The sequence below is a fragment of the Arachis ipaensis genome, chromosome B3, assembly GCF_059453495.1.
Source record: "Arachis ipaensis isolate K30076 ecotype BB chromosome B3, ASM5945349v1, whole genome shotgun sequence".
In the NCBI taxonomy this organism is placed as follows: Eukaryota; Viridiplantae; Streptophyta; class Magnoliopsida; order Fabales; family Fabaceae; genus Arachis; species Arachis ipaensis.
The window spans coordinates 136662578-136792282 of record NC_142438.1 but is presented as its reverse complement, the minus strand read 5'-3'; the positions used below and the strand labels follow the sequence as shown (position 1 = coordinate 136792282).

General features: G+C 34.0%; 11 protein-coding genes and 1 long non-coding RNA gene across 36 annotated transcripts; 3 read left to right on the top strand and 9 right to left on the bottom strand.

The window, feature by feature from the left end:
• The first annotated feature begins 16100 nt into the window (after positions 1-16100).
• Positions 16101-18121, top strand: LOC110270380 (uncharacterized). Its single transcript, XR_002359859.2, has 5 exons — positions 16101-16191; positions 16939-17037; positions 17179-17657; positions 17837-17889; positions 17986-18121. It is a non-coding gene; the product is annotated as an uncharacterized LOC110270380 (long non-coding RNA).
• Positions 18122-19869: 1748 nt separating this feature from the next.
• On the bottom strand, positions 19870-21714 carry LOC107631374 (UDP-glycosyltransferase 91A1). Its single transcript, XM_016334803.3, has one exon. The coding sequence runs from the start codon at positions 21680-21682 to the stop codon at positions 20207-20209; it is 1476 nt and encodes a 491-aa protein (XP_016190289.2). The 5' UTR covers positions 21683-21714; the 3' UTR covers positions 19870-20206.
• A 20546-nt stretch (positions 21715-42260) lies between these two features.
• Positions 42261-48492, bottom strand: LOC107631375 (protein ANTHESIS PROMOTING FACTOR 1). Of its 11 annotated transcripts, none has more exons than XM_088509196.1 (14): positions 47961-48492; positions 45972-46020; positions 45639-45704; positions 45437-45584; positions 45234-45328; positions 45008-45108; positions 44606-44706; positions 44468-44534; positions 44283-44382; positions 44066-44179; positions 43813-43950; positions 43622-43706; positions 43231-43280; positions 42261-42743 (listed from the first exon to the last, which is right to left on the bottom strand). In XM_088509196.1, exons 2-14 carry the CDS (start codon positions 45981-45983, stop codon positions 42594-42596), a joined length of 1227 nt encoding a protein of 408 aa, XP_088365322.1. In that variant the 5' UTR covers positions 45984-46020; positions 47961-48492; the 3' UTR covers positions 42261-42593. The 11 variants fall into 11 exon arrangements, with proteins under 11 accessions (XP_088365322.1, XP_088365323.1, XP_088365324.1 ...); XM_088509197.1 differs by having other exon boundaries at positions 48008-48405; XM_088509198.1 differs by having other exon boundaries at positions 45972-47205; positions 48008-48395.
• A 1152-nt stretch (positions 48493-49644) lies between these two features.
• Positions 49645-53277, bottom strand: LOC107631378 (1-deoxy-D-xylulose-5-phosphate synthase 2, chloroplastic). Its single transcript, XM_088508896.1, has 10 exons — positions 52998-53277; positions 52563-52739; positions 52308-52472; positions 52036-52186; positions 51681-51952; positions 51319-51592; positions 50915-51222; positions 50516-50797; positions 50145-50429; positions 49645-50045 (listed from the first exon to the last, which is right to left on the bottom strand). The coding sequence occupies exons 1-10, from the start codon at positions 53091-53093 to the stop codon at positions 49899-49901; spliced, it is 2157 nt and encodes a 718-aa protein (XP_088365022.1). The 5' UTR covers positions 53094-53277; the 3' UTR covers positions 49645-49898.
• Positions 53278-67254: 13977 nt separating this feature from the next.
• Positions 67255-70373, bottom strand: LOC107631379 (tRNA/rRNA methyltransferase (SpoU) family protein). 2 transcript variants are annotated; one of them, XM_016334807.3, is made up of 5 exons: positions 69956-70372; positions 68797-69094; positions 68414-68464; positions 67611-67783; positions 67255-67533 (listed from the first exon to the last, which is right to left on the bottom strand). In XM_016334807.3, the coding sequence occupies exons 1-5, from the start codon at positions 70270-70272 to the stop codon at positions 67488-67490; spliced, it is 885 nt and encodes a 294-aa protein (XP_016190293.1). In that variant the 5' UTR covers positions 70273-70372; the 3' UTR covers positions 67255-67487. The 2 variants fall into 2 exon arrangements, with proteins under 2 accessions (XP_016190293.1, XP_016190292.1); XM_016334806.3 differs by having other exon boundaries at positions 67255-67783; positions 69956-70373.
• A 3719-nt stretch (positions 70374-74092) lies between these two features.
• Positions 74093-75511, top strand: LOC148572567 (uncharacterized). Its single transcript, XM_088507595.1, has one exon. The coding sequence runs from the start codon at positions 74093-74095 to the stop codon at positions 75509-75511; it is 1419 nt and encodes a 472-aa protein (XP_088363721.1).
• A 3351-nt stretch (positions 75512-78862) lies between these two features.
• LOC148572566 (uncharacterized) lies at positions 78863-80124 on the bottom strand. Its single transcript, XM_088507640.1, has 2 exons — positions 79576-80124; positions 78863-79498 (listed from the first exon to the last, which is right to left on the bottom strand). The coding sequence occupies exons 1-2, from the start codon at positions 79987-79989 to the stop codon at positions 79220-79222; spliced, it is 693 nt and encodes a 230-aa protein (XP_088363766.1). The 5' UTR covers positions 79990-80124; the 3' UTR covers positions 78863-79219.
• LOC107631380 (methylmalonate-semialdehyde dehydrogenase [acylating], mitochondrial) lies at positions 79913-88179 on the bottom strand. Of its 13 annotated transcripts, none has more exons than XM_088507625.1 (20): positions 87881-88179; positions 87658-87712; positions 86792-87354; positions 86133-86227; positions 85592-85753; positions 85434-85512; positions 85164-85318; positions 84779-84842; positions 84514-84614; positions 83631-83782; positions 83100-83190; positions 82854-82934; positions 82650-82727; positions 82491-82526; positions 82363-82406; positions 82079-82109; positions 81800-81890; positions 81487-81713; positions 81318-81397; positions 79913-79970 (listed from the first exon to the last, which is right to left on the bottom strand). In XM_088507625.1, exons 3-18 carry the CDS (start codon positions 86916-86918, stop codon positions 81583-81585), a joined length of 1518 nt encoding a protein of 505 aa, XP_088363751.1. In that variant the 5' UTR covers positions 86919-87354; positions 87658-87712; positions 87881-88179; the 3' UTR covers positions 79913-79970; positions 81318-81397; positions 81487-81582. The 13 variants fall into 13 exon arrangements, with proteins under 13 accessions (XP_088363751.1, XP_088363753.1, XP_088363754.1 ...); XM_088507627.1 differs by having other exon boundaries at positions 81487-81707; XM_088507628.1 differs by having other exon boundaries at positions 84535-84614.
• On the bottom strand, positions 86970-87329 carry LOC148572565 (uncharacterized). The gene has a single exon (XM_088507594.1). It carries the CDS (start codon positions 87327-87329, stop codon positions 86970-86972), a length of 360 nt encoding a protein of 119 aa, XP_088363720.1.
• A 27223-nt stretch (positions 88180-115402) lies between the features above and the next one.
• On the bottom strand, positions 115403-117200 carry LOC107631382 (dof zinc finger protein DOF5.7-like). Its single transcript, XM_016334810.3, has one exon. The coding sequence runs from the start codon at positions 116791-116793 to the stop codon at positions 115606-115608; it is 1188 nt and encodes a 395-aa protein (XP_016190296.1). The 5' UTR covers positions 116794-117200; the 3' UTR covers positions 115403-115605.
• Positions 117201-121720: 4520 nt separating this feature from the next.
• Positions 121721-123722, top strand: LOC107631384 (putative mannitol dehydrogenase). The gene is made up of 6 exons (XM_016334813.3): positions 121721-121858; positions 122192-122297; positions 122375-122488; positions 122564-123077; positions 123138-123294; positions 123369-123722. Exons 2-6 carry the CDS (start codon positions 122194-122196, stop codon positions 123578-123580), a joined length of 1101 nt encoding a protein of 366 aa, XP_016190299.1. The 5' UTR covers positions 121721-121858; positions 122192-122193; the 3' UTR covers positions 123581-123722.
• A 591-nt stretch (positions 123723-124313) lies between these two features.
• Positions 124314-125930, bottom strand: LOC107631383 (LEAF RUST 10 DISEASE-RESISTANCE LOCUS RECEPTOR-LIKE PROTEIN KINASE-like 1.5). Of its 2 annotated transcripts, none has more exons than XM_016334811.3 (3): positions 125117-125930; positions 124767-124823; positions 124314-124488 (listed from the first exon to the last, which is right to left on the bottom strand). In XM_016334811.3, the coding sequence occupies exons 1-3, from the start codon at positions 125913-125915 to the stop codon at positions 124445-124447; spliced, it is 900 nt and encodes a 299-aa protein (XP_016190297.1). In that variant the 5' UTR covers positions 125916-125930; the 3' UTR covers positions 124314-124444. The 2 variants fall into 2 exon arrangements, with proteins under 2 accessions (XP_016190297.1, XP_020975253.1); XM_021119594.2 differs by having other exon boundaries at positions 124349-124610.
• Positions 125931-129705: the final 3775 nt, after the last annotated feature.

The window sequence follows — 129705 nt, the reverse complement described above, 5'->3', positions numbered from 1 at the left end:
GGGCTATGATACGTCACCCTTATCCTCGGCCGCCCGAAAAGCTCGGCACGTGAGCAGGTAAGATCGGCCTCACACCAGCTGCTCGATAAGCTCGGCACGAAAGCAGACAGGAACGGCCTCACCCATTTGAAAATAAGAGACGTGCTCAGCAAACCTAATCACCAAAACAGAATATCATAACCAACCTACAAACTAGGATTTATCCCCAGTAAAACGGATAAAACAACTCCTATAAAGCCGAGCTAATATCCTCGGCTATGGTTCAGGTTCCATTCTCAGTCTTCTATTCTTTACTTAGCTAATTTACTAAAGATCATTACTAACTTGAGCGTCGGAGTATCTTTTGCAGGTATTCCCACCACGGTATTCGATCCAGACCGACGTATAGCTCTTCCTCTCCGACAGCCGCCTGTTCGGAACAGCTAAAGCTCGGTCACCCCAGTGCCAGGACGGAACATGTTTGATTAGAGTAATTTAAATCGGATGCACCAGTGATGTTTTGTTCAATGATTTAGTTGTTACCTAAATAATAAAAATGTTTATTTTAGCATTTATGCGAATGGTTATTATAGTTCAATAAAGAGATGTTTGTTCGGGTTATACCAATGGTTTTCGGCTTGAATTCCTATGTGGCTTACCCATGAAGAAGACCATGACACAACGGGTTGAAGGATTACCCAAGAAAAAGACTAACAAAAGAAGAAAAAAAAAGTCGAATAAAAGTAAAAATAGTACAACTCTCTTTGATATTGTTTATTTGTTGAATAGTTAGAGTTTATTTATAAGACACTGATTTTTTTTAGTCACAAATGTATATATATTCTCATATTCCGTTCTTTTTTGAACTTGTGTCTCAATCAAATAAACATCCAATTAAGAATAAAAATAATCATCCGCATACCTAGTGAATTGAACATCCAGCATATTTTAATTAAAAATTATGGTTTGAAATTGACCATTTTACTAGTGATCAATGATCATGTACTGTAGTTAACCAGCAACAGCAAGGTAACTATTTTGTGACAAAATTAACTCACTCTTTTTGTTTAACGCATTTTATTATTCTATTATTTCTTTGGATTCTTTAAGCGGTCAAACTATCAAGTCTAAAGGGTAAAAATTAATTACTTAACCCTTCATTTTCTTATTATTGTTACTTTACATGGATTGATGACACGAATATACTATACTTTAAAAGGGATTGCAATCATCTGAATGATACTAATGCATGAACCACATACATAGATGCAGGTTAATTTAGAAAAACATTAAAATCAAGGGTGAATTCACTCTTATTTAATCTTTGTCACGATTTAATTTACACCACTATCTATAAAATTTATATATATTGAAAATGATAAAATTTTCTAGTAACTCTTTCTAACGACTAAAAGATTAATTTAATTTTAATACATTGTCAGTATAAATTAGTTTTATGCATATATCTAATTATTGTTACTACTATTTTACTTTGACTGCGTGAATAATCATCTAAAAAAATAGATGACATTGGTCGATTAGGTAAAACGTTTTACACAATTAGTGCATCAAAATTAAATTCCTTAAAGATATAAGAAAATTTTGCTTTTTATGTATTCATATAAGGTACATAATAATTAATTAATACAAACAACCAAACATCCACTTGAAAATGAAAATAACCATTCGCATACCTATTAAACTAAACATCCAGCATAATTTAATTGTATCTACTTAAATCTAATACTAACAACCAAACACCCACTTAACAATGAAAATAACCATCCGCATACCTAATAAAATAAAAATCCAACATCATTTAATTATCTTTACTTAAATATAATCCAAACAACTAAACACTTAATAATAAAAATAACCATCCACAACAGAAGGAATTATTATTATGAGATGGAAATGGTTGGGTCTATTATCCAATTCCATCCTCTCACCTGATTCATCACTAGTGAAAAATATGCCACCAGACCCATCTTAATTGTTCGTATCTCTTGTTTTGTGAATATTTTTCCTCTATCTAAAAATCTGAAAAAGATGTGGCAAAGTATGAAGAGTTAGTCAACATCTTAGTTACCATTAAACCAAATCAAACCATAATCATAATTATTATACTTACGAAGGTATAATTTGGTCTACTTAATTAGTAAAATGAACATCTAGCATAACTTAATTTAGTCTATTTAAATTTAATCCAAAAAATTAAACATCACTTACTTTATGAATCCTAATCTTACTTACAAAACCGACTTTCTTTATATAGGTTGCATAAAAATTTCAAACCGTAATCCAATTCTTGGTATTTCTTTTTCACAGAGACTACTATGATTTGGTAATTATATATCAATTCACAACAAACATCACTTAATGTCATATATGAATATTACTGGATTCTAAAATCTACTTATTGTTAAATCAATAATAAATTAAAATTTGAACCTCATGGCTCAGTTCCATCACATCATTTTTTTTTAGCTCAATAACATCTGTAAATTCGATGACCTACAATCGAACACAAATTTTTTGAAAGACAGAGCAAAATGAAGGCTAATTAACTGCAATTCTAAATTACATAACAAGTTTTTCTAATGCATCCCATTATAATGAACTATCAATTATGTATGTGCCCACTGCTATGTTAAGGAAAAAGGTGGATAGTACTTTTTTTGTTTCCCTTTTAATTTTTTATTTATATCAACACAACAGAGTAATAAATTGTACTACATGTTCATTGTTAATCCAATTTTCACGCATCGCCTTTTATGTTTAGAGGAAGTAATTATTTTGAAGCAATTAAATTATTTATAAATACAGCATAATTGTATTTCTATAGCCTATTGGCATGGTTCTCCATATGATCTACCTTCATCTTAGACTTGTACAATTAAATTTCATCACAAACTAATTATTTTATGTAGTAGTTTTTATCCATTCTAGCATCAATATGTTAAGAGAACCAAAAGGTAAAAAAACTTTGTGATCAACAATAACTTAGCCATTTTGGTATCCAAAAAATCTGTAATTACTTCATTTATTTCAATATGCCACAGTGACAAGGGTCATTTATCAAGATAAAATCAGATGAAATCTTTTTTTTTTCATCATCAAGTATTCTATAATCATACATTAAGGACAAACTAAAACAAAGACTTTCTCATTAAACTAAATGGATGAACAATATTATATTCCAACTCTCTGACATTCTTTCAATTGGTGACAGAACTAGAACAATAGAAGAAACTAATATAAATCACAATATTAGTGACATGAAAAAAATAATAATAATAAAAACTAACCTATTGATGTACAAGTTCAAGTTCATTCTTAGCAGAAGCTACTGCTACAGGCCTATGGGGATTCAGAATTGAGAATAACATTAAGAAAATTTATAAAAACACCTGACAACAAAAAGAGTTCCAATATGCAGAATGTTATAAGCAGGGCGATCTAATATAATTCCAATCACTTTCAATCTGGGTTCTCCATTTTCATCAGGAATTTTTCTAAAGTTTATTCCAATACCAGTTTAAATAAAAGGAAAAAAAAGAAAAAAAAAACTAGGAACAAGGGCACAAACGGCGGAACCCGGTTGTGATTTTCGTTGCTTCGTGTAGAGGACGTTCAGCACCGGGTCAGCGAGGGGCAGCGACGGCGCGAGGGGACGAGTCAGCGACGGCGTGAGGAAGCAGAAGCGATGCGCGGGCACGGCAGTGGCGGTGCTCAAACTGGCTTCGAGTGGGCTAGGGTTGTCGGGGCTCCAGGTGAAATGCGGCTTCTCGATGCAGGGCGGTGTCGTCGGAACTGGTTCGGAGATGGCGACACGACTGAGTGGACTCTAACAACAGAGTCGTTGGGAGAAGGAAAAAAAACCTAATTTTGACTGCCTTTGAATGTGAAACTGTAATTTAGGGTTAGTTTGGGTGAGAGTAGTGAGATAGTTTTGTGCAAACCCTAATTTTTTTAAATTAAAATATTGTTATTATTAGAAATTAATTAATCATGTAATTAATTAAATTTGATTTTAATTTATTTTTTTACTCCTATTGTTCACATTGTTCATCAATGTTATTGTCTATCTATACTTTTCCATATTTTTTTTCACCAATTATGCAGTATCTGTAGATAGAAAAAAATTGTTTGAATTTAACTTTCATGTGATTAATGACAGGAAAATTCTTAAAAAAATATGGTAAATTCGTTTGTGTGAGTATATCTAAAATTATAGAAATTTTCTTCAACAAAATTAAAAAAGATAGAAATATGAATAAATAATTGACGAGGAAAATCCGATTAGGGTTTTGTGGTGGTCTTGGACGACTTATTGGAGCAGGGGTGGCTAAGTAAAGCGTTGGTAATCGAATGGAGGATGAGGAGGCTGTGAAATTCTGCGGTAGAAACTGTGGGCAACATAGGTGGTGATGATAACTTTTAGTGGCAGTTCGTATACGATCGATATGTCTAACTTTTTTCATTTTATTTTGTCGCATTTAATTTAACAATAAAGAGTGTGCGAGTGTGATTGGTGGTCACGAGGATAGGGGTGAGCACGGGTAGCGGGTACCTGATTACCCGTCCGATCCCAAACCTAACCAATTAAATTGGTTCTGAAACCAACGGGTAATCGGGTCCAACCCGAACCAAACTGATGGCTTTTATTAATGATTGGTTCGGGTATCGATTTTGGGGGTGTGGAATCTGAACCAACCTGCAAACCAGATCATATATTAATTAAATAAAAAAAAATAAAAAAATATATATGGCTTTTCCATTAGACAATGATTATTCATTATTAATATGTTTGGATTTTAATGAGTTTAGTTTTTAATGTATTTGGTGTTTAACATGTTTGGATTATTTCTATTGTTGTTACATGTTTATTGTACTTGTTGAATTTTTAAGATAAAAATTTATTTTTTTTTTATGAATTTCAAAGTCATCGGGTACCCAATTATCCGAACCGAACCAATCCATTCTTAATCAGTTTGGTTTGATTCAGGTATATATACAAAAAAATACAAATTTAAACCAAATCGAACCAATTACAATTTGATCAGTTCGATTTTAATTTTACCATAACCTCGAACCAAACCGATCTATGCTCACCCTGCACGAGGATGTATCCCATGTATAACCCGAGTCTGATTTGAGCTTCTTCATGTTTCAATGGCTATGTGCTTCTAACTCTCACAAGTCACAATTTCATTACGAAGGACCTTACCATTATTTTTGCATTTTCTTTTATTTTTTTCCAAAAAAACACCCTCAGTTCAACATTTAATTATTTAGGATTTGTGAGTCCAAAAATATTAACAACAAAATATCTCACCAACCAAAAAAAACAAAAGGCCCAATCTTGTTTTGACAAAAAAAAAACTACCCCTTTGGAGTAACAAACACTCATAAGAAATGTTAAAAAATAAAAAAATATGAACTACTCTTCATCAACCTCCCCATGCCACGCCCTCAAACTTCTATACTCCTTCTGTTTCGGATCTCAAACAAATTGGAATAACTTCAACATTCGAGTCTTACAACGCATATTGCCCTTCACACACGCACAAATATCACCATCTTTCCCTACTTCATCAATAACCAACCCATTGACCTTACAATCGGCTTTTACTTTCAGCGAAAAAGTATAGAGACTAGCAACTTTGTTAAATTTTGCCCAGCATGTAATCAGTAAAAAAAGATGAATTATTAGATAAAATTTCACACCATTAAAACTATTTTAATGACTATTTGATAACTACAAATCACAAAAGTTACTTACCTCTAACATTCCTCACTTTCAGCCATAGGTACCAAAAATATGCCGACAACAATCGACACATAACCAACTCACTTGGATCAGATTTTCTCTAACGACATCGTCTACACAGTTCGTCCCTTTCCAGCACCGGCTGACAACTCTTTCAGTAGATGAAAGCCATTCCACGGCTTCGCATTCTTAATCTTAGAACATCACCTATTGCTATTTGCATTCTAGTCCTGCGGTAAAAGAACAAAAATTACCATATTTAATGTTTTTAAGGAGAGGCCAGGTCAATAATACCACTAACGAGAAAGCGTAGCCACTTGTAAGCATTTCATTGAATAGTCAACGCATAGCCATTGGTAGCCACTAGCCACCACAGATATGGCCACAAAGACGCAACCATATATATATATATATATATATATATATATATATATATATATATATATATATATATATATATTAAATTTTAGTAGATATTTATAAATTATAAAAGAATAATAAAAATATATTTATTAATTATAATATTTTTTTTAGGTTTAATTATTCTATTGATCCCTATAATTTTATCAAATTTTCAATTAGGTCTTTATACTTTTTTTTCTTTCAATTGGGTTCTTACACTACTTTTAATTTTATAATTGGGTCCTTCTTAATGTAAAAAATGTTAGAATTAACTGAATATTTTTTTTACAAATGGAAGGTATTCATAATTAAAAACCTAACTAGATCTTTGATCGCATATATTTTGGGAGAAATATTCTGTTAATTTTAACGTTTTTGATATGAAAAAGACTTAATTACAAAATTAAAAGTAGTATAGGAACTCAATTAAAAAGAAAAAAAGTATAGGGACCTAATTGAAAATTTGGTAAAACTATAAGTGTAACACCCTAACTTTTAGCATGTCATGATCGTATCAAAAGTAAGGTGTACTAACCTATTTTTCTTATTAACTATTTAATATTGAGCCTTTAGTTCGATATTGCATTTCAACTTTTTAAGAAAAATGTCAAAAAATTTTGTTTTTATTTATCAAAATCGTATATCAAACATCACCAAGTAATAATAGTCACATAATTATTAATAATATTAAATGACATACAAGTAAATTCAATATGACACTCGAATACAATACCTATCCCTTTGGATAAAATAAAATCTAAAGCAACAAGGACGAGGGAATTCTATGAAAGAAACTTAACTTATAAACTTAATTCATAAATAAATTCTATAATCGCCCGCAACTTCAAACTGAGTCTTCGAACCTGTGTCACTAAAAGGGTGGAAGATTTTGGGGTGAGAACAAACCACACGTTCTTAGTAGTGAAATGGGAATGTCGTAAAAGTAATGATATAAAATGGAAATAATTAACTTTACTCAATAAAACTATTTTTATTAAACCCCTTGAAAATACTTAGTTTTACTTTAGATAACCAATTACTTTTCTTTAAATTTCTAAATTCCAACAGATTTTAATCACAAAATTAGTCATATTAACCATCTCTCAATCACATAATCATTTCTCAACAAATATAATAAATTTAATTATTCAAAAATTTGGGATGTTACCCAATAAAATAATTAAACCTTTTTTTATAATTATAATATCTATTAATATTATTTTTTAAATAAATATTTAGAATATGTAATAAATATGAATTAATTATGAATAATGGAAATATAAAAATAATAATTAATTTATAACAAAATTAAAAATTAAAATTTTATATAATTATTTAATTATAATTATAGTATCAATCAGTTGAATCAATAATCTAATTATTAAACCAATAACCAATTATTCAGTAATTTGATTAGTGTTTAGAGTTTGATTCTGATAAGTATGTTTAATAATCACTACAAGAAATATCACTTTTAGCGGCCATTTATTTTGTTTTTAGCGGCAATAAAAATATCCGCTAATACATTTACCACCAATTAGACATTAGCCGTCTTATACTTTGTCGCTAAAAGGTTTTAGTGGTAATTATAACATTTGTCGGTAAAGACCTTTTTAATGGCCGCAAAAACTATATAATTTTTAGCGGCCATTTTTTTGGCAATTTATATGGCCACCAAAAGTAATTCTAAGATTTTAATATTATTCACTTTTAATTACAATTTATTTTGAAGCATACAGTTGAAGTTTCAATTTTGCATATTTAATGATTATAAATTATAAGCTAAGAAAAACATCTCCTAAAACAAGAAAATACTGTTAAACCAAACTACAAATCAAAACAGATTGAATAACAAAACAAAAAGTAATTCAAAATTTTAGATACCATTATAACAAAAACATAAAACAATTTAGAATTTCATATAACCTTAAAAACATATCCCTATTATACTAATGCGCTTATCAGTATTGATAGAATCAGGCTAACTCGTTTTATGGTTATATATAACCAATAAGCAAAATGATGAGAAATATGCTTACCGAGTAATTGATTGCTTTCCAAGGTAAAGGAGGCCTCTGCTTGAACCTGAAATAAAAAAAAAAAAATTAAAAGTAAAGATATTAGGAACTGAGTTGATATGTGATACCAACTCTTTAGACATAAGATACTTTTAAGTGAAAGAAAAACCTGAAGTGAATTTCATGTTTTCGATATTGATTAAGGATAACTCAATTATTTTTTTTGTTTTTTGATGGAGTATAAGACACTTTTAAGTGAAAGAAAAACCTGCAGTTTTAATATTGATTATGGACTACTTCTCTAATTTTCAATAAGCTCTAAATTAGTTCAGAACCAGTCCATCTAATTTTTAACCAGCTCAGAATTGTTATCCATTTTCTGAACTTGCATCCAAGTATAGGGATGATATTCTAAAAATCTTACAATTAGAAAAACCACATAATTAGAAACATTTTTATATTCTAAGCAATAATGCAAACAAAATCTTAATGAAACTCTACAGAAAGCATTTCAAAAACTTAAAATTAGGATCTGAAATCCAAATATAAACGGAGCAAGAAAGCAAGAATGGCAGATCAAGCAAGCGAGAACGGAGAAGACAAAGCAAACAAAATATTAGGATCTGAAACACTTAAACACTTCAATGTTAGCTTGATCTGCCAGATTCATTAGGATCAAGCAAGCAAACTGAGCAAAAGTAGTAATACAGAGAGAGAATCACAGGCTTCTAAATATTGAAACCTAAATCGAAAAATAAATGGAGAAGTTCTACCGATAGCGGCGATCTTGTGCGTCTACATGCAAGAACGGCGGCGGTACAGGCGGCGGTATAAGCGGCGGAGATGTGGTGTTGTAACAAGAATAGTAACGGTGGCTAGAAGGCTTTGGCGACTAAAATCTGATATGAACAAATGATGACAGTCGGTGATGGTAACGGTTACGGCGGTGGTGATCGGCGATGGAGGAAAGCACGCGAATTAACCCAGTGTCGATACTTCTCTTCCTTTTTTCAGTTTCTCTTTCTCTCTCCAGTTTTCAATTTTATTTAGGGATAATAAAAAAAAGTAATAATAAAATTTAGTGGCAATAATGATAATAGCCACTATAATAATTTAAAAAAAATTAAAATTATAAGTAATAAAAAATAATAATTTTCTGGCAATAGTAATAATGACCACTATAACATATTGTAATAATGACAAATATATAATTATCGCAAAAACATAACTTAAATTAAAGAATTAGTGGCCATTATGTTATTGCCACTAAAAATTTATCATTAAAACACATTTTTCTTGTAGTGAATGTGTAGGTCCAAGTGCATGCACATTAATTGTTCGATTATATTAAATAATAAGATATAAAAAATATACAGCAATTAAATAACACATACAATGATCTAAAGATCCCTTAAAATTTTAATGGTCGGTCCTGTATGTCTATTATTGGTGGGATTATTGTCTATGTTGAAAGTCAGATCCAACGCCCAGAAAAATACCTGTTTAGTAGTGTCATTTCAGTATGATACAGGATACCTACAAGGCTACAAATAAAAAAGTGATACCTAGTTATTCCAAAGATTTATCTAAGCTTCTCCCTGTACAGTAATGCTTAATCTTCTCCTGCCTCAAAATTCTTACGGTACATGGATAAGTGAAATTTTAAGAAAAAATATTAGACATAAGTGTAATTTCTGGTGTCTATTTATGTGAATAAAATTAAGTTCCATTTTAAAACAAAAGCCGCCGCTACAAGAAAATTATTTATTATAGACAGATATTTTTGACAAATTTTATCCCATAAAAATACAAAAAGATTTTGCGAGAAATTTTTTGTCAAAAACAAATAAAAATGAATTAACATGAATTACAGACAGAAAAAATAATCTGTCAATAATTCTGTCAAAAAATTATTTTTTTTCATAAAAAATATTTATCGATAGAAAATTTGTCTGTATTTAAATAAATAAAATATTGTGATTTTATTAAATTATTATAGACAGAAAATTTAAAATATTCTATCGAAAATATTAAGATGAGAAGTTGGTTCCCGTTACTCCCAATCCTTCATTTCACTTTTTTAGTTTTTTCACGTTTTTCTTGAATTATTCCCTCTCTCTCTCTCTCTCTCTCTCTCTCTCTCTCTCTCTCTCTCTCTCTCCATTGAAGATGTGACGTCCTCCGATTCGCTGTCGCCGTCGCCGCCGCTCGCGTCGTATGAGCTTCCTCCACTACCGCTCTCATTGTGTTTGCTTCCTCTGTCGCCATCGTCACACGAGCTCTCTCGTCGTTCTCTTGTCTTACGAGCTCCCTCCGCCGCCGCTCTCGTCACTGCTTCTTCTCTCCTCGGCAGAGGTTTGTCATCATCTCTTCTCGTCGCCGTTAGTTCAGGTAGGCCTCCGCCTCCTTCTCGTCCCTAGCCTTAACCCTTCCATTGTGATTATGTTCTGATTTCATTATCCCTAACCCTAACCCTAACCTTGTCCCTTCCCTATTTTGCTTGAAGTTGAAAATCAAAGAATATGATTGAAGAGAGCTCTTATGTTTGCAAATCAGTTGTTGCTGCTGCTGCAGAGAAGGGAGTTTCTAAATTCTAAGGTATGAATTTTGTATATTCCTGTAATTTTGTAAAATCTAAAACATAACAATTTATATGATTGTGATATAGAATAAAATTTGTTTATGAACTATATATCTGAATTGCTGAGATTTTTTATCTATATGGAACTTGCATGTAATTTAGGGGTGTACATGGGTCGGGCCACACCGGGTTTGGCTTAACCCAGATCCGACCCAAAATATAGACCGGGCCTAATTTTTAGACCCTAACCTGATCCTAGACCCGATGAAACCTACGCACTTTTGGGCCGGGTGAAAACTGGGTCTTTAGCATGTAAAAATCACCTAATCTCCAACCATTATTTCACAATTCACATAGTAAAATTCACTTAAAAAATATAATAAGAACCAATCCTTCTCTAAAATTAAAGCATAACCATAATCAATACTAATATTGTCTAATAACACTAAATATTTAAATCAATACAAATAACACAATATTATGCATTAGTCTAAAGTCTTATACATTTTAAACATAAAGCATTAACTTATAATCTTATAATGATTAATAACACAAAATTTAAGGTTTACAATATTTAAATTCCACATAAGAATAGACATCATCCATCATTAATAACACAAAATATTAATTGTGTATGATGACCGGACCACCGGGCCGAGTTCGGGTGACCCGAGCTATGGCCCAGATCCGACCCGAAATAATGATCGGGTCTATTTTTGAGACCCGTACCCAACCCTAGACCCGATAAAATCACATTAAATTAGCCCCTAAAGTGTTCGGGGCCGGACCATATACACCCCTAGCATGTATGTTCTTTTTCCTTCCTGTTCTTGTTATGACTGTTAATTTTGGCTTCTCCTTCTTATTCTTGTCTGAAATCTGCTGAATTGCTTTTTATTAAGTTTTTGTGCATCTCCATTGGGATCTTTTAATTTCTCATGGATCTGAACCACAATAATATGATTGAGTGTGCAAAAATGGTGTTTGATTGCAAAGGAACATCGGTCATATGCAGAACTAGGAGCTCACTGATTCTGGCTGATCTTAAAAAGGTATATGACTCTTGCATGCAATGCTGTGCCTGTGACATTTCTTTTCCATGTCATTTTTATCTCTCATTTTGGAAACCATCATTAAAAGATTGTGATTCATTTGCTAGCTTTATATTATAAATTGAAGCATGGTAATTGAGAAATTTTGAATATTCTTTGTTGAATAAATGGATTTGCGCCTGAGAATTTGGACAATCAGCAGCCGGTTGGGCTTTTGCCGGAGCTGATTAAGCCAGAAGGCAACTACAGTTGTTTGCAAACTTTAATTCTTTGGGCTTGATGTATTTTCCTTTTTATTGCTTAAAAAATTTAGGTCATAAACACACTAAAGAGGGATTAAGCGAACCACCATGGCTTAACCTCACCCATTCACAAGTGTTTCATTGGTTTATTTTAGTTCACTTAGTATTAAATTGTTTTGAAATTTTTAATGTCTTCTCATGCTGAATGAACTCAATTAAAAATATTGTTCCAGGAAAGTTACATATTCGAATTAGAAACCTTTTCAGATCTTCATATTTGCTGGGACTAGTGGGTAAGTTTCTCTGTCATGGAATGATAATATAGGTCTTTTTTCTTTTATTTAGCTTTTAAATGTCCTTCTAAGGGTTTTATTGACTAATATTTTATACAATTGAATTGTGGCACACTGCCATTCAGCTTAAGTTCTACATTTATAAATCATTCTATTTCTATGTCTTCACATTGATTGCATTATATATTTATTACTCTTGTAACATTTGCTAGATAAAAAAATGATGCATCAAGACGTTTTCAAACATTGCAGTGTATTTTGTAAACCTCGAATAATTAGTAAATAATTAATCAATAACTTAAATTTTAATCAAAGAAATTAGAAATGTAAATTTTATAGCAAAATAAGATAGAGTATATTAAAACAAGAATTTTGACACTAATTTTAAAAATTTTGGCCAAATATTGGACTAAATCGGTCAAACTGGATCAAAATGGGCCCAAAGCCCAACCCACAACTCATTAACTAAAGCTCATTTCATCCCAAACCAAGGAAACACGTTCCTGGAAAGGGAGAGCAAGGAAGAGGTTCCAAACCCTTGGGCATAAATTCAAACCCACATAACTTTTGATCTAGACCTCCGATCGCCGCACTATTTACGGCCACGCATCCGCAGTGACGAGCTCTACAAAGCCCGGTACCTTTTAAGGTGAGAAAATCATATTCCTAGATCCTATTATTTCTTCTTCAGTTCAAAAATGTTGAGGTTTTGAGGTATTAAGATTTTGATTAATTTGATGTTTTAGGATTAAATTGACTTGAGAAATTGGTAGGTTTTGGCTTAATTATTGAAGCACATATACGGTAAGGATCTTTAACCCTAGTCAAACCCTTCATTATGTGAGTTTTGGGTATTGAAATTTATATATATGTGGTAATGTGTATTAGGTGTGTGTATTTGTAAATTAGAGACTTTGAACTTTGAGGGTTGCTTTTGGTGCCTTGGTGGTGTTTTGGGGTATACGCGAAAATCGGCCAAGGTATGGTTTAAATTTTGCGTATTTAATAGATAATGTCGTGTGAAAACTTAGGCAAGAGAACCGTAGGATAGGTTGGAATGATTATGTATGTTGGATGTTTAGCATTAATGATATTGTTGATGATATAAATAAGTATGTGTTGGTGATCATGGTTATAGTGGAAATAAATGCTCCTTAGGTGTTTGGATATTGTTAGCAAGCTTGATGATTTGATTGTAGATGTATGCATGATAGAATGATGATGGTTTTGTTGATGAGAGCAAGAGATTTAGGGTGTGAATGGGGTAAAAACTAAAGTATGATGATTTGTAATATGATGAGTGGCTAGTAGGGTTATATGGGATTGATATGAAGTGTGTTTTTTGAATGGAGTCAAATGGTGACTTATGATAATATATGTATATATATATATATATGTTAGATAGGTAAAATAAGTATTTTATTGATGTATTTAAGGGGTTGGTGCATGATATTGTTGATTTGATAAATGGTAGGACATGAAGGTTGTGGGAGTATTGAGAATGGCATGTTGTGTTGGTGGTTGTGGGTATGGTATGTTGATTTTGGAATTTAGTTTTAAAGAAAATGAGGTTTGGAGATTTTGTGTAACTTTGGTTTTTGACCGAACTTCGACAAGTCATAACTCGGCTTTCGGACTCCTAAATTATTTCAAATCTATTTTATATTAAAATTAGGTCCATTGCGAAGTTTACACCGTTCGAAGAACGGATGAAAAATGATTTAAAACGAAAAAGTTATGCGCGTCAGAAGTTTGGGATTTAAATTGCAATTCTGCAGCTTTTCAAACTTAAATAAAAATTTTGACAAAACGTACGCCCACACACGCGTACGCGTGACGTAGGATTCTTGCGTACGCATACCATCCATTCGCATATGGTAGCTACTGTCTGGTTTGCATGCGTACGCGAGAAGGGGCATGCGTACGCATCTTGGTCCAAGCGCGTACCCACGCGTGCGCGTACCCACGCATATGCGTGGTTCCTATTTCAACAAAAATAGATCTTGTGTTTTAAAGTTCAAATTCAAACCTCTAGTCTTCTATTTTCATTCCTTAGCCCTAGATATAACAGTAAGCCTAGTAATAGGATGAAGTTACGAAATTAAGGAAACTTGGAGATAAAGTAAAGGTTGCAAATGATGAGATTAAGCTATGAGACGGAAGGTTACTTGGAAGTAAAGGAAGGTCTAGAGTAACTGAATTGAAGTGTTAATGATAAAATTGGGGATGATTATGTGTGGCCGGAATGGTCGAGATGTGTGTGTGGCCGGAACGGTCGAGATATGTGTGTGGCCAGAATGGTCGAGATGGCAAGATTTGGGTGTGATCCCGATTGCTCGTTAACTTGAAAAATGTATTCGGATGGCAGGTTGAGGATAGAAGTTTCCTCTCTTGTCATGATGAGGGTGTGGGAAAAGTGGAAAGGCACTCTCCTTCGTATTGTTTCCCTACATTCTTCTCTGGTTGCAAGGTGGAAAAGCACACTCCTTCGATGTGGAAAGGCACTCTCCTTCGTATCTCCTCCAGGAGAAGGTGGAAAGGCACACTTCTTTGATGTGGAAAGGCACTCTCCTTCGTTTATGATCCTCCTGGAGATACGCAACCTAGAGATCAATGTCTGGGTTAGCTACTAGATGTGTCCGGTTCTGGCAAAGTAATCGACACGTGAGCTCACGGCCAATAGGATAGACATTCATCATATGCATATGTGTGCTTTGTTTGCTATGCATAATTGGGAATGTCTAATTGATTATATTCTGCTAACTGTTGTAATTGCTACTTGAACTACTTATTTTTTATTTGTGTTTGCTTTGTCTGTTTGTTTGTCTATGCGGATTATCGAAGATGGAGGAACAGAGGAAAGGTGAAAGAGTTTAGTGGTTAAATTAAGTTTGAGTTAGGCTGAATAACCCTTAGAAGATCACCCTTCCTTATGGTTGCTATTTAGTACTTTAAGCTTTATAACCTGAGTGTCGGCGTTTTAGGATTGCCTCTGGCATTCCCATGACCTTATATCTTATGTGCGTGGCACCTTCACCATGCTGAGAACCTCTGGTTCTCATTCCATATTGTATTGTTGTTTTTTAGATGCAGGTCGAGAGGCACCTCGCTAGGCGTTTGGAGCTTCTGCAGCGAAGTGGTTTCTTTTGGGGCTTCTTTTGATCTTTTGATAGATGTACATATATATTCTCCTCTTATATACTTGTTTATTTTTCTACTCCTAAAGGATTATGGAGAATTAGGGTTTCGTCTATGTATTTTCGGCTTTGGGATATGTATATATGTATGTAAATATTCTCCGGCCAGTCTTAGATTCGCAGGCTGAGTTGGGAGCTAGTTATTCTGTATCTTTGACTCTCTATTCTCACTTTCTGTTTATTTATACTTATAAACTTTAGATTCTTAGCACGCAAGTAATCTCGTTTTTCGAGCGTTGTGTTTTTTATTTTGTGATTTTCTTTTACCTGTTTTCCAAGGCTCCTCATATATTACTCTCTTTCCAATACTATTATGTATATATTTTACTTTAGAGGTCGTAATACCACACCACCTCTAGTTAAAGGCTTAAGCGTAAAGTTTTGTCTGGTAGGGTATTACATATTTCTTCTTTTTTCTCAATTTTCATCATTCAATTTTATTTTCAATATGAAAGTATCTGATCATATGAAGCAAATTTGGAGTTATCAATTTCATTTATTTGTTTTCTATAGCCTTCCAATGCGCTGTTTGCGTTGTTTGAGCAGTTATTGCCCTTAGCAAGCATGGAGAAGCTGCAAAAGTCATTTTGGAGGAACAATTGTGTGCTGTGCTGCTGAAATTGGACAAAGAATTAAGCTATTACAAGAAGATAGGTATTTATTTTACAAAAATGCACTTTGATTTTTTTGCTGGAAAGTGTGTTATCAATGATCTTTTTTATTATGGCGGACTCTTTATTTGTGTTCATGGTTCTTTTACAATATTTTATTGATGAATTTCCTATTCCTTTTTCTATTTATATTTATTTATTTTTTTGTTTTCATTTTTGCTGTCTTTGGGCAAAAATGTGTCAAGTCTTCAAACAACAATTCAGAACCTTGAAAACAGCTCATCTTTCCGCTCAGCTGATGTATCTGTAAAGGTTTATTTTGTGTAGCTTCTTGGATATACTATATAATACTATACAAGTTTTATGGGCCTTAATTACTTTTCAAAAGGAGGAGAGGATCACTGATACTTGTATGCATCAGAAATGATCTTTAATGTTTTAATATTTGATACTTAAAAATTTACTTGAGGCTGCTGTCTAATGGTCGATGACTGCCTATATTCAAATGATATAGCACACAAAATATAGATACATTGAAACTAAGATAAGGCAAAAGTAGTCTTTGTTCTCGTTCTCGGTTTGAGGACAAAAATTAAGCAAATTTTGTTCAAGGACAGATATTTTTCTTGTTTTTATATGTTTCCTTAAAACAAGTGTGTCTCCCAATGTTTATGCATTTTTGTATAGACCTATCAACTGTGTGAACCTGTGGTTCATATCGGAGGAGGAGGGAAACTCCTCAATTGCTTGCCTATTTATGTCTGATTATATTTAGCTTAATGGTGGACAGGAAAGTGCTTCTGAAAATGAGGAGTTGAAGTCTCAAATTGAAGCAGCTTGTACGTTGGTGGAGAAATTGGTGCTGGAGAATGCGGAACTTGTTGAGAAGGTAACGTGCCTTGTTCTTTTTGGATTTTCTAAGAGAGCATTGTCGATGACTTACTAGAAGATTCGGTTTAATAGTAGTATATTAGATTGACCAGGTAAGATGTAGATACTAATGCACCTTTTTCCGTTGTTTTTTTCTCAGATTAACATGTTGTATGTTGAGCTGGATCGACACAATGTAGAAGTTGGACTTTCTGGAGGAGTTGGACCTGATTCAATTAATGTGTTTCCTCATTTTGATGGGGTGGCTTCTGATATAACCAAATCTGCAGAGGTTAAGTCTGTATTAGCTCAGGAGTCAGGTTCATTGCAAGAGGCATCAGTGAGGAATGATCGTGATTATCAACGGCGAGCAAGCTGTTGGGTTAACTCCAAACTCATCATCGCTATCTGATGACACCGTAGAAATTGTGCAGATCCCATTGGATGACAATGAACTACTTTGTTCTGTTTAACTAATGATCTGTATTTCCAGCAATTAGAACATATGCTCAAGGTGGACGCAAAGGTTATGATATCTTTAGCAGCAAAAAACAAGGGAGTGCAGATTTCAGGAAAGCTTGGGCAAAGGAGATGGATGAAGATAACACTCACTTCCCGTGGCTTTTATATTCAAATCTTGTATGTTTCATCTCGAAATTTGGTTGATGCTTTTGCTCCTGGAATTTTTATTGAATTTGTTTTGCATTCTAATAAACTATGTCGGTACAATTTTGGTTGACTGACTGATATAACAAATTTTCAATCCTCCATTTTAAATAATATTTGCAATAATATAATTATATGGGTTATTTTTGCAGTCTGCTTCATGTGCATTGGCCTTGAATAGCTATGCTATTTCACTCGATAACAGGTGGAGATTTTTTTTCTCTCTTTTAATTACCGTTAAAGGTTTATGGCTATCTATCCATCATATCTTTAGCACTGAGAGGTTTTAATTTTATTTCAGTCAGGAGATGTCAATATCAACTTTCAATGTGGAGCTTGATGCTGCTAATGCAACTTAATTATGCATTAATATTTTAGATTATCTTATCTTTAAGTGCTAAGTGTAATTTATGACATTAGTTAATGAAGGAGATCCATGTAACATTGAGTTTGTCATCTTATTTTTTTGGATATCTTTTTATTGAGACAATAAGATATTGGCTAATGATGTTGAAAAATAACATCCGATTTTATAAGTATCATGTAATGAATAATATGTTTATCTATGTGATTTTTGGCTTTCTTTTTTTCAATTTACAGTGTGTTTGATGGAGTAAATTTAGAAAACAAACCTAAAATATTCATTTTGCAATAGAAAAATCTAAAAAAAAATCTATTTTACCTTACTGACAGATTTACAGACGGATTCTGTTTGTATTCAGAGTTTGGAATGGTTTTTCAAGACTCCAATTACCGACAGAAAATCTGTCGAAAAATCTGATGCTAGTTACCAATGGAAATCCGTCGAAAAATCTGTCTCTAATTACTGACGAAAATCTATCTCTAATTACCGTCGAAAAATCTATCTCTAATTACCGACGAAAAATCCATTAGAAAGTTTGACGTTCTAGGGAAATGGAGGGGAGAATTTATCGAGGAAAAATCTGTCGGTAAATTACCGACGGAAAAAATTTGTCGGTAAATAATTTTCGACGAGGCTTTTACAGAGAGACGAAATTCGTCGGTAATTTCGTCAGTAACCAAAAATCTGTCTGTAAGGTAGCGTTTGGTGGAGAGACAGAGACGGAAAGACTGAGACTGAGAGACAGAGACTAAGAGACAGGAATTGAAATAAATCTCAGTATTCTGTTTGGTGCAAAATGTGAGACAGGAATTGAAACAAGAATGAAACTCTAATTTAATTTGCACAAAGGATAAAATTGGAATTAATTAATTGAAATGAAAGTATTTTAGGTATAAAATGTTATTAAAGTTTCAGTCTCCATCTCTAAAAACTTCAGTCCCCTGTGTCCCTACTTTTTGGAGGTACTGAAATACTGAAATTTTAGAGACAGAGACAGAAATTTTAGTACCAGTCTCTAAATTAACAAACACGATACTGAATTTCAGTCTCTCAGTCTCTGTCTCAGTACCTCAAAACAAACGCTACCTAATAAAGACCAAATCTGTCTGTATTAAGCAATTTTCTAGTTGTGCGCAGAGTTATGCTACGTGTATACCAAAATCAGCCACTAAAGTCAATCACCAGTATAAAATATATGTTAGAATATAAATAGACATTGAAAATAAATTAAATCATACATATATTAATTTTAATAGCTAATTTTAGTGTACAAATAACATTTTTGTAAGCACACATTTTGTGAATCTTGAGCCATGTTTATTGGAAAGAATATGAAAAAGAAAAAAATAGTGAAAATATAATTTTTTTTTTAATAAATAACTAGATCTCCATTTAAAAGAATGTATTATTTTATTTTTATTAATTTTTTAAAGTTATATATATATATATATATATATATTATTCTCTCCTTATAAAAACCTCTTCGTCATAAAATTCTCCTTATTATAATGGGCAACAAACTAAGGTAAACATGACAACGACATTCATTTTCCGATAGGTTGTGGGTCGTGAAGGTGACGACAACATGCAATGGTAGGAGTTAGAAAATATGTTTTTCGGCTAGAAAGGTTTAGGAGCTCATCCTGGTTTTCATTTTATAAAGACAAATTTTAGACTATGGGGGTCACCTAGTTATGAAACAAGAATAGAATCAGTTGTAAATAGTTGTTTGGGCTCTAAATGTGTATAAGACATTATTTTGGAAGAAATGTAATTTCTTAATTGCAATTTGGGCCAGAGTAAAAATGAACATAGAAGGAATTTGCCATTGGGCTAAAAATGTGTAACACACCATCATTTTTATTTTCTTTTCCTTTTATTTATTTCTTCATTTGTGAAAATGATTAAGTAAAGGAAAAGAAAACAACAGTAATGCATTACTAGCTAGCATACATACGCCAAATTTAACATCATCATTATTTTGGTTTAGATAGAGCTAACTCAGTCTCGTACTCTCGTCACTCATCACCACATTATACAATATATAATATGATAAGCCTGCATAACACGTATTTATATCTTTTATCCACTTCATGAGGCTGATTATTAATACTTTTTTCCAAATTGGAAGACAGTATTGAGTTTTATACGGTAGTGGCTAGTGGCTGCGAAGGTGGCTTAGCAACTCATCAACGTACCTCTCTTGTCTCTCTTCATTCACAAAAAAGTGCTTCACCTTTTTTATATTCTCTCTATAAACCCTTCCCTCTTCTTCCACCATCACAAGCCTAACCGACTCAGCCACCGCCTCGCTCGTAAACGATCCATCCAACTCGTTCCTTGGCACAGAATACCCCATTTTCTTCTCCTCGACCACCCTTGCGTTGATCCCCTGGTCCGCAAGAAATGTAAGCAGCACCAATGGCTTCTCCTTCTCAACAGCCTCAACCACCGAAGTCCAACCGGAGTGAGTCAAGAATCCACCCACACTCTCGTGCCCTATTATCTTCAACTGCGGCGCCCAACTCGTCCACACCACTCCCCTCTCCTTAGTTCGCACCTCGAACCCCTCCGGCAGACGCAGCTCCTCCGTGTCGGAAGTTCCCCGTCGAGTCCTAAGCACCCAAAAGAACGGAAGCTCCGTTTTCTCCAACCCGAGAGCTATCTCCCTTACTTCCTCCTGGCTCGGTTTCGCTTCGCTCCCGAACGCCACGTACACCACTCTCCCACGCGCCTGCTTGTCAAGCCACTCCTTTATCCACCGCCACGCGTCGTTGTCTTCGCCACCGGCAAACCCCGTCGTGGGGAGCTGGCCAACCGGGAGAACAGGTTTCTGGTAAATATTCCGCAGCACCTGAAACCACTCGGGTTGGAAGTCGGTGCATCCCCTAACCGCGACGAAGTCGCAGTTTTGGATGGCAGCGCCGAAGCGGTACTTGTCGGAGATGCCAGAGGCGTTATCGGAGAGAATGTCAGATATTCTCATGATCTCGAAGTAACGGAATGCCACGGTGGAAGGGAATGGGACCCACGGCGGAGGGACGGTGAAGTTTTCGGGTTGGGTACGGATTGAGTCGTTACCCATGAGACAGAGAGGAGTCCCAAGGAAGCCCATTAGAGGAGCGGGAAAGATGCTGTAGAAAGCGGTTTTTATGCCGAGTTTGGAAGCAACGGAAGGAACCCAAAATGGAATGAAGTCGAAGAGGACCCAGTCGGCGTTGGAAGATTCCAGAAATTGGGCAAAGGGTTGTTGGAGTAAGTCAAAAGCTTTCTTGAGGTACTGAACGACGTCGTATGTGACGTCGGTTGTGGCCTCGACGTTCTCCGGGAGGTTGTCGACTCGGGGTAGTGGGAGGTTGACGTATTTGAGAAGTGTGGTGAGGTTTTGCGGTAGTTTTGGGAGGCGGTTAATGTTTCTTGGTGTGGAGATGAAAGTGACTTTGTGACCCTTTTGAGCTATGAGCTTGGCCAGCTCGAGGTAAGGGATCATGTGGCCAAAGGCCAGCCATGGGAACATTACTATGTGTAGCTGCTTTTCGTTTTCCTCGTCTCTGGCCATGTTGGAGGCTGGAGGGTGGTGTGTGGAGAGAAGTATTATTGTGTTGTTGATTGGTGCAATGATTTTTGGGGGCATATATAATTAGTCCAGTAAAAGGTCGAATTAGCCTAGAAGGTTATTCTTTTTTTAAATTAGTTTTAAAAAAACAAAATAATTAAATTCATTTTTTAAAAATTTTTAATTAGTTATGTTAGTTCTTTCGTTAATTTTTTTATTAATGGTGTTAAAATTTACTAATATAGCATATTAAGTGATATTCTAATATATATCTATGAATTTTAATTGACTATTAACATAATAAGTTTATGAAATTAGATCATATTAAAATTTAATTGAAGAAAAAACTTGAACTATTAGAATTTTTCAATTTGAGATTTTTTTTTTGTGACTTTTCAATTTGAGATTGATTTGATTTAATTTCGTAAACTAATTATATTAATAATCAATTAAGATTGCCAATGAATAATAGTTCAAATGGCATAGTTTCTCTATACTTAATTAAGAGGTTGCGGGTTCGAATCTCCTATCTTTGGTAATAAAAAATAATCAATTAAGACTACTAGGTATGTGATTTGATGTTACTTAATGTACAACACCAATAAAATTTGACGCCGTTAGCAATTAAAATGATAAAAATACTAATTTAAAATTTTTAAAAAATAATTTTAATTAAATTTTTTTTAAGAACTAATTTAAAAAATAAATAATTTTTTATGGTCCAATTTAACTATTTATTCATAATTCGTCCCATAATAATTCGTGCATTGTATTATGGGCAGTATGATCACAAAATATTATTATTTTAAATAAATAATAATTTATATTTATAATTATTAAAATGTATACATATAAATTAATATAATTTATATTTATATTTTTTAAAATTTATATACATAAATTAATAAAATATATTTATTAAAAATAATTTAATATTTATGCAAATAAAAAAAATTACTAACAAGTACAGACTCCAAAAATTTCTCTTGTATTATTTGTTGGTACCTCACTGGTCACTACTCACTACTGCATCAGTCATATCCAATTATTTTTAATAAAAATCTAAAACTAATTTTTTTTTAAATAGTTTCAATTAATTACATTGATTTTTTTTATTGACTAATTAATTACAGTAATATGATTAGTGAGATTTAGTTCAACAATTAAAATAAATTAATAATTAAAATGAATTATTCAATTTATTTTTGAAAAAATTATTAGTATTTAATAAATAAAAAAAATATAAAAAGATTTTTGAATATGCATTTAAGGCAACTATTTGGACAATTTTTTGGAATTTTTATTTAAATTAAAAAATTTAATATTTATTAATTTATTTAAGACTTAAACAAATTATAAATACAAAAAAGCTACGCATCTAAATTTTTTTCTTAACTAAATCTAATTAACTAAGTTAAAATAATACCTCTCAGATTTATGTGCCACTTTTGTTTTATCTGAAACAAAAACTTAAATAACTGAATTTTATGTAAATACTATAATCTTTTTCCTTTTTTTTTTCTCCTCTTTCTTCTGTATCATTTTTTTTACTTTTTTTCATAATTAATTTTATCATTATCTTTTTCTTTTTATTCGTCTTTTTTTTTATTTTATTTTATTTTTGTTGTTATTTCTCTCTCAAAAAAAAAAAGAAAAAAAAGATACCTAACAAAAAAAAGAAAAAAAATCAAATAAATTTTTGTTAATAAACTGTTGCATGAAATCTCTTTGTGAAATTTTGGTTAAGGAATTTTTATATCATAATTATAAAATTTTGGTATCAGAACTAAAAAATTTATGTGTTGCAAGTAAAAAATTTTGGTGTTATTTTTTTTGTTTCATGTTTTCCTCAAATAACTTCCTCCTCCCATTTTTCCTTTTTGTTTTATTCTTGTTTGATATTTTAATGATTTTTCTTGTTTTATTCTTTAAGAAGAATTTAAAAAAAAAAGAAATCAAATAAAAAAAAGGAATAAAAGAATTATGTAATTTTTATTTCTTTATTTAGTTTATCTTTTTGACGATAAACGCAAAAAATTTTAAAATGAATACATAACTTTATAAATAAAAACACATAATTCACTAAAAAAATAAAAACACATAAATTATGCAAAAAGAAAATAAAAATAATAAAAAAATTGTGTCACAATTTATTATTAAAAAATTTTGGTACTATTTTTTATGTAAAAAAAAAGTATAATTTATATAGATAATTTTTATTGCATTTTAACTAATTAAATTAGTTGGACTTAGTTACCAAAAATATTTAAATATATAACGAATTTATTATAAATTTATGTATCATTACTCATTAGTCATTTTCACATGTCGAGGCAGCATAAATGAGTTACTGAAAATTATGTATTTGCGGTCACAATTAACAAAAAAAAAAAAAGCAAATTTCTTTTTCTCATTTTCCACTCCATATTCGTAGGAAAATGGGAATAATATCTGAGCCATTTTTGCTAGTAATGAGTGCCAAAATGAGAACGAAAATTTGAGACATCTTTGCAGGCAATAGGACCAATATATATATATATATATCATACCACCTCTATTTCATTTTCTTGCCTTTAAAATTATAACATAATGTATAATTTCGTAATTTTCTTCGATGAAGTGGTAAATAATAAATAATTTTTTTGGGCAATGAGGGTTTCGGAAATAGCAGTTCTTTATATAGGATTAGTTGAGAATAATATGATTCCATGATTTCTCATTCAAAAAGTACTATCATTATGTGTGGTAGTGGGGAATCCAATGTATATTTCATTTTAAAATCACTCAAATAAAATAATTTCCTTTTATTTTTCTTTAAATAAACAGATTTTAGTTGAATATTACAAAAAAAAAAAAATAGCACATAAATTTTATTTGAATAACAATTTTTTTTCAAATAACACAATTTCTTTGTTTGTGAAATTATTGATATAATTTTTTGTGGAAATTTAATTAGAAATTATTTAATTTGTATACTTAACATTGTTCATTATTTTTATATTTTTTATTTTATTACCTAAAAAGGTATTCTAATAATTTGAAAATATTATCAGATTAATAGCATAATATTTACAGGTTTAGTAGAGTTGGCCAAACATCATTAATCAAAATTTACCAAAACTGACCTCCAAATTAAATTATAATTGTGCTGTTCATCATTTGGTATTATATCAATATATCATGAATCACGATGTTCTAGTATGGCAAATAACTTTAGAAACAAGATTTGTATATAGATAGATACACAGGATTACAGGAACATCAATTACTCCCAGATGTGGATATGGAACACGACCCAATACGTGGATACATAAATTTAAAATTTTTATAAGATATAAAAATATAGTATATATATAAAATATTAAATTTTTTTAGATGAATTATAATTATATTTTGATATTTTATTAATATTAAAATATAAATTAATTTTTAGTTATTTTTAATTATATAAAATAATTAAAATATTTTATTTTAATAATTAATAATAAATATTATTTTTAAATTTATTTTAAAAATATATGTTAAAAATAAAGTTAGACATAATAACACATAATAATATTTAACGTATCTAAATATATATGTTTAAAATTTTTTTATATTTTATTAAGATACGATTGAATACATAAAATACATATATCAAATAAAAATCAATAAATATTATTTCTAAAATATGTATCTGACAAATAAAAAAAATGCCCATAATTCATAGATCGAGAGCATTGACTGAGGAAATGGATCCTCTCCATTTTTTTTGTCACTGGAGAGAATACAGTGTAATCTCCCACCTTTAATTCTTCAAGTGGGACCAATAATAAATGAGAGAGAGAATGCATTGAAGGGTGAAATCTTCCACTGGATATCATCCAGTTTTTTTTTCACTGGAGAGGATCCACTCCCATTGACTGATGGGCCCACCGATTTTTATTGTTTCAAATAAAAGTTCAACGATTTATAAATTTACTTTTGGTCTGTTAGAAGATAATTACCGACGCTTTTTATATATATATATATATATATATATATCATATTACGCAGACACTTAAAATTAATCATAAAATTAATTATTAATATAATATATATTAAAATATAAATATATATTAAAAATAAATTAAATAATATATATATATATTAGTTAAATTTTTATATTTAATTGATATTTTTGTTGAATAATTTTATTAAAAATATTAAATAACTAATAAATATTATTATTTTTAACCAGTATTTAATTAATAATAATTTATATTTATATTTATAAAAATTCATAAATATAAAATACATAATTTATATTTATATTTATCAGAATTTATGTATATAAATAATAAAATTTATTTGTTGAAGATAATTAAATATTTATACTAGCCAAATATGATCAAAATTATTAAAAAATGTTGATCTCTAAAAATTTTTATAATTTTATTTACATACTACATATCTAGTAATTTTCTAATTATTATATAATCAATATAAAAAACCAACTAACCAAAATAGTTATTTATATTCTTACCTTTTTTGAAAAAGAGTAAAAATTTACTTATTATTATTATGCATTTTTTATATAAAGTTTTATTTTTTTATTTCTGCCACATAGATTATATATTTAACGATGGAGTCACAAGTGACGTACGACTGGCATTTTCCCTAATATTATACTGATTTTTCAGCCTTGCGTTACCCGTGCGTAGATGCAGATGATTCTTGTATTATTGTGCCTTGCTATTCTACCTTCCTTCCTCAATCATCAAACTATAAATCTCCTTTTCTGATTATTCTAAATATAATGGTGTGTATAATATATTAATATTCAAAGTCACCTTTTTTGATTATTCTAAATATGATCACATATTTACATTTTCATTTTTGTTCATACCCTGACCCAATGATAAGGCTCAGGTCCAAACGAAAGGCCCAATCCAAAGGATTAAGTCTCGCTCTATACCGACCCTCACCCCGCGAAGTCGGTTCTTATCACGACTTGCTCTAAAGAAGTCGGGACGAAGATTATCTGGCAGATAAGATACCCATTCAAATGAGTAACTGCCCCTAAAATCTCTCTACCTACTTCCTGGAGCCATATCTCAACTTCTCTAAGATAAAGGGACAGTTATTCCCCATGAATAACGGAACTACACCAACGGTGGTTATTGGATTACCACTATAAATACCCTGACGCTCCTCAGGTATCACTAAGTCCCAATACTCTCTAGACCTGTTTTTCTCCCTTTGCTGACTTCGGCATCGGAGTGTCTTTGCAGGTACCACCCCCCTCACCTCTCACGAACAGGTCGGACGGAGCCTGGGGATCGTCAATCCATCTGCAGACCTCCTTTCTCATACGTTTGGGCCAACCAATATTGTCCAACCCATTAATCTCCGGTTACCCATCGTAAAATTGGCGCCGTTGCCGGGGACCCGAGAGATCAACCAGTGATGGCGGACAGATCCCCTGAGGAGGGTCACGTAGAAACAGATTCCGAACAAGAGAATCTGGATACCGGAAATAACGACGCGGACCTAACCCTCCGCCAGGAAACCAACGATCAACAAAGAGAGGATACCTCCGGAGTCAAAACCCCGAAGGTGAATTCCTCTGAAGGCCGTGAATTAGAAAAGGACGGACAGTCCCATGCAACTGAACTTATGGGATTAGTTCATGTCCACCAAAGTCGCTTGGAACAACTAGAACAGGAACGGGAGCGACAAAGGGAGGTAGAAAAACACCTAAGAGAGGAGATGGATCGACGAAAATAGTTAGAGAAAAAACTCTTAAAGTTGGAATCCTCCCTCAGAGGTCGGAACTCCCGTGACGATAGAGAAGAGTCCCCCTAGGAGGGGAGGATCCTTTCAGTGAGGACATAATGAGGGCAAAGGTTCCAAGAAACTTTAAAAGCCCCGATATGGACCTCTATGATGGAACCACAGATCCAAAACATCACTTGAGCAACTTTAAAAGTCGGATGTATCTGGCTGATGCTTCCGACGCAACGCGTTGCAAAGCTTTCCCGACCACCTTGTCAAAAGCAACGATGAAATGGTTCGACAGCATCCCCCCGAGGTCGGTAACCAGTTTTGAAGACCTCTCAAGGAAGTTTTTGATGAGGTTTTCTATCCAGAAAGACAAAGTGAAACATGCGCCAAGCCTCCTGGGAATAAAGCAGGAGGTCGGAGAATCCTTACGCGCCTATATGGAAAGGTTCAACAAAGCATGTTTAGAGATTCAAGACCTGCCCACAGAGGCAGTCATAATGGGGTTAGTCAATGGGCTTAGAGAAGGTCCCTTCTCACAGTCCATATCTAAAAGACACCCCACCTCCCTAAGCGATGTGCAGGAAAGAGCCGAAAAGTACATCAACATGGAGGAAAATGCTAAGCTGAGAGACCTAAGTTGCCGACCTGGGCACCCTCCCTCAACAAAGGAAAGGGAGAGGGAAACCAAGAAGAAGGAAGAATTCGGTCTCGATAGACCAAGGAAATATCACTCTTATACTCCTCTAAAGGTCTCTATAGTGGATGTATATAGAGAGATTTGTAATACTGAAAGGCTGCCACCCCCCAGACCCATTAAAAATAAAAAAGGGGGGGAGCCGCAGCGACTACTGTGAGTACCATAAAGTATATGGTCACTCCACAAACGACTGCTATGACCTTAAAAATGTGATAGAAAAGCTGGCTAGAGAAGGTCGGCTCGACAGATATCTCATAGAAAGGTCGGACAGTCATGGGAAGAGAAAGCGAGATGATATGGATAGAAGAGACCCACCACCGCAGACTCCGGAGAGACATATCCATATGATCTCAGGGGGTTCGCAGGAGGGGGACTCACCAAATCCTCTCGCAAAAGGCATCTCAAGAGAGTCTATCAGGTCGGAGGAGAGTCATCCGACCTTCCTACCATTTCATTCACAAAAGAAGATGGGCAAGGAATAATCACTGAACACGATGATCCAGTGGTAATAACTATGATCCTAGCAAATGCCCATCTCCATAGAACCCTAGTAGACCAAGGAAGCTCATCGGACATTCTTTTCAAGCCCGCTTTCGACAAACTAGGGTTAGATGAAAAAGAATTAAGAGCCTACCCCGACACCTTGTACGGATTAGGTGACACGCCAATAAAGCCACTGGGATTTTTGCCCCTCCACACCACTTTTGGAAAAGGGGAAAATCAAAAACTCTGAGTATAGACTTCATAGTCATCGATGTGGGGTCAGCATATAATGCTTTAATCGGCAGAGCTACCCTCAATCGACTCGGAGCGGTGGTATCCACTCCCCACCTTTGTATGAAATTCCCGACCTCAGCGGGGATAGCAACGGTAAAAAAAGATCAGAAATTGGCAAAGAAATGCTACAATGAAAGCCTAAACCTGAGAAGAAAGGGCCGAGAAGTCGACACAATAGAGCTCGGAGGTGCAAGGGCCAGAGAAGAGCTGCGACCACAGCCGGGAGGAAAAACCGAGGAGATACAGGTAGGCGAAGAAAAAGGAAAAAATACTCACATAGGAGCCAACCTAGGGGAAACCCTAAAACAAGGGTTGACTAAACTCCTAAGAGATAACTCCGATCTCTTCGCCTGGAAGGCATCCGACATGCCTGGGATAGACCCCGAGCTCATATCCCACAAGCTTTCGGTCTACCCGGGGTCCCGACCTGTGCAACAAAGAAGACGCAAGCTCGGCCCAGAACGAGCCCTGATAGTAGAAGAGCAAGTGCAGGCGCTCCTGGAAGCCGGTTTCATCAGAGAAGTCAAGTACCCAACATGGCTAGCCAATGTAGTGCTAGTCAAAAAACAAAATGGCAAATGGAGAATGTGTGTCGACTATACCGACTTAAATAAGGCCTGTCCCAAGGACCCTTATCCACTGCCAAGCATTGACACCCTAGTAGACTCCAGCTCGGGGTATCAATACTTGTCGTTCATGGACGCCTACTCGGGGTATAACCAAATCCTGATGTATGAGCCGGACCAAGAGAAAACGTCATTCATCACGCCCAGAGCTAACTTCTGCTACGTGGTCATGCCATTTGGATTGAAAAATGCAGGAGCCACATACCAGAGGTTGATGAATAAGGTGTTCGCCTCTCACCTTGGAAGCCTAATGGAAGTATACGTCGACGACATGCTGGTGAAAACCGAAAAAAAAGTCGACCTCTTGTCAGATCTCTCACGAGTCTTCGACACCATAAGGTTACACGGGATGAGATTAAATCCCGCAAAGTGTGCCTTCGCAGTAGAGGCAGGAAAATTTCTAGGGTTTATGCTGACACAAAGAGGGATCGAAGCAAATCCCGATAAGTGTAGAGCCATCTTGGAGATGAAAAGCCCGACTTGTTTAAGAGAGGTCCAACAGCTGAATGGCCGACTTGCAGCCCTCTCCAGATTTTTGACAGGATCAGCACTAAAATCCCTTCCACTATTCTCCTTATTGAGAAAGGGATGTCAGTTCGAATGGACTCCTGAATGCGAGGAGGCGTTCCAGGAGTTCAAAAGATTCTTGAGCCAACCTCCTATTCTCACCCGACCTATAGCTGGAGAAGACCTCGTCCTATACCTATCTGTAGCAGACAAGGCCGTCTCATCGGCCCTGATAAGAGAAGACGAGGCTGGTCAGCATCCAGTATATTTCATCAGTAAAGTTCTACAAGGCCCTGAGCTAAGGTACCACAAACTAGAGAAGTTTGCCTACTCCTTAGTAGTAGCCTCACGAAGACTACGGCCTTACTTTCAAGCTCACACAATAAGAGTCCGCACGAACCAACCCATGAAGCAAATCCTCCAAAAGACGGATGTTGCAGGGAGAATGGTTCAATGGGCAATAGAACTCTCCGAGTTCGACTTGAAGTATGAAACTCGGACGGCGATTAAAGTCCAGTGCCTCACCGACTTCATTGCAGAATACGCAGGAGACCAAGAGGAAAAACCAACTACATGGGAACTCCATGTAGATGGATCCTCGAACAAAACAGGAAGCGGCGCAGGCATAATATTGGTGGATGAAAGAGGAACCCAGATAGAGGTTTCCCTCAAATTTGAATTCCCAGCTTCAAATAATCAGGCAGAGTATGAAGCCTTGATTGCTGGATTGAAGCTGGCGGAAGAAGTCGGTGCAACAAAGGTGATGATATATAGCGACTCGCAAGTGGTGACCTCCCAGATAAGTGGAGAGTATCAGGAAAAGGACCCAAATATGAAGAGGTACTTGGAAAAAACTCTGGAACACCTTGGGCGTTTTGCAGAAACCGAGGTCAAACACATAACTCGGGATCTAAATAGCAGAGCAGACGCCCTATCCAAGTTAGCAAGTACCAAGCCGGGAGGGAATAACAGAAGCCTGATCCAGGAAACTCTCCAGGAACCCTCCATTGTAAAAGAGAAAAACAAACAAGAGGTCCTTGAAGTAGTCGGATTAAGCCTTGGATGGATGAACCCCTTGGTCGAATACATGAAATTCGACATCCTCCCGAAAGAGGAAAAAGAGGCCAAGAAAATCCGGAGGGAAGCACAACACTACACCTTGGTGAAAAATATTCTCTACAGGAGGGGGATATCAACACCATTGTTAAAGTGCGTACCGACCTCAAAAACCACCGAGGTGTTGGAGGAAGTCCATAGTGGGATCTGCGGAAATCATCTCGGAGCAAGGTCATTGGCTAGGAAAGTGATCCGAGCTGGATTCTACTGGCCGACCTTGCAGAAAGATGCGACCGAATTTGTGAAAAAGTGCCAACCATGCCAGATGCATGCAAATTTCCACGTGGCTCCCCCGGAGGAGCTCATCAGCATCACTTCTCCATGGCCCTTTGCAAAATGGGGAATGGATTTGTTAGGTCCTTTTCCCCAGGCGCCAGGACAAGTCAAATACCTGATCGTGGGAATAGACTACTTCACAAAATGGATAGAAGCAGAACCACTGGCCACCATCACCGCACAAAGAAGTCGGAGGTTCCTCTACAAAAATATCATCACAAGATATGGGATACCCTATTCCATTACTACAGATAATGGAACCCAGTTCACCGACTCTACCTTTAGAAGCCTGATGAGCGGATAATTTATACGCTTTTTGGCATTGTTTTTACTTAGTTTTTAGTATGATTTAGTTGGTTTTTAGTATATTTTTATTAGTTTTTAATTAAAAATCACATTTCTGGACTTTACCATGAGTTTGTGTATTTTTCTGTGATTTCAGGTATTTTCTGGCTGAAATTGAGGGAGTTGAGCAAATATCTGATTCAGGCTGAAAAAGGATTGCTGATGCTGTTGGATTCTGACCTTCCTGCACTCAAAGTGGATTTTCTGGAGTTACAGAACTTCAAATGGCGCGATCTCAATTGTGTTGGAAAGTAGACATCCAGGGCTTTCCAGCAATATATAATAGTCCATACTTTGCTCAAGGATAGACGACGTAAACTGGTGTTCAACGCCAGTTCCATGTTGCAGTCTGGCGTCCAGCGCCAGAAACAAGTTACAAGTTGGAGTTCAATGCCAGAAACAGGTTACAACCTGGCGTTGAACGCCCAAAATAGCCCAGGCACGTGAGAAGCTTTAGTCTCAGCCCCAGCACACACCAAGTGGGCCCCAGAAGTGGATTTTTGCACTATCTATCATAGTTTACTCATTTTCTGTAAACCTAGGTTACTAGTTGAGTATTTAAACAACTTTTAGAGATTTATTTTGTATCTCATGACATTTTTAGATCTGAACTTTGTACTCTTTGACAGCATGAGTCTCTAAACTCCATTGTTGGGGGTGAGGAGCTCTGCAGCGTCTTGATGAATTAATGCAATTATCTCTGTTTTCCATTCAAACACGCTTGTTCCTATCTAAGATGTTCATTCGCGCTTCACTATGAAGAAGGTGATGATCCGTGACACTCATCACCTTCCTCAATCCATGAACGTGTGCCTGACAACCACCTCCGTTCTACATCAGATTGAATGAGTATCTCTTAGATGTTTTAATCAGAATCTTCGTGGTATAAGCTAGAATTGATGGCGGCATTCATGAGAATCCGGAAAGTCTAAACCTTGTCTGTGGTATTCCGAGTAGGATTCAAGGATTGAATGGCTGTGACGAGCTTCAAACTCGCGATTGTTGGGCGTGGTGACAGACGCAAAAGAATCAAGGGATTCTATTCCGACATGATCGAGAACCAACAGATGATTAGCCGTGCTGTGACAGAGCATTTGGACCATTTTCACTGAGAGGACGGGAAGTAGCCATTGACAACGGTGACACCTTACATACAGCTTGCCATGGAAGGAGCCTTGCGTGTGTGAAGAAGAAGACATGGAGAAAGCAGAGATTCAGAAGACAAAGCATCTCCAAAACTCCAACATATTCTCCATTACTGCATACCAAGTATTTATTTTATGTTCCCTTGTTCATTTGCAAGTCAACTGATAATTATAATTGGCCTCCTAACTGAGATTTACAAGATAACCAGAGATTGCTTCAAACCAACAATCTCCGTGGGATTCGACCCTTACTCACGTAAGGTATTACTTGGACGACCCAGTGCACTTGCTGGTTAGTGGTACGAATTGTGAAAAGTGTGATTCACAATTCGTGCACCAAAGCCTAGTAGCCAGTATGAAAATCAAACACCAGTTCACCTCGGTGGAGCACCCGCAAGCCAATGGGCAAGCCAAGGCAACCAACAAAGTCATACTGGCAGGACTGAAGAAAAGATTACAAGATGCTAAAGGAGCCTGGGCCAAAGAGCTCCCACAAGTGCTATGGGCTTATAGGACAACCCCCCAGTCCGCCACTGGAGAAACGCTCTTCCGACTAGTCTATGGCGTAGAAGCCATGATACCGATAGAAGTCAACGAACAAAGCCCAAGAGTAATTTTCCATGACCAGATCGGAAACGTACAGGGGCACAAAGAGGAGCTCGACTTGCTCCCCGAAGTCCGAGAGAAAGCCCAGATAAGAGAAGCAGCGTTGAAGCAAAGGATGACTACAAGGTACAACAAAAAAGTCATTCGAAAAGCATTCGCCCCGAACGACTTGGTCTTGATCAGAAACGACATTGAAGTCAACAAATCAGGGGAAGGAAAACTCGCTGCAAATTGGAAGGGACCATACAAGGTCAATGAAGTCTTAGGAAAAGGTTATTATAAAGTAACCGACCTGAACGGAACCGAGTTACCAAGGTCGTGGCATGCTTGTAATATGAAAAGGTACTATAGTTAAAAGCGAACTCTACTCCCTGGTGTACTCTTTTCCCAACTTCATGATTTTTTTCCAAAAATCAAAGGGTTTTTTCTGGAGAAGGGTTTTTAACGAGGCATCATAGTAGAGGCTAAGGGAAATAGATTGTCAAAAACCCTTAGTAGCAATAAGGTACCTCCCCGATTAATAAAGATCTTTTTCATCTTACAAATATCTCTTATAAATTCCTTCTTTGTTTTCTCTTTCTTTCGACGAAAACGCGCCGACTTAAGCTCGACAAAACGTGAAAATCCCATGAACCGACCTAGACGGTCTTCAGGATAAAACGACGAGGTACAAGTCGGTGTAAAGAGGTTACAGAGGTTGATCATGATAAACTCGGAAACATTCCGACTCATAAGTCGAGATGGGAAACCGAGTAAAATAAAAATGACTCACAAAAGTAGCCTAAGTCATAAAAACTCAATAAAATAAAATTGAGTACGAGAAATAAACAAAAGAGATCGAAAAAACCCAGGAAAAGGTTAGAAAGCTGCCCTAAAAATCCTTAAAACAAAAAGGTTCAGAAAAGCAGACAAGCCAAAGAAAAGATTTTTCAGAAAATATCAAGGGGGGTTTGAAAATCACTATCAAAAAGCATGCACGCATAAGGTAACTTAAAGCCTTATCCAAAAAAGGGTATTTATTTTTAACTTAAACCCTTATTAAGAAAGGGTATTTTAAATATTTTGTTTACGGCCTTATAAGGCCAGAAGCAAATTGTTCAAACACCACCAAACACAAATAAAAGTTTAAAAAAGGGGGGACCCACAGGCCGGGCCCCCAAATAGCCAACAAATTACTTTTTCGAAAGAGGAATAGACGGATCACCACCACCAGAGTCAGGAAGAGCGCCACCAGAACCAGAGAGAGAGGCATCCATTGGAGACGAAGAGGAAGTCGGAGGAACTGCTGAAGAAGTCAGAGGAACTGCTGAAGAACTCGGGGCGTCCTTTGAGTGAGGAGGGGACTCAATGATCCTCTGCCCCCGAGTCTTCAATTCTGACTCGGAAACGATCATGGGAGCAGGGGGATCAACTATGGCACTGACAAACCCCAATTTGACGGTTTGTTTTGCATTGAATTTAGAACATCTTGATAACCTTTTGTCACATTTCGCCTAAGAATTAGCATGGTTTTGTTATCTCTTCCATAATTGTGCTTAAGTGTAAAAACATGTTTTTTAAGCCTTATTTTGGTGAATTCTAGTTTCTGTTTGATTCCATAAGATGCCTTGATGTGTTTGCTAGTAACCTCAGGTTGAAATAGGCTAGGCATGGATCAAAGGAAGCAAGGAAGGAAGCATACAAGTGGAGAGAAGCATAAAAAGTCAAAGAAGCAAAGTCAGCCATGCACGCGCACGCGCACAAGGCGCTCGCGTGCACATTGCAGAATCGACCAGGGACGCGCACGCGTACCATGCGCGCACGCGCCGATGCTGGCACATGACCTCATTAATGCAACACGTGCCTGGCGATTTGAGAGGGTTTCTGAACCCATTTTTGGCGCCAAATTGCTAAGGGAAAGGAATAAAAGGATGAAGGATTAAGGGGGAAGGCATCACTTAGGACTTTTCATACTTTACATACTTGTCATCATTAGTTTAGTTTAGCTTTGTAGTTAGTTTCTAGAGAGAGAAGCTCTCTCTTCTCTCTAGGATTAGGATTAGGTTTAGGTTAATCTCTCTTCTTAGATCTAGGTTTAACTCATGCTTTGATTCACTTTTCATTTACCAATTCTTAATCTTCTCCTCTTCCTCTTTCTAGTTGTATGCTTTAATAATTGTAATTCTTCATTTTGTTTTGGATATATTGTTGTTCCTTGGTTTTCTTTCAATAATGCAATTTGAGATGATTCATGATAATTGTGATTTCCTTGATTGTTGTTGTTAATTCTTTGCAATAATTGTTGTTAGATTTTATTTTTGTTCTCAAAATTACTATGCTTTTCTTTTGTGCCTTCCAAGTGTTTGATGAAATGCTTGGTTGGATTTTAGTGTAGATTTTGTTCCTCTTGGCATAGGTAGAGTAATTAGTGACACTTGAGTTATCTAATTCCTTTGTTGATTGATAATTGGAGAGATTGCTAATTGGTTTGGAGTGCACTAAGGCTAGTCTTTCCTTGGGAGTTGGCTAGGACTTGTGGCTCAAGTCAATTCATCCACTTAACTTTCCTTTCCTTAGTAAGGGTTAACTAAGTGGTAGCCATGAACAATTCTCATCACAATTGAGAAGGACAACTAGGATAGGACTTCTAGTTCTCATATCTTGCCAAGAGCTTTTATAGTAGTTAGTTTATTTCCATTGCCATTTACTTTTCATACCCCTCGTCCAAAACCCCAAAATAAACAAGTCCATAACCAATAACAAGAACACTACCCTGCAAGTCCTTTGAGAGACGACCCGAGGTTTAAATACTTCGGTTTATAGATTTTAGGGGTTTGTACTTGTGACAAACAAATTTTTGTATGAAAGGATTAGTGATTGGTTTAGAAACTATACTTTACAACGAGATTTTATTAGTGAATTTCTAAACCGTCAAAAATCCGATCATCAGGCACCGTCAAGGACAACTTTGTCAGGATCCAAAGGAGAAAGATCCAAGTCAGGAGCAATAACTCCAACTTGCTCCTTGAAGATCCTCCAAGCCTCCTCGGCAGCCTCAGCAATAGAGTCCTCCAACTCGGTATATGCCTTCCGAGAATTCAGCAAATCATTCTTCACAGACACAAGATCTTCAAATAAACTTTGGTAGCTGTCCCGCGCTGTCTTCCTCAAACCCACTCCATGTTGCATTGGGCCTGCAACTTCCTCTCCTTCTCCCGAAGGCCATCTCTCTCCTCCCTCAGCTTGGCGACCTCCTCCTTCAACCCCCTCTCATGCTCTTGATATACAAGAAGCCTTCCTTCCAGCTCCTCAACCTTCGAGGTTGAACCCAAAGAGCTGAGAGGAGCCTTCTCAAAAATATCTAAGAGTTTACTGCAAACACCCGCCGCCCTGAGACTCTCCTCAACCAAAGAGGTAAGGTGATTCCGAACAGATACATCATCCATCCTCATATGAGCATGGGAGTAGATGTACTTTCGGACGAATGCAAGGGCATCCGCCTTAACCTCACCCTCAAAGGAAGAGCCAGACTCTAAAGTCTTGCGCTTCCTCCTCTCGGGCTCAGGAGAAGGTCGGGCGGAGGGAGGCGGCTGAGAGAAAGCTGAAGAAGAAATCACGATAGGCTGGGAGGGAGTCCCAACGTTCTGAGGAGGAGGGAGAGGAGGAGCAGAGATAACCGCCTTGGAGCCACCAGTTCTGGCTCAAGACCTCGCTTTGGCCTCCTGGACTCTCTGGTAAGATTCCTGAGCATTCTGCTTCGCCATCTCTACAAAAACAAGAAGTAACTAAAAGTTAAACAAGTCGGTACAAGAAATCACAAGTCGGAAGCAAATTAGAAAAAGCTACCTAATTGCGCCTGGATAAAAGTCGGAGACCCCTGGAGGAATTTCTTAGTGTCCAAATAGGGGGCCCTCCCCCACACTTCTCGGAGAAACCCCACAACGGCCGCCTCCACTTCATCTAGGTCATCCAGACCATATTTCTCACAGGGGGAGGCCTCCAACCAGTATAGAGGAAAACGAGGAGAAGCACTCTCATCCAAGAAAAAGGGGTGGTGACCCTCTACTGCTTGAACTTTGAAAAAATAGTTTTTGAAATCATGGAAGGACTTATCAAAAAGGGTGAAAACTCTCCGACCTTGAATGGCTCGGAAAGACACCCACTGTTGCTTATTATTCAGCCCACTGAAGGGCTTGGTCATATGGAAGAGATAGAAGAAAACCCTCAGAGAAGTCGGGAACTCCAAGGCTTGGCTGATGAATTGGTAAATTTTCAAAAAACCCCAAGAGTTGGGGTGAAGCTGAGTGGGAGCAACTCGGCAGTGACGCAAAACAGACATCTCAAAATTTGAAAAAGGAAGAAAAACACCCAAACGGGTGATCATACACTCATACATAAAGAAAAAATGAGGGGCCGCTTCATTGGCCCTCCCGAAGCAAACCCGTTCTTCTGGACCCGGGACTACCAACTCATACTTCGGCTCGTCCTCCTCAGAAGTACAAATTCTGTGGCGAGTACGAAGATGGGTGATAAACTCAGTATCGACCGAAGGTTCCTCCCCTAGGACCGTGACATCAACCCACTGAGAAAGAACATCTACGGAAGCCATTTTCCTTTCTTTTCTTAAAAAAGTGACGAAAACCTACAAAGAAAAAGGAAAAGGAAAATAAAAAAAAACACGGTCTCTAAAGGGAGGGAATACGAAACTAAACGGAAGTCTACAAACCAACCTATCTATCTACAAAATAAAGGCATGCAAATAGAAAAGCATGTTACAGAAGGAGAAAAAACTAAAACTAACCTTTATCTGAAAATGAGGGTTGGAGGAAGTAAAAGCCTTCGAACACAAAAGTGCAGCACGAACAGATGAAGAGGAAATTTGAAAAATCACAGAAACGAAATAAGGAAAGAGAGGGAAGGTATTTATAAGTACGTTAGGGGCACAATGGTAAAAACGGGGCAGTCATTAATAAAGACGCACCGTTACCAAGACCATCAATCCCTACGCACATCCCTAACGGACGCGACGTTTGAGTAGACGTAACTGTCAGAACCAAAAGGTCACGAAAAGTCACGTCGGTTTTAGACCATCACATCGGTCCTCCAACAAGTCGGCCACGACCCCGAGTAGAATACTCGAACCCAAATTTTAAAAGAAATTGGGCTCGAGTAGGGGCACTGTTCATACCCTGACCCAATGATAAGGCCCAGGTCCAAACGAAAGGCCCAATCCAAAGGATTAAGCCTCGCTCTATACCGACCCTCACCCCGCGAAGTCGGTTCTTATCACGACTTGCTCTAAAGAAGTCGGGACGAAGATTATCTGACAGATAAGATACCCATTCAAATGAGTAACTGCCTCTAAAATCTCTCTACCCACTTCCTGGAGCCATATCTCAACTTCCCTAAGATAAAGGGACAGTTATTCCCCATGAATAATGGAACTACACCAACGGTGGTTATTGGATCACCACTATAAATACCCTGACGCTCCTCAGGTATCACTAAGTCCCAATACTCTCTAGACCTGTTTTGCTCCCTTTGCTGACTTCGGCATCGGAGTGTCTTTGCAGGTACCACCCCCCTCACCTCTCACGAACAGGTCGGACGGAGCCTGGGGATCGTCAATCCATCTGCAGACCTCCTTTCTCATACGTTTGGGCCAACCAATACTGTCCAGCCCATTAATCTCCGGTTACCCATCGTAACAATTTTCATTTTTTTTCCTTTTTCTTTTTTTTTCTTTTTTCCCAACACATACATAAATTTCCCCCGTTTTTCCTTTAAAATCTATTATTTAATTGAAGATCAAGTGAATAGTCAAGATATGAAAAAATTAAAGAGGAATGCTATATGTTAGAAGCTATGAAGCACGGACACTTCGTTGAGTTGTCATGTCTATGTGTCGAACACATTTCGGACACGACACTCACCGTCGTCCGATACGCGTGTCTATTGTGTCCAACTGTATCTTAATAAAAAATAAAAAATTCTTATCTGGACACACCTAAATACCATCACGTGTCAGTGTGTCCTGTTTTATTCTTAACATATATTTTTAAAATAAATTTAAATATAGTATATATTATTTATTAAAACAAAAAATATTTTAAATACTTGATATAATTAAAATAAGACATTAAAAATGATAAAAAATTTTAATTTATATTTTAATATCAATAAAATATCAAAATATCATTACAATTTATGTAAAAAATACTTTATATTTTATATGTATGCGTGTCCCCATGTCATGTAAAATTTTAAAATTCGCGTGTCGACGTGTCCCGTGTCGTGTCCGTGTCAGTGTCTATGCATCATAGGTTAGAAGAATTAATATTTTTCACCATCCGTTATATATTAATATTTAAAGGTGTGAGCTAAAAGTATATTATTAAGTTATTAGACTAAAAAAATTAAATTAATGACTAATGGCCAAAAATAATAAATTCGATTGGCCCTGAGTATTTTTCATGAAAAATTACTAATTTACTATCATAATGACAATTTTTAAAAGCTTCATGAGATATAGTTTTTTCAAGGTTTTGAATTTCTTTCAAAATATTTGTTTTTTAGTTTTGGTCTAGTAAAATTTAAAAAAATTTGGTATTAGTTTATGCCATTAGTTTTTTTCTCTCTAGTAATACATGCTTTTTGGTTTTAATCCCTATAAAATTTTTCTTTTAACTCTAGTCCAATAAAAATTAAGAACTTTTAGTTTTAATCTCTACCATCAGTTTTAATTATATATTTAAATATTATTAAATTATATAGCCACTATAAATACCATAATCATGACTATTATAAAAATCAACATATATTTTTTAAAATGACATATCTAACATATAAAATCAGTTTTGTTTTTTTAAATAAATTTATCAACGTTTTAAATATTCGTAGGTATAAATAATAGTGTATCTTACTTAAATAGACTATGCATTTTACTTTCAGTTATTTGTGATTTTCACTTTTTTATTTTGGTTTTTTTTTTCAATACTTTTATTTTATGAGACCCAGAAATGGGCTCATTTAATTATTGTCAGACAATAGGTCCCTTCTCTCGTGAGCATTCTTGAAAATTCATGTTTTTTTTTGTCACGATATTTTTAATGAATAAATAGTCCTTAAAAAATTATTTATTTTTTAAATTGGTCTCTAAAAATTTTTTTTAATTAAATTCGTCCTTTAAAAATTTTAAATTAGTCATGTTAGTCTTCTGTTATTTTGTTTGTTGATGGTGTCAAATTTGCTAATATGACACATTAAATGACACTCCAACACATATCTATCGATCTTAATTGACTATTAACATAATAAGTTTATGAAATTAAATTAAATCAAAACCTAATTGTGGAAAGAACTTGAGGTATTAAAATCCCTCAATTTGGAGTTAATTTTATCTAATTATATAAACTAATCATGTTAATAATCAATTTATACTTCTAGGTGTGTGTTAAACTGTCACTTAACGTGTCACATTAGTAAATTTTGACACCATTAACAAATAATGTGATAAAAAGACTAACATAACTAATTTAAAATCTTTAAAAAAAAATTAATTAAAAAAATCTTTCAAGAACCAATTTAAAAAACGAGTGATTTTTCATGGACTAATTTGACCATTTACTCTATTTTTAATTAGATAGGTGAAGAATTAATTCGGTACAAGATCTGTCATTTGAGTTTTATTTAAGAATAAATTCTTATCCTATATTTTTTAATAAAATAAAAATATTATCTCTTGGAAACACTTCTATATAAAATGACATTTTTCTGCTTCTATATAAAATGGATGGCATGGCTGCTACTTGCTTGTTGCTTCACCATCAAGTCCGTAGATGGTTGAGTCAGTGGCATGTTATCAAGACTCAAGTGGGCAGTGGCCAAGTGGGGGTATAACTGTATAAGTGCGTCAGATTAGAGCAGGTTTTCTTTATTATTATTTTTTTAAATGCATCTGACAATGACAATATATATAAGTCTGAATGAGGTGCACCTCGTGCAAATTATTAGACGCAGGAGACATGTTGGACACAAGATAAAAATGTTTAACGAGCGAGTTGTGTCTAAAATGGTCCGTGCAATCTAGCCAACAAGGCAACAACTGTTAACCCTTTTTCCCTTCTATTCGTCAACTACTCAACTAGATTCAATCCTTATCCATTAGTGATATCCTTGACAATGATTGTAACAAGTCGGATAATAAAATTATGAATTTTGCTAAATTATGTTGCTAAATTATATTTTAAGAGTATAAGTTAAATATATCATTAAAAAATATTTTTTAAAAGTTATTGTAATTTTTTTTTTACATTTTAATGTATTTAATATAAAAGCATCAAAAAATTTCTATTATTATATTTTTAAAATGTGTTATTAGAACACAAAGCATAAAAAAATTTCTATTATTATATTTTTAAAATATATTATTAGAACACAAATTAATTAAATCCTAAAATTATTATGTTGATTTCCAGACAAAAAATTAAGAAATTTAAATTACCATGCATGTTATTCTTCAAGAAACTACTGACCGGTGTTTTCTAAAGCAATAAACACCGTTTACACTTATACAGATTTGCTTTTGAAAGCAAGCTATTCACTGCTATATTGCTGTACGTATAGAGAGCAAGACTAATTATCTTTTCTTAACTTTCAAAGGTTCAAAGATTTTAACATTAATGTGGTCTTAACACACTCAATTTTAACTTAAATTTCTTGATTAGTCATAATATACATGCTTTCTATTATTACGATTTATAAAAAACTTTTTTTTTTATGTTCTTATATTTCGTACATCGTAATAATGCTGACATAATTTAATGATAGAAACAAAATTCGACCTTAACAAGTGCTCAAATGAAATCTTGAGTAGTGAGAGAACAAGCTTGACTATACCTGATAATTTTCATCTAGTGATGATGAAAAAAGAGAAACAAGTTACAACTGAAGAACCAAAAGACATAATAACTTCATTTTGATTCATTGAGATTTTTATATAATGATATACTTCTATATACACGGTCACACAGGCAAAGTTTGTCACTAAGGGTGTGTTTGGTGAACCAGTCGAAATAAGAAAAACTCACCCTTATTTGTTACCCCCCATCATAGTCTAGTATCTTTCAGTGAGTTGTGGGGACAAACAGAACCTCCATCATGTATGGCTTTTACTTTCTTCCAACATAAGATCCCAACTTAGACAAATCTGGGACCCAAAATGATAGCTCAGAAGATCCGGTTGCAAACATGAGACTTCCCGGTGCCCATTTTATCACCGGTGGTCCAGTATCAGCAGTTGCACTCCTCCAGCTACCAACCTATACAAGCAGGGTATAACTATAAACGTTGAAGTTCGGTTGGAATTACATATAGCATTGGAGAGATTTACATTTAACTATCATTCAATAAGATTTTGATGCCAAACACTATTTTAGGTGTGAGTTTGTATATAAGTGATTGATTTGACTGCAAATATTACATTTCAGTTTATGTATGAAAAAAAATATTTAAATTAAATTTTATATGTGATTTCAATATTTGGTGTTTTCTGGGAAATAAATCAAAGGAGAAAAAGATGACAGAAATCAATTATTAGTTAATTAATTTAAGAGAGCTATCTTCCACTTAAATATTTGTTGGGGATATCATAGCACATTCCACAAGGTTCTTAGCAAAAAAGGAAAGGAAAGAGAAAACTGAAAGAACATGCTTTATCATGTAAAGTTAAACATATATGACGCAATTAAGCATATGATTTTAGATTAACTATCTGTACATTGGCTAAATCCTGTAGCTAATCTTTACCTCTTTACCACTTCGAACACTCCATGCATAAATGCTGCCATCCCCAGAACCTGTAAAGGTCCAGTAGAATGTAAATTTAGCATAATAACCATCATTCAGCATAAGCAGTAAGCAGAGAATAACTGGAACCCATACCAAGCTGAAAGGATTGAAAAAGTTAGTTGAAAATAAATGGCAGGATGCCAGACATTTTAAAGTTACATTGCTTCTAAATTTTCTAGTCTCTTCAAAACACAATTTAAAGCAAGAAAAAAACAAGAAGTAAATAAAACTTCAGCATTCCTTCAATCTGATTAAGGTTAGCAGAGCTTAAACCACTTTGTGCAAGCAATAATGCACAAACAAGTGAATCATGAACTGACAATTTTCCATTGATGCAAAAAGTGCTTACCTGATATTACAAACATTCCTTCTGGACTGAAAGAAGCTTCTAACGTGGAGTTGCACGAGACAGGTGTGACATTATATGTTGATAACTATATACATATGACAGAAGAACAGTCACACAGAAATCCTATCAAAGCATATATAAATAAAAACTTAAGTAGAAGTGAACTGAGTTTAAGTAACAAAGATACTAACAAGTGTGCCACGAAATGAATCAAGAACATGAATATGCCCATCTGCAGTTGTTAAAAGCATGAGTCTCCCATCGTTACTAAATTTCACTGTATTTGCATCAGAAATATCTCCCCCAACAGAAAAGATCTCAAAGGGACCCTGTAGAGTGAGTTTTACCATGAGATAATTAGAGTATATCACAATTAATACTCCAAATTATAAAACCAATGTAAGAACCAAGTTTTATACGTATTCTTGTGCAAAATTTGCTTACCTTTTCATACTTGCGAGCATCAAACATTCTTATGTATCCTCCAAAGGCAATTGCAAAAACAAGCCCTTGATCATCATATGAAATAGCAGGCCTTCCTTGTACACGTAAAAGTCCCTATTTTGTTTATAAAGTAAGTAAGAATCCCCTAAAAGAGTTACATGTATTAGATACAAGAAGATATACAGGATATAAACAAGCAGAGGTGCAAATGCCATACCTGGCATTTCTCGGCCCTTTGATCCCATAGTAAAACAGTTCGATCAAGAGATCCAGAAATAAAGCACTCCTTCCGGGAGCACAAGCTAAGTGAGACAACCCTGGAAAAAGAACAAGTATGCATTTTGTTATATGGAAAAATAGATAGTACATGAGCACTATATCATATAGTTCGAAATAGCAAACCTGTCATGATGACCTTTGAAATATCTCAAATACTTGTTATCATGCAACGATAGAAGCCGCAGAGATTCTGGTTCAACTAATCATATTAGTAATGGGTGCACGAAAATCAGCGGAAATTGACACAGGTATGGAACATACCATCCCACCCATTTCTAGATGAGTATATGACAGTGGTCGGATGAGACGTGAAACAAACCAAGTCAACCCCATACTTCTTGCTGTTAATTGTCTTCAAACATCTGATAACAATTATGACATCTTAAAAACAGGAAGGATGTGGATGATACATCAAAATATGTAAAATAAACTAAAAATAAATAACTAAATAACTTGACATGTTTAATAATTAATTGTGCATATTTACACAACAATCTACCCAACCATTTAGTTGCAAAGGATGTTAAATTTTCTAGTTGCGAAAACTAAATAACATTAAGAATGTTAAGAGTCCCAATCTAGCACTAGAAACTTGAACAAATTATTATGTGGAGAAAAGATTAACCTAAAACAGTAGAGGCTAAAATGGAAAGAGAGGCATACGTTCCGGCAGTGACATCATAGAGACGAATGGATTCATCATTGCTAGCAGTGACTAGATAGCTGGTTGCCCTGTGAAAATCCATGGAACTAATTTTACAATTCTGCATAGATACACATAAATAGGTAAGCAATGAAAACATAATAAGAGAGTTACGAAGACAAAGAACTAAATTTGAAGGTTGCAGCCCTAATTTTATAACAAGAAAAGAAAGGAAGGGTAACATACATAGTCTTTGAAGGCCATTCCAACTTCCATGCTCTGAAGAATTTCCTCACTGAGCTCCAAAGACACCTTCTCTTCTCTGTTTTCCTGCTGTATCCCTGCGAATGTAAAACATTTTCAACAGTGAAGAGACGAGCAAGCAAAGTAGAAACAAAAGCCGTTACATTTGAAACCTACGAATTAAAACCACAGCATGTTCGACATACCGCCCATTTTTTTTGGAGAGAAGAAACTTTGGGTTTCTGAGAAGGATTGGAAGGAACCTTTATCCAACCACGACAACTGGTGATGTCTTCGATTTGCCGGGAAAACGCAAACAAAATCACCGGACTCGGAGGCGGAGCTCGACGGATTGTGAAATTACCGCCATAACCTTTGTTGGGTCAAATTTCAGGGCCCAATTTGGATTCCAATATCGGAATCTTCAAGCCCTAGTATTGTATCCTCAAAATTCGATGAGTTGTTCTTCAAGCCCTGGTATTGTATTCCAATGTCGGCTTCTTCATGACCAAAAAAAAAAAGCCTGGTATTGTATTCCATCTGAGATTTATTTATTTATTTTTTAATAGATATTATTTATAGTTTAATTATAAGAGACAGATATCCATAAATAAATAAAAAATTTACATTCTGATCAAATAAATTACATATAATTATATGGTGATATTATAGAACAAGTGACTTTTTTCTTTTCTTTTGAAGTTAGTGGTAGTTATCTATTTTAATCAAGGTTCTGAAAACCGGACCGGTCATCAAACCGCTTTAGTCAATAGTTCACTGGTTTATTGGTCTAACCGGTTCAACCGGTGGTTCAACCAAAAAAACCGTTTTAGAATAAAATAATAAATAAATTATAAAGGACCAAAGATGAGGGTACTCCAAGAACTCCTATTAGATGCAACAGCATTCAACATTATCACATATTCTCACACACACATACAAAGCCTTAACTCAGAGAACAACCACAGCAAGTGACTTGGAAAGAAAATGTAAACACCGAAACAATCACAAGCATACAGAACATGTGAATATTATTATAGCAAACATAATAATAAAATAGCTCTTCTAATGGTTTTCGAAAATATCCCAAATCAAGAAAACTACATAATCTGATCCACTTGATTCAGAAAGTTACATATATTAGAAAAATTAAGAATCAACTAAAAGAAAAAGAAAAAGAAAAGGAAGGCCTGGTTGATTCGATTCAATTGCCTGAGATGAAGAATCAAACAGGGCTGAGAAGCTGAGAGTTTAAATGTTAAACCTCAATATTCAAGTAACATGACTCCATTATTGTTATTATTACACCCTTCTAATGTCACAAATTCAATATATATTATAGTCCGTTGACACTTGTGTATTCACAACTTGGCCTCATCATTCTGATTCATACCTTAAGTAGAAGAAAAAGTCCCAATAAGCTTTCATTACAATTTTATCCAGAGAGTTGGGGCTTTGGTTCGGAATTCATGCCAATGATAATGACGAGAGGGATGAATCCGTGAATCAGTAACATAGGCAGTGCAAATTTTAACAAAGTTCACCACAATGATTAACAACAACAAAAAGCACTAAAAGAACACTCAGTAATATAGGCAGTGCAAATTTTAACAAAGCTCATAAACAACAACAAAAAGCACTGAAAGAACAGTGAATCAGTAACATGGGCAGTGCAAATTTAAAATTTAAAAGTTATCAATTTAAAATTTATCATCAAATACAATCGGTGAGCAAAGCCAATCAATCAAACACTGACTGAGCATTCTGTTCTGATTGTGTGACTGGGAAGCAACAAATTCAGCAACAAATGCAAGTTACAGCAACAAATTTAACAAATCCTAGTAAAGTCCCGAGTTACAGCAAAAAGGCAAATTTATTGATTACCAATTCAGCAACATGCAGAAATACAGGGAGAAGGGAACTCTGGAAAAGAGAGAACACTAAACCAAAACATTAACCAATAATCACACTAAACCTGCAACCAGCAATTACAAAACAGCAACAAACATTAGTACATTATAAAACATTCCAAAATAGTGATGACACTAAACCTGCAGTAAACAATCTCAAAGACAATGATCACCAATATCCAGCAAATAAACAATAAATACACAACAACAATTTAGCAAATAAACAAGAACAAGACCTAAATAGAAAATCCAACAAATTAAGTCGCAGCAACCAAACAATTTGACAAATTAAAACAACAGCAGCCCAACAATTTAGCAAATCAACTTAACAAATTCAAGAACAGAAAATCACAACAAAACAAAACAAAAAAAAAAAATAAAAGTAACAGAAGAAGACAACAACCATTAGCAAATTAACAAGTTCACAATAACAGTTAAAAAATTTACCAGAAGAACACTAATGCAAGTGGAATCATCATGCTAACATGTTTTCTGCAAAGATGCTATTTGTACAGCTAAAATTTCCTAATTACTATGATCCAATTATTCTAATTTCACATGCAATCAACTTACTAAGTTTCTAAAAGCTAGAAATTATAAAACCAACCAGAAATATGGTTAAAGCATTTCATCAAACATGTTGAGTGCAGTAAAATTAAAACGAAATAAGAGAATTCAAAGCTTAATTTCAATGTGATAGAGAAGAGAACATAACTATTGTAACTTTAATTTAGTCTATGAAAAAATCCAAACCACTACCAAATCAAATAATTACTTATTGTAATAGAAATCAGAAGTTGCAGAGTTTGAAGAAGAGTACTGGTGTTGTGTGAGTGTATTGTCTGGTGGCGGGTTTAGGGAACTCACGGCGGGGACAAAAGAGAGCAGTTCGACGGCTGAGTGGAGCGCGCGCGAACTCGAACGGTGAACAGCGAGTGAACGCGAACGGTGAACGCCGAGCGAACGCGAATGGCGAAGAACGCGAACGAAGACGCGAACGTGAACGGCAAACAAACGGCGACGGAAGCGCGGCTGAGCAGACAAAGACGACGGACGCCGAGCTCGAGGAAGCAACCGCGATCGGTGACAGCGAACAGGGGTTGAAGATTTGGAGCACGAGGGAAGCTAGATGACGGATGGCGAACTTTGAGTGCGACGGACGGCGGCAGTATGCCACTCCTTGTGGCGGTGGTGTAGGCTTACAGTGCTAGGGTTTTGTGGTTGGGTTTGGGTGATTTCTCTGACTGAAAGAAAGAAAGGGAGAAAGGGAGAAAGAAACGAATGAGCTTCCCTTTTTTGTGTAAACCGGCCGGGTTCCGATTCGATCCGACCGGCTGATTCTTGTCCGGTTCAACGATTTTTTATCGGTTTTATAATTTTCAGTTTTACATGTTTGACCAGACCGTTAGTATTACCGGTTCGCGATTAAACCAATTCGACCAGTTGGTCTGATCCAATTTCAGAACGTTGACAGGTAGGAATGTTTAAATCCAAACTGATTCAAATTAAACCGTTCATATAATTCGATTCAAACCGAAAACCGATTAAAACCGCACTAATTCGGATTTGATTTGATTCTATTTTTTGTAAACCGTTGGATTGAATCGGATTTCGGATCTACTTTTCATAACCGATCCAATCAAATCCAAACCGCACAATGTGCTATAATATTATTATTTTATTTTTATATTTACAATTATACTTATAACATGTTCAATTTGTTATTTATTTATTTTAACTAACCTATAATTTTATTTCTATTGTTATGTTATCGTTAGCTTTTTAAGATATTGTTAAAACTTGTTATGTCATTATTGATTATTTAAAATTTGATATTGAAACTTGTTATATGTATTTAATTTTTTTATTTAAAAAACCGTAAATCCAAACTGATCCAAACCGCTTGTAATCGGATCGGATCGAATCGGATTTCCAAAAAAATTTCATCCAATCCAAACTGCACCGCACATAAATTAAGCGTTCGGATCGGATTACTTTTTTCCTTAAAATCGAACCAAACTGCACTGCAAACACCCCTATTAACATGTAACACATTTTAATTATAAAATTAGAGATATATAATAGATTATCCTGATAAAAGAACATAATGATTACCACTCAAATGTAATTAAGTCTCGCATTTTTTGGTGTCTACATACGAAAAAAACAAAAAAGTCAGTCTCGTATACGGTATACTTATGTGAATATGTGATTGGCCAACATCTTATGTACATTTATTTTATTAATTTATCTGTCAAACTGATATTTCCTTCAATCATTTATGTGTACAATGGTTGAATTAACAACTTAATGATCTCATGTATATATCAAGTCGTCTTATAGATGAATGATATTTATATTTATACTTTGACCCATTAAATTGATTTTTTGCTTTAAACAAACACTAGTTCAGGGGTAGAGCCGTGTTCAATTTTCAAAAAAAGATTAAAATAAAAAAAAATAATTGGCAAATGCAGGTCCTTTATTTGTTGGGCAAACATAAGGAACGAAGAAAGATTGTTATTTAATTAATAGAGGGAAGCCTACTTTTGCATACAGTAACATAATTAACACATAAACTAATTTAAAAAAAAAATGCCCGATGGAGGCTTTTCAGTGTTCAAAGTGCAGCTATTTACAACTTAATTAATCTCAACCACATTGACAACTGAAATCTTCAAAGAATAACTAAGGTTTGTGGTTCTGGTCGCAGGTCAAGATTCTTATTCAATTCCATGTTGCGTACTGTTTTGTATTTTTATACCAAGAGAAGAGCATCCTTTGACTTTCCCATTAGAGACAAGACTGTGCCGGCTATATGCTTTGATGAAATTCCTGCTTGTTCAATCTGATCCTGAGGTGATCCATGATCAATGTACCTATCAGGTAGCGTCATTGCTCTCCACTGCACCAAAATAATAACGTTACAATTGAATTAGTGTCACATTTCACTAAATAATAATGAATACAGAGAAAATGAGTTGTTGATAGATTAAAGTTATACCTTTAGAGGTCCATCAAGGATGCCAGATAAGCTCAAGTAATGTGCAACATGAGATCCAAAACCTCCAATGGAACCCTCTTCAGCAGTGATGAGTATTTCATGCTCTTTAGCTAGTTCCTTAATAAGACCAGTATCCAAAGGCTTGCAGAACCTAGCATCAGCAACTGTCACATAGACTCCAAGTGTTTTGAGCAGTTCTGCAGCTTGCATGCACTGCTGGACTATAGAACCATATCCCAAGATTGCAACTCTGCTACCTTCTGTCAGAACTCTACCCTTTCCAATCTACATAAAGTACATCACCAAAAACTTCAATTTTGGTTGGCTTAACCAAATACAATACAACATTATGTTTGGAAAGTAATGCTAACCTCAAGTGCAGTTCCTTTGTTATTGAGAGGCAAAACGGCTCCAATTCCATTCCCCCTTGGGAACCTAAAGCAGCTTGGTCTGTCATCTATGGCTGCAGCGGTTGCAACCATGTGCATCAGTTCAGCCTCATCTGATGGAGCCATGACCACCATGTTAGGCAAGCAAGCCATGTAGGTGATGTCAAATGCTCCACAATGGGTAGGTCCATCAGCACCAACTAAACCAGCTCTATCCATAGCGAATCGGACTGGTAACTTCTGAAGATCTACATCATGGACCACCTACAAACCCAATTTGGACCACAGTTGTTAGATTGTTTTGTGAATTATGACATTAACTACTTTGCTACCTCTATAGTGGACATAAACCAATTTGGCCTAATGTTATTTATTCCTTACCTGATCGTATCCACGCTGAAGGAAAGAAGAATAGATAGCACAAAATGGCTTGAGGCCCTCAGTGGCTAGCCCTGCAGCAAATGTAACAGCATGTTGTTCGGCGATCCCAACGTCAAAGCATCGGTCTGGAAACCTTTTCTGGAAGTAGTTTAGGCCGGTTCCACCACCCATCGCAGCGTGAATGGCTACAATCTTGTTGTCTACTTCAGCTTCTTTTATCAAGGATTCAGCAAAGTACTGAGTATATGATAGTGTAGATGCTTTTGTCTTGAACTGGTGGCCTGTTTTCGGATCAAACTTGACAACACCTGAAAGGGTGATTAGAGAACTATTAGCAACTTGGAGAATTAGAAAATTGCTAATCATAATTTTGTTGGGATAATAAATAGACTCTCTAGTCTCACCATGCATCTTATCAGCTGCGGCTTCAGCAGGAGGGTATCCCTTCCCTTTCTCTGTCACTATGTGAATCAAAACTGGACCCGGAGCCGGCATGGCTTTGACTTTTTCAAAAATTGTAACCATGTCTTCAATATTATGACCATCCACAGGGCCAATGTAGTACAAGCCAAGCTCCTCAAAAAAGGTTGATCCGGAAGCACTGATCATGCCTCTTGCATACTCATCTACTTTTGCTGCAACTTCATGGGTTTGTCTTCCAATCTGCTTTGTGATGCTCTTCAGCAATGAAAAAAGCAGAGTCAGAAATCAATACATAGTGAGATTTGACAAAGAAAAAAAAATTCTAGAATATAGAGAGGCTTACTTTTGCAGCCTCTCTGAGTTTGCGAAATTCTGCGCTTGCTTGAATTTTGCTCAAGGCACTGCTGAGGGCTCCAACTGGAGTTGCAGGGCCATCCATTGTGGCAGTTGGTAAAGAAACTTGCTTGTTGTCATTAAGAATAACTATAAGGTTAGCATCAAGAAACCCTGCATTGTTCATGGCCTCATAAGCTTGCCCTGCAGTCATTGCTCCATCTCCAATAACTGAAATCACACTGTTGTTCTTTCCCAACAGATCCCTTCCAACCGCCATGCCTACACGAAGACCAACATAAACAACTTAAGATTGCCATTCATATTCTGTCACCAACCATCTCTGTAGGATTGAAGAATCTTACCAAGACCAGCAGATATACTTGTGGAACTGTGTCCTGCCCCAAAAGCATCATGAGCGCTCTCGTCTCTTTTAGGAAAGCCTGCAAGGCCTGAAGTCTTCCTAATGGTATGCATCCTGGACCTTCTGCCTGTGAGAATCTTGTGTGGGTATGCCTGCAAAAAATTCGGATGCTTCTTTTTAGACCCTCTCTAAACTTTCCATAGTAAATAATATTGACCAAAAAAACCTTATAACATTTTAATTATTCAGAATTGAAACTGGAACAATTTGTACCTGGTGGCCAACATCCCATATGATCTTGTCTTCAGGAGTGCTGAAAACATGATGCAGAGCCACTGATAAGTCCACAACCCCCAAGCTTGAGCTGAGATGGCCGCCGGTCTTCGATACACTGTACACAATGTCTGCCCTTAGCTCTGCCGCAAGTTGTTCAAGATCCTGACATATGCAAGAGCCTTAATTAATACACAAGGAGGCAACAATCATAGCAAAATTGAAATTTGTTATGCCATGGATTAAGTTTGTTACCTGTGTGGTGAGATTCTTGGTGTGAATTGGATGATTGATTGTATCCAAAAGTGGTGTTGGTGGTTTCTCATCTGAGTAATTGATCTTCCATACACCATCTTTCTCTTTTCTTATGATAGACCTTTCCTTATCACCTGAGCTGCTACTTGCTGTTGTTGATGAAGCTCTCACACACAACTGAGAATCACAATTAAAATCAAAATCACACCATCACTCACCAATGAAACGATCATGTTCTTTCATTCTAACAAATTAAAAAAAGCTAGAAGAATATATTATATACACAACAAAAGATGGAAGAAATGAGAAAAACCATGATATCATTACATAAATTTATGGTGCCTCTTATTAAATGGTTAACATTGTACATGTCTGTCCATAAAAGTAGAGAGATGTGTATGTGATTGAAAGAAAGCAAGCAAGCAAGAAACTAACCTGTTTTGTGCAACCATGGTTTGAAGTTGGAGTTGAAGATGTGCGGCATGGCAGCAAAGAATGGGTTGGCTTAACAAAAGTTCCACAGAAGGCCATGGTTTCGAGTTTCAAGCAAGTAAATGAAGGACTCAGTGATTATGAAATGAATGAATGAGAGAAAGACGGGGAAGAATGTATGAAAGAAAGATACCAGAGATCAGCTATATATACGTGTTTTGGCTGCTTCTTAATTCTTACATATGAACTAACGGGTGGAAGTACATTTATATATTGAGAAAACAAGGAATAAATAAATAATATAAATTCATAAATATAGCTCAAGAATTTTCTATTCATTTTCCAGTGTCCTTCGGTCAAGCCGTTTCGTATTCTTTTTTTCCCGTCTCATCTTTGTTATTTGCATCGGAACATGTGTTTCTAAAACATATTTTAAGAATATTATAAAAAAAAAAATTGTTACAAATTATTGACAATTTCTTTTATATTTTCAACATATTAAATACATCAAAAATAAAAAATATTATTAGATTGTTAAAATATATACTCAAGAGTCAAGACACAAACTAAGATAACTAAATATTATTATTATTATTATTTTTTTTTTTAAGCGTTGCACGCAACAAAATGTTGATTAAGTCGTACGATATCTATTAATGGGTTTGAATAGTATAGTACTAACATTAATGGAACTTGACTACATTCTCAGTGATAAAAACAAATGCATATTGAAAGTTTTATATTTTATAGATGGTAAATATTAAATTTATATTTTATTTAAAAAATACGAATATATTTTCTTTGTTCTTTTTGAAAATTTTGTAATATCTCATTTATAAATAGTTATGCAAGTATTCGTTGTTAGTCAATCTTATCTAAATTATTTTTCAACCAAAACAAAAAATGCCAGGTTAATTTAAAAAACCAAACTATATGTTAATTTAGAGTATTCGTTATAACAATTCTAAAAAGAATGTTATGATAGTTATATATAAATTTCATGGGCACACAGACTCGATCACCCAGGTGAAGGAATTTGAATCTTTAAAAACATTTCATCCCAAGTTAATTATTACCTGAGATAGATATCTTTTTATATATGCTACCTGTATTATTCTGGAATAACTCTTTAATTAGTAGGTATTTATAGTTTAAAATTGAGAGAGAATATAAGTGGTAATTACTCGGTGTTTGATCATTATTCATTTGTTTTTGAGAATCTTTTTAATTTAAAACACGAAATTAACTATCAAATTAATTATTATTAGTTGAGTATATTTATATATAATCATGTTATGTATATACAAAAATATAATTACTAAATGAGTCCCATAAATAAAATATATATTAGACTATAAAATATATATTACAAATATATAAAATAATAATATAAACTACGTATAAATATATAATAATTAATTTTTATTTACTAATATTAGTTTAAATAATTTTAATACTAGAATTGATATTTGAGTTATTGGTTTTAATAATTATACACATTATATAGTTATTTTTTTTATTTTTTTTCACAATGTATGTATATAAAAGTTACATAATGTGGACGGTGGACAGTAGACAAGTGGTGAATAATAAAAAAAAAATATATATATATATATATATATAAAATAATTAAAAAAATTTATATATTTATAATTTTACTGAAAACATAATACATAATAAAATGTAACCATATCGTTTGATTTATATAGGTGCAGTTCAGCTAGTAAGTGTTGTATATTTCTCGTTAATTGTTGATCCAGCATTAAAAGAATAAAAACCAATCGAAATGTTTTCACAAAAAACTAAGAATAAATCTTTTAGAAAAAATGAGGCTGATAAGGCATTTGTTCTCCAATAAAATGGTTCCCCTCAGTCATAAACCATTAATATTTTCCAGTCAAAGCTTTAGCATCAGTGTACACTTTGACAAGTAGTATTATTTATTATTTAATTTAATATTTATATATTCAATAAACTGATTATTTGATTTGATATTTCTTTTCATTTTATATAGGATTTAAATGTCTAACTACACATGTTAAAGTTTAAAAAAATATTTATAAAAAAATAAACTTTTAAGTTTTTAATATATTTATTATATATTTATATATTAAAATAAAAAATAAAAAATTTATAATAATAATAATCTTAATATCTATATATGAACTAAATTGTTTTAGGTATATCCACGAACAAGCATTTTTCTTTTTTAAATTTGAGTGCATATAAATTTTCAAAATATTACGCTTACGTTAAGAATTAATTATGTATATATAAAATACATATCAAAATATAAAATATATATTAAAAATATATAAAATAACGTATAAAAATAATAAAATAATACAAATATAATATTACTAATTATTAATTTTGTGACTAATTTTTAATATATACATATATAATATTGCTATAAGTTTTTTTCTCTGTAATTAGGTAGAAGAGCATTTACATTAGCATTACTAAAAACATTTGAATTATAAGAAAAATAAATAACAATGTTTCGCATAGTGATATTAAGTACTGAACTAAGGTAATTTAATTTAGAATACTATAATGTTTTAAAATAACAAACGATATTTTTCGATCGTGATGATGAGATAACTCTAAAGTCGCGGAATATTTTGTTTGATTTCTATAAAAGTATATCTTATTGGAATCGTAGAAAGCACTATACATCGAGGTCAATTGATGATTTTATATTATTTTATTAGATTTAGCTATCTTATATTTTAAAGATATGTTTTAATAGCATAACAATAATTTTTTTAAATTTTTTATGTATTTAATATGTTAAAAATATAAAAATATATATTTTAAATTTTTAATAAATATTTTTTTATAATATTTTTAAAATATATTCTTAAAAGACATGTTAGTAAAACCTATTTTATTATTAGGGATACCACCTTTTATTTCTTTTGTTCTCTGTGTATTGAAATACTAGGTAGATGGAAACTGGTAGATGAACGTGCTTTTATTATAACTTTATAAGGCATTCACCGATCAATAATATAATGTTTACTTGATTCAAAAGAATACATGTAGCCAAATTAAAAGGGTGTTATGAGAAGTTTAATTTTTTGGGCACTATATAACAATAATAATAATAATAATAATAATAATAATAATAATAATAATAATAATAATAATAATAATAATTTTTAGTGATGATATATAATGAATAATATTTTTTAAAAAATTTCTGTTTACTAATTTTGCACTTGTATGTATAGTCAAATAATGAGCGTGTTTCAAACTCATGAAAAAATACTAAAATTAGAATATTGGGTGCAAGTCAACGTCAGCACTCAGCATGAAGCCATGCACTATTATGGTGCTCACATTGCAAGTCCCCAAATAAAAAAAGGAAAACTACATGGACATCAATTTTATTAAATTCTAACTAGTATGTAATTAATAAAAAAAAATAAATTATTGGATAAAATCTCACACCAATCTCATACTATTAAAATCATTATTAATAACTATTTGATGGCTACAAATCACAAAAGTTACTGGCTCCCTAGCATTTCTCATAAAAAAAAGATCGCCCAAGTCTCAACTTGTTTTATATTATTTTTTATTAAAAATCGAATTTTAAATTTTTCAAACATAAAATTTTAATATTATATCATAAAATTATTTATTTTAAAAATTTAAAATAATAAAAAAATAATATAAATAATTATATCTCTAACCGATAGAGATATAACATTATTATAAAACTTTTTTTTATTGATTAGAAAGAAATATTAGGAAAATAAAAAGAAACAATTTTCCCTATGAATTTGTTTTCCTTAGTTGCTATGAGACAGTGATGTTTGACTTTGGCTTTGGATGATATCAACAGCTCATGCACTCGGTCGTGAATGGATTACTGCACATAAAATAAAATAATGTAACTATATTTCTTCTTTGTGCGGAAACATATAGATAAATAAAATTTGACAAGTATGATAGACTAAGTCTTGATACATTCGTGCATGGGCGTTCCAAATTGTCAGCTTATTGAATAATCATAGTTAATTACATTTCAAAACAAATTAAACGTACCATTAGTGGTTTATTGTAAAAATAAAATAAAATAAAAAGATAGATAACATGTTCTTTTTCAGAAGTAACATGAATATCAGAGAATCCTTCAAGATCCCCTCTGTTTTGTAGCTTAAGTATGTGTTCATAATTATTAATAATTATTAATTATTATCAATATATAAAAGAAAGTTTGACTAATATGTGTCTTTGATTATTATTAATAAAAATATTTAATTTTTTATTTTAATAAATACATAACAATGTATAAAAAATTTTAAATTTTGTATAATTTTATAAAAAAAATTAATTTATAAAATAACACACGGGATAAAAAAAATTACAAATGAAAAAGGGAGTTCTTCGTTAGAGATAACTAACGTACATATTTAGTTTAGGGTGTTTGTTATGGAGTCATGGTGTCTAAAAATTTAGTGTCTAATTATTTAAAGTAAATAAATAAATAAATAACTAATATTTAATTTGAAAATATAAAATTAATTAATTCTAAATATTTAAATTTGTTATAAAAAATAAATTCAACAAAAATTTAATATTAAATAATAGGCAAGAGAAAATTGGGCTTAGTTTAGTAAGTAGTCCACGTGAAATCCTTGCTCTTGATGCATGACCAAACTTGTTTGTTGGATTACTTTATTTGAAAAAAATACTTTTCGTATATTAAAATTAAAATTAATCATTAAAATTAGTTATATATATATAATTTATTTTTAATGTATATTTTTATTTTAACATATATTTTATACTAATAACTAATTTATATAACTGATTTTAATGTACACATGACATATTCTATTAAAATATTGGATTATGACGCAGGAGATAGATTATTAGGACCAACATTGCCATCATTGCAGATAAGCTTGTTTACTTAGTTAAAAATTTAGGAAAGATTCCATAATTAAAAGTTACTTTAAAATTATGTTAATAAATTTATTTAATAATTAATGACAAAAATTATTTTATTAGCAATTGTCAATATTGAAAAGGTAAGTTTAAATTCCAAACGGTTAAATTACTAAAATTACTCTCGATTTTTTTAAATTTTGACAAAAATATTATTTATTTTTATTAATAATAATTTTTTAGATATTTTAAAAAGTAATAAAAAATCCAACACAAAATATATATATTCTCAAAAAGTGCTTTAAAAATTAAATTTTGATGTAGGTTTTGAGAGTATGATTAAAAAATAACATAGTTTTATCCTTAAGTAAAATTTGGTTATTTTAAGTTAAATAGAATCTTTTTTTTATAATTTTTTTATTAATGACCAAAAATACCTTTAAAAATTAAAAATTATAAAGATTGAATTTTTATCCGACTTTTTGTATGTATTTTTTTAATATTTATTTAAATATTTTTACAAAATATTATATTAAAATATGTGATTTACCAAATATAAAAATTATTTATCATTTATAAAAAAGTACTATTATTTTTTGTTATTTTTGTTGCATTTTATAATATTTTGCAGACATTTTGTTATTTTTAAAAGTGAGAATTATTTTTGTCAAAAATTTTTGAGAATCGAATACAATTTTAATAGTTTATCCTTCTCGAAATTTAAAATGACAAACACTTCTATTCTTTTAAGAGATTTTTAAAATCCAAGTTTCTAATTAATATTATAGATATAGTATATATAAGCATTTTTTATGATAACATTTTTATTGTCAGATATATAATTATTTAAATACCGTTATATAATATTTTATATTTTTCAAATAAACGGTTTTATGATACATTATCATTAAATCTTTATTATAAAAAAATAATTTTAAAATGAAATAAATTAAAAAAAAAAAGGTATATACAAAAATTATACTCCGAATCTAAAAAGAAGCTAAGTATAGTTTGATAACACTCTTATACATATAAAATCTCGATAACCTGGAAAATTAAGTAAAAAAAAAAAAAAAAAAAAAAAAAAGATAGATAAATATACTAACTAATAATAATGAGATGACATAATGGATGCATGAGAGGGGAACTTCCAGTTTGTCTCCTACAAGAAGCATCAACAAGCCGGCGCTATGCTCAGATTCTATAAAAAAGTGTCTCTCTTTCTTTTCTTTTCTTCTTTTTTTTTTTTTTTTTTGTCTTTTTCTAAAGCTTAACAAACATAGCTCCAACCTTTTTCTAATAATTTGATTGATTCCTTCCAAAACTAATTAATCTGTTGTCCTTCTTCAGACTTTGTGCTGTTCTTATTATTAACAACACCAGGATATACTTTAATTTGTTCATTTTATTAGTTACACCTTTTGCTTACAAAGTATGCTATTGTTAATTATTACTACTATATATATAAACCGTACTTGTCTTGTCCTTCATATAAATTAAATAATCCAAATGTAGAAGAAGTTGGAGTCCTCTTTTAAAACAAACTAACTAATAAGGAATTAATTATGGGGATGATTTAAAAGTGATTTGTACTTGTGTCTGAATTTTCTTATATTCCCGTTCCAGTATTATTGTGGATGAAAAAATTTCCACTTAAATGATGAGTTAGACCTATATGCATAGTCGCATACTAATAAATAATAAGAACATTTTTTTTGGCTCAAGCAACACATTATGTATTTAAAATAATAATGTCAATAATAATCAACTAGCCACTTATCTATTATATTGTCGTCGTCTAAGATGAATTAAAAACAGCCTTTTTGTTTGAAACTACAATGATCAATTTCATATTAGTCAAAAAAGAAAACATTTTTTGGATGCATGTACGCATTCTTCGATCTATAATATATATTGACAAGGGAAATAATCAACCCAAAACACAAATCAATTATGGATTGGCTCTTTTCATTGAAAAAGTATTTTCAATGTAGCTTATAGTGTTAGATGTTTGGAACCACTTGTGAGGGAAGATAATTGTTTCATTTTATCTCATGATGGAACATGTGAATAATTACTAAGAGAAAAAAAAAAAATATATATATATATATAGTGAATGTTACTTTTCTAAAATAAAAGATAAATTATCTTGTATGATATATATAATGCCTATAATTATAATTAAGTTGAATGTTAACCATAATAATTAGGTATATATTCTCTATTTTTCTTTCTCTCTCTTGTGATTATTTAAATTTAGTTTATCACCACCAGTTTACGGTGGTGGTAGTGACTGTCAACGCTGAAAAAAAATTTTTGCAATAAAGTCACAAACCCATCAACAAGGTACGTGCAAGTACGTATTCAGCTCGTTACACGTGGCAAAATTTTTGCTACTGATGTATGGAGAATATCTGCTACATAGGCGCAACTCCTTTCCAACCTCACCGTACACCCACTATGCCTTCTCCATCCTCTTCTGTATGGTGATAATATCTTCGGAATTCACTATTCACAAAATTTTTGTCCCATAAAAGTGATTAAATTCTTATGCATAATTGTCATCTCATTTTGCAAGTCTTATTGATCTCCACCTCATCGACAATAATGTCTTTAATCTCATGAGGATCCGAATCTACCATCTCTTAAAACTTATATTTGACATTATCAATAACAATGTCTTTAACTGAGTTTATGACTTAAGGATCTAACGAATTTTTTCAAATGTCTTTATGACTTCTATCATCACGGACCATAAGCTCTCCTCCACCTTCAAGTGTATTAATTGTATTCTAAAGATCTCTTCCATATCATAAAACTCATCTGATGAATCACTTTCAATATATATACTACAAAGAATAATTTATCCTTTATTTTAGAGAAGGTACATAAAATTATATATATATATATATATATATATATATATATATATATATATATATATTTTGTCTTCAACATTGCTGGTTTCTTAAGTTTTGCTTTGTTTTCGTGAGTCAAACAAAATGGCAAAATATAGTAACACATTGACCAACTAATTCTTGTTAAAATAATATCTCTCTCTCTCTCTTCTATCGTCGCAAGATGTGACTGATGATTGATGAGGATATACAATTTTTTATTTCAACACATAAACATACCAATTTACATACCAACTAATTAACATCTTAAGAATAATGATAATTTCCATACATCTTTGGAATATTTCCTACTCTTCTGTTGATTATTTCAAAGATTCACACCTATAAGATTTGACCAATTTACAGAATAAACAGCCTAGCTTTTAAAATTACTCACTCATCTATTTAGAGAATTCCACTTGGACTAAATATTTCTGTCTCGATAAGTTTTTGATCTATCAGTTTAGTTTTGATGTACTACAATATAAATTTATTTGGTTATTCGATTAAATTTATGTATTTAATTAGATAATTTTTTAAATAATAATAAATATAAAAATTAGTTATTTTTACCAAAAAATACATGATTGAATGTTTTTATAAAACTCTTTTAATTGTATAGAAATTAAATTCTTAAAGTTTAAATCTATTTTACAATATCAACCAATCAAATTTAAGGATTTAAATAATCTTTTTTAAGTCAAAAGAAAATTAAAATTGACTATAATAATTGACGTTTCAATTAATTCCAGTTATGATCTCACTAATTTCCACTTGAAAATGATAATTACACGACCTATTTAATAATGTACATTGTACACATTTCTTAAGTATAAATATTATGATATTCTAGATTGTGCCCTTGCCGGTCAATCTAATCCAAGGCTTAACCCCAATCTTAGCTTATTTTAGATCGATCCGACACATGGTGTATTTTTTAAGAGGATTATTATGTGTAATATTTTTGTATATCTAAATAATATACGTTTTATTTTTTGTATTAAAAATTATTAATAAAAAATGAAAAATTATTTTTTTTTTTGTTTATACCAAAAAAATATGATAAAAACTCTATATAGTTATTTTCATTTGAAGTTCATAGTTAAAAATTGTTAGATAATAATTTAGTTAAATATATCAAATTATTTAATAATTTTTATCTATCAACTTCATAATAACTCCATGTGAATCTTCACACAAAAAATACAAAAATATCTATAATAAAAAGAAAAGTATATGGAACCAAGAGGTGATCAGCCAAAAAATAAACAACTTAATTATTAATTTATAATTATATTTAATTAATTTTATTTGTTTTTAATTTATAATATTTGATATTAATTACTTCTCACCCCAAATTAAAATTCCGAATGATACATTGAAGAAATAGGGGCGGGGATCACGAAACTTCCAACAATCCTGATTCTTAGTATATAAAATGATTTATAAAATATATAAAAGAACATGCATTTAGCATAAAAAAGAAACAATTCTGATACTTAGTAGGAGAAACATCCTAATACCTAGTATAAATATCATTCATGTAGAAATTTTGGATTCACCCAAAGACATTTGGCTGAGTTTTTGACTGGTACCTCTTGATTCCTAACATTATATTGTTGATAATAAAATGATAGAAGCATTGTTTTTCTATTTCTAAAAGTTAGATAGTCAATGATTTTTGGATAATGGTTATACTAGTCAAAATCTGTCTAAATCAAATATTTGAATTACGATCCCATGCTATAATAACTACCAGGTACACTAGACTCCTCAAATATGAAATAAGCGATATAGTATCCTGGCATCTCTCATTCATACCCACTCTTATTTTGGCATACATACATGGAAGTGGCTTGCAGGTGATTGATCTTTGGTGTCTTCAGATGTTAGAGTAGGAAAATATTTCGGTGGAGACATATATATAGACAACAAGAAGGAATACGTCTAGAATTCATGCTAAACTTGTAATAAACATGAGAACATGAGTATCCAAAAAAGTAATCTCTAAATCGTTAAAAGAGTAGTAGTTAATAAGTTAATAATTTAGTAGTTATATTTTTGTATATCTAATTTGAGTCTCGAACAGAACAATGTATTCTTTTTTTTTTTTTTGGTGACTATTCTATTTGCATTTTTCCTCCCATTAATATTTTTATTAGTGGAAAAAAAAGGGCATAATTTTGTATTGATTTTTAGTTAAATTATATGGATCGAACTCTTAAAACTATTTAAGAAGTTATTTGGTGTATTATAAATTTTATATCTTTTAAAGATATAATTTCTAAAATATTATTTTTTTTTAAAATTTAATTTTAATTGACTGACATCATAAGGAATTTTATAAAGTTATTCAATCAAATTCATATTTTCAAATGATATTTTAAGTAAAAAACTTAAAATTTTGTTATTTTTTACTAACGTAATTAGTTATCCATGTAAACCTTTTTATACTTAGAATTGATGAAATTAAATTATATTTTTTAGTCAATAATAAAACTATTTTTTATGGGTCTATTTTATGTGATTTTTTATTTTTTAATATTTTTACATGTTTTTTTTATCTCACTTAAAAGATATATAATATGAAAAATGTTAAAAAATTATCAAAATTTATTATTTTTTATTATCGGTTAATCATTAATTTTTTAAAATATAAGATAAAATATGTTGCTAATTTACTAGAATAAAAAAATTAGACTAAAAAAATTGAGTTAATGGCTAAATAATAATAAAAAATAATAAATTTTGATATTTTTTAATATTTTTAATAAAAAACTACACTTGATAAAATAATTGAAAAGATTAATTTCCTAACATTAGGGAGCCGGTTGATTTATAATTCATTTTCTTGTAGCTAGATAGCGGATATTAATAAATTGAGTTTTTATTTATAATTTTTATAATTCTTTTAATATTTTTTATTTTTGAAGATCTATATTTTAATTTATTAATTTTTATTGCTAATTGTTCTATTTTTAATCTAATAATTTTTATTTATTTTTGAATTCTTTAAATAAAACTTATTGTAAAATTGAAATTTTAAAAATTTTTTATTTTATGTTAATTTAAAAAATTCAGTATCATTTGAATTAATATTAGTTATAATTATTAATATAATTATTTCTTTTCTTAGATCTTTAATTTTATTTATAATTTATATTTTTATTATTAATCTAATTTTTAAAATATATTTTTAAATATAGCCAAATAAACAACTTTAGAAAAAATTGTTTTTGTCCTGTTTACCTGAGCGGTGCCCATATTGCAATCTTCAGTTGGGACTATAGATTACTGTTAAATTGTACTACTGTATTGTGTTTGATTTTTGAGAATCTATGTATAACTACTTTAATTCATTTAAAACTTAAAATAAAGCATGCTAACTTAATAATGGAGGTGATTATTAATGAACCTCTCATCATCACGGAGACTTCTTATGATCTTATCACTTACTTATTAAATGCATAGACGGCTGGGTACATCAAATCTGGGTTTACCATGCAGAAGTATATGCAACCTTGCTCTTCGGTCAAAAATAATTAAAAAAATGTGGCTAATAACTTAATCGTGGTTGAAAGATGTGTATTATATTAATATATCTTTTAAAAATTTTGAACAACGTTAGTTATTTGAATATCTAATGCTCTAATATACACAATATATAAATATTTGAATGTTTAATATACTATTTAGTGTTTACCCTGAGGGCCTGAATGTAAATCATCATTTTAATACTTAAAATATTAATGGCTGCATGCATGTGATATCAAATATAATAAAGTATTACATGTCAATGACTATTTTTCAGAACTAAATATAATTAATGTAATTTTTTTTTCAACAATTGAAACTAAACTATAGTTGCACATGCCGACTCAAACTTGGGCATTCAAAGTCAAGAACAAACGAAACGGTTTTTTACGGAGACACGCCTGGGTTTATTATTTTGAACTATGACATTGAACAATAGTTAACATAATAATTTTCTGTTTTGACCATAGAAAATTGGATTTTGTCAAAATAAGGAGTATACTATCTTATACTAACGTTCAACTTATACCATTTAATTTGTATTATATTTATTTCAACCTTAGACTTCAGTATCAAATTGTGTACACCACATGCACGAGATAGAAAATGTGTATTATATGCACTTATTACTTATTATGTAGGCGTCAACCTATTGCTTAGCTTTGACCGTCTTCTATCTTCTGCTATTCCACGGAAAGGCTAATGAAGTTTCATTGTTCTTAGTTTTACGCTCATTTCTTTAATAGCTTTTGTCTTGAGGTATTGAGACAGAGATTGGAAGACTGAGACTCAATATCATATTTGTTGGTTTAAAAACTGGTATTAAAATTTCTGTCTTTAAAATTTTAGTATTTTAAGTAGCGTTTGTTTTGAGGTATTGAGACAGAGATTGGGAGACTGAAACTCAGTATCATGTTTGTTGATTCAGAGACTGGTACTAAAATTTCTGTCTCTGTCCTCAAAATTTCAGTATTTCAGTACCTCCAAAAAGTAAGGACACAGGGGACTAAAATTTTTAAAAATAGAGACTGAAACTTTAATAACATTTTATACCTAAAATACCTTCATTTCAATTAATTAATTCCAATTTTACTCTTTGTACAAATTAAATTAGAATTTCATTCTTGTTTCAATTTATGTCTCCCATTTTGCACCAAACAGAATACTTAAATTTATTTCAATTTCTGTCTCTTAGTCTCTATCTCTCAGTCTCAGTCTTTCCGTCTCTGTCTCTCTACCAAGCGGCAAACGCTACCTATCTCCAAAAAGTAGGGACACATGGGACTAAAATTTTTAGAGATGAAGACTGAAACTTTAATAACATTTTATACCTAAAATATTCTCATTTCAATTAATTAATTCTAATTTTATCCTTTGTACAAATTAAATTAGAGTTTTATTCTTGTTTTAATTTCTGTCTCCCATTTTACACCAAAAAAATTTATTTCAATCTCTATCTTTTAGTCTCTATCTCTCAGTTTTAGCCTTTTCGTCTCTGTTTATCCACTAAACGCTACCTTTAGAATTTCAAATCTGCTACTTGAAAATCATAAAGGAACAAAACAAGAGTAATTAGAGGTCACAGGTCAACCTTCAATTAAATAAATTATGTTATCTTATACAATTGTTGATTTGGTTATATTATATCTGATCCAATAATTGCTCATCTTGTGCAAAAACAAAGGCTAATAATAGTAAGAAGTGATTACAATTGATTACATGTTTTGTTGGTTTCTAATAATTGGTTCCACCTTTTTTTTTCGATGGTGAAAATCAGCATATAATAAGATTATGTGAAATTTTAAAATGGGAAGATTCATTCCCCAACAAATCCAAGCATCATGCTCATGCATGGTTCATGGTTAATTAGCACTAACTGATAATACAAGAGAGGCTCAGAGCAGAGAGAGGTTAATTTGCTTATAAAGACACTACTAAGCCAAGATTACGACCTTGTTGTACGTTAGAGTAATTCCAATGAAAATGTTTCTGGAGTTTTAAATATAACGTGTACATGAAGTAAAACGGTTCAAAATTTTACTTTACATTAGAGAATAGAGATTATTGATGAAATGAAGTAAGTCTCATTTTAAAGAGACGATTTTATTTTGGTAGAGAAACAATTAAATTTTGTTATCTTATATAAAATTTAAAATAAAACAAAATATTAGAGTGATAAATATCATCTTTAGTCTCAAATTACTATTTATAAGATGTAATTTTATAAATACTAATATGATATTTTATGAAATCCAAAATAAAATTAAATTGAAACCAAACATTAGAGTTGCTCTTAGAGTGTTAGACAGAGTCATACGTAGGAACAAAAACCTCTAATAACATGAACCATACTGGATCTTATAAGCTCATAAACCAAATATTGAAATCAATCAAAACGTCACACTTCAGCCCTAATTACTAAACAATAGTAAATGACAATTGTATCCCTTAATCCCTTATGTTGACTATAAATAGAAGTGGCTCTTTAACCAAAACAAGAAGATTAGGAGGTATTCTTAATCTTGCATCTTATTATCATTCCAATTAGGTCTGTTTAGCAAATGAACTCTGCTAAAACATGTACAAGACAAGATTCAAGTTATAATATCGGTATTTGTTAAGTGTGGTAACATTACACAATTTCTTAGTGAGTTCCACCAAATCCACACTCAATATTCCATGAACCAGACAAGCCCTCTTGATTTCTATTTTGACCTTATATGTTGCTTTTCCTTTCAAAATCAAATAAACAAGAAAATAGTGCACATCTTTTGCCCCATGACAATACAAAATGCCAAATTTATTTCACTAATGTGAGCAGATTCTTTATATCCTCCTCTGTTATTTGACTTGCCTTAACATACATAGATTTAGAAAGTAAGCAGAAATATCAGCTTTACAAGAAAAAAAACAAGTTGGAGAGGGCATAGTTCGATATTTATCATTTCTATTAGATCTACACTGTTGGATTACCTTGGTACAACATGCACTAAGTTCAACTTAATGCATTTAAGGTATTTCCTAAACTTAAATGAGACTCTGTATAGTATAGAATTAGAAAGATCATGTATTGTTTGGCTGAAGCATATACAAGAAAATTCCACCAGCAACAGAAACATTAAGTGACTCATATTCTCCAGCCATTGCAATGCTTACAAGCTCACATGCCTGCAGGGATTTTTCCGAAAGGCCACTTCCTTCGCTGCCTAAAACCAAGCACAATGGCATGTCTAATAAGGAATAACAAAAGCCTGGAGAAAGCAAAGAAACTGGCTTGACTAACCCTTCATGCTCAGGATGCCCAGCAAGCAACTTCATTTGAAATTCTTCTATGAGAGAATCCAGATGACTCCAACTACCGGAAACAATGGGGAGCTGAAAGGATGCACCTCGGCTAGCTCGGAGAGCTTTCTCGTTGAATGGATCGCAGCTGCCTGGAAGAAGAAAAACTCCATCCTGTTGGACGTTGGCCATTTAGTTTGCACTTTCAAACAAGAGTTTCAACAATAACTTATGCAGATATGAAGTTCTCAAGGCAAAGGATAATAGAAGCAAACAATCTGTTAGACAGTTATGTTATAGAACAACAATTAGGAGGAATAAGTACAAATCACTAGTCCAATTTCATAGAGGAAGTTCACATTTAGGAAGAATATGGAGCTGTGAACTTATTCCCTTACACAATTAATGCAGCACATGGACAAATCACCTATTTGAGATTGAATAAGAAGCAAAACAAAATCTCCACTCAATTATCCTCTTCCGTAGCTTTGCAGTATAACTCACAAGTCATGAGCTTAATCCACTTGTTCTTATAAATCGGGATTTAAGTGTTTGAGAAGTGAAGCTACAAAGAACCAATGCAGTCCACGAACAACCAATTAAAATCAGTCAATTCTAAAAAAATATCTTATGCCATTTGTGTATCTTAGGATATTATTTTAGACCAGAAAATATGTTCCCATACTCCGAAGCTAGTAGAAGCATATCATATGAGTCAGATGCTATATATAACAACAGGCTCAGGAGAATGGCGTAATTATAAAGAATAATAGTGCCCCATGGACCTACAGAATAATTACTTACCCATCTAAAGGCAACAGCTGATCGGAGTAATGTGCCGAGGTTACCAGGGTCCTGCAGTGAACAATTTCAAATAAGTCAGTAATGGCAAATGAAATTTTTTGAAACCTGCATGACTTCTAAGGTGTTCACAGTGTGCAATATCAATACTGGCACAGAGAGTTGCACATAGATATTGAAAGGCCAGAAAATTAATCAAGTCCCTTTTTGCAACTGATGTCCATGGATATTTCAACAACCAATATATATCGTGTATCTGAGATTTATTTTGATTTTGATTTTACTTTTTTTTTTTTGGTTTTTGTTTTTTTTTGGGGGGGGGGGGGGTTAGAACTTGATTATTGTGATTTTGCTTTCAGATGGAGAATATAGACCAAAAGTGTCACCTGAATCCCATCAAGAACTAAAATCCGATGTGTAGAAAGAAACCACTTCTTGCAATCTTCTTTCTTTTGATGATCATCTACATTGAAAAAACTAGCAGGAATCTTCATTATGGCAATTGCATCAGTAGAGTCAGTCGATTGCAGTCCTGAAATTTTTTTCATCACCGTTGGGCTTGCATGCACAATAGAAGCTGCGGATTTATCCAACCCACTGGAAATTTCAGCTTTATCAAGAAGAATCAAACATTCCATTGTTATATTTTCATCTTGGAATGAGTCTTGAAACCTGTATATTTCTCTGTAAATAGAGAAGTTATGTCATACATAAAGTTTTCTCCCATAAATTTAATCATGAATATCATTTATGGTTTAAAACTGGTTGGAGTAAATAGTTATATACAATAAAGAAGATTCCTGCAAATGTTGCTCTCCTACCTCTCCAATGGCCAATAGTAATTTCTCAACTGAACCCATCTAAATCTCTAACACTCTCTTTAATATTATTATTACTAACTAACAAACTAACTAACTTCTATCCAAGGCCGGTTAGTTAATAGGCCAGGGTACTATAAAAAAAAAACACTTCCCTTTCTCAGTGGATAAACACTGCTTTGCATGAATCATAACTCAAGTACAATGCCTATCCATTTAACAAAGTCAATTAGATTCACAAGGACGAAGAACATATCCATTGCTCTATAGCATTGTGCTAAAAATGACCAAAGTATTAAAATGTAACTCGATACAAAAAAGTTATAATGAAGGGTCTAACTCACATAGACTTGATAGTTGATAATCATTTTCAAGTGAAACTATTTAAGCTTATCAAGGACACCTAGCTTGAAGCTTACCAAACATTGTAAAAGCTAAATTGACTAACTAGTAAACATACGAGAAAGACATTGATAATAAGATCAAAGACAGGGAAAAGGAAGATTATCGAAAGATTAATTACACGAAGATATAGAAAATAATCAAAGCTACAAACTTTGATTATTAAATAAACAAAAACAAAGATTGGAAATTGGAAGGCCATACAGCTCAAAAAACAAATATTTTTACGAGAAGGAAACATGTTTTCCTAATAAAAATGCAAATTTGAAGAAAAATCAGAAAAGGGTCAGTGCTAAAACAGTTTAAGAGTTGAGGAGTGTGTAACCTAATGGGTGTGGAGCCCACAACAAGAACGGAGCCATGAGAGCGGCGATAAGAAGAGCTGTTGCGGAGCTTGAGGCAGTGCTTCACGAAAGGGTTCGAAACACTCGTTATCACCTTCTTCGAATTTCCATAACCATCAGAACAGGTTCTTCGTTGTTCTGGTGGCTGTGGGTAAGTGATTTTGTGCTGCTGCTGCTGCTGTTGTTGCGAAGTAAGTTTGAAAGTTGGGTGAAACTGAAAAGAGAATGCTTTTGTTGAGAGAGTTTGAGGAGAGAAAGTGGAACAAGGACAGTGAACAACGTTCGCGCTGCATTGCATTTCGGTTCCTTCCTCCTTCTTCTACCTTTCGCCTTTGCTATGTTACTTTGCTTTATCAGCTTACTATATTTTCTTTATTATTTTGTCTTAATAATTATTTGCACAATCAAATCTTTATTGGGGATTAAACTGGCAATTTGCCACAATTTTATGCCTATAACTTTTTATATAAATATAAGTAATTTTAGTTTAAAATGATTTTTAATCCTTCTTTTTTTTTTGTCTTCCGGTATTACGTTTTTGGTTTTATTATTCTAAAGATATTTTATTTCTAAAGAAAAAATTACAACTGATTCAACTGTTATATCATATTAACATCTTAATAGAATAAAAACATCATATTTATAAACTTTTTAGAAGGAATAAGATTAAATAATTAATATTTATTTAGCCAATGAGTAATAGCTCAAATGGCATAGTCTTCCCATACTCAATTAAGAGGTTGCGGGTTCGAGTCTCCTATCTTTGGTAAAAAAAAATAAATAATAATTAATATTTATTTAAGCTATTTTTCCCCCTTTTAAACAATAATGCTCTCTGGTGCGGCCTCAAAGGTTTATGATGCTCATAGTGGTTATTTATGACTCAGTAAGAAGATGTTTAGTTGGGAGGATAGGGGTAATTGGCTTTGGCTTTGGCGTCAACATGTTCCGGAAAAGCACAAATTTTTGGCCTGGCTATGTCTTCGGGAGGCTCTTCCTACTGCTGCATTTCGTTTTAGAAGGGGCATTTCGCACACGGATAACTGTCCACGATGTTTCTCAAGTCAGGAGTCGGTTTTACATTGTATTCGGGATTGTCCAAAAGCCCAACTTGTTTGGCAAGCTTTAGGGATCTCCGATCAACCAGTGGATTTGATGAGTTGGTTCTTACATAATAGCAAACAGCGCCCCTTTAGATTCTTTTCTGGTCTCTGGTGGATTTGGTGTTCGAGAAACAACGAGATCTTTCATCCTCACGAGCATTGGACCACAGACAAGGTGATTGGTATGGCTTTGTCCTTAGAAAAGGAGCTCCGAAATATTTTTGAGTTGCAACGACTATCTATCCCCTCAACCATTAGTGGCTCTTGGATTCCCCCCTCAGTGGGTACCTTTAAGATTAATTGTGATGCTAGCTATCCTGGCAGTGGTGCTCGAGTTGGTTTTGCTTGTGTTAGCAGAGATTGGAAGGGAAGGTGGCAACGAGGCTGTCTGGGAACAATTGAGAGTCGTAGCATTTTGCAAGGAGAGTTGTTTGCTATTTGGAGAGGCTTTCTTTTAGCATGGGACTCGGGACAAAGAGACATTATATGTGAGACAGACTGTGTGGAGGCTTTTACTATTGTCAATAATTTACAAGATTGCTCTGGGTTTACTGATCCTTTGGTGTTAAAAATCCGAGATATCATGTCTTGGAAATGGCGTGCTGATCTTCGGTTGATCTTGAGAGATGCAAATACAGTAGCAGACATCATGGCAAAGACTGCAATGAGGACTATTTCTCCCCAAGTGGAGCTTCCATTGCCTTGGAAGGAATTTGAGAGTAGTATTCAGCGGGACTGCCTTTCTTAAGCAGTTTCTTATTTTTTTTTCTTTCTTAGTTTTTGTTTTTTTTTTCTTTTAAGTCACAAAAAAAAAAAAACAATAATGCTCTCATTTTTGCATTTCCTAACCTAGATTCAAAAGTGAACTGCAAAATGATTTTCTGCACAAATCCACATCTTGCCAACTATGAATACTAACATCCCTTTTATTTCTAGAAGTTGTCTTTACATTATATATCCATTAAAAATCTAGCCTCTAGGACTTGGTTAATCGTTTCACTCAAGAAGCTTTCATCTAATTTTGGTGCTTGATTAGATGGGAGTAATTAGTACTTAGTAACAAGAGACATTTCAATGTCTTGTATCCTTTTGCTAGGAAATTTATCCATTGAAATTATTGGGTTTTAATTATACATCCTTTGGGAAGAATTTGTAGGAACATGTAGGCTCTCTGAACTTCTTGCCATATTCTGTACCATTGGAGGTATTAAGGCCCTCTCAGAAGCTTAATTCATTCTTTTATGTCTATGAGATGCTGAAGAAGAAGGCACATATACCTTTTCTGAAGTTGGACTTAAGCCTATATCAGTCGTGTGAGATGTTGTTACAGGCATGTATATTCTCTCAGAAGTTAACATGGTGTCACTTTTTTCAAATGTTTCACCAATGCTTTTACTCACATCAGCATCTATTCTAGGTGATATTTGAGCTAAGTCATCAACTTCATGGGTCATAGACATGTATATTTCATCTGATTTCAGAGCTGGGACAGTAGCGGTGTCAGCCTCTTGGGATGCTGTATATAAGTTTACATTCATCTCAGATGAAGTGACATGACTCTGCTCGGAAGTTTGGGGAATAGTCTCACTTTTCTGAGATGTTGCAGGCAAATTCTCATTCCACTGAGATGGTTTAGAAACACCAATCCTCTCTGATGCCTGTGACGAGGGCGATAATACCAGAGAAACATGTTGGCTTCTGATATCCTTATCAGCCGGTGCTGTCGCAGATGAGATAGCTGTGTTCTGTATATCTGCATCAGCAATAGCTAGTTGCACTTCATAGGTTGGTGAATTACTCTGTAACTGTAAGGGCAATGATTGAGGTGCCAATTTCATAGATGAATCTCTCAGATGAACATGCACCAGGTAATGTTCCTAGACTTGGGAATTCCTTCTGACGTGTACCCCTCAAACATCGGCAATCACCCTCTCGCCTAACCGACCAAATATCTCGGCCCTGAACAGACCCCAAGCATAACTCAGTCAAAGTCACATGCAAGTCATACCTTATCTTCGGCCCGTTACTAACAAACGGATCCCACCAAGAATATCGCAGCAAACCCAAAAATGTAGACCCTCCGCTCATCTATAAAACGGAACCAAGGAAACTCAAAATCTCAGGTCACAATACACTCTCACCTTTACTTATTCACTTTAGTTTGGATACCTTTCTGACTTGAGCGTCGGAGTGCTTTTTGCAGGTGCTCCCGCCGCCGTGTTTCGCAAGAGCCGAGGTTAACTCCAAGCACATTCTCGAGGCGACTTATGACTCTCCCCTAAAGCAGATGGCCTCGCTGAAGATACACACCTCGGCCAAAGTTGAACGGAACATTTGGCGCCCATCGTGGAGCCCGAAAAGTTAATTTAACCCCACTATTTTTCTATTTCGAACTTTATATTTCTTTTCTACGCAGGGTTTCTCAACCTTCGAACATGGCCGATAATGGATCGGAGTCCACCAGCTCACCCAAGCCGAACTCATGGCCCAGATGGCCGAGCTGCAAGTAGAAGTCAAAAGACTTGCCGAGTTATCCACTCAAAACAGCGCTGGCAAACGTGAAGAGAATGGTCCCAAAGGAAAAGGCAACGCAGACCTACTAAGCGTGGACCCACCAAAGGAGAAACTGACCTTGGACAACCCGTTCTCCGAAGAGATCACCAATTATCAGATGCCAAAACATTTCACATTACCCTCCTCACTTGAGCCATATAAGGGGATTGGTGACCCCCGGGCTCATATTAGGAAGTTTCAATCTATGATGTTCTTTAATGGCCCTAATAACGAACCTGTTCTTTGCAGAGCTTTCCCTACTTATCTCGACGGCGGAGCTCTACTTTGGTTTTCAAAACTACCTGCAGGATCAATCTCTTCTTTCGAGGAGTTGGCGAAATCCTCATAGACTACTTCGCTGCAGCACGGATATACGTACACGGATCGGACTACCTCGGCACCATCCGCCAAGGTCCCCAAGAAAGCTTGAAAGACTATCTGACCAGATTTGCAAAAGCAACAATGGAGATACCCGATCTAGATCCCGCCGTCCACTTGCATGCACTAAAGGCCGGACTCCGACCCGGAAAATTTAGAGAAACAATCGTGGTTACTAAGCTGAAGACACTGGAAGAATTCCGAGAAAGGGTGGCAGGACAGATGGAGATAGAAGAACTCTGCGAGGCCAAAAAAATGGAGAGAAAACAACCAAAAAGAGAAGATGACAGAACCACAATATCGGCAAACGTCAAAGACATCAGAAAACCTTTCAGGCTAACCCCAAAATTCGACAACTACACCAAATTCAACACAAGGAGAGAAAAGATAATTAAAGAAATCCTCAACGCTAAGATCATAAAACCACCAGTAAGGGCAGGAAACTACCAAGATCAGCGCTTTGTCGACAAAAGCAAACACTACGCTTTTCATCAGAAGTATGGGCATACAACTGATGAGTGCGTGATAGCTAAGGATCTGCTAGAAAGACTGGCTCGGCAAGGCCTCCTCGACAAATACATTGAAGGGAGAAAGCACAAAGAGGACAACAAGGACCGAGAAGAGCGTCGTCAAGTTGCAGGACACAAGGAGGAAAACAAATGGTCAAACAAAAATCCACCTAAAAGTGTCATAAACTGTATATCCGGAGGATTCGCCGGAGGAGGTGAGATAACTTCGGCACGAAAACGAAGCTACCGCGCAATGTTAGCAATCGAAGGAACAAAATCACAAAACAACAAAGGCGCGTCCGACCTCAACATCACCTTCAGCCAGGAGGATATATGCTCGGCAGCACCAAACTTGGACGACCCAGTGGTAATTTCCATCCAAACGGGCGAGTTATTGGTAAGAAAAGTCCTTATGGACCCAGGTAGCAGTGCCGATGTTCTTTTTTATTCTACTTTCCTAAAAATGAAATTATCTGAAAAACTCATGCAACCCTCATCCGGAGAACTGGTAGGATTCTCCGGAGAAAGGGTCCCGATCAAAGGATACATATGGTTAAAAACAATGATAGGAGAGGATTCTCTGTCGCAAACCATTGACATGCAATATTTGGTAGTTGACTGCCCAAGCCCTTACAATATTATTCTCGGAAGGCCTGCTCTGAACATGTTCAGGGCAGTAGTATCCACTTTTCATCTATGTGTTAAATTTCAGGCACAGGACGGCAGAATAGCTACAGTCCACTCAGATCGTCAACAAGCTTGGCAGTGCTACAACGCAAGTCTGAAAAGGTCGGCCACAAAACAGGAGTTCCATCAAGAAGTCAAAGCAATTCACAGCACGAACGAGGTATTGTCCCTAGCAGAGCTTGACCCCAGAGAAGACACCCAAGAAAGACCTCAGCCAGCGGACGAGCTCATAAAGGTCCAACTGACTACAAAGCCAGAACAAGTCACATACATCGGCCAAGCACTCCAGGGACAACAAAGAATATAACTCATAAGAGTATTGCAAGCCAACGCCGATCTCTTTGCCTGGACCCCAGCAGATATGCCAGGGATAGACCCTAACATTATCTGCCACAAGCTCGCCACTAATAGGGCCATCCGACCTATAGCTCAGAAAAAGAGGAACCTTGGAACAGAGAAATCAAAGGCGGCCTTAGAAGAAACCAGAAAGCTTCTCAGTGCAAACTTCATTAAGGAAATCCGATTCACAACGTGGCTATCTAATGTGGTAATGGTAAGAAAAAATTCAGGTAAATGGCGCATGTGCGTCGACTTTACAGATTTGAACAAAGCATGTCCTAAGGATGCATACCCTTTGCCAAACATTGACAAGCTTGTAGACAACGCATCGAGTTTCCAAAGCTTGAGCTTCATGGATGCATACTCTGGGTATAACCAAATCCTTATGCATCCAGAAGACCAAAACAAAACAACATTTATAACTGAGCATGGAAATTTTTGTTATAGAGTAATGCCATTTGGCCTAAAGAATGCAGGTGCAACCTACCAACGGCTGATGGACAGAGTGTTCCGTCATCAAATAGGTCGGAACATGGAAATCTATGTGGACGATATGGTCGCTAACACCACTCAAGAAAAGTCGCATTGCGACAACCTCAAGGAGATATTTAAACAGATCCGAGCATACAACATGAGGCTCAATCCAGAAAAATGTGCCTTTGGAGTTCAAGGAGGCAAGTTCCTTGGATTCATGTTGACCTCAAGGGGAATTGAAGAAAACCCCGAAAAATGTGAGGCGATACTTAACATGGCAAGCCCAAGAACAATAAAAGAAGTACAGCAACTAGCAGGAAAAGTAGCAGCACTATCTCGCTTTCTACCAGCAGCATCAAGCCGATCACACCACTTCTTCCAAACAATATCAAAAAACAAAAAATTCCAGTGGACAGAAGAATGCGAAAAAGCGTTCGCCGAACTCAAGACAATTCTGGCATCACCACCCGTGCTACATAGACCAGAAGTCGGTAAGCCTTTATATTTATATTTATCTGTCTCTAACTGTTCTGTAAGCTCGGCTCTAGTCATTGAGACAGGAAAAATGCAACAACCAGTATACTTCGTCAGCCGAGTCATGCAATCAGCAGAACAAAGATATCCGAGGATAGAACAGTTAGCCTTAGCACTAGTAATAACGGCAAGAAGACTCAGGCACTATTTCCAGAGCCACACGATAATAACAGGACCAACCAACCATTAAGACAAATACTGACAAAACCAGAATTGGCTGGGCGTCTGACCAAATGGTCTATCGAGCTCTTAGAATTCGACATCCAATATCAACCAAGGACGGCCTTGAAAGCACAGATCCTCGCAGACTTCATCTCAGAATTGACCCCGGACGAGCTCAATAAACATTGGGAACTACATGTTGATGGGGCATCCAGCCGAAGAGGAAGCGGAGCAAGAATAATCCTCAAAGAAGGAGACAAAGTGGTAGCCGAGCAGTCCCTCCAGTTCCACTTTCCAGCAAGCAACAATTAGGCCGAATATAAGACCCTCATAGCGGGACTCAAGCTGGCCATAAATCTCCAAGCAAAAAGCCTGACAGCACACTGTGATTCCCTCTTAGTGGTACAACAAATCCGAGGAGAATTTCAGGTAAAAGATCCCTTGCTAGAACGCTACTGGCTCATAGCAAAGGATCTCATTTCAAAATTTAGTTCATTTATTATTCTGCATGTACATAGAGAAAAGAACGTTAGAGAAGATATATTATCCAAACTTGCCACCACTAGGGCAGACACACAAACTTCGGTACTATCACAACTAACGCTCCAAAAACCAAGCATTGAACTATTATCTATAACAAGCATTAACCACCTCCGAGACTGGAGAACACCTTTTCTTGAATACATCAATGCAGGTATCATTCCCAGAGACGAGCTCAACCCACAGAACTTCAGACGAAAAGCAAGCCACTACACAAACATAGATGGAGAGCTATACAAGCACGGTTTCTCGCAACCATTACTAAAATGCCTAAGCAAAGACGAGGCACAAGAAGTGATGGACGAAGTCCACGAGGGAGTTTGTGGGAACCACATCGAAGGACGGGCCCTGGCCGCAAAGATCGTCCGAATAGGGTATTACTGGCCGACCATGAAAAGGGATTGCATAACAAAAGTCAAAACATGTGACAAAAGTCAAAACATGTGACAAATGTCAAAAGCATGCAGCCATCTCCACAAAACCGGCTGAAGCATTACACAGCATGGAGGTAAGTTGGCCCTTCCACAGATGGGGGCTCGACATTCTCGGGCCATTCCCAATAGCTTCGGGACAGGTAAAATTCCTTTTAGTATCAATAGACTGTTTTTCAAAATGGATAGAAGCACAACCACTAGCAAAAATAACTGCCGAAAAGGTATGATCTTTCATATGGAAAAATATCATATGTCGATTTGGAATACCAAAAGAGATAATATTAGACAACGGTAGACAATTTACCGATAATAAGCTCGGTTCATTTCTAAAAAATTTTCATAAACAACACCATTTTAGCTCGGTCGAACACCCGCAAACCAATGGACAGGCCAAAGCTGCTAACCGAGTTATATTGCAGGCAGTAATGAAAAAGCTCGACAATGCAAAAGGAGAATGAGAAGAACTAATATCAGAAGTATTATGGAGTTATAACACCACAATACAAACAACAACGGGCGAAACACCCTTCAAGCTGGTCTATGGGTCAGAAGCTTTGATCCCGGTGGAGGTCGGAATTCCCACGCTCAGAGTCGATCTATATGACGAACAACACAATATAAATTCAAGAAATGCCGAGCTTGATCTTGCAGAAGAGGACCGAAAAATCGCCGCCATTAAACAAAGAGCCCAGAAACAGCTGGCAGAAAGAAGACACAATAAAAAAGTGGTGCCAAGGACATTCGAGGAGGGCGACTTGGTCCTCAGGCGAACAGAAGAAGCCAGACGACCTCCTTCACATGGAAAACTCGCCGCAAATTGGGAAGGACCATTCCGAATATCCAGAGTACTTGGAATGGGGGCCTACCAGCTACAAACATTACAAGGAAATCCAATTTCAAGAAATTGGAATATCTCTTCCCTAAAGTTGTATAGATCATGAATTTTACACTTCGCGGATGAAGGTACTCTTTTTCCCCCTTAGATATTTTTTCCCAAAAGGATTTTACTTAAGGAGGGTTTTAACGAGGCCGGACGCCCAAATCAAACAAAATCATTTTCTATTGTACATATCTAATCAAACATCAATTATACGTTTACTTATTTCATCTCAACAAGTCAATTATCCACTTATCCAGCCAATCCTACTCCAAAACAATAATCCTCATCTGTACACAAATCTAACGCGAAAGCAATACTATCCAACTGACCTCGGTCATATATCAACAAGTTACGAGTTCAAAACATCCAACATCACAATAAAGCTGACCACAACCCGGTCAGCACAAAATAAAAAGTCTGTATCATAACGAAAATAAATATGTCCGAAACATAGATAACAACATCAAGACGGAGGCGCATTTTCACCATGCTCCTCCGCAGTTCCATCAACCACCAACTTACCACCAATCACAACCTTAGTGACATCAAGTTGGTCACAATCAAAACCAGGAGCTAACAATGCAATCTGACTAACAGCACGGTCAAATCCCAAAGAGAACATCTCCATTCCCTCTTCTTCCAACTCATGAACTCATGAAGTCAGCTTCCCTTTAGAGATATCACTCTCCTTAATCTCAGACTGAAGTAGCCGAACCTGGTCCCTTAAATGGACTACCTCCTCCTCGGATTCCTTCATTTTGGCTGTAGCAGTAGCAAGAGCATCATCCTTCACTTTGGACAAGCTCTCCAGTTCAGCAACCTTAGCTTTGTACGACTTCTCTAAGTCAGCAACTTTATCCACAGCCACCTGCTGCTCGGCACCAATGAGCTCGGCTGTACGACCAGCACACATCAAACGGGCTGCAACAATCTATAACATGAACAACAAAGTAAGAAACGACATAGCAAAAACAACAAAAGAGGAAAGAGCAGAAAACAAGAGGTTACCTGAACAAACTTCCCAAGACCCTCCATGCCAACCCGACGTGTCATAAGCATGTCGCTTGGATACTGGGACACCTTATCAGACAACTCAGCAAAAGGAAACTGGTCACTCCATAATGAATGGGAGCTAGTCCCCGGAACGAAACCGTGAAGTTTTCTCTGACGATCAAAGACAGGCTTAATGCCACCCACAACCTCCTGATCAGCCTCAGAGATGACCTCCAGTGAATTGTCAGTCTCACCCCTTTTTCTCTTGTATGATGACTCTGGCTGAGCAATGGACTGAGCAGCCTGCCCCACATCCTCCTTCGAAATCCCAGAACCTCCGACGCTCTTCTCCTTTTTCTTTTTCAAAAATGACTGGAACCGATTAGGATCAAGATGAGGGACCCATCCACCTGCCAAGACACCAAACATATTAGAAAACCCAACAATACAAGGTACAGTCAAATAAAAGACAGAACTTTACCTATATAAGCTTTTAAGCCATCACTATCACCAGAATCATACAAATGCAAAAGCTCAGGGATAGACAAACACACCCCGTCAGCAAAACACTCAACCAAATAATCTAAAAGATAATCCTCCTCCTCACTCCACTCAGTAGCCTCAAGGATTTGAGTTGGTTCAGAACACCAATAAAGGGGAAACTTTTCAATCAGTTCATCGTCCAAATAGAAAGGATACTCAGTTTTTACGGAACGAACCTTAACAAATAGAGATTTGAAATTCTTAAAGGAAGACTTGTAAAGTAGGAAAAGAGAACGACCAGGAAAACTGCTAAGACAAACCCACAATCCCTTACGAACCCCTTTCGACTGAAATAAAGAAAAAAATAGAAATAGAGAACACGGGAAGGATAGAAACCCCATCAGACACTGAAAGGCACGAAGAAATGCCCAGGAATTTGGATGTAACTAAGAAGGCGCACAGTTAAGCTGGGTCAACACGTCACACTCGAAGGCAGAAAAATGAAAGCGAACGCGCAACTTGGTTAGACACGGCGTGTACATATAAAAGTACTGCCAGTCACCTCTCCTCTCACAGACCCTATCTTCACCAGAACAAGGAAGGAGATCAATCAACAAACCAGAACCACTCCTCACAAAGTTTAACCCATCTAAATCCCGCAATGAGTCAACACTAGTGTAAGACGAAGAACGGATCCTAACATCATCATGCACCCAGTGATATGGATCATCCTCCCTAACCTCGACGGCTTTAAACTTTTCTTTCTCTTTTTCTCTCGCCATTACAGAAAGAAGAAAAGGAAAGGGATAAAATAGAAAAGAGAAACTAACCTTTGGAAGTCATGGTCAGTCAAACAAGAAGAAAGAATTTCGAAGAAAGTAGAATGTCAAAAAATGCAGCAGAAATTAAGACAACCCACTAACTTAGTGGACAAACAAAACACAACCGCTCCAAAACCTTGAAAACCCAAACGCCAAAAAGGGGGTAATTAATGAAAGCACGATTCACAATGCTTTCTTGAAAACAAAAACTTCCCACTAAAATTGTCACGCTTCTATTTTCTGGCTCAAGGAAAAGCCCAAAATACAAAATACCCAAGCTGAGAACAACCAAACAAATAACCTTGCCCGTCAACCAACGTATACAGACAAGCTTGGGGGCTATGACGTGTACCCCTCAAACATTGGCAATCACCCTCTCGCCTAACTGACCAAATATCTCGGCCCTGAACAGACCCCAAGCATAACTCAGTCAAAGTCACATGCAAGTCATACCTTATTTTCGGCCCGTTACTAACAAACGGATCCCACCAAGAATATCGCAGCAAACCCAAAAATGTAGACCCTCTGCTCATCTATAAAACGGAACCAAGGAAACTCAAAATCTCAGGTCACAAACTCACAACACACTCTCACCTTTACTTATTCACTTTAGTTTGGATACCTTTCTGACTTGAGCGTCGGAGTGCTTTTTACAGGTGCTCCCGCCACCGTGTTTCGCAAGAGCCGAGGTTAACTCCAAGCACATTCTCGAGGCGACTTATAACTCTCTCCTAAAGCAGACGGCCTCGCTGAAGATACACGCCTCGGCCAAAGTTGAACGGAACACCTTCCATCTTTTTGCCACTTTTTTTATTTGGGTACAAAATTGTACTCCTGTTCTTCCTGCAACTAAATAAAGTGACAAGTAACATTAACATACCATTAGCAACCTTGTGAAAAAACGTAAAAGGGGGAAGAAAGGACACAAACTATACCACAAAAATTGAAATTGCCGGCAAAAGATGCTTTTGACTCATAATTAGAGGAAAATGGTAACGGAATAGGTACAGGCACGTTGATCCCAACCTGCAAGACAGAACACTAATCAGAGGATAAACTAGCAGCCTCTACACAAGCCTGGAAAGTTAGGAAACATAAAAACATTGATTGGATCGAAGTGAATAAATTAAAGAACAAGATAGATGAAGAACAGAAAGCATTATTCATCTAGAAATTTCTAGATATTCATATATATCACAGAACACATTGCTTACCAGTACAGCTTCAACCTCATGTTGGAACTTCCTAGCAACCATACCAGAGTCGGTGAAGACAGAAGCTCCATTTCCATATATGTAAAAATGAACTTTAAATGTCACATTGTATTTCCAAAACTATTGCAAGTTATTGAAGGAAACTCCTCCTTGTCTGAGTTTCAACATGATGTAGAAAGAAACAGGACTCAAACAGAATTTCTATTTTCAATTTGATGTTCAAGGGACCTGAGATAAATATTAATACGTTCACACACGACCTGCAACTAGGAACATAAGAGTACCTGTTTTTATTTATTATTGATACAGCTTCATCTAGGTTGTCGGCCTATTGTTCAGCAAGAAAATTGTTGTTTAATTCCAACAATGCAGAAGAAGTTAATAGCAAACATATGTAGTAAGTAATGGAAACCTGCATGCAAAGAAGAACTGGTCCAAAAATTTCTTCCTGCAAAACAAAGGTAGAGGTCACTTGCTATCACTCCTATCAGAACCATCGATGATAAATATGGCTATCTTTTCGTGCATTCTTCTTCCATTGAGAATAGTTGAAACATGAAATCAGATATACCTTGTAACACTCCATGTTGGTTGTGACATCACATAAGATAGTAGGGCCAACAAAATTTCCATTCTCATATCCAGGCACCTGTCAGGTAAGGTCTGAACTTCATTTCTTCCAAAAGAAAAGTTTAATACCTTAAGAAAAATAAATGAGCAAAAACTTATTTTAAGTAATGAACATCAGTGAAATTGGTCACAAAAAAAGTAGTACCATAATGTGCCTCCCATCAAGTAGGAGTCTTGCACCATTTTCAACAGCATTCTGAACTAGTCCACATATCCTATCTTTTACCTGTTAGTTGGAAAAGTGGATCAAGAACTCAACAGCAAAAAGTTGACAAATTATTTTCCAGCTTAAACATGATTTGTCAAGATGCGGCGTCTAACAAATACGCTCTACACATGATATGATGAAAACTATACAACACCTTGAGATAATTGGGAATAATGTTTGCACCTCTCTGCTAATAACTGGACCTAGGTATGCATCAGGATCTGTTCCTACATTCACTCTAAGTGCTTTGGCACGCTGCACCAATTCATCTTCCCTGGAAATAGTTAAAAAAATGAACAGTGTAACATAAAACAAGTTTTTTGATCATCCAGAGCACCTTATAAAGTCCTTAATACTGCTGCTAAATAACAAGGTCACTGCACAGTTAAGTGCCACATGGTAGGAGGACTCAATTATAATCAATAATTGGCAGAAATAATAAAAAGCTTCTTCCAAGAATGCATTTTGTAGTCATTTTTAACACTTCTCTGATTCACATCTTAAAACAACAATTTAGGTTGAAAACAAACTTGACATCTGAAGAACCCTTCATTATAGATTCCACTAATTAACAAAGCATTATTAAATGATAGATACAGGGTCAACTCTACAGCACCCAAAATATTGATCACAGAAAGAAAAAAATGTAATTCTCGGGAATAACACAATGAAAAAGAATAAAAAAAGATAAAGAAGTCCAAATAAAGGGAATACCATTGCATTGAACCTCCCACAAAGATAGCTGTGTTTAAAGCCATGGACCTCTCTCCTGCTGCACGGAAACCAGCAGAAACAAGGGCATCTAAAGTAGCATCCATGCTAGCATCTGGCATAACAACTACATGATTTATGCCACCTGCATTTGACTAATATAGATAATATCTAATTAGCCAGCCAGTATATGCGTATATGATATTTTCAACTCAATAGGCACAAAAATGCATTTAGTGTGACATAAGAACTAGTATTACAAAGTTTTATGAAGTAGCACATCAATAACAGCTTATAATGTGAACAACTAAAAAATGCTTCCTCACTTTACCTTATGGTCAAGGCATCCTTGCTTCTGTTTAGTGAGGTAAAGGTGTGGGAAGTAAATTGTTGTTATAGGACACAATTTTATTACAACTCAGAATATAAAACCCTAGATTTCATGTAGCCTTAAATGAACCTGTAATAACTCTCAGGTTGCAGCCTGGAGTGAAAAATTATGTCACAGAATTCAGAGGTATGAAGCACTAAACTTATTGTAATTGAACCATTGAATGACACAGCTTTTATATCCTCATCATCGCATATGTAATTAACAATCTCCTGATCAAATAGAAGCCAAAAGTAATGCATATCAATGTTTGGTTACCTCACTTGCATGACACTAGTTTTTTTTTCTTTTGTTAAAAAGAGTTAAGGATACTGATATCCTTAGAGATTCCTGGCCAATATTTTGCTTATATAAGAAAACAATAATAACTTATTGAATTGTAAGACATATCTAATGATAGCAAAACCAAATCCCAAATTCATGTCACAGGCCTAAATTTGTTACAACAGGCTAGAATTGTAACCACAATAATGATGAAAAAAATAGAAATATTACTTCTTGCATAGTATAACATACATGAGTTCCATGTACAACGTTTAAAACACCATCGGGCAAACCAGCTTCCATTGCTAATGCTACAAGTATCATTGAAGCTCCTGAAAAATTATTGCGAACACAACACTATTTAAATTACATATGCAGTTAAACTACTGACACAAACTTGTGAATTAGATATTTACTGTTAAGGGAAGAATTGCCAAAATGTGCCCGACACAATCTCATATCGTAGGTTCACATATATACTAAAACAAATAATCACCTGGATTATTTTCACATGGCTTAAGAATAAAAGTGTTGCCACATGTTATTGCGATAGGGAACATCTGAAAATATTAAATAAATAATTTAGTAGAAAGTAGGAACCTTCACCTGATGCATGCAAAAGCTATGCAAGCACAAGATTCAGTGTGAACATAAAAAATGCATTTGTAAGGAAAAAAAGAAAAAAAGGAAGAAATTTCAAGAGTCAGAAACCTAACACTATTACAAATAGATTCAGTTTAGTACTTTATGAAACATTATCAGCAAAAATATATCCAATTGGGAACCTGCTTAATAATTTGTGGGGGGGGGGGGGGGGGAGCAAAAATCAAGGAGCAGAATGCTTTTGGACAATAACTAAAGATAATAAAGGTTGGACATACCCACAAGGGTGTCATTGCAGGAAAGTTAATCGGGCATATCCCAGCACAAACTCCAAGGGGATCTCTGATGCAGTATGTATCAATTCCATTACAAGCATTAGGAACAAATTCTCCCATTTGTAGATTTGCCATCCCACAAGCATGCTCTACCATCTCTGCGAAAAAGACAGGAAGCTCACTTTGAAATAACTATAAAAGAAACTGAACCAGAAATTTTGTTAGAAGCACAAATTTTTACTATACAAATATGGAAATAAAATAAAGACTAACCTAAACCATGAAGCACATCTCCTCTGGCACCCTTTAATGTCTTTCCTTGTTCTGTGGTGATGTTCATGGCAAGCTTATCCTGAAATAAGAATATTATTCCTGTTATCAAAAGCAAAGTTTGATCAATACTATATCAGTTTGAGTATCATCATACATACAATATCTCTGTGAATAAGATCCTGAAGTTTAAACATAATACGTTGACGAGTGGTAATAGGAGTGTTTTTCCATGAAGGAAATGCTTGCTTGGCTGCAACAATTGCTGCTTTAAATTCTTCATATGTGGTCAAAGGAACTTGAGATACAACTTCTTGTGTTGCCTGAGAAAAGATAAATTTCTCAAAATTATGTTCAATAAAAAAAGATACCTTAAAAAAGTTTACAAAACTTGACAAGTTTAAAAATGTCAAAATCCAAACTAGTATCTTCGAAGAACATATCAGCTTACAGCCTTACAAGATTTGTAACATCAGTAATTACACAACCTTGAGAATCTACACATTTACCCCAATAAAATTAGGGACCTTCAGGTACATACAAAGAGGAAAAAAAGTTTAATATGTAAATTCACAGCCTAATAAGTGCAGAGAGTAAGAAGGAGATAGGGGAAGAGAGAGAAAGGGGGGGGGGGGGGATGGGGGGAGGTACAAATCATACACAACAGGAGTAGAAGTATTGTCCATGGACTTTCAACCATACCAGGTGGTAGTTTAGGTTTAATGAACCATCAGATGAACTGTTGTTCCCCTCAACAGACATAGATCTATTTGACCTCAATGACTTGAAGGTTTTATCTACAAGATGTAATTAAGAATAGCTATGATGAAGATTGACAATCAATATGACAACATAGAAATTATAGACTCAAAAAATGTGGAATACAATTTAAATAGAACAAAGGCAAATACATATAGCATTGTTTATACTCTATATCAATAACGAAAAATTCATTTTTCACCCAACAAAGAAAAACAATTTAACAGGAAGAAATAAATAAACATCAGTTGGCATAAGGAAATCATCAGAAATTCCAGCTTTGGGATATCACAGATGTACCAACACTTTATCATGGTTTCGCTATCAGAATAAAGACTAACATTATTATAACATATCTATGAAATGACCTCATTGTGTATATGCTCAGGCATGAACAACTAATGACACAAGTTATCTTGACACAAGCAAGTCAACTATAAGTAAAAGCAAGTGGTCAAAAGAAGCTTTTTACTATTAAAAGTAATATTTCATGTTCTGGTATAATAAAAGTAACTTTTGCAACAGTTATTTAAATATATCACATACTCATACCAAAATACTCTAGTTAATTGTATTGTATAGGGTTTGGCAGAATGTAAAACCTGATAGCTTTCCCTGACGAATCTTTGCTTTGAGGTTGTATAAATGGCGTGGTGTTGACTGCAGTTGTAGATTGCTTTGCTTGAGAGTTTTAAGCACTTGACGAGGTTTTATACCAGCTTCAGTCATAAGTTTGATTTGTTTGACTTGTTCCTCAGTGAAACGTCAACTATAAGGATGTTATGACATGTCTTTCAATGGTTCATGATTGTGATCTCCATTTTTTATAGTGAGTAGCCACATGTCATTTTGTTTTTTACCTATGGCTTCAAAAGGACAGTTTATAAGGCGTGAAGTTGCTTTCCTTTTGCGCTTACTTTCCTCAATTTTGTGCCTATTATGATAGACACCTCTCCTGTCACATCCAAGAATGACTCTTCTATCTTTTCTGGACTTCTTGATGGTCACAACATATCTTTCATTGGCACCAAAGTCACACACATGTTTAATGAGGTCTTCACGGTCTTGGAAAGTTCCAGGTGGTGGAGGAAGCATTATTGTCAATCCTTCTTTGGGCTCTAGTTCATTTTTAGTCTCCATGATGGCAAAATCAATATCCTAAGGCCTACATGATGACACACTCAATTTAGTAGATACTATGGAAATATTTTTAACTTGATATGTAGAATCAATTTTGGTACCTGGAGTTTTTAAAGTGATAAACTAGTACACAATTTAAGAGATACTAAATGAGAGGTTTCGTTCACAATAAAAAGAAATCAAGTTTTAATAACCCAGCATTCTCCACTTATCTGAAACTATCCAGCATTCAAGTTTTACAAGTCAACACTCGTTAAATGGCTACAATGTTATGCAAGAATCAATAGTAAGAGTATTTGAAAATAGCAAGGGAGTGAAGGGGTCTCACCTGATCACCAAAGCCGCGAAGTTTGCTCCTTACATCACAAACATAAGCACATCACCTAGGAAAAGTTAGGGACAGAGAAACAAACAACTTGAATTAAAGAAATTCTAAAATCCCCCATTATCCAGGATTGAACTCAAACGTCAGAAAATAGGTAAATTAATGTTCCAATAAACTTCCTTCCTTCACACGTACCAAAAAGGATGAAGGGTGTATGTATGCATACCTCAGTTCTATTCAATTTGATGAACATGTCCTGTTTGACTGGTGAGAAAAAAATGGGTTTGTATGTAGCTATGATTGAAACAAAGCGTGGGAAAAATTTGAAGGTGTTTGCCCACAAAAATGGATCGGCACACACCCTAGTTTTCTTTTGATTCAGCCACCACTACTGATTCACTCACACTCTCTTTAACTCCGTCCCTCACTATCTTATAGTACTTTGGTTAGCAGAAAGTTTTGGATTTGGTCAAGGTTTATGACTTTCTTCTAAGATCTAAGTGAGTGTGGCCACGCGCCCTGTCTAAAGAGCATTGAGTAGCCACGCGCATTTAAGGGTCTGGTGTCTGGTCAATGATGAGTGAAGCAGTGGCAGTTTCGGTATTTTAATAATGATGACTGCTAATAAGTGATAACTGAGATGTGCTCCCTGTATTAAAAACATAAAGACTAAAGAGTATTTACTCGTTTTATAGATATTTTAATTTTTAACTAAAATTAATTGTTTAATTAGTCTCTAATAATTAATTTCTGTCAGTTACTTATGTTCTTGGTTCTGTTAATTCTAATAAAAGACAAAATAATCTTTGATAATTCTAATCAAAGACAAAATAATTTCTGACATTTTCTGTTCAGAAACGACACCGTTCTCCCCAATTTTCATCATATCTCACATAACCTTAACATTCACACTCTTTTTTTTCACCTTCACAAATTTCTTTTCCATCTTTTTCTTCCTCCTCTTTAGCTCTAAGATCAAGTCATAGTGTAACTGCCACGCGTGTCGTACCTACCTCAACATATCATGGATCACACACTTCTCAAATCTCTGTTGATTAGTACATCCACCTCCTCCGCACTTCACCCACCAGAAGCATCCACCTCCACGTCCTCGATAACAACATCACATCCAACTCCGACAACATCCACCACATACTCAAGACCAAGTTCCACAACTACTCTAAGAACACGTCTTTCTCCACTCTCCATCAAGCAGTATAGGTTGTTGGACATTAGGGTATCATGAGAAGATTCTCCTTCGACATCATATGCATATTCTCATTTGGAATGGATCTTGAATACTTCATTCCTTCTCTCTCAGAGTCCAAACAAGCAGACAACTTCGACCTCGCATCCAAGCTATTAGTACAACGAGTAATGTCGTCGTCGTCGCTCATATGGAAATTGAAGCGATTACTGAACATTGGTTCGGAGAAGAAGCGATCGGAGTGGTGGACAATGTGGCCATATAGATGATAGGGCAAAGAAAGAAAGGGTGCTGATGACGACGATGGATCTTAACAAATCGGACTTTTTGTCTGGATTCGCGGGATCCATTGAAAATGATAAGTACTTGAGAAATATAGTCATTAGTTTTCTGAGTATGAATTGGTTGAGAACAAGTTGAGGATTTTTCTTCTTGTAAACATTAAAGTTACAGAGTGTGTATTGTGTAGCTTGAAGTTGCAGTATTAGACTGTTAAGGTTATGCAAGATATTATGAAAATTGAGAGAGAACAATGTTATTTCCAAACAGATGGAGTCAGTGACCATTTTGTCCCTTGTTAAAGTTAACAGGGACTATTTTGTCCTCTGTTAGAGTTGACAGAGTAAAGGACCTAAGTGGCTGACGGAGTTAATTGTTAGGGACTAATCGAGTAATTAATTTTAGTTGAGGACTAAAGTGTCTGGTTCAAAATTCTTTAGGGGCAAAATGGGTAAATACTCAAACATAGAGATGTCAATGGATATGATAGGATAGGGTTTGAATCCAACCCTAACCCTAACCCTACCCGCGAGTTGAGAATATTCCAACCCTAACCATATCCATTCTTAACCCGCGGGTACCCGACCCAACTCGCGGGTTATAAAAAAGATGCAACATTATTATATAATTTGATAATAATTTAAAATAGAATTGACTTTTATGTAAAAAAAAATTAAATTATTAATTAATGATTTTCTCTTAGTGGCTAAGAATTTTTTGCATTTAGTGAGAGGTCTTTGGTTCAACATCCACTTGAAACATATTTTTATATAAGTACATAACATATACATATATAGGGTGCAGGTTGGTCGGGTAGGATTGAGGCTCAACCCGTACCCTATACCCTACCTGATTTGCATGAGAACCTTATCCGCACCCTACTATACCTGCTCAACCCGTACCCTACCCTACCCTACCTGATTCGCATGAGAATCCTATCCACATCCTACCATACCCGCTACGGATCGGATCGCCAACCTTACCCGACCAGATTGGATTAGGTTGGACACCCATGAGTAGAGTGCATATTGCCACCCCTCAAACATTGGTGTTGCTTCACAGCCTTCACTCTTATCTACAAAAAATCAAAACATTTTTTTTCTTGTGCAGAATGAAAGAAGAAAATTTGCAAAGCATGGAGAGTAAAGCCAAAGAAAAAGATTTTAAAGAACTTGACACTCAAATTGTGTTGAAGAGAGGTAGACATCTCTCCTAAATTAGTTAAGGAGACAAGTTTATCAACTGTCAGACAAATTGAAGGCAAAAGAAGAAACCTGCAATATTCTCCAACATCAAGATTCCTATTTGATATTGCTAAGATAAACAATTGAAAACCTGAGTGTTAGAGTCTCTATGAGTCTATGATTAAGTGGTGTAGAATCTTGTATTCTTCTCCATGCTTCAGCTCACATATTTCCCATTCTCTTTTAGTAGCAACAATTATCTAGCATAGTTTTTCATCAGAGAAATTTTAGGATGCACAACAAGTGACAGTGAGTGTTTGTTAGTATTTATCCGGTGTTTAATTGTTGCCCAAGTTGCTCATATATGTTCTGTATTCTAGATGTTCCTGCTATCTCATTATGTAATTGCAGTTGAAAGAAGCCATGATTTTGATGTTTCACATTCATACATATCTCTCAGAATATAATGAAACCATATTATTTATAGAATAAAACCATATGAACGAGACATCCATGCAATTACAATGCTATTTTTTTTTTTACCAAAGATAGGAGACTCGAACCCGCAACCTCTTAATTGAGTATGGGGAGACTATGCCATTTGAGCTATAAGTCTATAACTCGTTGGCTAAAATTTGGAAAGATAAGAGACTCGAACCCGCAACCTCTTAATTGAGTATGGGGAGTCTATGCCATCTGAACTATTACTCATCGGCAATTACAATACTATTTAACCAGGTAACTAAGTTCAGATAATATCTCAATTCCTATTATTATACCATAGTCTGTTAAAAATAAAAAATGAGAACAACTGTCAGAACCCCTCTTTACAATTTACATAATCATATTTTAGAAAATAGCCCCCTAAAACTTTTATTTTTCCACATCAGTCCCTGTTTAAACTCATATTACAACAAGGCCCAAATATATTTCAATATGCAATTATGCATAACAATCTAAAAAATATCCAAATTTGGAAAAGCCTCCTTTTCAGTGTTTCCATTTTTGTTTTGGACATGTTACAATGCCACTTACCCGACCCGACAGACTACTATCCCCCAGCCCCAACAAACCCCCTCCCAGACAAAGAAGCCCAATAAAGAAAACCCATTACGTTGCACATGGGTAAGGGTAAGTGGGTAACTTCGTTTTCCCCAAGCCCAGCCCACCAGTTCCCCTTGTTCCAAATCCCATAATCTATATATAATATGAAAATTAAAAAAAATCTATACATAATGACTTGGAAAATGTTATTCGTACTATAAATCTTTATTCTTTTGCGAAATATAACCAGAAAAACCCAAATTAAATTTAAAATATGTACACAGGGACCAGCGTTGTTTAATTTGGTTCCAAAATGTTTGAAAAATAATTCATCCAGTTAACTTGTTAAGAGTGTAGGGCCAATGCGTGATTGTTCCATAATATTTAATACTTAATTTTGATGAACTGATATAAAATTTTACATGAATCATCTAATTAAATTTATATATTTAGATAATTTTTAAATAATAAATTTGAGAGTTAATTATTTTTGTTAATATGTTGATAATAAAAAATATTATATGTATACTAAAATTAGTCACTATATATATTTATATATAAATAAAATAAATGGTCAAATTTGTCCCTAAAAAATCACTCGTTTTATAAATTAGTCTCCAAAAATTTTTTTAATCAAATTCGTCGTTCAAAAATTTTAAATTAATCACATTAGTTCTTTTGTCAGTTTTTTTGTTGGTGTCAAAATTTGTTAAGACTCCAATATATGTATTGTCACTACTAAAAAAATTAGTTTTAGCGACAAATTTTTAGTGGCCATAATACAATGGCTACAATACATACATTGGACTCTTAATTGGTATGATAAGTTTATGAAATTATATCAAATCAAAACCTATTTGATGGAGAACTTGAGGCATTGGAATCTCTCAATTTGGGGTTAATTTTATCTAATTTCATAAACATCATATTAGCCGCTAATTAGGACTACTAGGTGTATGTTGTGATGTCACTTAACGTATCATATCAACAAATTTTGACGCCGTTAGCAACGAAAGAGATGGAAGGACTAAAATGACTGATGGTCAGTGGCTAAGAGAAGGGGGGTTGAATCTTAGCCAATTTTTCACTTAATAACACTTGCTGGTCTTTAAAATAACTTCTGGAGACTTTTTGATTTTTGTCTCGTACCCAGCCACGAGACTTTTTCAGTTTTTCTTTTTGTCTCGTCACCCGACACGAGATATTTTTCAGTTTTATCTCCTGGGTAGCAGAAACAGAAATGGAGTAGAAGAGAGAGAAAATTATACCAAGATATATCCTGATTCAGCTGCAAAGTGCAAGGCAGCCTGCATCCAGTCTCCATCACAACAATGATGGAATTTCACTATAATCATTCTTGATTACAAACACCAATTCTCCCTAGGAACTACCCTTCCTATCCGGGACAAGTCCAGAATCTAAACCCCAATCCTGAACTTGACTTGGTCACTGCCAAGCTTTTCAACTGCTAAGTGCTAACCCAACTTGCAAGGGGATTCCCACAGAATCATGAAACACAACACAGATGTACAAAAGAACTCTAAGGACATCTATGGCTTTTTCTTTTAATTTTGCACTCTCTGTCTTTTTCCGCTCTATGGCTTTTTCATACAAACCTCATTGTTTGCCTTTTTCAAATTAAACAAAAAATTACAAAATAGAAAACATTGAAGGAGAAGAACTTTTGTTAGCTTGGGGAGCTATAGGAACTCTGTGCTCACTCTTTTCCTTACTTCAAGCCCTGGTTGTTCTCCCTTACTTATAGGGGGAAGCCTCCACGATTGAAGCCAAATAAACCAAGCTAAACTTCTTTTTCATGCGAACCGGTTCGGCCAGAGTGAGAGGAGAGATAACCAAATTCAAAACCCAACATGCAATTACCTCTAGTCCTTCCTTGGTCACCAATCTTCATCAATCCAAGCCCTCCATCTTGCCTTGTCCTTTAAGACGGATTCCTAGCCCTTGATGAGTTATGATGATGACAGCTTCATCTGCTCCAAGTTCTGCCTCCTCAATCACGTAGCCACTGTAACTACCTCCTGTGGTGGTTGAGCAAAATCATAGACAAGCCATCCCTCCAAGGATCTTCCTCTACTGACCGAAATCTTCTTCATCCATTTTTGGTATGGAGAAGTCAAGATCTCTTCACCAAATCTTACCATAAGTGATGAGAATCTCAGCCACAGCATGCTTTTTGTTTTCTTTTTCTTGCCATCATTGTGATGGTCTTGTAGCTTGCATCTTCATCTCTTCGGTAGCTAGCTTTAGCTTCCATGCTTTCTCTGTTGATATGACCGAAAGAGAAGAAAGAGTAGAGATAGAAGAAAGAAAATATTCAATAGATTTGAACAATAATCAATGTAACAAAGAGAGAGAACAAAGGTGAATTCAAGTTTTCCACTTCCCTTTGCTGAGTAGCGTGTAGAGTCATTAAAGCAATCAAATCAATTTCTCTCTCTTATTTATATTTTCAATGCTAGCAAATTAAATTTTAAAATCCATTAAGAGAAAGGGTGATGTCCGTGGAAACATGCAGCAAAGTATCAAAGAAATTGGGTTTCATCATATATTAAAAGAACAAGTTAATCATAGTGCCCCAATTCCCTTTTAATTTCGGACCAGCCACCTTGTTGGGCTTCAAATCTATTTTACTGGCCCAACAAGCAAATCATTGTTTTAGCCACAATAAACATTGTATCAATGTTGAAAATATTTTAATGGGCTTGCTTTATTTTCTTTTCAAAACCTGCATTGCAAAATTATTTTAATCAACATATATGAATTAAAATCAAAATAATAATTTTGTAATTAATTACATTAATAATGTTTGATCATCACTAAATTAAAAATAGAGTTTTCCAAACTCATCAATGTCCCCCTTGATGACAAACATTATTAAAAATTGAAATGGAAAGAGATCAAAAGTTAGAGTACTCCCTTTGTGAATACTTGGATTTCTTCCTTTCCAATTGTTACATGGCTCCCCCTTAATGTATGCTATTTTACCAAGGGAAGCTTTATACCTGTAACTTTAGAAATCAAGCTTAAGGCAACTATGTTATTCAACATATTATTTTTTGAAATGTTGAATGCTTGATTTATGAGCAGAATTTGTTTGATAAGCAAAACTTATTTGTTATCATAATTGATTTTCTGCTCAAACACACACAAAGTAATTGAGTACATTAAAATTAATGTTTCAAGAGACTGCTGTTCAAGCTATTTTAAAAATATTTTTCAATTAACAAATCAGAGCAAAATAATCAGAGCAAGGAAGATATTTCTGATCAAGCATGGTCATCTCAAACCATAGCAACTATCAAAATTTATTTTCATATCACAGCTTAAAGGAATTGCCAAAAATAAAGTATTCAACAAGCATATTTACCAAGGTAAATCAAATGTATATTTCCAATCCAAAGCAATAAACATATTCACCAAGGTAAATCAATTGCATCCTCAAAATAAATCAAATGCATCACAAGCATCAGCAGCAAACATTTTTATCAAGATAAAACAGATGCATTATCATCAAACAAATCATCACAACAAAAGATTAAAATAAAGGTGATCATGAATCCAAAACCACACAGGATTTCATCCCTTTTTTTCTTAGTTTCAATTTTTTCAGCCATTTCTCCCCCTTTTGGCATCAAGGGGCACTTACAAAAAAATGACATTGGAAGCAAAATATCCAAAATATAATCAAAATACCAAGAGTTTATCACAATGTCATAGGTCTAAAGTATCAAAACAAACTACTACAGTATCAGATTGAGCCGAAACAAGCCAAATATCAACCAAAGAAGAAACAGTGATTAATCATTAGATAAGTTGAACTCAAATTCATCTGCCTCATCATCACTGGCCGCACCCATCTCCTCCTCAAGACTCTGCAGCATTAGACCCACCCTTTCTTGGCACTTCACCCATGCCCTTTCATTTTCAAATGCTTGTTTGCGTGCAGCCTTGTATGAATCCACCATTAGTCTAGACATATTAGAGAACTCAGTAAGGATGTCTCTCATGGATTCGGCTGTTTTGGAATGCTCAGGTGGCTTACTCTCAAAGTCGCTGTCAGAGGGAATAGACTTTTTCGCTTTGTTCCCTTTCATGCCTCCTCCTCCCTTGATGAGGGAAACCTTTTTTTCTACAGCTTCATTGAGTAAATCAACTTTAAAATACTCAAAAATACTGGTGAGAAACATGCCATAAGGTAAATTAGCCTTTTTTGTACTTTTAACAGATTCCCACATGTGCCTTATCATAAGATATCCAAAGGAGATAGGAGAGGAAGTGACAATAGCAAAAAGTATGAGAGAGTCAGAAACAGTTACTCGGTTATGTGAACCACTTTGAGGGGTTAGGATATGAGTGATGATCCTATGGAGCAGTGAGTTTGTGGGGCCGAGTGCTTTGTGAGTCGGAATGGTCCCGTCTAGGCCAGACAAGTTCTCGCAAATATGTTGAAGAGCAACCTTGGATGTGACTCCAACCTGCGAGTCCCATTTGTCAGTCATGTAAGCTCTTGCTCCTTCATCTGTGTAGCCTAGAGCAGCCCCGATTACCTTTGAGTTCAGAGTCATGTATACCCTCTTGACATAGGAGTGAATGGTGCCATCGATAAGCCGCATGTTAGCATAAAACTCACGAACCAATCCTGGATAAATTGGTTTCTGAATATGGAGCAGAGGAGTCCATTTCAGATTTTCAAACAGATAGGAAAAGTTCATTCCTTTGGCTGCCAGTGAGTCCAGATTTACTAAGTATGTGGCGCATAAGTGGTGTTTCTCCAACACTTCCTTGTGAAACTCATAGGATGCACATGAATTGAACCTCGCCAGATCAAAGTGTGAATGTGATTTATTGAACTTGTTTTTGAAATCCAACGATTCCAAATTTGCGGGCTCCCTGGTATTGTGCAACACAAAGCTTTTTGACTTCTGGGAACTGCGTCCGGGGGTGGTCTTCTTCGGTTGTGATGACTGTGTTGATGGAGGTGGTAAAGTATGGGATTCTTCTTCTTCAGCCACGGGTACTTTTTCCTTCTTTTTCCTTGAAGAAGTCTTTGTTGCAATGACTTTTCTCATCATGGTGTCCGAGTGCTTGGATGGTGGTGAGGGAGAAGATGAAGAGATAGAATGAATGTGTATATGAGTGTGGGTTTGAGGTGTGGAAGGTTTTTGGGAGAAGAGGATTCTTTTACTTTTTTTTGGGGCTGTTTTCTTTTTCATGATAAAGAAAATAGAGAAGTGGAAGGTGGAAAGATGAAGAGAACCGAATTGAGTGGAGAGAAGAGGGAGGTTAGGGACGCATTAAATGTTGAGTGGAGAGAGAATTGGAGGGAGTTAATACTCATTAATGGGCGGTTATTAACCAAGGGGAGTTTTCTTTTATTTGAAATGAAAACTGAAAAGTGGTTTCCTAGAATCAAGGGATGAGAAGAGGGAAAATATTTGATTTGACAATAACCTCTTCCAACAAGATTTGATGAGACAACAAGAAGGAATATGATTTACACAAAGAGAAACTAACAAAACGGTCAGAGTGGGGTCAAAGAAGTTTGGTGGGGCCCAAAAGGATTAATGTCTGCGCAGTCTCCCCCTTGATTATAGCCCTTTCAACACATCCTGATTTTATCTCCTGCTTTCCTACGAGATAAAACTGAACAGAATCAAAGATTTCACAAGTTATCAATAGAGCTTAAATCTATCATTCCTAAACTTGTTCTCAAAGTACAGAATCTGTCTTCACAGAGGGGTTTTGTAAAAATGTCAGCAAGTTGGTCTTCAGATTTTACAAATTGAATATCAATAGTACCCTTTTGCACATGTTCTCTAATAAAATGATATTTGATTTCAATGTGATTGGTTCTTGAGTGCAGAACAAGATTTTTTGAAATGTTTATAGCACTCATATTATCACAAAATAAGGGTATACTATTGATCTTTAATTTGTAATCTTCCAACTGCGTTTTTAACCAAATTAGTTGTGAACAACATGCAGATGCAGAAATATATTCAGCTTTAGCTGTGGATAGAGCCACTGTGGCTTGTTTTTTGCTTGACCACATGTTGAGTGAGCTTCCAAGGAAGCAACACATGCTGGAGGTGCTCCTTCTATCCACCCTATCTCCCGCATAATCTGCATCACAAAACCCTACTGCACAAAAATCATCAGATTTTGGATACCATAAGCCATAATCACTAGTTCCCTTAATGTATCTAATGATGCGCTTAACGGCTGAAAGATGGGATTCTTTTGGGTGAGATTGAAACCTTGAGCATACACCCACACTTTGAACAATATCTGGTCTAGAGGAGGTAAGGTACATAAGTGAACCTATCATTCCTCTATACCTTGTTTCATCCACATCGTTGCCATCATCATCCTTTTCAAGTTTTGTGTTTGGATGCATTGGTGTTCCCATTGGTTTGGAACTTTCTAGGCCAAATTTTTTGATAAGTTCTTTTGCATACTTTCCTTGGTGAATAAAGGTACCACTAGGAGTTTGTTTAATTTGGAGGCCAAGAAAGAAAGTTAGCTCTCCCATTAAACTCATCTCAAACTCACTAGTCATGAGTTTTCCAAACTCTTCACACAAGGACTCATTGGCCGATCCAAACACAATGTCATCCACATAGACTTGAACTAGGAGAATATCATCATTAGATACTTTAATAAATAAAGTAGTGTCGGTGGTTCCTCTTTGAAATTGATTTTCCAACAAGAAGGCACTAAGCCTTTCATACCAAGCTCTTGGAGCTTGTCTAAGACCATAAAGAGCCTTAGAGAGTTTGAAAACATGGTTTAAAAATTCTTTATCTTCAAAACCCGGGGGTTGTGCCACAAACACTTCTCTATCAATAAAGCCATTAAGAAAAGCACATTTTACATCCATTTGAAACATTTTAAAACCCTTATGGGCAGCATAGGCAAGAAGCAACTTAATTGCTTCCATTCTTGCTACCGGAGCAAAAGACTCATCAAAATCTATACCCTCTTCTTGATCGTAACATTGGGCCAGTAGTCTAGCCTTGTTACGAATAACTTTTTGATCCTCACCTAATTTATTTTTGAACACCCACTTAGTATCTGTAACTTTCTTACCATCCGGATGAGGTACTAGTGTCAAAACCTCATTCTTGTCAAATTGAGCAAGCTCTTCTTGCATGGCTTTTACCCATGATGGATCTTCAAGAGCTTGTTTGACATTGTTGGGCTCCATTTATGACAAGAGGGCAAAATTGCTAGGTTCGGTTTGCCTTTTGGATGAGGATCTTGTTGTTACACATTGTGAGGGATTGCCAATGATAAAGTCATGAGGATAACCCCTCATGGACTTCCACTCTCTAGGCTTTCGGAGTGGTGTTGAGCTTTGATGAGTTTCTGTGGGTTGTTCTGTTCCAGTTTCTCTTGCTGGCTCAGGAGACAAAACGGAAATGTCTCCTCCATTCTGACGAGACAAAACTGAACTGGAAGATTCTTTATTTTGAGCAGACTTGGGATTTTCTTCACTTGTTCCCTTGTTGATAGCTTCTTCACAATCTGAATCATTATCTATCACAGTACTGGGAATTAAATTAAAATCACAAAAAGTAACATGTATGGATTCCTCTATGGTCCTATGTTCCTTAAGATAAATTCTATAGGCCTTGCTAGTGGTGGAGTATCCAATAAACATCCCCTCATAGGATTTTGGATCAAATTTACCAAGGTTTTCTTTATTGTTAAGTACAAAGCATTTGCATCCAAAAACATGGAAATACTTAAGATTTGGAGGGGTTCTTTTCCATAGCCCATAAGGAATTTTCTTCAACCCTTTTCTAATAATGGTCCTATTCAAAATGTAACAAGCTGTATTTATAGCTTCAGCCCATAGAAATTTTGGAATCTCATTCTCACAAAGCATGGCCCTAGTCATCTCTTGAAGGCTTCTATTCCTTCTCTAAACCACCCCATTTTGTTGAGGGGTTCTAGGGCATGAAAAGTTATGAGCAATTCCAAAATCATCACAGAATTTTTCAAAGTCTTGGTTTTCAAATTCTCTTCCGTGATCACTTCTCAAATGGGCAACTTTTAAATCCTTTTCATTTTGAATTCTTTTGCAAAGGATTGAAAAAGCATGGAAAGCATCGCTTTTATGAGCAAGAAAAAGTACACAACCGAATCTAGAGTAATCATCCACCACCACTAGACCATAGTGTTTACCTCCTAAACTTTGAGTTCTTGTTGGACCAAAAAGATCAATGTGTAACATCTCTAATGGCCTTTTGGTTGAAATTCCATCTTTTGGCTTAAAAGAAGATTTTACTTGTTTGCCCAATTGGCAAGCATCACAAGTAAGATCCTTATCAAATTTGATATTTGGAATTTCTCTAACCAAAATTTTCTTGACTAGCTTAGAAATTTGGTACATGCTATTCTATGCCATAGCCATTTTTCAGATTCAAGAGAAGTGAAACATGTTACATTTTGTCCTTTCAAGTCCTCAAGAGTTAATCCATACACATTATTGCACCTTTTAGCCTCAAACAAAATATCCCCAGTTTTTTCACAAACAACTAAGCACACAAACTTTCTAAAAACAACTTCATATTCTAAATCACACAATTGGCTTACACTAAGTAAATTATGTTTCAAACCATTTATAAGAAGAACAACATTTATACAAGATGAAAAGCTTTTACCAACTTTTCCAACGGCCACTATCTTTCCTTTACCATCATCACCAAAAGTGACAAATCCTCCATCATACTCATCAAGCTTTATGAAGAAGGTTGTCTTTCCAGTCATATGCCTAGAACATCCGCTATCCATGTACCACATATTTTCCTTCCGATTGGATGCTAGGCACACCTACAAAACAGGCTCAAGTGATCTTAGGTATCCAAATCTTCTTAGATCCTTTCACGTTAAACCATCTCTTGTGTCCTAATCCATTATAATAAAAAATAACTTTGTAAACTTTATCACCAATCATCCTCTCACCAAAAAAGCATTGAATGGGAAAGTGTCCATTTCGGTTACATAGTCTACAAAACCTTGGAGTTGCTGTTTTGTCAAAGCGTGTTGGGTTTTGAAACCTTGTGTCATTAGAAGATGAGGCAATATTTTCAAAATAAGGTTTCTCATTTATAGAATCCCAAACCAGCTTTATCATAAAGAGGTTTTTGACTAGCCAAGATTTGATTCAGATTTTCAGAACTTTGAGTGAACTTGGCTAAGTCTTCTTTAAGCCTTTTGACCTCTTTAAGCAACTCTTCATTTTCATTAAAACAGTTTACATATGCAACAACTGAATGATCACTTTCACAGCTCCTAAGTTGGGATTTTAACTGCTTGTTTTCTTCAACAAGATCAGCAGCAGTTTCGGCCTCCCTTAGTTTTTCTTTGAGAAAACCATTTTCTACTTTAAGGATGGTGATTTGTTGTTCAAGATCTTGATTGTCCAGCAAAAAGTATCTTATTTTTTCAGAAAGGTGATCTATCATAAGATGAAGAGATTCAGTGTCAGGGTTGTGAATAACTACCTGTTCAACGTGGTCTGCCATAAGACATTGTTGAGACTTGGTTTCGGATTCATCTTCATCTTCAGAGTCGTTTTCCAAGTCCTCCCAAGAAGCCATCAGATCTTTCTTCTTTCCCTTCTTTGGTTTCTCTTCTTTTTTCAACTTAGGGCAATCTGACTTGAAATGCCCAGTTTCTTTACAGTTGTAACATATCACCTTGCTGAGATCTTTCCTTTATTTTCTAGAGCTGCTTCCCTTTCTTCTCTCTTTGAACTTCACCATTTTCCTGAATTTTTTTGCAAACAACACAAATTTATTTCAGAAGAATTATCACTGGATTCATCATCCAGGGGGTTAGTAACAGATGTAAAAGCAATTCCTTTCTTTTTTGAATCTTTTTTTAAATTAAGTATTTTCAAAAGTAAGTAGGTTTCCTCTCAAGTCATCATATGTCATGAAATCTAGACCACTACTCTCATATATGATTAGTGCTTTTGTTTCCCACTCTTTTGTAAGACATCTTAGAACTCTCCTCACAAGCACAGAATCAGGATACGTTATTCCCATAGCATCCAAGCCAACAATGATGATGTTGAATCTTTCAAACATTTCATCTATTGATTCTCCTTTCTTCATTGAGAACATTTCATATTCTCTGTTCAACATGTCTATCATTGTCTTCTTTACTATGGTGGTTCCTTCATGAGTGATTTGAAGTTTGTCCCAGATTTCCTTTGCTGTTGTACATCGTGATACTCGTCGGTACTCCTCGAAGCTGATAGCACAGTTGAGCAAGTTGATAGCCTTGGCATTGAGCTCCACCTTCTTTCTGTCTTCTTCGGTCCAGCTGGCTTCTGGTTTGAGTGAGATTACTCCTTCAGCACTTGTAGTGGTTGGAAACTGAGGACCTTCCAAGATAATTTTACAGAGTCTGTAATCCACTGCTTGCACAACGATCTTCATTCTCTCCTTCCAATAGGTGTAGTTTTTTCTATTGAAAAGAGGAGGTCTGTTGCTTGACTGTCCTTCTGTCAGATTGTAAGACACCAGATTTGAGCCACTATTTTTTGCCATCTAGATCTTTTCTCCAAGCTGCAAAGTTTGATCTCTTTGAGACCAAGCTATGATATCAATTGATAGTTTTCAGTGGCTAAGAGAAGGGGGTTGAATCTTAGCCCCTTTTTCACTTAATAATACTTGCTGGTATTTAAAACAACTTCTGGAGACTTTTTTATTTTTGTCTCGTACCCAGTCACGAGACTTTTTCTTTTTGTCTCGTCACCCGGCACGAGATATTTTTCAGTTTTATCTCCCGGGCAACAGAAACAGAAATGGAGTAGAAGAGAGAGAAAATTACACCAAGATATATCCTGGTTCAGCTGCAAAGTGCAAGGCAGCCTACATCCAGTCTCCATCACAATAATGATGGAATTTTACTATAATTATTCTTGATTACAAACACCAATTCTCCCTAGAAACTACCCTTCCTATCCGGGACAAGTCCAGAATCTAAACCCCAATCCTGAACTTGACTTGGTCACTGCCAAGCTTTCCAACTGCTAAGTGCTTACCCAACTTGCAAGGAGATTCCCACAGAATCATGAAACACAATGCAGATGTACAAAGGAACTCTAAGGACATCTATGGCTTTTTCTTTTAATTTTGCACTCTCTGTCTTTTTTCGCTCTATGACTTTTTCATACAAACCTCACTATTTTCCTTTTTCCATGAGACTCAAAACAGACAAAATTAAACAAAAAATTACAAAATAGAAAATATTGAAAGAGAAGAACTTCTGTTAGCTTGGGGAGCTATAGGAACTCTGTGCTCACTCTTTTCCTTACTTCAAGCCCTGGCTGTTCTCCCTTACTTATAGGGGAAAGCCTCCACGGTTGAAACCAAATAAACCAAGCTAAACTTCTTCTTCTTCATGCAAACCGGTTCGGCCAGAGTGAGAGGAGAGATAACCAAATGCAAAACCCAACATGCAATTACCTCTAGTCCTTCCTTGGTCACCAATCTTCATCAATCCGAGCCCTCCATCTTGCCTTGCCCTTTAAGACGGATTCCTAGCCCTTGATGAGTTATGATGATGACAGCTTCATCTGCTCCAAGTTCTGCCTCCTCCATCACGTAGCCACTGTAACTACTTCCTGTGGTGGTTGAGCAAAATCAGAGACAAGCCATCCCTCCAAGGATCTTCCTCTACTGACCGAAATCTTCTTCATCCATTTTTGGTATGGAGAAGCCAAGATCTCTTCACCAAATCTTACCATAAGTAATGAGAATCTCATCCAAAACATACTTTTTGTTTTCTTTTTCTTGCCATCATTGTGATGGTCTTGTAGCTTGCATCTTCATCTCTTCGGTAGCTAGCTTTAGCTTCCATGCTTTCTCTGTTGATATGACCGAAAGAGAAGAAAGAGTAGAGATAGAAGAAAGAAAATATTCAATGAATTTGAACAATAATCAATGTAACAAAGAGAGAGAACAAAAGTGAATTCAAGTTTCCCACTTCCATTTGCTAAGTAGCGTGTAGAGTCATTAAAGCAATCAAATCAATTTCTCTCTCTTATTTATGTTTCCAATGCTAGCAAATTAAATTTTGAAATCTATTAAGAGAAAGGGTGGTGTCCGTGGAAACATGTAGCAAAGTATCAAAGAAATTGGGTTTCATCATATATTAAAAGAACAAGTTAATCATAGTGCCCCAATTCCCTTTTAATTTCGGACCAGCCACCTTGTTGGGCTTCAAATCTGTTTTACTGGCCCAACCAGCAAATCATTGTTTTAGCCATAATAAACATTGTATTAATATTGAAAATATTTTAATGGGCTTGTTTTATTTTCTTTTCTTTTTGGCCCATCACAAAACCTGCATTGCAAAATTATTTTAATCAACATATATGAATTAAAATCAAAATAATAATTTTGTAATTAATTACATTAATAATGTTTGATCATCACTAAATTAAAAATAGAGTTTTCCAAACTCATCAATGACTAACTTAAAATTTTTGAAAGACGAATTTTATTTAAAAAATATTTTGAGGACTAATTTGGAGAATGAGTGATCTTTCAAAAACTCATTTGACCATTTACTTTATATAAATACATGTTTGTTTAACTAATTTTTAATATATATATATATATATATATATATATATATATATATATATATATATTAAATTCTACTGTACCCTTTTACCCTTTTTATAATAACATGTAAATTACCCTTTGTGACACGTCGTTCTTTAATTAGTTGTTATGTTAACTATGATTAAACTATTTTAAAATTAAATTATAACCCAAAATGAGTAATTGTATAATTTACTAAAATATTAAAAACTGAATCTTTGTTTCTTTCCCAAATCATACTTCGAGAGAACCTTAATTCAGAGAAGGCATTAGTTGATGCAGTGGAAGCAGAAGGACCAACTCTAGGACCTACTCTACTTTCAATGAGTGAATATTTGATGTCTAGCTTCAATGAATCCTACCAATCTAGGTTCGTAAACTTCAACTTTTTAGTCCACTCTTGGTTTGTCATATTTCAGAACTGTAAGCATTTGTGATAAGAAATTATATCAGACTTGGAAAGAAATGTATTGTTAATATGGAGAAAATGGCACAAGATGAGAGAATAACAGACCTGTCTTATAAAAGGAAAAAAACAAAGAGAAAAGAAAAAGCAACCAGTGAATCATAGCCTTTCGATTTCACAACATATTTAAGCAGGGAAGTCCTTTAAAAATGTTAGGTACCAGACAAATGACACAGCAAAATATAGAGATGAAAAATTAGAAATTTGTATAAAATATGGAAACAATTGAATAACTTTCTTTGAGAATTACAACTTCTCTCTATCACAAGGAGACTACAATAACACTCTCTCTTGACAAAAGAAGAACACACTTCTCTCTATATATATAGAAGAAAACTACTCAAAGATATATTATGTTATTCTATCTGGATGACTTGATTGAAATGAATTAAAGAAAAACTCAATTTATAGGTGAGTCTCTTCAATATGAACCATCCGTTAATTAGAGGTACATAATTCTTCTCTTTCTCAACCATTAAAATTCTAAGGTTATAAACTAAGATTGTTTATACCTTTCATTTTATTTAGTTATTATTTATTTATATATTTTCTAAAATTAGCTTTACTATTTTTTCACAAAAACGATGCGAGTATTTGCACTGTATAGAGGCTAAATATCTAGTTCTGTCCCACAAAACTTGTTTAACAAAATCTACCATTGAAGGTGCATAAATTGCGTTCTAGTCAAATACATGTATAAATTTTCTAAAATAACTAAAATGAAAAAAATTAAAAAGGCGAAGGCGAAGGCGAAGCTTAGCAGGAACGAATTTGAGTAGGAAGGAACAGTGGAAGGGAGGAAATATTTTTCATTCACCAAGGGAGGTGTTCTTCGATGGAAGGATGGAACGAATCAAATTAATACTGATTTGGTAAAAAACATATAAATTTACTTTTTAATATTTACAAAAATTATATAATCATCCATCTTAAAAAAATATTTAATTACAAAATGACGTTACTTTAGTTAAAATGTTAACTTTTATTGGGTTAAATTAACTCAAATTAAAACTAAACATCCAATTAAAATATGCTATGTCATAGAGGATAATTTACATATTGATTTAGAGAGGGTTGAGTAGAACTCACATCTATCTATATATATATATATATATATAGTTATTGATAAAACAGTACCTGAATAATTTTAAAATTTAATAAGAGTGTCCTCGTACTCATCTTCGATAAAAATATTGTTGAACTGATTATCATATTTTGCTGATATAGTAACCTTCTTAGACTAATTACTTATCTGTAATTTCTAATTAAATTAAATTAATTCACAATTCATATTAACATTACCCTAATTTTAACACTTAGAAGAGTGGCTCAAATGGATGGACACAAAACCAGAAAATTCAGTTTTGTACGTGAATTTTGGGAGCATGAATAAGTTTCCAACTCTTAGCTTGTTGAGATTGTACCTGCATTACAAAGTTCCAGGCATAATTTCATCTAGATGGTTAAAAAGTAGGAGTGTTCATGAATCGGATCGTATCCGTAGATCTGCGGTAAATATCTTTATTCGATTCAAAAATTGTAGATACGATTCGATCCGCACCCTTTGCGGATACGATCCGATCTACACCCTTTGCGGATCAGATCGCGGATATATGTTTTACATCCGCGGATCCGCTGATCCACACAATAATAATTAAAAAATAAATAAATATATATATGTTTGGTATTATATTTACTTGTTTGTATGTTTTAGTTAGTAATTATTATTCATATATTGTATTATTTTATTTTTGTTATTTAGAAAGAGTTTGATTAAAAATATTTTACGAATAAATAAGTTTAAAAGTATGAAAAAAATATTTTTATTGAATTTTTTTACATAAAAATATGATTAAAAAGAGAAGGTTTAATTATGCGGATCTATTCGATATCCGATTCGATCCGATCCGCACATTTGCAGATCGGATCCGGCACTAAAAAGCGCGGATATCATATCCGATCCGATCCGATATATATTGTGCGGATTAGATCGAATTTTCGGCCATATCCAATCCGATCCGATCCGCGTACACCCTATTAAAAAGAACAGAGAAGACGAAGGAGGCTATGGTTTTCTTGAATAGTTTGAGAAAAGAGGCAACGTTTGGCTTCAAAGATATAGACACAAAGACGTAGACATATTAATATATGTTAATTATTTGTTTGTTAAGACACAAATTTTTTATAATACATTAGTACATAAATATACACAAAATATATATATTTAGTATTCTTTCAAAATGTTGAAAAACATAAACACAATCAATCAGACACAATTTTTTATATTTTTATCTCATTAATTTTTTCACAGTTAATTTTTATACTTTTATTTTTTATCAATTTTTTAAATTTTTATTCCTTATCAATTTTTTTATATTTTTATCTTTTATTAATTTTTACAAAATATAGACTTTTCTAATTTTATTGTATCTTATTCAATATTTTACCAAATACAATATATATATACTAATAATTTGTGTCTATGTCTCTATCTCAAAAAAGACATAAACCAAACCCTGCCACAATAAAAAAAAGTGAGAATGGCACGATTCACAACGGTGGAGAGCGTGAATGCGGGGCTATGAATGGTGACGTGGCCGCCGTTCGCAGAGCATGTTTTCAATGAGAAGCTAGTGGTAGATGTGTTGAGGATTGGGGAAAGAGTGGAGGAACAAGAACGAGTTCGGGGATCAAGGTTGTTAGTAGGGAAGACATTGGAAGAGATATAGTTTTTTTTATGGGTGGCGGAGAAAAAGATGCCAGAACGAGAAGAAGAGCGAAAACGTTGAGGGTTGAAATTAGGGCAATGTTAGTGTGAATTATGAATTTTTCACCTATGAATAATTTATTTAATTTAATTGAAAATTACAGGTAAGTAATTAACTTAAGAAGGTTGCTATATCAACAGAAAACGATAGTCAGCTTAACATCATTCTCATTAGAGATGTGTTCCGGCAAACACGAAGTCACGTTTATTAAATTTTAAAATCATTTAGGTACTATTTTATTAATAACAAAAATTAAGTACCATTTTATCAGTGTTAGAATTTTTTATGTACTAATTTGATATTTATCTCATCTATTAATAATTAATACTTAATTTTAAAATACATATATGAAAAATTATTCTAAAGTACTGTTAGGAAGATTTAATTATTAAAAATGACCTTTAATACTAAATTATGAAGAATGACCAAATCTTTTTATAATATTTAAGAAGAAAAACCAAATTTTTTTATAAAGAGATAAATATATCCTTAACTATTTGTTTATTTATTTTTTATAATTTTTAATATATGCTGTTTGATTCTCAACGTTATATAGATATGTATAAATATTCATTTAGAATTAATTAGTTAATTAATTTATAAAAAATTATTCTAAAAGATCGTTAGGAAAATTTAATTATTAAAATATTGATTCTTAACTATTTTTTATTTATTTTTATAATTTTTATATTAACAATTTTTATTTTTTCTAAAATTTTAGTAATTTTATTATTTATTTATTTATTTATTTTTTACTTTTATGATCTTTTGTCTTTTTTTCGTTATATAAAGATCATAAAAATAAAAAAATGAATAAAAAAATAAATAATTAATAAAAATCACTAAAATTTTAAGAGAAATAAAATTTATCAGCATAAAGATTATAAAAAATAAATAAAAAATAATTAAAGATATATTTATCTTTTTATAAAAAAATTTAGTTCGCCTTCTTAAATATTATAAAAATATTTGGTCCTTCTTAATAATTTTAGTATTAAAGGTCCTTTTTAATAATTAAATCTTCTTAACAATCCTTTAGAATAATTTTCCCATACATCTAACATAGTCGGTCAATAATGCATAAGAATAAAGTTCTAAATCAAAGCAAAATAGTTAACCAAATCTAACCAAGTTGTTATAATCTCTTTTCAAATCACACGTCTTCTCCTCCTCCTTCTCCTTCTTCGTTTCCTTCTCCTTCTTCTTCTCCTCCTCCCCCGATGTTGTGTCTTCTTCTTCTTTTCTTCTTTTCCTTTTTCGTTATATTTCTCTTTCGTTATAGTAATCACCAATAATACCAACATTTTGCTAACATCTTTATTGTTTTTTATTTTCTCTGATGTCATCATTAAATAATTTTGGTTCATTTATTGATTTATTTCGGTTCATTTGTGTGTTAATCACTTAATTGAGGTTCACTCGATGTTGCTGATAAGTATTGACAAAATTTTTTATTCCTTAAGTAATTTCGGTCTATTTCTTAGTTTAATTGAGGTTCATTTGGATCCAGAAATGAATTTAATGTGTTTTTGTTAATGATTGAGTCTTTTTGACTATTTGTTCAAATCTAAACTAATTTCAGTTCATTCGTGTGTTAATTGAGGTTTACTTGATACTGCTGATAAGTATTGACCAAATTTTTTAGCAAAGAATAATAAAACTATTCATTATCATTTTATTCAATTGCATTAGATTTCACTCCATTCTATTCTATTCAATTAGTTTAATTTTAAACAAGTTGTCAAAAAGATTCAATCATCAACAAAAACATATCGAATTTATTTCTAGATACAAATGAACCTCAATTAAAAAGAGGAAAAGAAAAAACACAGCAACAATAAAAGAATGAAAATTGAGAGAAAACACGCAAAAAAAAAAGAAGAAGAAAGATGAAGAAGAAGAAGAAAAAAAAAACAAAGAAGAAAAAGGAATATAAAGACAAAAAAAAGAGGAAAGCGAAGAAGAAGGAACGCATGCGTTGCTGGACTGAATGCATAATTGATGAAAAAACTTTTGAAATAAAATTAAAAAATTATTATTTTTCCAAAACAATTATTCTATCTTTATTTACCGAGATTCAACTTTTTTTTGCAAGAGCAAGCTCGCCTATTATATTAGCGAATTTACTCCTTCGTCTACTGGTACGACAAATTTGCTCCCATTCTCATACAATTTAGCTTGTATTGGTATATTTTTTTAAAATTAATTTAATTTTATTCACATAATTTAAAATTTTAAATTATATTTTTTAATTTAAAATTTAAATAAATATAATTTAAATTAATAATTTAATTTTATTTGATATAAATAAACGTAGTATTAATGTATTATTGTACTCACATGATTAATTATATTTATTCGATGTCAAAAAAAATATTAGTTTAAAACTAGTAATTCTAAATTAAAAAAATTAATGTACTCGTATTATTTTTAAATTAAAAAAATTAAATAAAAGCACTCCTATTATTTAATTTTTTTAATTTTAAAATTAATACAAATAGATTTATTTAAAATTTTAAATTTTAAATAAACATATTCGTCTTATTTTAAATAAACATTTTCGTATTATTTCTTTTGAAGGGATCTCAACGGCTAAATATGACTTTTTAAATATCTCAATAAAAGAGATGAATGTATATGTACTGGAGGTCTCCGGTATGGTTTGTGATGTGGATCGGAACCTGCGGGTCAGAGCGAATGCCGGATTCTTCAACTGGAGCGATGAGGTATAAGTTAGAACGGATCTCAGACCGGATTCTTCAACTGGAGCGATGAGGTATAAGTTAGAACGGATCTCAGAGGTATAAGATATGTAGAATGAAAGTTGTACCTGGAGGGAGCCTGGGACTTCTCTTTATATAGGTAATGGTGAGTGTCCTATCTTGTCTTATCTGACTAAGATAAGGAGTCTTTTGAATTTGAACGTTGGTTAGGAGTTCTAATAGACCGGTTTTAAACCTTTTAGAAGAGCGGTGTTATTTAGACTCAAGTAGCGAGTTTTGGGACTATTCGAGTATGGGATAGCCGTGAGTCGGATTCGTTACAGTATACAACCCTTCAAATTAATAATATCAGAGTGTAAATATAGGTACATAATATGTTTTGTTTGTCATGTTTTAAAAATAATACGAGTACAACCAATTTAACATAATTAATCATATGAGTATAATAATACGACTATATCGATTTTTTTATCAAATTAAAGTATTAATTTAAATTATATCTATTTAAATATTAAATTATGTGAATAAAATTAAATTAATTAAATTAAATTGTTAATACGATATAAATTGTACAGAAATAGAAATAAATTTACTACACCAATAGATAAACTTATTATTTTTAATGAAGTTCGTAAATACAGTTAGGACTGGCAATTCATACCCTACCCGCGGGTACCTAACCCGATCAAATCCGTTTGAGTAGGGTAGGCTACCCGACCCAGGTTTAGGATGTACCCTATCCTACCCTACCCACACCTCATATATAACACATGTTTTATTAAAAAATAGGTATATAGTGAAGAAAGTGAAAGTTAAACCCACAACCTCCCTTATGTAATGACTTACAATAAGTGAACAACCACTAAACTAGTTAGTTAATTTAGTAATTTAGAGCATTAGTTTTTTATTTTTTATGTTATTAATATGTATAAAATTTGAAATGATTGAATTTTATATTTACTTTGAAAAAATTTGATATTTCTATGGGTAGGGTAGGGTTTAGAATTTTAGGGTGCAGGTAGAGTTAGGGTTGAGAGATTCTCAACCCGCGATAGAGTATGATAAAGTTTTAATAAAATTTTCAACCCGCCAATAGGGTTAGGATAGAGTCCAAACTTTACCCTAGCATACCCATTGCCCACCCTAAATACAGTGGACTAACTATGTCAAAAAAAAGTTAGATCTTAGATAGAATAATTATTTTTAAAAAATAATAATTTTTTTTATTTCAACAACTTTTTTCACAATTAATTACACTCATAGTATCTACAAACTAGAACTAAATTTTAATATTCATATTTATAAATGATTGAACAAAGTATCATTGAACCTATATAAAAAAATCAAGAAGGTGGAGATAAGAAAGAGAGAGATTAGAACGGAGAATGGAAAGAAGAATCCTGTGGACAAGAGTCCAAGAAGTGAAATGATTAATGATTTGAAGAGGGGATAGGGGTGGCTGTGGCGGTTGTCTTGTCAGTTTCTGATGAACCACAATCCTGTATACATTCATCAAAAGTGTGGAAGAAGCCAAATTTAGTGACGGATCAACCCCAAGTATTGTTCTCATTTTCAGGGTTTAATGGAATGCTGATGAATTCTTCTTATCCAAGACGAAGAGGAGTGAGTGTTACATTAGGTAGTTAGTTAGGACGTTGTGCGTGAATGCGATGACGATGCTTTCTTTGGCTTTAGCTTGTGTGTGATCCAGCGATGTATTAGTACTTCTCATGCTACACGCACATGACAGACCTATTATTCATGCTTAGTTGCCTGTATAATGCTTGCCACTATATATGTGTATATATATACATACATACGTACGTAACGTCAATAAATTACAACTTAAATGGCATAATTTTTTTTAATAATATATATTTTATTTTCTTTACAATTTTTTTAAATTGAATACCTCACATCAGAAAAAAATAAGAAAAAAATTATGTTTTATTTGTTTTCAACTATTGTATAGTTAGAAAATTAATCAAATTTTATTATTATATAAAATTATTTTTTATCCATATTTTTAACCTTTTGTATTATATTTATTTTTATTTTTTATTTTATACTATATTTTAAATATTTATTACATTATAAAAATATTAATGAGTACAATAAAATACCTCCTCATTAATATTGATACTAATGAGTTCACTAATATTGGTACGTTATTATTAATTAAATTTAAAATAAATAATATTTGTTAGACCATAAAAATATTAATAAATACAATAAAAAATATTAATGAGTAGGTATTTTATTTTACTTATTATAATAAATATTTAAATATGATATAAAATGAAAGAATAAGAGTAAATATAATGAAAAAAAAAAATAATTGAGAGTACGATATAAATTTTTTTTATAATATATGTAAATGGTCAACAACACACATAAAAAGTGAGAAAAAATTATATAGATATTTTATAGAGGTAAATGATACTTTTATTTACAAAAAGTTTTATTTTATTGTTTATAATATGTGTTTAATTAATTTTTAAAAATATTATTTATAGACAAAAATTAGTTATTAAAATGAGTTATTAATGTATTTATATATAAATATATGTATAATTTATTCTTAATGTGTATTTATATTTTAACATATATTTTATACTAATGACTAATTTTAATAGTTAATTTTAGTTTACATAGTCATTATTTTTAGGTAATTAAGCGGATATGGTGAAGTTTGCTGAATAGCATATACTAATATTTTAATAAAAATGATTGATTTTTAATATTTTTAAATTAAATAGCATAGAATAGGAAATTATGAAATATAATGATATAATATAAAGAAAAATTGAATATTGGTGGTGATTGTTAGTGGCGTTCCTTTTGAGCTTTTGTGGTCATACATATGATTGCATGCAGTTGGGATAGTGGGGGAACTATCAAGTGATCAAAGATGGTGGGGCCACAAGTTTTTTCGGTGTAGTAGGAATCATGAGAAGTGGAGAGAATATAGAGTTTCTCTTCATCAAGAGTTCAATGCATGTGTCATGAGCTTCTTGCAGTTTGTTATATGTTGTAAAATGACAGTTTGACACACCCAACTTCGTTTGGTTTCACCAAAAAAGGGAGGGTTTTTTCTCTGTAAACTATTCACGTTAATCACGCACCTTCCATGTAATGTTTTTCATTTCTCAACTCATTATATATATGAATTCAATCTCTATCTCTTTGCTCTGCTGGCCGTGACCCATAAGCAATTAACTCACATAGAAGCACACGAAATAGTGAACTACATAAATACATTAGATACAAGAGTTTCATAACTAGTGAAGAAACATCTATTATTTAGAATAATAATATAATGTTATTTAACTTTTAAATATTCAAAAATAGTAATCAGAAAAAGGCATGAAGTCTTGATTTTACCCAATACACAATATTAGATATATTTTTTTAATTCTCATCTGTATTTCGTAAAAAAATATTACTTGATTGCCTATGATGAATAGGCAGGTATGATGAAATAAAGGTCTAAATAACAATGTTAAGAATCAGAGAGAATATATAAACTTCTAGATAGAATATAGCAATCTAGAGTCTAGACATATATCTAAAAATTTTTTAATCTAAATTTTTTTTTTCCTGCTGGTGGAGGCAAGTGTTTGCAACTAAAATGGCTTTTTTTTTTCTCATTAGATCTTGAGGTAACGGAATATATTGCTATTAACATGCCTAATTTAGATGCATAAGCCACTTAGTTTTAGTTCTAAATTTAATTCATTTTTTGCATATATACATATTAAGCAAGAAAACAAAACCCTCAGTAGTCACGGATTAAAAAATACTTGAAATTTTTCCTTTTCAACTTTTTCTTAATCTAGCTATTTCTCATATACGCGGATGAGTAAATAACTTTTTTTTTTCTTTCTAAATTTTACGTAACACAGTAAACAAAACACTTTGCATGCTCAAAGACATATTTCTATGTGAATTGAATATGACTAGATATGATATATGGTGAGAGGCAAAAATTAATAACATAAATATTTTGGTTCAGGTTTGTGGGGTCTCTCTCTGGTTTTGGAGGTAAAATAGCGAAAGTAAGGAATATAAAAGACTTTATGACAAAGGCAATGCAAGGAAGAAAAAGCAAATGTTCAAGTCATGCCTTTGCTTTGCTCCCTCTTTCCCTTACCTTCTCTCTGTGCATGAAACAGAAGTGCAATGAGAGTTCATGCTCAGTGCCATTTAGCACGGATGGATGTGAGGGCTCACTCTCCAACAAACTCTCAAATTAAAGCTAAACATAACCATTTTCTTTTCTTTTCTTTTCTTTGCTTTCTTTGTTTATTTTACATGCATCCTCTGCAAATATATATATTATTGTTTTATATAGTACATGTAAATCGCATCACATACTATACAAATTAGTCTTTTATTGTTATAGGTGGTCAAACTTGCGATTTACTTGTAATCTTTTCGGAAAGATAAATTTAATTTATGCTGGTTGGAGTATGAAAAATCTAAATCAAACAAGCTAATGATAGCACTTTTGTTATCTTTGTACTATACATTTGTCTTATATATTGCTAACATTGTTTGAACATTTATATAAGTTAAAAATATAAGACCTGAACTTTTTTTAAAAGAAAGTAGTATTAAAAAAAATATAATTCGTATAAAATTCATAAACCATAATTATTCACATATTTGTCTGAAAAATTATACCCATGATTTTGACTAAACAATAATTGAAGTATACTTGGTCAAAAGTACATTCCAATAATATTTTTTACATAACTTTTTTTTCCTTTTATTATATTTTATATATTATTTCTCCAGTGACATTTTTTATTTCCTCTGTAGTGCATTATTGATTCAAACGTTGGCAATAGTTTTGATTAAACTCACTTTGAAAGCACCACTTTTGGGGGGTCACTAGCAAATTAAATAACACCTCAGTGCAATAATTATTGCAAATAACCAATTAGACATGAAAAGTATCTAAAAAAATCATGGGTTGTTGTGAGAGCAATGACAAGAGTGGTGAATGATACCACTGCAAGAGGGTACTAATTAAGAGCTGAATGCAAGCATATATAGCTCTTTGATGCACAGTCACTGCTCTCACTGCTTTGTTTTGTGCATTGATCAGCACCAACTGAATTAAGAAGCCTCAGATAGACGACAGTGGTTTTGAATTGAATTAACAACACTCCAAAACTCCATCACAGATCCCAATACTATATTGAGTCAAAACCGTAAAACTACTGTACTGCATAACATACCACCGACCCTTTTCAGATATACTGGGAGGGAGGCTTAATGATGATGAGAACCATTTCCATATAAAGACAAAACTCCTCAATTCATCATCATCATCATCAACTCAACTCCCATTACATATTGTTGCTTTCCCTTTCGAGTATGAACACTGTTGATTTGACACACTCCATAATAAAATTGAAGCGATAATAAAACGCAATTAGTTGACTAAAATATTAAACATATGATGATCAAATATTTATGTAATGAGTTGTAACAGCGAAAGACATACATTATGATCTTAATTAATTAAATTCTTCCTGATCTGTTACGTTGTTACATGTACCTTACCCAACATAATTAAATAAATAAGAAAGGGGTTTTCATATATAATTAATTTCTAGCAGCTAGGGCAAAGAACTGTACTGTTGCTGCGGGTGCGGTTGCAAATCAGGCCAACCATGGACACCGCTGCTGCCCATCATCCAGCTATCTTCATGGCCATTGCAACCGCTGCTGGTAGTAGTCGTTGGAGTAGGAGCATGAGAATTCCCGAAGAACCATTCTGTGGCTCTAGTATCTGCATCTACAGTAGTAGCACCTGCACCTGCCTTTGAAATTTCAAGATTCTCAAATAAAATTGGTTGGGGTCTCTGCTGCTGCTGCTGCTGCTGATGATGATGATGATGATGATCAAGATCAACAACCACGGGAGAAAAAGAAACGTTGCCGTTGCGGTTGCTGTTGTTGTGATCTTCTTTGTGGTGGTTGTCTCCGACAAAGAGCATTGCCAACCTTTGCTGCTGAAGCTTCCAATGCAAGTCTTGGTTCAAGGAACTCAACGACTCAATCGAAGACGCAAGGCTACTACTACCCTCAAAGTTATTGTTCATACCGCCATGGATTATTGCACCATTACTACCGCTTCCATCTGAAGAACAAAACGGATAGTTCAGACCAATCAAAGAACTCCCCGAGGGATAATCAATGGCGGAAGAAGCAGAAGCAGAAGCAGTAGTAGTAGCTCCCGGAACAACATCCCCAAAAGAAGAGAACTGGTTGTTATAGAAAGCAGCTGTAGTAGCCATTGGAGGTTGATGATGATGTTGCAGCCTAGAAGGGACAGGGAAAGTTAACCCTCCAAGGTGAAAATCCATGGGAGGAGAAGAAAGCCCATGGAGGTACCTAAGGCCAGCGAGGTCAGAGGAAGAACCAGAGTCCCTGGAGGAGTCGCATGAAAATGCCCTTGAGTAAGAGATGGAGGACGACGACGAGGGCTTCCCTTTCTTGCTTTTGCGGCATCCACCGCCTATGGGGACGTTGCGCAGGGCTCCGCCTTTTGTCCAGTAGCGGCGGCAAGTCTTGCAGAAGTGGCGTGGCTGCGTAAGGCTGTAATTGTTATAGTAGCAGAATTTGGTGTTGGGTGAGTCACATCGAGGGCACTTTAGTCCTTGTTCTGCTGCTGCCGCCTTTGTGGTTTTCCGGCCACCACCTCCACCTTGCTGGTCGGAATTCTCATGATCTTTTGTATTAGGTGATGAGCATGTTTTTGTTGTTGCAGTAGGCTTCGAAGGTGTATCACCAGGTGGCATCATTGAAAGACAGAGAAAGAGAGAGAGGAAAAAAAAAAGTTAAGGTTGAGTTTCCTTTTGCAGAGGCAAAGATACTCTCCTTCACCACCAATTGAATGGTTTCATCAAAGAAAAGAAAAAGAAAAAGTTGCTAGGGATGGAGTTGAATGTTATTGTTACGTTGATGAGTGCTTGTGATTCTCATCAAAGAGCTGCTATATAGTGTGTGATTGGGAATCAGTAAAATCATTTATATGGGCGAGAGGGTGGTGGTAGTGGGGGTAATAACAAGTCTTTTTCAGATCTCTTTCGGAATATATATTTTATATAATAATATATATGTAAACGAGAAAAGCATATGATCCAAAACTGCAATGGCAAGTATAAGGTGATGATGATCCACTGGCCTCGTATATATAACAAAACGAGTAGAACTTAGAAATAAATGATGGTTTAATTAGTAGTACACATAAATTAAATAACATGTTTTGGATTACGGAATTTGTTGCTGATCTTCTCTCAAACTGGATCTTTTTTTATGTTTTTAGCAACTACCCCTTTGCGAGAAATCCTCTTTTGTTAAATAAGTTGCATCAAGGTGGATTATTTTCACATCACACCTTGGTTACGTTTATATATACACTTGTCAAGTTCTCAGCCACAAACATTTTGAAGTAGTGGTCCTCCAAAATGTCATTAGTTATTATTACCGATATTTTTCAATTACAATTACACTTGATATATATTTATATATAAGAGCACAAGTATATATGGTGGCATACAGTGGATACACAAATCAAGGAAAAGGAGTGACCCATAAATACTGGACAATAGGAACAACAGAAGCATGAAAAAATAGATTATTATTGAGATGATGTGGTACATCAACTATAGCTTTATTAAATATAGTAATAGAATATAGGGTTCAGTTCAATTAATAAGAGAAGAGAAGCAGCAGCTATAGCAAGAAACGGTAGTACGTAGCAGTAGTAAGTAGGTAGATAGGTAGGTAGGTAGAGATGGAGGATAGTAGAAGAAGTAGTAGTAGTAGGAGTAGGAGGGGGAAAAAAAGTGATGAAGGGAATTGAAGAAGTAGGAAGACAGAAACAGATAGAGGCAGCAGCAGCAACATAATACAGGCACTACTGCCTGCCCTGTACACTCCCAACACCTTGTCTATTTCCTTCTTTGAAACGTCCCTTTTCCACCAAAAGATTCATTAACTTCACTTTTCTTTCCACAACCCCATTTACTTGTTAAGCCATTAATTATGTTATTATCCCACATTACATATTGATTATTAACTCTAGTTACTTATGGTAGTTTATACTCCCAAAAGAAATTAAAGAAAGAGAGAGAAAAATTCTAGGTAGCTAGTTAGTGATTGCAGAGAACTGATAGCTTTTGGGGCAGCACTGCCACTGATTCATCATCAATCGACGATACATACGGATATGGCCCCAGCGGCGATGCTTTGCAACTTAATTGAACAACATTTTTGGCAAAAATAGTACACTTCCTTTTAGGAACCTGCCTCAAATACGTAAACTTGGTAACATGACGTCTGCTCTTTTATTTTATTTGGATATCAACATTATCTTTATACATTTCTCAAGCTCAACTAGTTATTAATCCATATGCAATGTTTACGGTTACTTGTTCAATTTATTCGGTGAGGAGTAGAATTAATTTCCAGTGTGACTGTGTGTGACTAAAATATGAAAAGCATAATTTAATTACTCGTTTTCCTGGAAAAAGCTGAGTAGTCTACATATCCAAACAACCATTGTTGTTACTTTATGATCCGTTGTACAATGTTGTCTTTGTTAAGATCATTATTCATGGAATAAAGTTAGAGCCTTTAGTTTTTCAAATCTCATATATATGGGATCATTTTAAGGATAAAGCGTTTTTGTCCCCATGTAATCCATTCTAGCTACTTGACACTGTATGTATGTATTTCATACAATGTAATCCATTATTCTATAAGAGGATACTTTTAACGGTCATGATCGATCAACCACTTGATTTGATTATTTTATTTATTTGTCTTGTTATAGCAGCATGGATTCTATATGCATGCATTATCACAAGCTAAGTTTCTCTGATTGCCGTCCAAAAGGGACTACTTATGTTTATGTATGTGTGTGTATAACAGTTAAGAAACATTGAATTTCATCAGTAATATTAATCAAGTTTAATCAAACTTTTCATTTCTAATAATAGCAATATTAATTTTAGTCAATTATTAGCAAGTTAGGGAGTTCTTGGAAGCACGCACCGACCAAAGCTTGTATGGTTGTGAAGAAACGTGTATAGCAGAGAGAGAAACACGTGAGAGAGGGTGGCCGGATTCCCGTGAGACCAAACCAAAAACCATGCTTATAATGGAACCCCAAGCGTTACGTTTCACCCACCTACCATCTTCTACTTCTTCAACCAAGCCAAGCTAAATTTCATGTTCCTTTACTTCAATGGGTTACTATTCCTTCTTATCTGCTAATAATTAGAATACTTTATTATAAATATTCAACTTATATTATTCATACTTTATATCACTTCTCCAAGTAGAAACAATCATGAATTTAGGTAAACCCAAGATGAAACTTGACCAAAAATTAGCTCCATCAAGCACATTCATATCCGCTTAATTATTCGATAATGTTATAGAAACAAAAAAAAAAAAACTGTTAGAATTTATTTTATTTATTATTTATTAATTATTATAACAATTAATAAATATTAAATAAGATAAATTTTTATTATTTTTAATTAATTTTTTTATTATCAAATATTTTTATAATTATTTAAAAATTTGATAATGTTAAAAAAAAAACAGTAAGTTGTCTTCCTCAACATTTATTAATTATTGTAATAATAAATAAGAGGCCTGCTACACATACAAGTCTTTTTGGCTTACAAGTCTTACAAGTTGGTACAAGCCCAACAAAACACACGTATTACACTCCCACATTCAAGAGTAAATAAACGAACGTTATTCAACCACTTCCTCCTGTTTCCAAAGCGCGCTACTCACCATGTATTATGAACGACTCTTCTTCTTCTTCCTCCATGAAAACGAGTTTCTTGCCAAATTTAAAGATAATGGAACTTCAGAAATACACCCAAACGATTATAGAAATACACCCAAATTATTACAAAAATACACCCAAAGGATTACAGAAATACACCCAAACGGTTATAGGAATTCACCCAAACGATTATAGAAATATACCAAAGGATTACAGAAATACACCCAAAGGATTATAAAACTACACCCAAAGAATTATAAAACTACACCCAAAGAATTTAAGAAATACACCAAAAATTCGTTAAAGTACACCTTATACATAATTCAGAACTCTTTCTCTTTCTCCTTCTCATCTTCTACTGCTTCTTCTTCTTCTTCAAAAACGATTTCAGAGATTGATGTCAAAAAATAATAGAAATCGAGAATAACGAAGAAAGAAAATAGAGAGAAAAGCACGTAAATGAAGAAGGAGAAAGAGAAGGCAAGAAACGAAAGAAAAGAAGAAGAAGAAGAGGAAGAGGAAGAAGAACGTGCAGCAAGAAGAAGAAGAATGCGCAGTGAAAACGTGCAGTAACGGTTCGAAGCGCGTTAATATAAATGACTTGTAAAGACTTGTACAAAAAAACGCTTGTATGTGGAGAATTTTTCAATAAATAAATATTAAGTAGGGCAATTTTCGATCATTTTTTGTTAATTTTTTGTTTTAAGAATTTCGCTAACTTGTATTCTAAAAATAAACCTGATTAGCTAGAAGACCCGGCCTGGATCCAATCGCTTTGGGATTAATTTGGTCCAGTTTTATTGTGATTTGATTAGACTCAAGATTTTAATAAATGACTTGATGACTAATTTATTAAATTGGGTTCGAGTCAAAATAATATCATCCGGACCCGGCCGTTGAACCCACATAGAAAAAAAAGCACTTTGTTCTTATTATGAGGCTTTAAATATACATTTTAGTGTGTAATCGACTTAATTATTATTATTAGACTTTAATTATTATGTGAATATTGCAATCTTATAGAATAATTGTTTTAAAAAATTTAGAAATTCAAAAAATGTCGGATTCAAACTTCGGTAATAATGTCGTGATACACTATAAAAAGTATATTTATTTTAAATTATTTTCATTCTTACTATTTTGTTTTTAATCAAATTTGTTGAATTAAAAATACATCAAAGAATTATAAAACTAGAATTTTCGGATAAATTCAAGTTCTAATATAAATATCATTTTCTCAATAATAAATAAGTTTTTTTATTTATAAATAAATATTATCATAAACTTTTAGCATAAAATTTACTAAGACTCAGATTTTATTCGATTTAGACTTGATTTTAGTGTGATATAAAAATAATGTGATTTCATCAGATTTAAAATCAAGTAAAGATATCAAAATAGACCCAGTCATTTTGTACTATTTAGAGACGAATCTGGATCAAAACAAATCCGATTTCACCCGATGGGTCGATCCTATGTGCACTCCTATCTAAAAGCTTAAAGGTAAGAATAATATTAAAAAATATTTTATAAATTATTAAAAGTGTATTGAATATATCAAAAATATTAAAAAATTTTCTGTTATTATATTTGTTAAATATATCTTCGGAATACAAAAAAAAAAAAAATTAAAATTAATTATAAAATTATTAATTTTTTGGTGACCATACCCTGAAAAAATTACCGTTGACCGGCCATATTGTTCAGGTCTATCTAACTTTGATGGATTTCCTTTTTTCTATTACTATATGTAGTAATTTATTGATTTAATTAATCCATTAAAGCCAATGCAACGTCAGAGACAAAATCCAGAGGCCTAGTTTCCCTACACCAAGTATTAAGGTTCGTCAAATGAACAATCGCTTTCACTTCTGATCTGAAAAATGAGATTGACTGAATGTCAAAAACAAAATAGAATAAAATATAGACGTAAAAAATAGAAAAAAGATTATGGTAGGCAGCTACATACTGTGCCTGCTACTGCATCAACATTCAGATATCTTCACTGCCAAGCCTCAACCGATAATGCTATTACCGAGCAGAAACAGATCAGACTAGTAATTTCCTTTCAGAGTTATGCTTTTTTAAATGCACGATTTATTTTTAATAAAAAATTATGTGATAAAAAATAAATATTTATCTTCTTGAAACGCCTGATTCTAATTTGTGACATTTTAGACTTTTAGTGTGCATAGTCAAAGTAGAAAAATCAAGCATTGAAGCTCCTCGTTGAAACGTAAACGCTCAACGGTAAACGCCATCAGTGGCGATAATACTGTTTCCCTGTGCAGTTTTCTTGCTCTAAACGTCAAGACCCCACCAATACATATATATAACATGCTCTACTCTGTTGTACGTACTAACTAATTCAATATATTACGTGTTATTAGAAATGTCCCAAGAAGGTTTAACAGAAGAAAAGGAAGCAATGCGTGCCTATGGATGGGCTGCAAGAGATTCATCGGGAATTCTCTCCCCTTTACATTTCACCAGACGGTATCCACCTACCTAACATTGAAAATATAATTGTCACATGGACTTTAATTTTCTGATCTGAAATTGTTTTGTTCAAGGGCAAATGGTGATACAGATATCACCATCAAGATACTCTACTGCGGGATTTGCCACTCCGATTTTCATATGCTGAAGAATGATCATGCCATAAGCATCTATCCCTTAGTCCCCGGGTATGTATATATCAAGCATGCCTTTAATACCAAAAGAATATTATTTACTTTTGTTAACATTGTATTATTTTTCAGGCATGAGATTGTGGGGCAAGTGACACAGGTGGGAAGACAAGTTACAAAATTTAAGGTTGGTGATGTGGCTGGTGTGGGTGGCATTGTGGGCACGTGCGGCACGTGTTCCAACTGCACACAGGGCTTGGAAACTTACTGCCCCAAAATGATTCTAACCTCTAGCTCACACTACCATGATGGATCAATAACCTATGGAGGCTTCTCTGATAATTTTGTTGTTGATGAGCACTTTGCCGTCACAATTCCCGAATCTATGCCTCTGCATGCCACAGCCCCTTTGTTGTGTGCTGGAATCACTGTTTACAACCCCATGTTGCACCACGGGCTCTGCAGGCCCGGTCAGCACTTGGGTGTGGTGGGCCTTGGTGGGCTCGGCCATCTGGCTGTTAAGTTTGCCAAGGCTTTTGGTATGAAGGTCACTGTTATAAGCACTTCTTCCCGGAAGAAGGAGGAAGCAATTGAACGTCTTGGTGTGGATGCCTTCTTGCTTAGTCATCAGCAACAACAATTGCAGGTAAACTTTATTTCTTAATTTATTGATCAATATAATTTTATTAAATTGAACCTTAATTAGGATGCAACCGGGACAATGGATGGGATCATTGACACAGTTTCAGCACCTCATTCTGTGTACCCTTTAGTTGGTTTATTGAAGACAGGAGGCAATTTGATATTGGTGGGTGCACCTGCAGCCTCATCTCCTGAATTACCGTCTCTGCCACTCATTATGGGTAAGCCTTGCTATACCTAGCTAGCCAGTTAGTATCTGTAATAATAATAATTAATATTTGTTTTTATTTAATAGGGAGGAAGTCAATAAGTGGGAGTGCAGGTGGAGGAATGAGAGAGACACAAGAGATGATTGAATTTGCGGCAAAGCACAATATTAGTGCAGATGTGGAAGTTATTCCCATGGATTATGTGAACACTGCTATGGGTAGACTTGTCAACAATGATGTTCAATATCGATTCGTCATTGATGTAGCAAATACTTTGGACACTCCACGCACTAACTAATTAATTAATTCATGCCTACAAATCACGGACTAGATCCAAAATTATATATTTTGACTTAGCTTATACTTTGTAAAATACGTCTGCTCTGTTCTGTGTCTTTACTTTGTAAAATTATATATGTCAAGGTTTTTGAGAACCCAAATAACATCTGCTTGAAATTTTATAATAATCATGGAATGAAATTTTTGTTATATATATGTCGAGTTGGATTTATTTCGACCTATATCCCACGTTATATTTTTTACATTCTTATCCAACTCTAGATTAATAAGATCCTATGACTTTATTTTAGGGTAATTAAACTAAAACCAGTCTTGACTATGCTCCACAATCCACATTCATTTCTTTTTCGACATCTTTACTCTTTATTGTTCGCATTGTAATGTAGTCCTGTATATGCTAAGACTATAATGTAATTGAACTAGTCAGGAAAATGTGACTTCCCTCGATGCAATACTCTAAGGGGGTGGAGTTGAAAAAATGATAGAGAATTTTCAAAAATCTTAAGATAGGAATATTATATTTTTATAAAAGTTGTATTTATACGGGAATGAGATTATATGTTAATACTATCATTGACACAGTTTTCTCACTTCTTATCAATTATTTTTAATACAAAAAATAAAAAAATATACGGGAAAAGTATACACAAAAATTATATATATAGCATTCCTAGTTAAAATATTCTATTCAATCCAACAACTATGAATTAAAAACAGATGCTTGCTTGCCATTTCAATTTGATATAAATTACATATATTTGGCCCTATCTGTGCTTTAGAGTCAAATAACCAAAATGAAGCACTAATTAAAATGGTAAGACATGTTTCTTCTTCATTCCCTAGCCCTTTATTTGTTTTGTCACTATCTGCATTGGAGGAGTAAAAACATCCAAGACACTACAAGTCCTGCAGAAACATCATCCAGCCACACCAATTAACGACTTCAGTGAACACAAGATAATTAAGAAGAGTGCATATTCCCATATATCTTTAGTTATATGGTGTATGCAAATTATTCCATATACATTCTGCAGACAAGTGTAAATTAACTTGAATGAGTATGAGTTACAACAAGAGAGAACAATTCTGATGTTATAGGGAAAAAAATAGAATAAAAGAGAGCTGAAGAAAGAGAAACAAAATAGTTGATACTTCAAAGGAAGACAAGTAATATCAATCTTTACCTCCAATAGTCAACACGGTTTGAATTTTCAGTCCCATTGTCCCACTTAAAGCATTTCCTATTCAAATGAAATAATTAAATATCAAGCAAACAAGGATTGTAAAGAAATTGCACACATTGAGTAGTACAAAACTACAAATACTATTTTTTCTGTATCTAGATACATTGATTAACAACCAAGAATTTAAAGCAACAATGACTATATATAGGTAAAATAAGTTTTTTAGTTCTAATGTTTGGAAGAAATTTTTAAAATATTCAAAACTTTGTATCAATTTTATCCTCAAATTAAACATTAAAGTAACTCTCAACTTCTTACAATGAAGCTACCCTATTATGAAGAGTACTAACCTTGTCCAAAACAATTGGTGGTGGTGTTAACACCATTGTTGCAAACACAAGAGAATGATTCATCCAAACTAGCAAACCCACAAAAGCCTCCACTTGCTTCACAATCTTTACAGGCATCACTATAATTATAAGAATCATTATAATTCAATGATACCCCAAACTTCCACTTCATGGGGTCCCCTTCATCTCCAAACTCATAAACAGAAGCATAAGAAGAGCATTGAAGCTTTGGAAGGTCCAAACTGTATCCCAACCCAATTCCAGTAGGGTAGTCATATACACAACATGTTGATATTGGTGCATTCTGTGGCAGCCCAATCCCTGTCACTCCTCTGCATGAATACATCCCTCTACAAACCCGGGAGCCGGATCCTGTGTCGCAGAAGTCTTCCCTCGAATCGAACATTGGAGAGGTGGTGGAGCAGCCAAGGAGGACAAAGATGTTCTCCTTGGCCAATGTGAATGGTGTGTCATCACCTAAGGTAAAGCTACCAGAGTTTTGCATCTCAGTGCAATTTGACATCAAAGGGTCTATGATTATAACTGTGCTACTTGCATAGTCTATTGAGGAAACTGTGTAGGCATTATTATTGCTGGTGGTTCTTGTTGATGAGTAGTATTCAAGAGTTCCAAGGTTGCATTTCATGTGCTTAGAGAATGCAGGGTGGCCACAACCATAGGCAGTGCCAAAAGGGTATCTTATTGGTATTGTGCCACATGTGGTTTGGCATGTTGGTGTTGCAGAAGAGCCCTTCTGAACCAACAATATATGAATGCTGAATAGGAGAACTGATGACATTATTGAAGTGTTTTTGCAAAGTATATTTGTTATGGCTTCTCTCTTCTTTGGTCATTCATATATATGATGTTAATTGAGGACATTCTTTCCTTTTTGGTGGAATTGTTATTATTACTTTCAAACAACTATTTTCTTTTTCTTCCTAAAAAGAAGAGACCTGTTATTATTAGACAGCAAATCAGCAATATTATTAGTATAGTGCATTGTTTCGTTACTAAGGAAGTAGGATTTAGGAGTGAGCATATAGACTTTAGTTTTAGACTTTTAGGCTCAAACAAAGAAAGAAAGGATGCTATTGATTCATTCATGTGCATCTGTAAAATCTGTGTGTACTGCTACCCGTGTTGAATATCCACAACAAAATGCTTGGCCTACCATGTGAAAAATTGTTGACTTTGTAGTTTGTATAACTCAATGGAAGGTGTTTTAGCAAAGACTAAAACTTTGTTGTAACTCCCAAATTGAAATAACATCTCAATCTCTATTATATTTGCTTTATTGATAGAACATGTTGTCATAAAAAGTGGAGGAACCGAGGAAGTATTTTAAAATTGATCATTTTTCTCTTATCAAATTTAAAATAAAATCAATTTTTTTAAGAAAAGAAGTATATCAGAACAAGAATTGTGTTCAAATTAACTAATCTATCAAAATATTCAAAATTAGGTGGGATAATAGTCTAGTCTGTTGTGAAATAAATATAAAATAAAGAAGTATAACTAGAAAACTCTAGTATCACAATTATTATCTCAATATAATAAAGATTATTAATATATTTATTAATATTATATGTAAAGAATGAGAGAGAAGAGTATTCAAAAATACTTGTAAAATAAAGAAAGAGAAAGAATTGTATTAGTAATATAAAAGAAAGAGAGAAGATTTTTATTGTTGTATATCTCATATCTCATGCTGTGAAGTCTTATTTATACTTGTATAAGATTATCTTTTTCAACCTTTATTAAAAGCTAGTCTTCGTAGGAATCTTAAATTTTTTCTTTAAAAACTTCAGCCGCCCATATTAATGGTCATCCACATCATATACTTATATTAACACTCCCCCTTGGATGACCATTTAGGATTATTACCTCATTAAAACCTTACTAAAGAAAAATCTAGTGGGAAAAAACCTTAGTGAAGGAAAAAGAGTACAATATCCTTTGTGATAGAGACTGTCTCATTAAAAACATTGTCAAGAAAAATCCAATGAAAAAAACTGACCAAGGAAAAAAGAGTACAGTCTCCTCCTCTTGTCAACATAATTTAATGTCTCGAAATTGGCGCATCCCAATCTCATGTACCAATCTTTCAAAAGAGGATTTTGGGAATGACTTTGTAAATAAATCTGCCAGATTATCACTTGAGCAGATCTGTTAGACATCAATTGTCCATTGATTTTGAAGATCACGAGTGAAGAAGAATTTGGGAGAAATATACTTTGTTCTATCACCTTTGATGTATCCGCTTTTAAGCTGAGCAATGCATGCTGTATTATTTTCAAACAGGACAGTTGGAGCTATCTTATGATCAGTTAGTCCACATGATGACAGAATATATTAGATCAAACTCCTGAGCTAAAAACACTCGCGACTTGCTTCATGTATCGCTAGTATTTCAGCATGATTAGAGGAGGTTGCTGCTATCGTCTATTTCGTAGACCTCCATGATATAGTTGTACCACCATATGTGAACAAGTATTCTGTTTGAGATCTCCCTTTGTGTGGATCATACAAGTATCCAACATCTGCATAGCCAACTAGTTGTGACTTGGATCCATAGGGATAAAACAATCTCATATCAATCGTTCCATGGGATATCGAAAGATTTGTTTGATTCCACGCCAATATCTTCTGGTTGGAGATGAACTATATCTTGCTAGTAAATTCACAGCAAATAATATATCGAGTCGTGTATTATTGGCAAGATACATTAGCGCTCCAATGGCACTAAGATATGGTACTTCAGGACCAAGGATATCTTCATTTTCTTCTTTAGGACAGAATTGATCGTTTTCCACATCCAAAGATCTTACAATCATTGGGGTACTCAAGGGATGTGACTTATCTATATAAAATCTTTTCAAGATCTTTTTTGTGTATGTTGTTTGATGAATAAAGATCCCATTTTTTATATGCTCGATCTGCAGACCGAGACAAAATTTAGTCCTTCCAAGATCTTTCATCTCAAACTCTTCTTTTAAAGTTTTTATAATTGTTGGAATCTTTTCAGGAGTTCCAATGATATTTAAATCATCAACGTACACAGCAATTATAATGAATCCAGATGCAAATTTCTTTATAAAAACTGGGGCAGATATCATCATTCTTGAATCCATTTTTGGCCAGATACTCAGTAAGACGATTATACCACATTTGTCCAGATTGCTTTAGACCATATAAAGATCTTTGCAATTTGACTGAGTATAACCCCTGTGAATATTCATTGGATGGTTTAGGCATCTTTAGTCCTTCAGAGAATTTCATATAGATATCCCGATCTAATGAGCCGTATAAATAGGTTGTTACCACTAAAGGGGAATACGTTTCTTCATAATCTATACCGGGCCTTTGTGAAAAACCTTATGCCACAAGTCGGGCTTTGTAGTGCACAACTTCATTTTTCTCATTTCATTTTCTCACAAATACCCACCTGTATCCAATAGGTTTTACATCTTCTGATATACGGACTATAGGTCCAAAAACTTCACGTTTTGCAAGTGAGTCTAATTCAGCCTTCATGGCTTCTTTCCATTTTGGCCAATCATTTCTTTGTCGACATTCTTCGACTGATCTTGGCTCAAGATCCTTACTTTCATGCATGATATTTAATGACACATTATATGCAAATATTTCATTGACAATTGTCTTATTTCAGTCCCATTTTTCTCCTGTAAAGACATAATTTATCGAGATCTCGTCATCTTCATAATTTTCAAGTACCTGAACGTCTTCTGGCGTTAAAACTATATCAGAATTTTGGACAACTGCAGGTGTCTTTACTATGTCTTTTTCAACAGGAATAGTATTTACCTCTTTTATTTTTCAAGGTTTTTTGTCTTTGGAACCGACAGGCCTGCCACGCTTCTGGCGTGAATTTGCTTTAGTGGCTATTTGTCCAACTGGGACATCAATTCGAATTGGAGCATTTTTTGCTGGTATATAAGATTTGGTTATCCACTTTGTATCGGAAAATACATCAGGCAATTCATTTGCTATTCTTTGCAAATGTATAATCTTTTGAACTTCTAGTTCATATTGCCCTGATCGAGGATCTAAATGCATCAACGATGATGCATTCCAATTAAGTTTCTTTTCAGGAAGCTTATTCTCTCCCCCTAATGTTGAAAATTTTGATTCATCAAAATGACAATCCGTAAATCGGGCTTTAAATACATCCCCAGTTTGTATCTCAAGATACCTTACTATAGAGGGGGAATCATATCCAACATATATCCCCAATTTTCTTTAGAGTTCCATTTTGGTGCGATTAGGTGTGCAATGGGAACATATTCGCACACCCAAATATTCTTGAATGGGAAACATTTGGCTGCTGGCCAAAAGCTTATTACATAGGAGAGAATTGATGGTAACTCGTTAGCTTCAGACGAATAAGTACTGCAGCATGTAAAATAGCATGCCCCAAACCGAGGTTGGGAGATTTGTTCTCATAAGTAAGGGTCTAGCAATTAATTGGAGGTGTTTAATAAATGATTCTGCTAACCCATTTTGTGTGTAAACATAAGCTACTGGATGTTGAACACTTATTCCATTAGCCATACAATAAGCATCAA

Coding starts and splice junctions, on each gene's coding strand:
- LOC107631374 (XM_016334803.3), bottom strand. CDS start 21,682: ATGCCCCCAAAAATCATTGCACCAATCAACAACACAATAATACTTCTC.
- LOC107631375 (XM_088509196.1), bottom strand. Junction 44,707..45,007: donor TATGATGTCACTGCCGGAAC/GTATGCCTCTCT, acceptor AATTGTTATCAG/ATGTTTGAAGACAATTAACA. Junction 44,180..44,282: donor AAAGGGCCGAGAAATGCCAG/GTATGGCATTTG, acceptor TAAACAAAATAG/GGACTTTTACGTGTACAAGG.
- LOC107631378 (XM_088508896.1), bottom strand. CDS start 53,093: ATGGCCTTCTGTGGAACTTTTGTTAAGCCAACCCATTCTTTGCTGCCA. Junction 51,593..51,680: donor AACTCAGAGAGGCTGCAAAA/GTAAGCCTCTCT, acceptor TCATTGCTGAAG/AGCATCACAAAGCAGATTGG. Junction 50,798..50,914: donor TTCAGCGTGGATACGATCAG/GTAAGGAATAAA, acceptor TTGGGTTTGTAG/GTGGTCCATGATGTAGATCT.
- LOC107631379 (XM_016334806.3), bottom strand. CDS start 70,272: ATGCAATGCAGCGCGAACGTTGTTCACTGTCCTTGTTCCACTTTCTCT. Junction 69,095..69,955: donor GTGGGCTCCACACCCATTAG/GTTACACACTCC, acceptor CTCTATTTACAG/AGAAATATACAGGTTTCAAG. Junction 68,465..68,796: donor TAGTTCTTGATGGGATTCAG/GTGACACTTTTG, acceptor TGTTCACTGCAG/GACCCTGGTAACCTCGGCAC.
- LOC148572567 (XM_088507595.1), top strand. CDS start 74,093: ATGGAGATACCCGATCTAGATCCCGCCGTCCACTTGCATGCACTAAAG.
- LOC148572566 (XM_088507640.1), bottom strand. CDS start 79,989: ATGTTTGGTGTCTTGGCAGGTGGATGGGTCCCTCATCTTGATCCTAAT. Junction 79,499..79,575: donor GTCTTGGGAAGTTTGTTCAG/GTAACCTCTTGT, acceptor TTCATGTTATAG/ATTGTTGCAGCCCGTTTGAT.
- LOC107631380 (XM_088507625.1), bottom strand. CDS start 86,918: ATGACTGAAGCTGGTATAAAACCTCGTCAAGTGCTTAAAACTCTCAAG. Junction 82,935..83,099: donor GTCCAGTTATTAGCAGAGAG/GTGCAAACATTA, acceptor TCCAACTAACAG/GTAAAAGATAGGATATGTGG. Junction 82,728..82,853: donor TTGATGGGAGGCACATTATG/GTACTACTTTTT, acceptor CTTACCTGACAG/GTGCCTGGATATGAGAATGG.
- LOC148572565 (XM_088507594.1), bottom strand. CDS start 87,329: ATGGAGACTAAAAATGAACTAGAGCCCAAAGAAGGATTGACAATAATG.
- LOC107631382 (XM_016334810.3), bottom strand. CDS start 116,793: ATGATGCCACCTGGTGATACACCTTCGAAGCCTACTGCAACAACAAAA.
- LOC107631384 (XM_016334813.3), top strand. CDS start 122,194: ATGTCCCAAGAAGGTTTAACAGAAGAAAAGGAAGCAATGCGTGCCTAT. Junction 123,078..123,137: donor ATCAGCAACAACAATTGCAG/GTAAACTTTATT, acceptor AACCTTAATTAG/GATGCAACCGGGACAATGGA. Junction 123,295..123,368: donor GTCTCTGCCACTCATTATGG/GTAAGCCTTGCT, acceptor TTTATTTAATAG/GGAGGAAGTCAATAAGTGGG.
- LOC107631383 (XM_016334811.3), bottom strand. CDS start 125,915: ATGTCATCAGTTCTCCTATTCAGCATTCATATATTGTTGGTTCAGAAG. Junction 124,824..125,116: donor CACCAATTGTTTTGGACAAG/GTTAGTACTCTT, acceptor TCATTTGAATAG/GAAATGCTTTAAGTGGGACA. Junction 124,489..124,766: donor AACCGTGTTGACTATTGGAG/GTAAAGATTGAT, acceptor ATGTTTCTGCAG/GACTTGTAGTGTCTTGGATG.